Raw genomic sequence first — 144,179 nt, 5'->3', positions numbered from 1 at the left:
TCAAAGGAAAAGTGCTTAATGGTTAGACTTAGACCTAATAAGCTTGGCAATCTAGTAGAATGGCCTAAAGAAGACACCATACATTTCCTTTTTTTAAAAAAATATACTAAATTAAAATTTTTTTAGTTAATATTATGTATGTATCATATATGTATAGAGACAACTAGAAATTGAAAGGGAGGGGAGAGAGAATAGAGAGATACCTGCAGCATCACTTCACTACCTGCAGAGCTCTCCTCCTGAGTCCTTGCTCACTGTAACACCTGCACTCAACAAGGTGCACCAACATGCAGCCCCAACACCATAAATACTCTAATCAAATATTTATTACCTAGGCCTAGACACCCTCCACTCCTAACCCTTACTCCACTTACCTCAATCACTTTATCTACTCAGTTAACTATATAAAAGCAAAGGAAATGGCCTTATCTGATTAAGTGCTCACATTACAGTGCATAAGGACCAAGGTTCACCACCCTGGTCCCCATCTTCAGGGGGAAAGTTTTATAAGTGGTGAAGTAGGGCTGCAGGTGTCTCTCTGTCTCTTTCCCTCTATCTCCCATTCCCTTCTCAATTTCTCTTTGTCTCTATCTAACAATAAATAAGTAAAAATAAAATATTAGAAAAAAAGAAAGGAAGATATAGTCTTCCATCTTTTTAAATTTCTTCTGATAGAGTATCATCATTATTGTTATCCCTCAATAAGCTTTAGAAAAAACACTATACAATTGGCCAAGAGATATACTGCCCAAAACTATAGATCAAGTAAAGGACAATTAATGTCCCTATGACAACCTTTATTAGAATCATCAAAACCAGTTAATGCAGAAAAACTTGACGCCAACTACGACTCCACTGAAATTCTAGGTCTGTTTCCTCCATAACTTCAGGCTAGATCCCATAAACCTAATACTGGTTTGGATACAATAAATGACACTCAATGATTTAACAACTGGGAGAAAATATAATATTGTCATAAAGAAGGAACTACAAAAATCTGAATAAGGGCAAGATACTGGCTCACTTATGATGGCCAGTTTGGTCGCTATCAGGCCACTCCATCATTGGGGTCCCAGATGGGGCATCCTTGGATTCCCTCAAAGATACTATGGGCCTAGACCTCTAATATATACCTCTCTCTATGACCAATGATCACATCCTTTGGGAACATCATTATAAGACCTTTTGTGGGAGCCAGGTGGTGGCGCACCTGGTTAAGCACACACATTACAGTGCGCAAGGATCCGGGTTCAAGTCCCTGGTCCCCACCTGCAGGGGGAAAGCTTCACAAGTGGTGAAGCAGGGGTGCAGGTGTCTCTGTCTTTCTTCTGCACTATTCCCCCTTCCCTCACAATTTCTCTATGTTTCTATTCAAAATCAGTAAAGATTTTTAAAAAAATTTTTTAAAAGCAGGTGAGTATATATATATATATAAAGACCTTTTGTAACTTTTTGCAGGACTATAACCTCACTATGAACTAGTAATAGTTGGGAGTGACACATTCTCCAAAGGAAAGCTGGGTCATCCTACTCTGCCACTTGAAGAAGACTGTTTCTGAAGTGAGTGCAGCCTAGAATATTCCCAACTATGACTATGGATTGTGAGCTCAGTCTGACAGGGACTAGGAAGTTGTACAGGCTCCAGTGCTAAATATGAATATATATGTGTCCTGGATTAGATTGTTGTGGTAAACAGTTAATTGCATTTATATAATTTCAAGTTTGCAAGCAACTCTCTGCCCTAATCCTGCTTCCTAGTTCTACTTTTAACTCTGATATCATCTTCCCAGATAATATTTCTAGTCTACCTCATGTTAGCTACTAAGCTCAAGCAAAGATGTTTAAGACATGGGTTCCTAGGAACATTCCTTCCTAGCTTCTTTCTAAATTCCCTCTTTTCATCTGCTATATTCCTACTTTATGGTTCCTGTTCATTAAATATCTTGTCCTGCTTTCCATATAACTGCATTTCAGCCACCAATTTGTAGATGCTACTATGTTTCCATCCTAACTTCCTTATGTGTATGACCTCACCAATGCTTCCTGGAACCTCGCCTCACCAGAGCCCTACCCCACTAGGGAAAGATAGAAATAGGCTGGTGTCTGGATCAACCTGCCAACACCAATGTCCTGTGGAGAACAATTACAGAAGCCACAACTCCCACCTTCTGTACCCCAAAAAGAATTTTGGTCCATTGTCCCAGAGAAGTAAGTGATAGGGGAAGTAAACCAGAGAGGTCCTATTCCCATTAGACCAGGACTCAAAATGTTTGTCACCAGGTTTTATACTATTAATGAAAGGAAACTGAATCTCAAAAACACCAGAGGAAGCCAGGCATTGTTTAACTTATTTGGGAGAAAAGAGGAAAAAAGGAAAGATACTTGCAAGTAGTAATAGGTGTATAAATTAACTAGAAAGGAAGTGAAAGCAGAACTGTTTAAAAAACAGGGAAATATATGTAGATATAGATAAATGATAGATAGATAGATAGATAGATAGATGACAGATAGATACAGAATCAACACATATCAGTGACCTTGGGAGAACTACAGTTTCCAGTGAAGGAGACGGGGACGCAGAACGCTGGTAGTGTGAACAGTATGGAATTATACCCCTATTATCTTATAATTTTGTAAATAAATATTAAATAACTAATAAAAATAAAATAAAAAGAGAGGGATCTGAAGTCTGTCTTAGCCTGTGATCTCATAAACAACCAAATACTAAAACAATAATAAAATAAAAGTGATGTTGTTATCTTCATTGTTTAAATCTTGGATGGAACTTAAAGGGATCCTGCTAAGTGAGACAAGACAAAAAGAAGCAGGGATACTGGATGTTCTCACTTATACATGGAAATTAAGAAACAAGAAGAGAAAGGGAAAACACAATATTAAACTTGGACTGGATATGGTATGTTGCAGCAGAATAAAAGATTGTAGGGGAGGAAGGCAAGAGAGAGGTATAGATGGCACTGGAGTTCTGGTATGTGATAATGGTAAGGGCCTTAAGTTGGGATAAGTGTTCTATAGACACCAATCATGGGGAGATGAGAAATTGTACCCATATGTCAACAACTGTAATGTCAACTGTTAACATCCCAATAAGGTAATATATATTTTCAGGTTAGCATTGCTGGAGAGAGAGGAGACCAGGAATTTGTGGCTTAGTGGGAACACAATATGCCCTCGTTTATTGATCAGATACATCACCTTTTATGTATCTCTTCACCGGAAGTGGCAAGGGAAAAGGAAATGACTAGGAGAGGGGGCGGAGCATGAACAGAACATAGAAAGCTTCCGTCTAAGCAGTGGGGATTAAACTAATACCCTGCAGGCAGGGCAGGTCTCAGGTAAGACAGTGATTATGTAAATAGATCACAGCATCAGGCAATGCATGGGAACCTGATGTGATGACCAACACGGATAGAAACAGAAGGGGTCTTTAGAAGCAGAATTAACCAAAGGAGAAATGATGACCAAATATATATATATATATATATATATATATATATGTGTGTGTGTGTGTGTGTGTGTGTGTGTGTGTGTGTGTGTGTGTGTGTATGAATGAACTGTTTTTTTAAATAAATATCAAATATATATTCTAAAAACTTAATAAAATACTATGAAGAATAATGAATGGTGATCAGAGAGGAATAGACCCTAAACAAATTGACCAGAGGATAATTTGGCAATTATATCAAGAACTCAAAATGATCTTGGTATTTCCTGCCCAGATAATTGGATTTCTGCCAATAAGAAAATTGCTTTGATATTTTTTTAAGTTTAAGAATTTGTAAGATGTTAATGCCAAAAAAAAATAATTTATTTGACTTTAAAAATATCTGAATTCACTCTTGCCTGGAAACAGTCTGTTGTATTGGCATTCAGTAATGATGACAGCTGGTAATCATCTAGAACAATGTGATTCCCAAGCATTTTGATATAAGGAGTCCATTCTCAAAGGAATAAAAAAAATTAGTGACAAAAACTATGAGCTTGCTTCATTAATTAGACTATCATTACTTCTTAACAAAGAAATGAATATGTGTTAGTGTTCCATAAGCTACAGAAACTATTTACCAAGATTTATAATTTTTTTCTAAGGATTACCAGGAATCTCTGGGTCATGAATTGAAAGTCATTTCTGTAGGATTTTTTTCTCAGCAAACAATAAAAGACTGTAGCTTTGTGTCTGGCAATTAAGCTTATAAATGGTAAGTGATAAATGCCTGTGTTTTTTGTTTTTTTTTTTAGAGAAAGAGAAGTTGAAATGGGAAAGGGAAGATAGAGAGGGAGAAAGAGAGGGAAAAAGAAACTACAGCACTGTTTTCACCATTTATAAAGCTTCCTCCCTACATTGGGACCACGGTCCTTGTGCATGGTGACCTGTACACTATGGGGTATGCCATCCCCCAACCCCCTAGTACTTGGTGTTTACTTGGATTTATACAGGGGATAAATTGTACTTTCCTCAGTGTAATGAGACAACGGAGGGACAATATATGTATTACTAAAATCATAAGAAAATTTCAGAAATATCATCCATTTCACTCCTATTTTTTGCACTATTGATGCTATATGTTTTATTTATTTATTTAGAAATCCTAAAACTGACTACCCAGCATCATTTTATTGCTTTAGATAGACAAATGTCTTTTCAAGAAAAAAATTATAGATCAAAGAAGAGGTGATGGTACAGCTGGTGGCATGAACACAATACAGTGCATGAGGACAGTGTTCAAGATCCTGATCACGACCTGCTGGGAGGAAGCTTCACTGCAAGTGTCTCTCTCTCTCTCATGCTCTATTTCTCTATTCCCTCTCAATTTCTCTTAGTCTCTATCTAAAATAAACAAATAAATACAATATTAAGAAAAGAAGAAAGATAGTCACTAATATTAACACTTCACTAGGCAGATCTTTCACTGGGAAGAACTACTGTGGCCTTTCATCTGATTTTTCCTTACTGAAAACAAATCGTCTCAACATTGATTTACAGATTTTATGTAGTTTTATGACCATCCCTTTTGATAGACGGAAAAGGTCTCTTCTGCTATTTTTTTTTCAGAATTAAAAGAAAAATTTTATTAAATTGTACAGCTTTCTGATACCATCCACATTTCTCTGGGTTGATTTCCCTTGTATCCTTCTCCATTTTGAGATTCATTAGGAAGCTGAATTAGATCTGAGTCTAAGCCACTATCACTAAGTAGCAAATGCTATTATGCTTATAATTCTGTTAGGAATATACCTATGAGTGTTTTTAGTGTCTATTTAACAAAGTCAACACCTCGGGGAATGTATCAGATCAGTAACAACACATTTCTTCATATGAGTTTGTTTTTAGTAATAGACTACCTTGGACTGGGTTATTTAAACTACTCCAGGGAAGCAAATTGCCATTTTGTTTAACTTGTTTTATTTTAAAGATTTATTTATTTCACTAGCTACAGAGAAAGAACTAGAGCAGCACTCTGGAATATGTTGTGTCAAAGATAGAACTCAGGACCTCGTGTTGGCAAGCTTCCAAGCCTAAAGCTTTACCACTGTGTCATCTCGTGGATCACTGGCATGTTTTTAAACTCGAATTTTTTAGATAACTTGGATGGGAGAGTGGCACACCTGGCTGGATACACAGGTAAGCATGAAAAAGGACTAGGTTAAAGCTCCTGGTGTCCACATTTGGGGGGGGGGTGAAGAGAAGCTTCATGATTAGTGAGACAGTGATGGAGGCATCATTTTCTCTCTCTGTCCACTCAAATTTTCTCAATTTCTCTTTGTTCTATCAAAGGAAAGTTGAAAGATAAGCTAGGGGGAGGAGGATGAGGAAGGAGTTGGGGAGGAGGTCAGTACCACCTACAAGGGGGTTGCTTTACAAGGCATGAAACAGTTCTTCCACAGGTGTCTGTCTTTCTCTCTCCCTCTCTATATTCCCCTCCTTTCTCAATTTCCCTCTGTCATATCCTATAATAAAAAAAATGGCCTCTAGGTCATAATAGTGGATTTAATGGAGAGGGATGGGGGTGGGGGAGGGGTGAGTATCATAACCGAGATAATATTGTCTAAAGAAAATTACAAAGATTTTAAAATTTGTTTTTCCTTAGATAATTTATAATTCTGTCTAAGATTATGATCTCTTTTGTTTAGTTTTTACAAATACATAATGTCATGAAACCAAGTTTTTTGTTTTGTTTTGTCTTTTAATGGTTATTGAATAGTTAAATAATTATTTGTTGAAATGACTACTGTTTCCCTACAAAACTACCTACAAATGTGTAGGTTTCTTTTGGGTCACTCCACTCTGTTCCATTGATTAATTTGAATTGTTACAGTTTTAAAGATATTTTAATTAAATAACTATTTTTCCCCAGCTCTATTCATCCCTTCAAAAACCATTTGACCTTCTTACTTGTTCATATAAAATTTAGAATTACTGCTTCTGGTTGAAACAAAGACCTGTCAGTCATTTTTTGGGATTGAATCTCAGTTGATGTCTTAACAAAATTTAGCTTTCCAATCCATGAACACTGTCTAATTTTCCTCTTATTTAGATCTCAAATTATTACTTCAGTGCTTTACAATTTTCACTGTATAGGTCTCTTATTTCTTTTGTCAATTTAGTCCTTAAATGTTTCATTTAATTTTTGTTTGTTGTTAATTTATATAGAAATTACTGATTTATAAATTATATAATGCTAAACTAAGTAGATTTTGTGCAATTTTCATTTGATTTTCTACAGAGTCAACTGCATTTATTCCCTGTGACTACATTAAAAAGTTTTCAGAGTAGAATTTAGGACATCTGGAGTTCTGCAGGCCAGAAATCTGCAACTTAAATGTCAACATGTCCAAATTCACTCCAAAATGGTGGAGGCGACATCACGGCTGCTATCAGACAAAGTCTGAACATGCCAGTACCAAACTGAAACTATTCATCCTTTTTGTGTAATGGTGAAGGTGACATCACGTCTGTTGCCAGACAAAGTCCAAACAGGTTGGAACCTCCTGCAGAGCAGGAAGTTCTAGACTAAACCAAAGTTATTTGTTTTTAATTACATTGATATTTTGAGGACTTATTAGCTATACTGAAAATACACAAATATACCCGGGGGACAATAGAAAGAGATCCCAGGGAAAGTACATAGTGACAGCAATTATGGCAGTGAGTGTGATAAGACCAAAATGGCCTAGCAGAAGCCGCTGTACCCATTGAAAGGCTTTCAGAAAAAGAGCTACTTGTCACCACTACAGCTTCTCAATTAGCTAGACTCAGACCTATAGCCAAAATTACGGATGGTTTATAGTATGAGTGACAGACTGTGTTCTTCACCTAATTATATAGAGGCCCTATTGCTTACCCTCACCCACAAGCCCCTGCCTAACTTACAGGCATCTATGATGAATATAGAAGTCGTGTAGTTAAATGGCTAATGTAAGGGTTAATGAGTAAAAGTTAGTAAACCTTCATATAGGCAAAAGTTAGTGAACACTTACATATTCAAAGGTTAGCTAGAAGAGAGCCCTCATGGTATGTGCTTACTTTATAGCAGAAAATTTCTTTAGGTAGACAGTTTGCTAGATATTAGAAAAGTGTTACTTAATCCAAGAATGGATTAAGAAGAAAAGCTGTTAGACTGAGCTTCAAAAAAGATATGCTAACCAACACACACAGTTGAAACAAAGAGAATAGTATTTCTCATCGCCAACTCCCCTTCCCTTCAGAGAATCTTGAATAATTGTGGCCTGGGCCGGCCCCTGGCACCAAAAGCCTTGGGCAATCTTACCTTCATCTATTTCTTGAGGGTCAGGGGAGGTCAACTATATAATCTGAGCTTCTACTCTCAACTGTAGGTGACTAAGTGCTAATAACCATCTTCTTCTCACTGGTAAATAGTGTCAGACAAAACCAGCTAAAATAAGTTTGAGTAAGATCCAGGATTTATAACATTCTGTGAAATGTCCAGATTTCAATCAAAATGCAACATATCAAGGATCAAAGAAATCCGGAGTTGTGTGATGAAAGACAATTGACAGATGCTAGCACTAAGATAACAGACAGGGGTAGAAATGTCTGGCAAATATTTCAAAACAATCGTCATAAAAATATCAGTGAACAATTGTGAACATGTTAAAAATAAGTAAGAAATGGGTTCCAATAAAGTTATAGAATACCATTTGTAAGAAGAGTGCAGTGGCAATTCATACCTAACGATGACGATAACCAGGACTGGAAAGAGAGTTCTGGAAAGTAATCAGGCATATTGCTTTGCTGTGCACATGGCCCAGGTTCTAGCTCTGCAGTCACATGGGAGACAATTGAACTGAGGTAGACTCTGGTGCTATGGTGCCTCTCCCTCTCTCTGTCTGTCTATTCTCTGTATCACTATATTTAAATTAATAAGTCAACTCAGAATGATAAAACCTCACATTCAGAATGGCAAAAATAATAAATAAATAAATTAAATAACCAAAATAAAACATTGAATGAATATGAATGGCAGTAGAAGCAAAAAAGAAAAAAATGATTTAGTGGAAGTAAAGTTGAAATAAGGAGACAAGGCAGTGGTGCAACTGGTTAAGTATACACAGTACTAAGTATACACAGTACTAAGTATACACAGTACTAAGTATACACAGTACTAAGTCAAAGATCCGTGTTCAACCCACCAACTCCCCATCTGCTGGGAAGATGCTTCACAAGCAGCGATGCAGGTTTGCAAGTGTCTTTTTCTCTCCCTCTCTATCTCCCCACCCCTCTCCTCTCAATTTCTCTCTGTCTTATGCAATAAAATGGGGGAAAAAATGGCTGCCAGGAGCCATGGAGTTGTAGTGTCAACATGGAATTCCAGTAATAACCCTGTAGGCAAAAAATAAAATAAGATAAAAACTCGAAACAACAAAATTAAGCATCTAAAAAAAGAAAGAAAGAAAAATAATGGGATCTCAGCTGCCTGTGGGTCTATAAGATATTAAACACTATTGTTGCTAGGGTTCTGGATGGATAGAAGAATGCAAATGAGTCTGAAGGAATACTCTAGGAAATAATAGTTATACCTATTTCTCCAAAATGGTCTAGCACACCAGGTATTTTTAAATTTTATTTATTTATTTTCCCTTTTGTTGTCCTTGTTTTTATTGTTGTTGTAGCTATTATTGTTGCTGTTATTGATGTCATCGTTGTTAGATAGGACAGAGAGAAATGGAGAGAGGAGGGGAAGACAGAGAGGAGTAGAGAGAGATAGACACCTGCAAACCTGCTTCACCATCTTTGAAGCGACTCCCCTGCAGGTGTGGAGCCCGGGCTCCAACTGGGATTCTTATGCCGGTTCTTGTGCTTCGCGCCACGTACGCTTAACCCACTGTGCTACAGCCAGAACCCCCATGCTACCGCCTGACTCCCACAATGTCAATTTTTATATTCTCACTTCATATTTATCAATCGACAAAAATAACAAGGAAACTAAAAACAATGGTATGAGCACTGGATGCTAAAAGAGAATAGTAATAACTACGAACCTATTTTTTTATAGTCTCTTGAATATGGGAAATACATCTACCTGGCCTTCCCAACTATATGATAACATTAAAAATACACTGCAGAGGGCGGGGAAGGTTAAGCTCACATGGTGTGAGGCTCAAGGACCAGCATAAGGATCCTGTTAGAGGCCCTGGTTCCCCATCGGGGTCGCTTCCTAAGCAGTGAAGTGGGTTTGCAGTTGTCTATCTTTCTCCTCTCTGTCTTCCCCTCCTCTCTCCATTTCTCTCTGTTCTATCCAGCAATAACAAGAATAATAATGACAACAACAACGATAAACAACAAGGGCAACAAAAAGGAAAAAATGGCTTCCAGGAGCAGTGGATTCGTAGTTGGATTCCTAGTGTAGGCACGGAGCCCCAGCAATAACCCTGGAGGCAAAATAAATAAAATAAAATAAAATAAAATAAAATAAAATAAAATAAAATAAAATATAAAATAAACTGCAGTTAGTCAAAGTTCTTGTAAACTACAACTTTTATTTCCTGTCCGTCCATGAAGTCACTCGACAGCTTAGTACCTCACACAAAAGGAAGAGCATATGTCATTGATGCAGGACCTCTGAGGTTATCTTTTATTGAAGTGTGTTTCTGTAGATTATCTCTTCAGTGCAGTTCGCTGTTCAGGTACTTTCCAACAAGTTCCAACATTCACAGGAATTTAATTCTGAGATGAAGAAACTATCTTAACACCAATCTTTATCATTTAACAACAACAACAAAAAAAAAAACTGGAGATTTTGGGATTTTGAAATAGAATTTGTTTAAGAACTTTGAGTGTGGGGGTCGGGCAGCAGCGCAGCGGGTTAAGCGCATATGGCACAAATCGCAGGGACCGACTTAAGGAACCGGATTCGAGCCCCTGGCTCCCTGCCTGCATGGGGGTGGCTTCACAAGCGGTGAAGCAGGTCTACAGGTGTCTACCTTTCTCTACCCCCTCTCTGTTTTCCCCTTGTCTCTTCATTTCTCTCTGTCCTATCCAGCAACAAAGACAGCAATAATAATAACAACGATAAACAACAAAGGCAACAAAAGGGGAAAAAATGGCCTCCAGGAGCAGTGGGTTTGTAGTGCAGGCACTGAGCCCCAGCAATAACCCCGAAAACAAAAGAAAGAAAACAAACAAAAAAACCCTGTGAATGTAGTCATCATATTTTATCAAGTGAAAGTTTCTTTCTAGATGTGTTGACACCTTTGTGATGACTAACATGTGATAGTTGCTCTTCTGTTGGTAAATGAAGCAGATAATAATGAAAATATCAGGAGGCTGATGAGTTTCCTGTGAGAGCTGAGAACTGAGCACATTGTTTTCTGTGAGGGTAGTTTACTCAACAGAAGGCTCTCCAAGTGGGTGGTGGCATGAATTAATATGCATCATTGCTTTAAGGTCTCTAAAATGAATCTTTGTCCTGTTTCATTTTACTCTGAAAACAATTTGTGAATCTCGCTGTGATTCAGACAATGACTTTTTTGGTAGCTCACTGTACAAACATGCAAAAGGATGAACAATGTTTAAAGTCGAATAGAGCCAAGGTTCTTATAGCAAACAAAACAAAAAATCCGAAATAAAAGTCATCCTAAAGGCTATAAATTAAGAAATAAAACATGGGAAGTACATGATTATGATCTCCCAATCATTAGAAATAAAATTTCATGGATGACTCAACAAATTTTATCATAAGTTTAAATACATATATATTTTTTTCTAGATATCTAGACTGGATGAAAGCAGCATATGTAATGTTCTTCAAGGGGGTACAACCTTACTCATGTGTACACATGAAACATACATAATAGAAACATGTAAACATGTAAACATGTACACGGGGGAGAGTCACAGAACTTTATTGGTGGGTGTGGTGTGGGATTACAACCCTGGAGTTATAATCTTGTAAATCATTATTAATATCAGTAGAATTTTTAAATTGCTGTACAAAGGCATATACTTCATGTGTTGTGTTGTGCAAATGTATATACAAAGAATAGAACAAGAACAGGAAGTGAGAAATGAAACACAGATACAATTTAAACAGTAGTAGAAAAGGGAGACAATCTGTTGCATCAAGAAGCTGCATGAAGAGACAAGGACGTCACACTCTGGACAGTTTTAGGAGCTTCTGATCTAAAGTGAAGTGCTCATTTTAAAGGAACTAAAATAAAATGATTAAATTTAACAGGTAGTGAAAAACTCTGTTAAGAGCTAATACCAAAGTAAGAGCATTTTTAAAAATTATCTAGTAAGGTTATTATTATCATTATCTAGTTACTGTCCATGTTTGAGTGGGCAAGGGTAGATAGCATAATGGTTATACAAAAAGACTCACATACCTGAAGCTCCAAAATCCCAGGTTCAAACCTCTGCACCACCATAAAACAGAGCTGAGCAGTGTTCTAGTAAATCATCATCATCATCATCATCATCTCTAAATACCATGTTTGAAACCACCACATGAATTAACCTATTTGATCTTCAGGTATATTATATGTACAATTAGTCTCTGCCATTATTTAATTGTTATTACTTCTCCTTTCACATCTACGGGCAGCTGAGTTACAGAGGGGAAAACCCAAGGTAGATGTGAAAGGAGAAGTAATAACATTAAAGGAGGGTGATTTAAGACTAGAAAACAGGAAAAGGCCTGAAGCATTAGCTCTGGATTTTGGCACTGGGCTCAGTTAATTTCTGCCACTGCCATGAGGGAAGTCATCTGTAAATGTTAACTCAGCCAGGAACATTTATTTTTGCTCTACGGTGTGATCTTGTTGAATCTCCCATTGATTTAAAGAGCTTTACATGTTTATGGTTTGTCCAAAGTTAAATGGTTCTGACCTAAGACTCTGACTTATTTAAATACATCTGTCATGAACAAAATCCATACAGTTAGTAGGGAAATATTTTCTGTTGCTTATAATAGTCAAAGAAAATGAGCAGTTAGGGGCTGGATGGTGACACACCCAGTAGAGTGGACATGCTACAATGTACAAGGACATATTCAAGCTCTTTGTCCCCATCTGTAGTGGTGAAAGCTTTACAAGTGGTGAACCAGTGCTGCAGAAGTTGCTCTCTTCTTCATCTCCACCTTCCATTTCAATTTCTCTGTCTTGATCCCACATTAATAAAATAAAGCACTAAAAAAAAAAAAAGAAGAAGAAAAGAAAACGTGAATTTGCCTTCACATAAGAGAGAAATGGGTTGTAAAGTTTCTTCTTTCTCTTTGTCACATTATCTCTTGACCCACTTTTCAAAGTAATGGGACTTTTTTTTTCTTGTACTTTAATGCCCAGAACATAGTTTCTGTAGTTCTAGATAATAATAAAAGGAAGTAATATTGTACCGTCTTTTCAAAAGATTAAGTATATCTTCAAAGTATCAGGTCATCATTATCATGTAAAAAAAATATATATATAACAAATGCAAAAGTTATACAAAAAAAAATTCCAGAAGTTACTCAACAAAAGTGTCCTCTGAACATAACTTTTTTTAACTTAACTTTTTACATGATCCCTGAGTGAGCAAGTTCTCTTTTGAAGTGCTATCCTCTGAATGATAAGTAGAACAGTAAGACTTGTAAATATTCGAATACGCGTTTCAGCAATGTTGATGGATGAGAAGGAGTTTTTCTTTTATGACCTTGCTGAACAGGCTGGAAAACTGTTGCCAAAATGTTGGAAGAGATGTATGAACACTTTGCTCTCGGTTCAATGTCAAATACCACTTAGGGCAAGTTGGCACTCTGGTCTCTGAATGTGTGTGTCTCTCTCTGTGATACACACATACATACAATACATACACAAAATATCTTTCTTGAAATAAATTTGTAAGTATGTATGTATATGGCAATAAGTTACACTGGGCAAAACAAGTTGAGGACTATCATGATCCCATCAGCCCACTTAAGTTCAGCATTTTACTCTAGGTAACGTCTTAAGTGTAAGGAAACACTGTGTAATTAGAGTGGTATAAACACCTATCCTTTATGTTTTGCTTTAAATAGATTATTTGATTTCCTAATTCTAAAGATCTCTCTAATAAACTTTTCCTGACTATACTACATATCATGACAGTGGTCAACAACAATAATGGAAGATTTTGTTCCAATCAACTTTTGAAAGTTGACTGCTCATTTTAATGGTTTGAGAATGGTGAGAAGGTCTCAACTGTTCACCAGAAGCAGATAATCTATTCCATTTCCTCCTTCTCTCAATTTTACACATAAAAACAACACTATTGAATTAATATTCCAGGTTAGACCCATAAACACAAACCAAAACTTTTAAGCAATGCACATTTAGGGGTAAGTGTATCATTCAGAATGAATGGTATTTAGAAAAATGTTGCAAAATATCTGGGAAAACAGTGAAAATATCATCATGGTGACAGCAGTAAAATTTTGTGAGTCATGCCATATTACCAGGATATCTGGGTCAATTTATTAGCAGTTCTGGTCTGGTGTCTCAGAAACATCTTTTTTTTTTTTTTTTAACTAACTGAGAGAGTAGCCCATAAAATTTCAGTGTCTTCTGCTAACAAACAAACAAAACTTTCCATATGTTTTGAAGATTTAAACTTTGGAGAATGCTTTACTCTTATAGGCAATTTTGTAGTTTCCCAAATAATGGAGCTATTGGCTGACTGTGTGAAATGAAAATGTGATGCTGGGCCAGGGAAGTGGCTCAGTAGTAGGTCTCGTGCTTTACATGCCTAAGGCTGTGGATTTGATTGCCAGCACTGTGAACAAGACAGACAGAAATAGCTTATCATAAATAGTGGCACAGTGCTCATGACTCTCACACACACTAAAAATGAATAATTTTTGAAAGTAAAAATCGGATCTAGGGGAGCCTATCAAGTGGTAGATATCTCAGAGTTCCGTACCTGGGCTGGAGTTGTGTGAGTATCACAAGAACTGAAAATGGCAAGAGGTCTTGTAGTGTACCTGGTACAACATACATGTTGCAAAGGACAAAAGTTCAAATCTTTGGTCTCCACCTATAGGGGGACACTTCAGGAGAAGTAAAGCAGTGTTTCAAGTCAGTCTCTCTCTCTCTCTCTCTCTCTCTCCCTCCCTATTTCCCCTTTCTTTCTTTCTCTCTGTATCTATCAATTTACCTAAAACAGACTTCCTAGCTTTTTCCAGCACAAAGATCCCAAATCTCATCTGCTATATTCTTACCTTTATTTTCCTGATTATTAAATGATTCGTTCTGCTTTATAGCTTAATGCTTTTTAGCCATCAAGTTGCAAGTGCTACCATGATGCCACCCTGACTTCCCTAGACAGAAAAACTAACCAGTATGTCCTGGAACCCCACTTCCCCAGAGCCCTGTCCCACTAGGAAAAGACAGAAACAAGCTGGGGGTATAGGTCGACCTGTTAATGCCCATGTCCAGGGAAGAAGCAATTACAGAAGCCAGAACTCCTGCTTTCTGCTTCCCATAAAGATCTTTGGTCCATACTCTCACAGGGATAAAGAACAGGGAAACTTCCAGTGGAGGGGAGGGAATATGGGACTTTGGTGGTAGGAATTGTATGGAATTGTACCCCTCTTATCCCACAATCTTGTCGATGATTATTACTAAATCACAAATAAAATAAAATAAATGGAAGACTATGACAATAACATTTGTGTCCGATGTTGTTTTTGAGGGAATCTTTATTTCATAAAGTCAAAAAAGTCATTGGAAATTAAGTTTATTACACATAAAATATAAGAAATGGGAGAAACAGCATAATGGTCATGCAAAAAGACTTTAGTATCAGATTCAATCTTCCCCATTCCCCTACACCCCACCACCATTACAAGCTAGAGTTGAATTTGGCAAGAGACAGAGAGAGAGAGAGAGAGAGAGAGAGAGAGAGAGAGAGAAAGAAGAAGAAGAAGAAGAAGAAGAAGAAGAAGAAGAAGAAGAAGAAGAAGAAGAAGAAGAAAAAGAAGAAGAAGAAGAAGAAGAAGAAGAAGAAGAAGAAGAAGAAGAAGAAGAAGAAGAAGAAGAAGAAGAAGAAGAAGAAGAAGAAGAAGGAGAAGAAGAAGAAGAAGGAGAAGAAGAGGAAGAGGAGGAGGAGGAGGAGAAGGGAGAGGGAGAAGAGAAAGGAAAAAGAAATTCTCAGTAAATGAGCTAGATTTCAAAAATGAACTCAGGTCACTAGTTAACATTTCTAAATGAATATAGCTAATTTTGCTACTTAGATCTAGAATTTTTTTTAAAAAATGCATACTGCTTTTAGTCATTATATTGAAGATACTAATCACTCCATTAAGCAAAAGAAAACAAAAGAATGAAGGAAGGAAAGAAAGACAGTTACAAGAATAGGTAGCACCATGTGCCAGGGGTGAACAGTATTCTGATTTCAAAAAAGTAATAGTAATAATAGATTTAAAAATAAGCAAAAGATACAAGGATTGATGGATAGGACTTGAAATAATCCAAATAATATTTGTTAGTATATGAAATGGTTTTATAAGCACTTAATCTAAACCGATCTAAGATTAACAATTGCAATCAACAAAGGTTTGTGAAACTTACTAGAAACAAATTTAGTAGAAAAGATATAATTGTATTTGCATATAAAAACAATAAAAGGCTAAAAATAATGGTATTTACAAAAAAAGGTCTACCTTTCATAGAACAAAATCAAATGTCCAAAAACTTAGTTAAGAAGTCACAGAGAAAACTTCCATATGATGTAAACAAGTAGTAAAAACTATTGAACAACACTGATAGAAGAGACCAAATAACTGAAAATGTTCTTTAACTGAAATTCTAACTATTATACATTAATTTCTTCCAACGAACACTATCAATAAAGAGTACCATTTTTATGGGACATTTAAGAAGTTGATTTTAAAATTTATAAATGAAAACTGTTAATATGAAAAATAGCCAAGATATGACTAAATAGAGTTGTCAACATTTATTTTTAATTTATAGTAATTATGTTACACAGGCAGAGTCAAGAAAACCAATCAAATTAAACTTCACAAATAGGTCCCGCCCATGTAATAATATTATATACTGATGAAGGAAGAGTTGGGGGGGATGCTTGGTGATGGCTCATCTGGTTGAGCACACATGTTAAAATGCACAAGGACCTGGGTTGGACCCTGCTTGAAGGGGTAAAGCTTTGCAAGTGGTGAAGCAGGGTTGCAGGTATCTTTCTGTCTCTCTCTCCCTCTCTGTCACCCCCTCCCCTCTTGGTTTCTGGCTGTCTCTATCCAATAAATAAATAAAGATAATTTTTTTTAAGTTTTAAAAAATTAAAAGGAAAAGTAGCATAATATCATTAATCAATGGTCCTGGCACAGTGATATATCCATAGTGAGAGAAATATACTATCTCCTATCACAAAATATACACAAAAATCAGTCTCAGATGGATTTAAGGCACAAAAGAAAAAAAGCTACAAACGAGAGCTTTTAGACCAGAGTTTCAGGACTCCAGGTAGGTTACATGGATTTCTTAAATAAAGCACTAACAGTGCTGGCACTGTATTTCTATGTACTTGCTTATATTTGTGACAATTTAATACTTGTGACTCTGCACTGAGTGGAAGAGAGAAAGGAAGCTTATAAAATGCCTGACAAATCAAGCATAACAGATTAGGAACAGTATAGATGAATCAATCATAGAAAATAAAATGCAGGGCTAGGTGGTGGTGCACTTGGTTGAGGGCACATGTTACAGTGCAGGATGACCAGGTTCGAGCCCCTGGTCCCCACCTGCAGGGGGATGGATGGCTTTGTAAGTGGTGAAGCAGTGCTGCAGGGGTCTCTCTTTCTCTCTCTCTCTACCACCCCCTACCCTCTCAATTTCTGGCTCTCTCCATTCAATAAAAAAGGATAATAAAATTTTCTTTAAAATCATATTAAAAAAAGAAAAGTATGCTTAAGAATAACTTGTATTTCTTTTTAATTTTATTAGTGATTTAATATTGATTTAGAAAATTACAAGATAACAGGGCTATAACTGCACCATTCCTACCACCAGAGTTCTGTATCCCCAGTCCCTCCATTGTAAACTATAGCAGTTCTCTTAAGGTTGCAGATATGGGTTAACTATTATTTTTACAACTATCTATTGATATTTATTTATTTATTTATTTATTTTATTACAGAAAGGATTAATTAACAAAACCATAGGGTAGGAGGGGTACAACTCCACACAATTCCCACCGCCCAATCTCCATATCCCACCCCCTCCCCCGATAGCTTTCCCATTCTCTATCCCTCTGGGAGCATGGACCCAGGGTCATTGAGGGTTGCAGAAGGTAGAAGGTCTGGCTTCTGTAATTGCTTCCCCGCTGAACATGGGCGTTGACTGGTCGGTCCATACTCCCAGTCTGCCTCTCTCTTTCCCTAGTAGGGTGGGTCTCTGGGGAAGCTGAGCTCCAGGACACATTGGTGGGGTCTTCAATCCAGGGAAGTCTGGCCGGCATCCTGATGACACCTGGAACCTGGTGACTGAAAAGAGAGTTAACATACAAAGCCAAACAAATTGTTGAGCAATCCTGGACCCAAAGCTTGGAAAAGTGGAGAGGAAGTATTAGGGGGGTACTCACTGCAAACTCTAGTATACTTCTGCTTTCTTACTTTGGTGCCATACTCCAAACTCAGGCAATTTCTGCTTTGCGTTTCTACTTCTTTTTTTATTTTTAACATGCATAACATTCCCCAGATTCCCATTTAGCAATACAACCCCCACTATTTCATTCATCATTTTTCATTGATATTTCATTTTCTATTGATATTTATATGTATTTACTGCCCCTTTTTATCATCCTATCTCCTTTCCTTTCCAAGTCACACATAAACCTATTACCATACCCTCACTTTTTCCTCTTCTCTCTCCTGTTCCAGATGGAATTAGAGTTCAGAGCCCTTTGGTCATCTTACCCTATCATTTCTTCCCCATGGGAGTATGAACCAAAATTCTTTTTTAAGATGCAGAAGGTGTGAGTTTTTGTTTTTGTAATTGCTTCTCTGTTGGACATGGATATTGGTACGTTGGTTCATACCCTCAGCCTGTCAAGAATAACTTTGAAAAGCAAATAAATATTAATTTGATTTAATCTTGACCCATTAGGCACACATTTCCTTAATAATCATCTACTATGGAATTGGAAGCTTCTACAGAATTTGTCTGCTATACAGTAAGGTAGCTATGTATTTTATAGAAATCTCTTGTGCGGTCATTTGATTTATGAGTTGAAATAGTCACATTTTTCAGGAGAAAGCATTTGTACTGATGGGACAACTGAAAGACAAGCTATCACTATCAGACTTTATATTTGGCAGTTATTTTCTGAAATGTAATCAAAGTGTGTCAACTCAGGGAAAATAACTGACATTATTTGTTTCCAATGGCAAGATTTTAGCTTTCAAATGGAAATTTGGGTTTTGACAGCTTCACAATGCTTAGTGACTTTTAATATATATATATATGTATATATATATATATATGTATATATATATATATATGATAAGATGTTAATGGACATAATTTTTCTATTATAGAGTTTACTGTACCAGTATTTGGGAAATCTTTATTAATCAATAAAACAGTGTCTTTAAATGACTAATGTGTAATATTCAATATCATACATGGATACATTTTTCATTCAAAGACAAGACAGATCAACAGAATATAATGTATATGAGTATAAAAATTATTTGATATAGTTTGTTTCCACATTGTAACTGACATATCAGAAAGGATTACTTGTCAATTTTTTTTAGAGTCTCAAAAGAAGGAATTCAAATAGTTACCTTATAAAATTTCCTCATACTCCCTTTTCCAACCCAATATCTCATTAAGTTTGGATTTTCTTCATATGCTTAAAAAAAAACATGTTGCAAATGACTGAATATTGAAGCATATGTGAAAATACAACTATATTTTTAAAGTCCAACATTAAAGACACTTGCAAAAATAAAAAAATCAATATTACCACCCTCTCTTGACTTAGTCTTGTTCTAAACCCTCCCCCCAAACCCCAGAGTCTTTTACTTTGGTGTAATACACCAACTCCAGTCCAAGTTCTCCTTAGTGAAGTTTTCCCTTCTGATCTTGTTTTTCAACTTCTGTCTATGAGTTTAATTTCTAATATGGCAAGATAAGTAGCATTTTGAAATCCAACATTTTTTAAAGGATGAAGAGATATGGAGAACAAATGATTGAGACCCCTTTTCACTAGTTGGTGTCATATTTAGAACAACTAAATAGATAAAACCTTCCCAGTGGGGGCCAGTTGGTGGCACACCTGGTTAAGCACACATGATACTATGTGCAAGGATCTAGGTTCAAGCCCCCCAGTCCCTACCTGCAGGGGGAAGCTTCACAAGTGATGAAACAGAGCTGCAGGTGTCTCTCTGTCTCTCTCCCTCTCTATCTCTCTCTTCTGCTCAATTACTCTCTCTATTCAATAAATAAGGATATTAAAATATTTTTAAAACCTTCCCAATGGAACAATATGTTAGAGTTAGCCACATTCAAAATAACATATCTTATCACATGTTTCATACTTAAGAATAAATGTCAAATAGATTTGGCTGGATAACTATTGATATTAAAATAATGGGAAATGGGATTAAGAATAAAGAAATTAAGAGTTGGGAAAGCACTCTTTAGTTTCAGGGCCTCACATACATGATGTAAACACCAGAAAAGAAAAAGAAAAAAAAAAGTCAAGAGTTCTTTTCCTATGTAAGAGTGGCCAAGCATTGATACATTGTTGTTAAAATTTCGGAAGGCTCTGGCCGGGTGGGTCTAGCTTCACGGGCGGGTAACAGAGACGCAGAGACGCGGAGACAACGGCTGGGCAGGGAAGCTGTATTTCTTTATTCAGGAACAACGATTCACAAACTAAGACAAACTAATCACCAAACAGAACTCGGCTGTCTCTTTGCGGCAGCACAAGCACTCTCTTACTCTCGAACTCAGGAACTCTCCAACTCTGGAACTCTGGAACTCTCGTACTGGGGAACCCTCTGAAACTCTGACACACTGGAACTCTCTCTTACTCTGTAACCCTGAAAACTCTCGAACTCTGGCACTCAGGAACTCTGTCACTCTGGAACTCTCGGACTCAGGAACCCTCTCTCGGGGTTCCTTGGGGCGGGGCCAAACAGGCCCACGAAATTAATTGGACTGATCCAATTCTCTTGGCGGGGGGAGGGCTAGAACAAACCAATGTAAAGCATACGACAATACATTTTACATTTATCTGCAATTTGTGTAAGAGACTTTGGATTCAATTGACCTTGTAGGCATTATATAATCTTTCCAAATCTCCAAGGCAAGCAGTCTGACAGCTCACACACATGCCCCTGGGCTGCTTCTCCCTCTCTTGCACAGAGCCATAACTGGTCCCTTTGGTCAGCAACCTAGATGCTTTATCTTCTTCCCTCAGTTTATTAATAGTATACTATGTTCACTGGGGCCATTAAAACACAGCACAGTGATTAAATGAGTAAAGCTCAGAAAGTTCTTAATAACCATGAACTTAATATGAAAAATAAATTCAGCACTTAATATTTTTAAATAGCTGTAAATAAATATATAAAACACTACTAAGATGACCTAAAAAAGGAAAAAGAAAAAAGGAAAAAGCTTATGAAATTGTTAAACAGATTTAAAATATATTAGGAACATGGAGACAGATCAACATTAAAGCAGAGACATTGCAGTTCTGAGACCCTTGCTGCTCCCGGTCTCATTCCTACTACCACTGTATGCTAGAACTGAGTGCTTTTGTGGTCTCTTAATCTTTATCATAATTGATTTCCTATCTTTTTTCAAGGCACTATTAATATATTGACATTTTGACATGAAGCATGGATTTTTGAGGACACAGCAAAGCCAGAAGATGAAATGCTAAGTTATCTTACTATTACCGGTTAATTGGGGAGGAGGACAGTTCAGCTAATATCAGTACGTCAGTCAATTCACTTTCCTTTTTATTGTTTTTTTCTCTTTTTTTAAGCTTTTTTAAAATTTTTATTTATTTTCCCTTTTCTTGCCCTTGTTTTTATTGTTGTTGTAATTATTATTTATTGTCGTCATTGTTAGGACAAAGAGAAATGGAGAGAGGAGGGGAAGACAGAGAGGGGGAAAGACACCTGCAGACTTGTTTCAACGTCTGTGAAGCGACTCCCCTGCAGGTGGGGAGCTGGGGGCTGGAATCTGGATCCTTACTCGGTCCTCCCACTTTGCCTCATGCGCTTAACCCGCGGCGCTACTACCCAACTCCCTTTATTTATTTATTTATTTATTTATTTATTTATTTATTTATTTATTTGATAGAGACAGATAAAATTGAGAAGGAAAGGGGATAAAGGGAGGGGAAGAGATAGACACCTGTAGCCCTACTTCACCACTTGTGAAGTTTTCCCCCTGCGGGTGAGGACCAGGGGTTGAATCTGGGTCCTCGCGAACTGTAATGTTTGAGCTTAACCAGGTGCAACACTGCCTGGCCCCACAATTCACTTTCTTACGAAGACCCCAGAATAAGCCCCCAGAGGGAAAAAATCCAGCCAGCAGGAGAGACACACTTAAATTTCTCACTATTACTCGTTATTTTTAATGAATTGACTTTGCCTGAGAAAATTGACCCAATGACTAACAAGGGTATCTATCTACCTGCATCTCAATCACAACCCAAACGTGATGAGGAAGACAAGGGACCAGAGACACCCATGTTTAAGATCACTCCACAGATTAGAGTAACGTAGAAACTCTGTCCTCCAAGGAACCATGAGACTTCATAGTTATAGTAGACTCATTTAATTATTATTCAAAAAACTGTTCTAAATACATTATCTGTTTTCCACATTAAGTCTTATTCTAACTTTGCTTTTTTAAAACTTTTGTTTTCAAATTCCTTTTTGTTTATTATCTTTATTTATCGGATAGAGACAGCCAGAAATAGAGAGGGAAGGGGGTGATAGAGAGGGAGAGAGACAGAGAGACAGAGACACCTGCAGCCCTGCTTCACCACTCGCAAAGCTTTCCCCCTGTAGGTGGGGACCAGGGGCTTGAACCTCTGTACTTGTGCACCTGTTACAATGCTGGAGTTAAATATACTGAGTTAAATAAACTGAGGTTGCCATGGTAATGGCCATGTGGTCAAGAAATAAATCCCTCTCTCCATTGTTACCGGTCATCTCTATCAGGAACAACAAAATAGACCCCTTTGTGGGCCCCCCATAGGACCTTGCCCTCAACTTGGATCAACAAGGATAGAGAATGTTCCATCCTCCGAAGGGAGGATGCTGAGGAAGATGGGTCAATATTGGGGTAGCTTGAAATATGCTGAGGAAGATGGGTAGGTATTGGGGCAGCTTGGAATATTCCTAATCATGATCATAGAATGTGAGCTCAGATCTACAGGGATGCTGAGGTCACACAGGCTCCTAAGATGAATATGGGTCCCAGACCAAATCAATTCGATGGTGTTCACATTCAACAATTTTTATACCCCTTTCCCATATTAGGGAGCTACTCTCTTCCCTGATCCAGCTTTGTTTCTTTTCCAGCCATGACATCATCTCCCCAGACAATAACTTGGATCCACCTGTATATCAGATTTCAGGCTCCGAGGAAAAAAAACAACAACAAACTAGTATAGCCATAGGCCCTTTGGAATATCACAAAAATATTCCTACTTGCTATCTACAAAACAGAGACCTCCACCCCAACTCTTCATCTGCACTATTCCAGCATTTAGGTCCATGATTGCTCAACAATTTGTTTGGCTTTGTATGTTAACTCTCTTTCAGCCACCAGGTTCCAGATGCTACCATAATGCCAACCAGACTTCCCTGGATAGACAACCCCACCAATGTGTCCTGGAGCTCCACTTCCCCAGAGCCCCACCCATTAGGGCAAGAGAGAGGCAGGCTGGGAGTATGGATCGACCTGTCAATGCCCATGTTCAGCAGGGAAGCAATTACAGAAGCCAGACCTTCCACCTTCTGCATCCCACAATGACCTTGGGTCCATACTCCCAGAGGGTTAAAGAATAGGAAAGCTATCAGAGGAAGGGGTGGGATATGGAGTTCTGGTGGTGGGAGTTGTGTGTTGTACCCTTTTTTTTTTAGATATTTATCTATTTTCCCTTTTGTTGCCCTTGTTTTTTAGTATTGTTGTAGTTATCATTGTTGTAATTGGTGTCGTTGTTGTTAGGACAGAGATAAATGAAGAGAGGAGGGGAAGACAGAGAGGGGAAGAGAAAGACAGACACCTGCAGACCTGCTTCACCGCCCATAAAGAGTTGTATACTTCTTATCCTATGGTTTTGTCAGTGTTTCCTTTTTATAAAAATAAATAAATAAATACAGCACTAAAAAAATTTGGCAAGCAAAGACTATTTTCAATATATATATCAACATAGAAAGAAATTCTTTAAGATTCTACTGAAAATAGTAAAAATGATTCTATCACTAATGTTATACATATGAGAACTCTTGGGATACTCAGATACACTGAAAGAAAATAACTTCAATGATATTCTTTTTTGTTGGTTTGGTTTGTCGAATTCTTAAAGTCATTGGAAAATATGTAAGTTGAGGCTGGGGAGTGCCACACCTGATGAACGCACATGTTACAATGCACAAGGGCCTGGGTTCAAGCCCCCAGAACTCACCTGCAGGGGGAAAGCTTTGCAAGTTGGTGAAACAGAGCTGCAGGTGTTTTCCTGTCTCTCTCCCTCTCTATCTCCCCATTCCTCTCAAATTCTGACTGTTTCTATGCAATAAATAAATAAAGATAATAATTTAAAATGAAATGTTAATAAAGTAAATAAGAAAAAAAAACACATGTGCCCTCAACCAAGTGCGCCACTACCTGGCCCCTCATTAATACATTTGCTTTCCATTTCACAAATCCTGTAGAAGCATAAATATGGCACAATATATAAAGAGCTCAAGTGGTGTAAATTTTATTGAGGAAAGCACGGCTACAATCATGCTTTAACGACCATGGCACAGTAATCACACTGTTTCCACAATATACAACTCAATTTTCATAATTTAATTGCAGATTGAATTTTAACAGAAAAGATTAACCACTTTTTTTTTGCATAGAGAAATTGTTTTTAATAAGACAGCTCCTCCCTGTCTGATCTCGCCTCCTAACTGGCCATTTAGATTATAATACAGGAACTTGTGCGGGCAATCCTCACGAGATGTACATTCTTCCCCTTTGCAGATGATGAAGCCCAGCAGAGAAATCACAGTGAGTCATAGCATTTCTTGCCACATGGCCATCACCATGGCAACCTCAGTTGCCAAGTGGAGAATTCTATCATACATCATAATTGCAATGTCCACTTTCAGCAGATTAGAAAGGAAAAATGCCCAAAATTTGGTTTGAAGAAAATACACTAAAGTAACATAGTGTATTGACATCATAACCAATAATAAACTATAATTATGTGATAACCATTGCTATAAAACTAGAGCATATTTAGACACAAGAATACTGGCTACTATAAAAAAATACCTTATTTAATATCTTCATGTATTACTTTAGTTAGTAGTGAGTGCTGCACACTTGTAAAAATTATTTAAAGATTCTTATATCCTTCAAATGTAAAACCACATTTTTTTCTTTTTCTTTTCTTTTCTTTTTTTTTTTTCCTCCAGGGTTATTGCTGGGGCTCTGTACCTGCACTATGAATCCACTGCTCCTGGAAGCTATTTTTCCCATTTTGTTGCCCTTGTTGTTGTGCTTATTGTAGTTGTTATTGTTGTTGTAGCTGTTGTTGTTGTTGTTGGATAAGACAGAGAGAGGAGAGGAAGACAGAAAGGGGGAGAGAAAGACAGACACCTGCAGACCTGCTTCACTACTTGCAAAGTGACCTCCTGCAGGTGGGGAGCCAGGGACTGAAACCAGGATCCTTAAACCAGCCCTTGCGATTTGCACCATGTGGGCTTAACCCACTGTGCTACCGCTCAAATCCCTGAAAGCACATTTCTAATTTTTGGAGCTTCAGGATGCTTACACACAGTTCCCCTACAGCAATAGCACGGGAATGTGATTATTGAAACCCCTGGAGAAGATATTGATTAAGGACTATTTTCACTTGGGTCTAACATTTGTGAAGACCAGCTAACAAGATCAGAAGTAATTATCAAGAAGTAAAGGCCAGAGCTATCTGAAATTTTTTTTCATAGTATATTCAGACCCTTTATATCTGCATCCATTTGTCAAAGTGTATGTGATATATGTGTTTTTATTTTATTTTAATTCAGTTTTCTTTAGTAGTTTTTGACAAAAAAAAAATCAGGATGTAATGTCACATCTAGACACGTTGTGTTCAAGTCACCACACCACCCACTGAAGTCCTATATTCCTTCCTCATAACCACCATAACAGTCACAAAGACAGGGAGATAGTTCAATTACTGAATTTTTCGCAAATGTATTGGCCTGGCCATTTATATTCCATCTAATGTTGTTATTCACTTTTTTACTTATTTCACTTAGCATAATCACCTCCAGTTCTATCTATTGTGCCCCAGATAATAAGATCTCACCTTTTTACAAATGCAGAGTAGTATTTGATAGGATATTTACCCCATAACTTCTCTTTTTTTTTTTTAATCCAGTCATCTGTCAGTGGGTATTTGGGTTGTTTTAACATGTTGACTATTGTAAATAGTTGCAGCTATACACATAAAAGTATGCATTCCCTTTTAAATCAGTGTCTTCATATCCTTTGACTATATGCCTCATCATAGTACTGCTTAGTCATATAGTATTTCTATTTTTTTTTTTGTTTAAGGACCCGCTGTTCTGCTTTCTATAGGGGTTACACCAGTTGGTATTGCCATCAACACTGAAAATTTCCAATTTTAAATTCATCACATTTACAATTCAGACCATTTTAGCAAAGCTGAGTAAATAATGTTGGGAATGAAATCCATATTTTCATTGCTCCTCTCTGGACTGACAGAAACCTACATTCTAAAATGAAAAGCAGTCAGTGCTTCTTCCATGTCTCCATTATATTAAGACTTCCTGAGAGGACTCTTAACTTTTCTTTATTCATATTACAAGTTATTTTATTTTTTGAAATGAGATCTATCTCAAAAATAATCACTCTAAAAGTATACAAAGTTCAAGGACAGAAAGACAAATTGAGAAAATCTGAACATTAGAAACTATTTTCTGTATTTACTTTTGGAGAGAGAGGAACATGTGTAGTTCTGATGTATGGCTGTAGTGGGGATTGAGCCTGGGCATAAGATGGTTTTATTTAATTTTATTTGATAGTACAAAGGGAAATTGAGTGAACAAGGGGAGGTAGAGAGACACCTGCAGTATTGCTTCACTGCTAGTGAAGGTTCCCCACAACAGCTGGAAACTGAGGGCTTGAGGCCATGTCCTTGTGCATTGCAACATGTGGGCTTAGTCAGGTGCACCACCACTCCACCCCAAAGAAAGACTTTTTAATTTTTTAATTATTTTTATTTATTGGATAGAGACAACCAGAAATTGAAAAGGTAGAGAGTGATAGAGAGGGAGAGAGAAAGAGAGACACCTGAAGCCCTGCTTCACCACTTGTAAAGCTTTTCCCTGCAGGTGGGGACCAGGGGCTTGAACCCCGCTCTTTGTGCACCGTAATCTGTGTGCTCAACCAGGTACACCACTACCTGGCCCCTCAAAGAATGTCTTTTGAATAATTATTATACTGTTACCCAAGCCCCAAATCCCAACAATGCTAATCTTGGGAAATATGTGATTAAAAGAAAACTTATTTATTTTATAGCCTCCTTTTGTATAAATACATTAATAGTTATTTCTGTATCTATTTATTTTGGATAAAGACAGAGGAAATGAGAGGGAAAGGGGGAACTAGAGAGAGAGAGGGACTTGCAGCACTGCTTCATCACTTGTGAAGCTTCCCCCCTCAAAGAAACCTTTAGAAGGTAAAATAAGTCATCTAATTGTGGAGCTATTTTAAAGTAGGAGGGAAGAAATGAATGAGAAATCTCATCCAGTGAAGAAAAATATATGCCAAATACTTGAATATATATTTATTTTTCTATATAATTTTTATTTTAAAAAAGGAAACACTGACAAAACCATAGGGTAAGAGGGAGACAACTCCACACAATTCCCACCACCAGAACTCTGCATCCCATCCCCTCCCCTGATAGCTTTCCTATTCTTTATCCCTCTGGGAGCATGGACCCAAGGTTATTGTGGGAAGCAGAGGGTAGAAGATCTGGCCTCTATAATTGCTTCCCGGCTGAACAGGGGCATTGGCAGGTCAATCCATACTCCCATCCCATCTCTCTCTTTCCCTGATGAGGTGGGGGGCTCTGGGGAAGTGGGGCACCAGGACACACTGGTGGGTTTGTCTGTTTTTTAGAGGATGAACTCTAGAGTGGTTCTGAGAAAAATGCAGCAAACACCCTGCACTCTGTCTTTCCACAGGACTCAATAATAAATTCTGAACAGAACTCATGTATCATCTGTTCGACGTACACTTCTTCTTCTAGCGTTTGCCCTTCTTCCGTAGCCAGTCAACAGCGTCAGGTTGAGCCTGATGTAAAGTTTCGAGACCTCCTTTGAATCTGGAGAGGTGGCAGTCGTTGACTATGTGGGTCATAGTCTGTCTGGAGCCGCAGGGGCAGTTCGGGTCGTCTCTGGCTCCCCAGCGATGGAACATAGCGGCGCACCGGCCATGGCCTGTTCCATAGCGATTGAGGAGGACCCAATCATAACGTGCTAGGTCAAAGCCGGGTTGACGCTTGCAGGGGTCTGTGATGAGGTGTTTGTTCTTGACCTCAGCTGACTGCCAAGTCTGTTTCCAAGAGACTGGAACAGAGAAGTTCAGTGTAGGCGTAGGGGACCAGATTGGGTGACGAGACGTCAAGCGTTGGACAGGGTGGGCGAAGATATCCGCGTATATTGGCAGGTCCGGTCGAGCGTAGACGTAGGAAATGAACTTAGATGATGCTGCATCCCGACAAATATCTGGTGGGGCGATGTTGCTAAGAACCGGCAGCCATGGAACCGGGGTGGAACGGATGGTTCCAGAAATTATCCTCATGGAGGAATATAATTTGGAATCGACCAAGTGGACATGGGGGCTACAGAACCATACTGGGGCACAGTATTCTGCAGTGGAATAGCATAATGCCAGAGATGATGATCGTAGTGTGGAAGCACTCACGCCCCATGAGGAGCTGGCCACTGAAAAGTGGTTACAGTGAAAAGTGGTTACAGGTTAAAAGAGGCAGGACTACCAAGTTTATGGCTTCTCCTGACAAAGTTTTTCTTTATTTCATTTTATTTTTCTTCCCATGTCACTTGGCTGGATTCAAAGACAGGTCAGAATCAACATATGCTTGAACAGAGTCCTTCCACTTTCAAAGAATGTCTGTCTAGCCTATGGAACAGGGGGGTCACCCTGAGGGGGGTCTAGGGTGGGAAAGTCAGTTTCTCTTTGTGCCCAGAAGCATCAGTGATGACTTTAGAGCATGTTCCTAAAACTCCGAGTTTTTTTTTTCCTATTTTTAGAAGTGAGAGTCCAAAAGTAGGTGATAAATCCTTGTTGTTCATTTCTTCCTTCTGATAGCCTTTGTAAATAACGTGTGCAAGAATGGATAACTAGACACAGCTGGAGTCAGAGGACAGAAAACCCTGAAAATAGGACAAAGTCCATGAAATAACAAAAGCAGCACAATTAAGAGAGTCATCCACTAGCATGGTGTGCGAAATCCTGGTCTAACTGCTGAGTTTGAAAGTGAACTACAGAGTAGAACACGCTAATAAGAGTGTCATATGGGGAGGGGGAGGCAGTGGCACCACAGCTAGAGAACACCCATTATTGTGCTTAAAGGCCCAAGTTCAAAACCTCGGTCCCCACCTTTAGTGGGGAAGCTACATGACTGGTGAAGCAATACTACAGGTGCAGCTCTGTCTCTCATCTTCTATCAACAAATTAAATAAATAAGCTAAAAGGGAAAAAAAATGCTGCTGGAAGTGGTGGGATGGGCAGATGTGAATCTTATCAATAACCGTGGTGGCAAAAACACTGGTATAGCTACAGGCCCTTTGACATATAACTAAAATATGCCTACTAGCTATGTACAAAATGGAACCTGGTAGTTAAAAGAAGAGTTAACATATAGAGCCAAACAAATTGCTAACTAATCATGAACCTAAAGGCTGGAACAGTGCAGATGAATATTTGGAGGTCTCCATTTTGGAGATAGCTAGAAGGCCTATTTTAGTTATATTCAAAGAGCTCATGACTATACTAGTTCTCTCTCTCTTTTTTTTTTTCTGAGCCTGACATCTGATATGAAGATGGATCCAAGTTATTGTCTGTGGAGATGATGTCATGGCTGGAAAAAGGGCTAGAAAGCTGGATCAGGGAAGAGAGTAGCTCCCAAATATGGGAGGGGTGTATACATATTATTGACTGTAAACCCCATCTATTTAATCTGATCTGGAGCCCATATTCAGCTTAGGAGCCTATGTGACCTCTGTATCCCTGTAGATCTGAGCTCACAATCTGTGATCATAAGTAGGAATATCCCAAGCTGCCCCAATATCAACCCATATTCCTCAGGTGGAAGATAGAGGATGTTGTTCAGCCTCCCTTTTGGAGGATGGAACATTCTCTACCATTGCTGATCCATGAGCTTCCCCATTCTTTATCCCTCTGGGAGTATGCATCAGGGATCATTGTGGGGTGCAGAAGGTGGAAGGCCTGGTTCTATAATTGCTTCCCCACTGAATATCCCCATGTATTTTCTAATGAAAACAATACCAGTAAAAGTGAACAACCATTTAGGGTCACCCATTCTGGCATCAGACTTCAGAGCTGTCTGCCTCTCAAAATCCTCACAATCTCCTTGTCCAAAATGGAACTTAGTGACTCACATCCCAACCTCTAAAATCTTGCTTCATCCCATTAGTTTCTGTTTCCCATTAGTCACCCATTAAACCCTGTGAGTATCTCCACAAATGGCTTCTTAAAGTTGTCTCCTTTTCAAATCTTCTGTGCCTATCCAAATTCTCAGATGGATATCTGGATCCAGCTGTACCCAGCATAAACAATTCTTAATCAGCAAAATAGTTCACTTAATGGTGTGCTGCTCTGCTATGTGAATGACCCAGGTTTGAGCCTGGTCATCACTGCATTGAAAGAAGGTTGATACCATGGTGTTTCTGTCTCTGTCTGTCTCTTTCTCTCTCTTCACCATCCCATACACATATACACCAAAAAACAAAACAAACAAACAAACAAAAATAAACAGCAAAAAATACACAACCTCTCTTCTTTTCTTGAGGAGTAATTCTGATATTCAACACTTACCCTCATTTAAGACCCATAAGAGACTGGTGAAACACCTTAAAGAGTAGGCAAAATGCTTTGCCATTACATGACCCAGGTTCAAGTCTCAGCACTCCATGACAGCCCTATGATGGAAAAGGAACTGTTGATGCTGTGGTGACTTTCCTTCTCTCTCTGGCTTTGTATATGAACTTAAAAAAAAAAAAAAGCCTGGGAGTTGTAAAATTACACATCCACATAATCCTGGTTGTGGAGAAAAAAAGGAAGAAAAAAGAAAAAGAAAAAAGATCAATAGTTAATATCCATCTGTTGTTGAAATATGATTTCTCTAGTCGTAGCTCTTGGATTTATTTTTGCCCCATATTCTCACCTCCTCATACTGATGCATGCAGTAAAATAAGCAGTTCTATTTCTGTCGATGATCACAATGATTATAGTATTTTCCACCTCTGAGAGTTTATTATACAACTTGTTTCTAGAAGACCCCATTTTGCATTAATCCTGCTTTTGTTTGGTTGTCTGTTCTTTGTCAGGGCTTCATCTCTCTGAGTGAAATTTCCAGATAAGAAGGGAGTGAGGGACAAAGATTCCACAGCATCAGAATTTCCTTCACTTTGGTGGGGCTGGACTCGGGCCTGGGTCAGGAGCATGACAAAGCAAGAGAACTATCCAAATGAGCTGTTTGGTTAACCTACATCGGCCAAGGTCCACCAGAAATCAGGTATCAGTGTTCAGAACAACTTTGTGCCCTTGTAATCTCTCAGGCTCTTTCAACTTAAGAAGTTGATAATTACCCAATAAATCCATCAAACTGGTTGAGGGATCACATCTGCAATGGCCTCTTCACTGAATCTACAATGGACAGAAACAACATTAAGCACAGGAATGGTACCATGGATGTAACACAGGGACTAGTATGTGTTGGATAATCATTAAGAAACCATTTCTGTACTATGTGCACTTAACCTGATGTGTTACTGCCCGGCCCCCAAGAAACCATTTCTGATTATAACATTAAGAAAAAAAAGGAGTATATTTTTATCATAAAATATTTAACATTATTAACATCAAACTCACAGAGAAACTTCCTTCCAGTCATGTTGATTAAAGCAATATGTGAAAGGAACAGAATCAGGAAAGAAAATGATTTTTTAGAAGTAAATCATAGTGTCAAATTGCTTTAATTTCCTGTGGTTCTCTGTGTTCCTTTTCTTTAAGTTCTCATATTATGTTACCATGGATTTATGCAGAGTGGCATGAGTTATGCTAAGTATAATAGGTGAGGCACCAAGGTTTCAGGGACACATCATCAATGGTACAAGAAAGAAACATATTGTTAAACCTAAATAGATCAAAACATAGGTAAAGCTAACAAATCTATTTTTTAACAAAAACAGCTAGTAAATGAAAATGATGCTTCTGGCAAGTCAGCCCTGACACCAAGAGGTTCATGTTTGATTAAGATGATATGTGGGAATGCAGACTGCTTTCCATCCTTGATGAAGACTTGAGCTCTTGGTCTTTCTGAATGGAAAATTTGATGGATTTATGAAAAGAGTAAGGAGCAGGGCTATACTGAAAATATGTTGTGTACTGGGGAAGAGGTTCATTTCAGAGTATGACTTTCCAAGGTCATGAGACTATTATTTAGCAAAGATAAAATCATTTGCTGGATTATGGTTGGGGAAATGGCCTAACTGGTAGAAAACTGGACTTTCATGTCTAAGGTTACTGGTTCAGCCCCCAGTCTGCATGTATGGGAATCATGCTCTGGCTTGTCTTTCTTTTCAACCTTGTGTAAAATCTCTCTCTCTCTCTCTCTCTCTCTCTCTCTCTCTCTCTCTCTCTCTTCCCCCCCTCCCCTATATAATACATAAAATAAAACTTTAGATAGAAGAAGATTGTTTACTTCAGTGACTGTGTAACAGACACAGTTTGAGATACAATTCATTCATTTAGAATCTCTCTGCAGATTCCCCATTGTGTTTTACATTAAAGGGCAACCATGTCACCCTGAGTATTAATACCAAGAAATATGAATATACAAAGTGATTGTTTTGTCATAGTTGGAATTATGGCCAACTTAACCTTCTTACAACTCTAGTTGTGTCACATTATTTGCTTAACTACATCTGATATCATCCCATTTCCACAAGGAAGAGCCTAACTTCTGTAAAACCTGAGTCAAATCATTCAGCATCAACTTCACAACACAACTTCCTAGCTCCATAATTCTAGTGTAGTTTTATAACAGAAGGTTTTTGTGGATATTTGAGTTTGATTTATTAACTCTTCAGCAGCAAATAATAATAACCTGAAAAAAAAAAAACTGCTAAATGTTACTAGATGCTAAAGGTGTTTTTCTGGAAATCACACAATCATATATGTATCAATGTCCATACATATAAATAAGTTATCCATATATTCACACATACATTTATATATATATATCTGGCAGTAAAGCTTAATGGATCAAAAATAAACTCTAAAAATTGTTATATCAATTCACTCTCTTAGTTAGAAGAATGCACTTCTTAGATTCTGAACAACTATTTGGCTCTAGCAAGGGGTTGTTATACATGGTACAAAATATTATATTTATTACTTATTTATTTATTTCCCTCTGGGTTTATCACTGGAGCTCATTGACATGACTACAAATCTATCACTCCCAGTGGCCATTTTTCTGCTTTTTTTTTTCTTTTTTTTTTTTCTCTTCTTTTTTTTTCTTTTTTTTTTATATTTATTTTATTTATTCCTTTTTGTTGCCCTTGTTGTTTTATTGTTGTAGTTATTACTGTTGTTGTTGTTGTTGGATAGGACAGAGAGAAATGGAGAGAGGGAGGGGAAGACAGAGAGGAGGAGAGAAAGATAGACACCTGCAGACCTGCTTCACAGCCTGTGAAGCGACTCCCCTGCAGGTGGGGAGCCGGGGTTCAAACCGGGATCCTTAAGCCGGTCTTTGTGCTTTGCGCCACCTGCGCTTAACCCACTGCGCTACAGCCCGACTCCCTGCTTTTTTTTTTTTCTTTCATGTTTTATTTGACAAGACAGAGAGAAGTTGAGAAGGGTGGGGAAGACAGAGAGGAAGAGACAAGTATATACCTGCAGACCTTCTTCACTGCTCATTAAGCAGCCTTCCCTCGGTCTTTATGCATGATAGTATGTGCGCTTAACTGGGTGCACCACCTCCAGGCACCCCCCGCCCCATAATATTCTGATGTTTAAGTAAATTAGAGTTGACTTATTAGATAACATGAATAATATTACCTTGAGTATAATTTTTGTTGGACTTTTAATATGAGATCTCAGTTTTATTTTTATTTTGCCCTGGCAATAGTAAAAGCATTTTGACATAGGAGTGATAAGGAACTAGCTAGATTAGAAGGTGACTTAATTACTTCCTTCCTGGTACATTCAAGTTCATCACTATAATGTCTTTATCCCTCCATCTAGGCTGAATGAAAGTCTAGTAGGCTATAATATCCTTGGTAGAAACCGTTTTACATTGAGGGCCTGATAGATATCTTGCCATTCTCTTCTGGTTTTAGTGGAGAAGTCTACTGACAGTCTTATGGGTTTTCCCCTGTATGTGACTTTTTGTTTTTCTCTTGAAGCCTTTAGGATCCTTTCTTTATCCTTGCTTGTTTTCATTGTAAATATGATGTGTCTTGGTGTCTTCAGGTCTGGGTTGATTTTGTTTGGGACTCTCTGAACCTCTTGAATCTTAATGTCCTTTCTGTTGTTTAGGGCTTGGAAGTTTTTTTTTTTTTTTTTTTTTTGATTATTTCCTCTAGGATGTTGATTTCCCCTCCTCTCTTTCTTCCTCTGGCAGGCCAATTATGCTAATGTTACTTCCTTTGAGATCATCCCATATGTCCCTATTGTTTTTTTCAGTGTCTCTCAATCTCTTTTTTAGCTCTTTTACCTCTTCCTTAGTTTTCTCTGGCTCATCCTCTGACTGGCTAATTCTGTTTTCTGCTTCTGTTAATCTGCTTTCCTTTCACTCAGCTTCCTTCTTCAGTTCAGTTATAGTATTAGCTTGTTCAGCTAGTTGGCCTTTTAGCTCAGCTATTTAAAGTTTCAGTTTTCTAATTACCTCAAGGTAGCTAGAATTTTCCTTGAGGGTCTCATCTGTTGTTTCACTATTCCTGATAGCCTTTTCTTCAATAGTTGTCCTCATTTATGTTATTATTGGGTCTATTATTATTTGTATACTTTTCTTATCTATAGTTACTTTTGACTTATTTGAAGTTTCTTCTGGTCTCCTGTCCTGATTCATTGTGGTAGCAGTTTTATTTGCTTTTGACTTAACTTTTTTTTATTATTGATGTGGGTTGTATTCTTCTTTTCTGTCATTCTTCAGCAGTTGTGTTTTGAATACAAGCTACACTAAACTAAAGTCTTTTCAGAAATGCAGTCACAAACCTCAGAAAGTACAATAGCAACTGCAGCAAAGATTGATGCAGTTCAACCAAAACCAGTTAACCAAACAACACCTCCCACCCAAGAACGAAAAAAAAAACAAAACAAAAAGAAAGGAAAAAAAGACAAAGCAAGAAAAGACAATTATGCAAATCAACTGTCCACTATAAATTCTAGAGATAGTGAGAGGAAAAAGAAAAAGAGAAAAGAGAGAGAGAGACATACATGCACACACCTACAGATCGAGAGATAGAGAGAAACCACTGAGAATCAGAATTCTCCCACAAGATAATTCACAAATGAGTGCCAGTGATTTCACAAAGAAAAAGAAAAAAGAAAGAAAGAGAAAAAGAAGTGAAAGAAAAGAGACTTTTTGGATTACCTAGGAGGAGAAAAAAAGGAAGGTGGAGAAAAGAGAGGGAGAAAAGCAAGTTCCTCCCACAATGGATAGTACACCCAGTCATCTATCAATGAAAAAAGCAATAACAGTTAATTTTGGTCAATCTGAAGATGAGGGAAAAGAGACACATGCATATAATAATAATAATAATAATAATAATAATAATAATATAAAAAACCCTAACAGTCTGCAGCTTAGACCACTCCAGATTAGTTGTACACAGCCTGGTCCCCTTCCTAAACCAAGCAAAGACAAACAATCACAAGAAGTAACTATCAAACAAACTCCAGAAGTAAATATCTAGTCTTTCCCAGGCAGGGCTGAGGTCCTGATTGGTCAGTTATTCTGTCACTCAGAGAGAGCTCCAGTCCCCTTCAAAAAGAAAAAAAATGTGTGTGTGTATGTGGGGGGGCTTTACTTGAAGGAGATATCTCACCCCTGCTGAGCCAGGAATCTTGGTATAGAAATTAGCTCATCTAGAAGCCTGCAAGGAGAAGCTGGGAATCCAGTGGGGGCTGATTTTGGGGTGAGGGGTGAGGGTGAATGCAGAAATAGCCAAGTCAAAAATCCCCATTTTCTTTGTCCTTCATGACCTCTGTTTGCCAGCCCAAGAGTGGACTACAGAACTCGTCTTTGGTGTCACCCCTGCTCTCCCTCCACCACTGGCTCAGAAATCCTACCTTCTTTTGAGATTCCTATGTTGAAAGCAGCTTCCTTGCATTGCTCACACCAAGTGTCTCCAAGCTGCCATCTTGGCTCCACCCCCACTATAATGTTTTAACTAAACTTATTTAGTTCAGCTAAAATTCATATTTCTTCCTGCTTAACTACAGATTCAAGAATAGCCTGGACCAGGATAGTGTGGATGGGAGCACAGGCTTTTAATCACTTTGATGAAGTTGATAGTTGTAAACTTATATTTCATGTTGGTTCCCCTAAAATTCATATGTTGAATGAAGTCCCAGTTCTCTTGTACTGGTATCTGGGGTTATGCCTTTGGAAAATAGATTAAGAAGATGGAGCTCCTTCTAGGATTAGTGCAGTTAGAATAAAGACTCCTCAGAGGTTTTGGTCCCTTACACCACCTGGAGATACAAAGAGAAGATAGTTTTCTGCAAGCCAGAGAGAGGAATTAGGGTGGTTGCCTGGGACAGCTCAGAGAATCAGAGCCTGACTAAGCTTGAAATGTCAGATTACTGGATGGGAAAGATCAACAGTGGAATTTATCCATCCATGACTTTACATGAATGGTCCTTTCTACCATCTCATGTCAGCTCAGGGCATTGACCATGTAGAGTTCTCCAACAACCTTATCCTGGAAGTATCTCTTTCTTCTCTAATTTAATGCTATACCTAATTCAGATTCACAAGTGTAGATCAGGAATGAGATTTAGAAAAGGTCAGAGTTTCACCTTTCAGAGAAAGGATGGTCAAAAGTTCCTGCTGGGGCACATGGGCAGGGATTCTTTTCTTATTTTATTCTTATATTTATTTATTTATTTATTTAACGGGTTAATGATTTACAGTGTATTCATTGACACATGGGGATGCATTGGATCGACCTTCTCATGGTGCATCCCGTGAGTACCCATTCACTGGGGAAACTGACGATCCTTCCTAGCCGACTGAATCCACATGGATCCCAGTCACTTTCAAAGCCAGCAACAAGCAGCTCCTGACAGCTTTCAACCTGACCTGTTGACTGGCTACGGAAGAAGGGAAAACGCTAGAAGAAGAAGATTGACACATGAGTGAAGTTTCATTATTTACCAGGAACCCCAAGTTCTCTTATACCTTTTCCTTCCACAGAGTCTTCTGTGTTGATGCAGTATACCTTGTCCAGTCCATGTTTCACTTTGTGTTCTTTCTCTCTGTCTCCGTATATTGAGCCCTACTTCTCAGTGAAATCATTTGGTATTTGGTCTTTCCCCTTTTATTTCTCTCACTTAACATGATTTCTTCAAGTTCCATCCATGATAATGCAAAGGAGATGATTTCATTATTTTTAACAGCTGAGTAAGATTCCATCATGAATAATAAATACCAACTTTTAAATCTAGCTTAACTACCACTTCCTTCATATTTGCTTTCCTTGGAAGAGCCAATTTTTAATGTGGAGGTTATTATTTTTAATTTTATAATATTTTTAAAAAGTATTTTATATATTTTATTTTTGAGAGCAATGTAGAGAGAGAAATACCAGAGCACTGTTTAGCTCTGGCTTATGGTGGTGTGGGGGATTGTACCTGGGACTTTGGAGCCTAAGGCATGAAAGTCTCTTTGCATAACCATTATGCTATCTACTCCCACCCTATTTTTAATTTAAACTTTTCTTGGGATTTACAAATTTAAAATTACATTCAAGCTGATTCTTGGAGGAAATGAAAAACATGACAAAATAATATAAGTTAATCGCAAGTGTAGGGGTGGGCAGGGAAACTCATTGAAAGGGATGGGAAGAAGTTTCCAATCTAAGTAACATCAGAAATAAATGATATCTATCTACAAGACAAAGGCAGAGGTCCAAGAGGAGTGCAATGGACAGATTGTTGCAGCTACAAGCATGAGGTCCTGAGTTCAGTTCCCAGCAGTTCATGTGCCAGAGTGGTTCTCTGGTGCCCTTCCTCTCTCTCTCTCTCTGTCATAAATAATTTTTTTAAAAAAGACAAAAGGAAAATAAACTGCACATAACAGTGTACTTAGCTTGATAAAAAATATTTATACCCTATTGGAGTATAAATGTTAACAGTTTTGAAGTTACTATACATATGCACTGGACACGAAATATCAAGTACATAGAGAATTGGAGTTTACAAATAATAAAGAGTAGGTTTAAATGATGTTCCATTAATAATAAGTCAGAGATGAGACACAGTGTGGAATTATATTTAGCTTGATATAGACAGATGCAGGTAGAAATAGAAAGATATGTATTTATATACATTGGTTAGTACACATTTTTCTTTATTTGTTTATATAAAAACTAGGGACAACAAAATCCAAGCATCAAAAATCAAAACTAAATAAATAGCAAAGACCTTTACTCCTAGGGCCCATACCTACTATACTTTACTGTTGACTATAAATCATTAATCCCCACCCCCATAAAGAGAAAAGAAAACTACTCAGCTGTAAGAAATCATGATATTATGGTCCAGGGGTTAGTGGACAAAACTTTGAACTCTCAAGAGTTCAATCCCATGCATCTTATATGCCAGTATGGTGCTCTGATTCTCTCTCACCCTCACTAGTAAATAAATAAATATATATATATATAAATATATAAATATTAAATAATGAGATGATTAAATCCTCTCTTTTGCTACAACTTACATGGAACTTTAGTGCATCATATTAAATAAAATAAGTCAGAAGGGGAAAAGGACAAATTCTGTATGATCTCACTCAAAGTAGGACTTAAAAAACAAAGAAAGGAAAAATACAGGGTTAAAACCTAATTAACTGTGGTATATTACAGCAGATTCAAGGACTAAAGGGTGGAAGGTGGGAGGGCATTGGAAGGGGGCAGAAGACCCAGAGACCTGTGGTGGAGAGAGATGGAAAGTTGATGGAGCCTATAGTATGTTGCTACCTCTTCTGATGAAGAAACTGTTGGCAAGTGAGCCCACTGTCTGGGAAGTCCAGGCCATCGTTTCCATGAGAATCTTGAGTGGGTAGACCCCAAGCTCTCCCCCCTCTGGGTTGAGACAATGGCAAGTTCTCCCAGCCTCGTGAACTAATGATGATGGATGGACCCCTGGATGGGGGTGTCTTTCTATACATGCCCCTCCTCCCCCCTTTAAACAAAGGCCATGAATTACTGTGTATTGTGTATGGCTGACTTTAAAACCGCCGCAAATATTCTGGTTTTGCTCAACTGCTCCCTTCTCCCTGCCCTAAAATGTCTATAATTTACCCCCAGAGAAATATGCATGGTGAACTCATGATCAAGCCTTGTATGGTAACTTTCAACTTGTGACCAAATAGTTGGTAGGTCAAGATGCAATTATGTATTGTCTTTGGGTTAATGATTACCTCAACCTTCCCCGTGCACAGTGGGTATATCTGCCTGCTTTCTCTCTCAATAAATGAGTCTCCTCCTTTTCTGAAGCCACTCCCTGAACTGGATGAGTCAGACATGGTTCTCTCCTCTCTGCACGCAACAGCCCACGACACACAGAGCCACCCCAGGACTCCTGGGGGCTGCTCTGACCTTCGCCGCCAATGGCCAGGGAGGCAGGGGACCCAGAGCAATCCCACAAGAAACAGTGTTGCAAATCATTATTTTTGCAAGAAAAGCAACTTAATAAAAATGATAAAAAAACAAAACAAAAAAATTAAGAACCTGTTGGATAGTATGCCAGATCCCCCTGGCTTCTGCTTAACCTTATGCCTATATAGGGATAGATTTAATCCCATTCAAAGCTTTGGTCTATTTACATAAATCACTTTTACATTTACATAAAGCACTCCCTCCAGGGCATTGGTGGTTCAGTGATAGGATTCTCGCCTGCTCCGCCCCCTCCTTGTCACACCCTGATCCTCTCCTTGTCACACTCTGATTTTCACCAGTCACTTTTCTCTCCACCCTCTCTATGTCACATCCTGTTTCCACCCTACTTGGCAAGTATATATAAAGACAGCATTGTGAGTTTTACGGTACCTTTAGTTAAGCTTAGCTCATCTTAGATTGTGCTGCGTCCTGCATGAATAAAGAGATACTGCCTACAGCTCAACCATGAGTCCCTGGTCGTCTGTTACCCGTCCGTGAAGCCAGCCCGGCGAAAACAACATAACCCGTCAAAAACAACAAGAACCTATAATGACAAAAAGAACATTTACTTTTCTGAATTTGAAATTCTCCAGAGATATTGGAGCTATCTGTTCCTATTTATAACATAAGAAAAAACTGCTCAAGTGATTTTCAAAATGTTACTAAAAAAAAAAAAAAGATTAATGACTATAGGGAAACAGTCAAAGCTAGAATAAATAAGTGATATGAAAGAAGCTGAGAGCCGGCCAGAGAAACAGTTCATTGAGGAGGACAAGTGTCTTGCTGTGAATGTAGCCTTGGTTTGAAGCCCAGCACCACATAGGGACATAGGGAGTACTATGGCTTTAAAGGCAGCTTTGGAGTTCTTTCTGCCCATCTGAATGAAAATGTGAACAAAGTGGTGAAATCTAACTTTAGTGCCACAGATACACACACACACACACACACACACACACACACACACACACACCTGATATAGAGAACTGGAAGATATTGAGAAGCTCTCCGATTATTTAACTGTTACTCAAAGTTGATAGTTCTATACCAAGTAGTCCACAAAGCTTATGTTAAAGTTAAAATATTTTATGATGGGGCCTGGTGGTGGTGGTGTACCTGGTTGAGTACACATGTTACAGTGTGCGAGGACACACATTAAAGCCCTCAGTCCCTACTTGCAGAGGGAAAGTTTTGCAAGTAGTGAAGCAGGGCTACAGGTCTCTGTCTCTGTCTCTCTGTCTCTCTCTCCTCTTGGTTTCTGGCTGTCTCTATCCAATAAGTAAAGACAATATCTTTTTTAACTTATGTATCTTCAATACAGTGATTAAAAAAATGTTTAAAGTTTCTCCTCTACTACCCAGAAAGTTCCTTTTTATCTATTTGTCTGTTTTATGCATGGCATCTTAGTTAGTAGCTCAGAGGGAGACTTAGAAGCATGGTGGAAGGAAGAGAAGGGGACACATCTGGATGACATTTCTTCTCTGCTCTGGAATTCACTGTCTCTTCTCAGGCTAAGCCATTGTTTGTGCTCTCATGGAAGTTATACAATGAAACCCTAGAGAGGGGAGTTATAAGCCTCACTGACATATTATAAAATATGAAAATCTGCTCTTTTTCCAAATCCAGTCTAGAGAAGATAGTCCAGAGATCTGTATTCTGTTGTGTACTAAATCTCTTGGACACAAGGGAGGATCAGGAATAAAGCAATTCTGTACCTGGCATCAGCAATGCAAAATATTTCTAGACCTGACAAATATAGTGAGAAATTAGAGAAATAGCATACATTTTTATTTGAGGCTTCGCTCTCACCAAGGGATTTGATGGATTTGAGGACACAGTAGCAGTCTTCTGCGTCTTCATGTTTCCTAGGCAGACACATATTAAAAAAAAAAAAGACAACTAATGTTAATAAATATCCTTTTTTTTTCTGAACCAGATCTCTAATGTTCTGCAAGCTGTGTAATTTACTGTGTTGAGTTATATTTCTATTTATATATATTTTCTATTTATATTTATATTTATAGGACTAAGGAGTCAGGCCAAATTGTCACCAACTCCAAATAAATAATTGAGTGGCGAGTGCTGAAGTTATTAACCAACAGGGAATGAAAGGCAATGGTGGGGAAGAGTAGGCCTATTCCACCTTTGCTCAAAAGCAGAGAGATAACTAGCAACTATTTTCTACCTGGCCCACCTGGAGCTGCTCAGTATTCCCTAGAACAGATCTTCCAAAGTATCCTAATGGGCCTATTCCTTCAGGGAACATCCCTGCTGAGAACACTGGGTTGGATCCTCCAGTTCCCAGTTATCTAAACTTCACATTGCAAATCCTTTCTGTCCATAAGGAGGGATTTTCAGTTGTATTTAAGCACCTAATGTTCAAGTTGAGTGCTTGAACTGTCTCCTGACCCTTGCGGTGCCTGTCTGGGGCTTTGTATATTAACTCTCTTTTCAGTCACCAGGTTCCAGATGTCATCAGGATGCTTCCCTGGACTGAAGACCCCACCAATGTGTCCTGGAGCTCCGCTTCCCCAGAGACCCACCCTACTAGGGAAAGAGAGAGGCAGACTGGGAGTATGGACCGACCAGTCAACGCCCATGATCAGCGGGGAAGCAATTACAGAAGCCAGACCTTCTACCTTCTGCAACCCACAATGACCCTGGGTCCATGCTCCCAGAGGGATAGAGAATGGGAAAGCTATCAGGGGAGGGGGTGGGATATGGAGAATGGGTGGTGGGAATTGTGTGGAGTTGTACCCCTCCTACTCTATGGTTTTGTTAATTAATCCTTTCTTAAATAAAAAAAAAAAAAGAAAAAAAAAGAATTTACCAAAAAGACAGAGGCTAAAGCCCATGTCCTAAAAGAGGCCAAGGACACCTGAAAAAGCTTCTGCTTCTGATCTCCTTTTATGTTGAACAGGCAAATTATATCATATTCTTAATTCTAAAAATATCACTAAATTCTAAAACTCTGTATTCTAAAAAAAAAAAAAGACTAAAGTAAAATCTTAATCTACTTGCTTACTAGAAACTGAATGCCAAAAGACAATAACAAAACTGGAGTAAACCATAAAATTCTACACTCAATGGTTTGAAAAATAATAAATACTATAACTGAGTATGGAAAGGGAGAATGAAGCAAGAAATACAGAGAATATAAAAGGTAGGGGTAGATAGCATAATGGTTATTCAAAGAGACTTTCATGCCTGAGGCTCCAAAGCCCCAGACTGAATCCCCCACACTTCCATAAGTCAGAGCTGATCAGTGCACTGGTTTAAAAACAATGTATAATTTAAAGAGTATAAAATGAGAACTGCTCACAATAGTTAAAGTCAGATACAAGGGGATACATACATAGGAAAACTATCAGCATTACTAAATTTTTTTGGCAAAAACAAACAAACTGTTGTTTAGAAAAAGACACATAACTAAAGATAGCGCTACTCCATTTAACTCTGGATGTTAATGACTGAATTGCAATGACTTCCAGATTCCAACTAACAGAAGTGAAATGTGGTAAGCCTATTGTGCATCTCAGTGCAAAAGGCTTATGTTTTACCTCCGTATAAAATTGACCCTATTGTAATCGCTCTACATCTTTTCAGGTTTGGTTTTCTTTAGCCTGAAATGAAATCGCTTGGCAGAAGGTTCTGCTTTGATAGAAAACCTTGCATGATGTGAGACTACGAGGTGTGGATATTCAGAGAGGTGTCTTTATATCCCTACAGATGCAAAGAGATACTTAAGGAAAATGATTCCTGCCCTTCTGTCCTTGATGTATAATTATATTTTCATTAGAACATCATTTTTTTTATATATTCCCTGAAGAAGCATGCACTCTATAGGAACCCATTTGAATGGTAAATAATAAAGTTGTAACTGTACTGATAGTCCGTGGCTTCCCGCACTGGATACAATGTTTAGGATTTTTTCCCCCCAATATTTGCTCTAGAGCCCTAGTAGGATCCAAAGGATATTATACAGACTACAAGACAGTTATTATCATGAACAACGAGTCACCTAATCTTTCTAGGACATTTTCAAGTGGCGTTGTCTTTTGTTTTAACTGGATTTTGCAGTAGGTAGAAGTTAGGTGGTTCCAAGGGAAAGGTTCATGTGGTGATACTAAATTGATTAAAGAAGTCAAGTGAAGATTGCTAGTCTTGGGATCCCAAGACAAAATTAAAGGCTATCCCATTATTATAGCCAGTGGGTAGAGGACCTTTCCTATTGCCCTCGACACTATCTCATGGAGATTCTAATCATGTCTTTCGTAGTAGAATAATTGCATATTCGGCAAGGAGGACAATGAAGTACAGATTCTCAGATTTGTACATTTTCCACAAATTAAAAATGTTAAGATATATCAAATAAGATTTGAAGATCAAAAAAATGAACTAAAGATGGGCCTATACTTTGTAGAATTCATAATTAAATTACAGCTAACTAATATTCTCTATAGCACAACTATATTTACTATCTCCCTAGTTTCCTTTTTGTTTAATTTTCTTTATTTATTGGATAGAGACAGTCAGAAATCAAGGGGGAGGGGTGATAGAGAGGGAGAAAGACAGACACCTGCAGTCCTACTTCACCACTTGCAAAGCTGTCCCCCTTGCAGGTGGGGACCGGGGTTTCAAACCTAGGTCCTTGAGTACTGTAACATATGTGCTCAACCAGGTGTGCCCAGCACCCAGCCCCTATCTTCCTAGTTTCTATGGATCAGGAACACAACCACCATCCCTTAGGATTCCTTGCAAAGGAGTTAACCTATACTGTTATACTATGTAATGTAAAGGTAAGTTTGTATTACTATTTAAACTTAATATGATTTTGTTAAAATAAACTTGTAAGGCCCAAAGACACAGCATAGTGGTAGCATTAAAAATTTGTGGGCAAGTAGTCCCAGATTCTTCCTCCCAGCAATAGCCAGAATTGAGAAATGGTCTGGTGAAAAAAAAATATATATATATATATACAATCTTTAGGAGGAAATTCTATAGATTATTTACTTGACAGATAATTCTAATGTAAATTACTCTGGTTTGGTAAAGATTACATTTCCAAAAACTGCATCTCAGAGGTACCAGTGAAATGACTTCAATTGCCAAAATAGCCGATTCCATAAAAGTCAAAATTATGTGCACTTCCTCATCTGTCATCATGAAAATCTTTTCTCAGCCCCTCATCTATCCTGCTTTATTTTGCTTTTTGACTGACAAAATTGTTTTTGTGTATTTCCTAATAGTGTAGTCCAGCATGTAGCTAAAATGGATTTCTGCAAGGTGCTAGCACTGATTAAATGTTAAAAATCTTTAATGTCAAATGCATTTGAGTATAAATGACATTACTGAAATTCACTATTGGCTCCATGAGAGGAACTTTCAAAAGATCAAAAGGCTTCTTCATTCCCAGGCCCCCAATCACCAATCCTTCCTCTCAGTGATTCTATCAAGGAACAACAAAAGAGAAAATGCAGCTGTAGAGAATACTTTCAGTAGCACTGCAAAACTTTCCCTTAAGTCAGATTTTTCACATTATTGAATATTTTTATTCTCCTAATCTAAGCAGTGAGTTCCCACTGTGGTGTTCTGCCTCCCTCCAGGTACTGAAAGGATATGGAAATGGCCTTGAAAAACAGCAAAGGCACAGATAAAAGGGTAGGGAGAAATCCTTTGAAGCATAACCCTGCTTACCCCAATGACCACACATTCCTGACAAGTGCAGATGGATCTAGTTCAAAGGACAGGAAGAACATCAGCAGTGTCCTGCTACTCTCAGATCTTAGATGTCTACAGAGACCAAGACTGGCCCACACTGATCAGTAAGCCCAGGTGCTGCTTGCTAAAACTAAAGTCAATGATGCTTTTCCTATCCTATAGTAAATGATATTGAAATGAGGGAGAAATAGCATAGCTCCTTATTCCAGGAAATAACTATTTAGAATAAAAGGCTGTAAATCAACATTTAAGTAGCTTATTATCAAAAACTGGCATCAAATTATCAATACTTTTCCAAACTTCCCTCTCTTGCACAACAACCCAAGTTATAAACGTTGCCTCGCCCCAACTATTTCTCAAAGGCTACCTCCATCTACAGTCCTTAAACCCCATGAATTACTTGTTTTAATCTTTTCTTATGAGACACTTTGACTGCAAAGGTGGTGGTACTGAGATAAATTTAATAAAATTAGGTTTGCTTCATCAATAGAAATTTTTAAGTATATGAACGACTAAAACTCGTCAGAGACCAAGAATCTACCATAAATTCATTTCCTTAACACCACGTGCATACATAATCAGTTTGACTTAATGAATTGACATAAAATGGTCATGAAATTAGCCATGACTGTATCATAGTGACCGTATTTTTCTATATTTTCTAAGTGTCTCAAGACCCTTTCAAGACATGGAGGCTTAATCCTCTATTAGGGCTTTTTTTTTCCCCCAAATAACTTTCTTGGAGGAAATGAGGATTATAAAATACTTGTTATCACATACATACAACTTGGGGGCCCTAGGAAAGATATTAAAAGGGTTTAGTCCTTCAAGATTTTCAGGGCTCTAGCTGTATATTTTTTCATTAAACTCTTTGTTTATTATCTTTATTTATTTGTTGGATAAAGACAGTCAGAAATCAAGAAGGAAAGACGAAATAAAGAGGGAAAGAGACAGAGAGACAACTGTAGCCCTGCTTCACCATTCACAAAGCTTTCCCTCTGAAGGTGGGGACCAGGGTCTCAAACCCAGATCCTTGTGAATTGTAACATGTGCATTCAACCAGGTGTGCCACCACCCAGCCCTGTATTTTTTAGTAATATTTATTTATTTACTCCCTTTTTGTTGCCTTTGTTTTATTGTTGTAGTTATTATTGTTATTGTTATTGATGTCATTGTTGTCGGCTAGGACAAAGAAATAGAGAGAGGAGAAGAAGACAGAGAGGGGGAGAGAAAGACAGACACCTGCAGACCTGCTTCACTGCTTGTGAAGTGACTCCCCTGCAGGTGGGAGCCAGAGGCTTGAACCGGATTCCTTATCCTGGTCCTTGTGCTTTGCACCACATGCGTTTAACCCACTGTGCTACCACCTGACTCCCCTGTATTTTTTTTTAATTGGCAATTTAAAAGACCAGATGGTGGAGCACCAGGTAGAGTACACATGTCACCATAGTTCAAGGGACCCGAGTTCAAGCCTGGGCCTCACAAGTAGGGAGGTAGGGTGAGGGGCTTCATGATTGCTAAAGCAGAGCTACAGATATCTCTCTTTCTTTATTCCTATCTATTCACTCTTTCATCTCAATTTCTCAGTCTCTGTAAAAAAAAAAAAAAAAGTCACCAGAAGAGGTGCCTTTGTCATACAGGCACTAAGCCCCAGAAACAACCCAGGTTATATATATATATATATATGAATATGAACCTCTGCCTACCTTACCCCAGGCCACTTTGCAATGAGCTCCTTATATAAGCTATAGGACAAGTGTTGATAGACAAGGAGATCCATAAAGCTCCACTCAGTCTTCTAGGCTCTAGCAGAACACTCTGCTCTGTTTATTAGTGGGTCAGACTAGGGTATTCATTTTTTAAGGCTACACCTTAAATACAGGGAAAAAAATATTTCTAGTAACCTTTGCAAAGTTCTGTTTGCATACATGTAAGCATGCCAGTATCCACATATATAAACGCATGTATACAAGAGGGAGTATTCAATAATTTCAGCTCATGAAAGTTTCTTAAATTTACCAAAGAAAAAGGTCAAGGTTTAACAACTACTGAAGTGATGCGGTAACAGTGTTTATAGCAACCATCTCTTCCTTGACCACTAGGCTGTTTGCTTCATTGAATCTATAAATCCATTTATCTTTATCATGCAATGCAATAAAAATATATGCACTTGGAAAACCTAGTAATGAGAGAGAGAGATTTAAAAACAGTCATAATCCACTGATATTTTTTTCTACTATGTGTCAGGAGATTGGCAAGTTTCTTTTCCAAAGCACTTTACTAGGGAAATAATGGATTATAGTACAGTTGTTGACACACGCATATGATTTCTTATCTCACTGTGATAAGTTCCTGAAAAACACCCACACCCCAAATTTAGGTTCTTTTCCACTATCATGCACTGCAAGAGGCACTATTTCCCTTCCCTCTCCCACCTTCCCCAGAGCCCTTTGCTGTGGTGCAAAATAACACACCTAGTTCAAGTTTCACTGATGTTTTCCCTTGCTTTCCTTCCTTGTTAAGTTCCACCTATAAGTGAGATTATATAGTATTCACCTTTAACCATTTAGCTTGTCTCACTTAATATAATTCCTTCAAAACCCATACAAGATGGTGCAAAGTCAGTGACTTCATCATTTTTAACATAAAATGTGCACGAGGCATTGAGAACAGTTTTTCAAGGGAAGTTATAGCACTAAAGGCTTATATAAAACAACAGAAATATTTATAATCATCTGAAATATTTATAATAATTTGTAATAATTTGAACCATGTATATCATTTAATATGCACTTGATCTTAGCAGGAACTATTACCATAACTTTTAAAAAAATTTTATTTATAAAAAGGAAACACTAACATAACCATAGGATAAGAGGGGTACAACTCCACACAATTACCATCACCAGAACTCCATATCCCATCCCCTCCCCTGATAGCTTTCCTATTCTTTATCCCTCTGGGAGTATGGACCCAAGGTCATTGTGGGATGCAAAAGGTGGAAGTTCTGGCTTCTGTAATTGCTTCCCCCCTGAACATGGGCATTGATAGGTTGATCCATACTCCCAGCCTGTCTCTCTTTTTCCCTAGTGAGGCAGGGCTCTGGGGAAGTGGAGCTCCAGGACACATTGGTGGGGTCATCTGCCCAGGAAATTCTGGTTGGCATCATGGTAGCATCTGGAACCTGGTGGTTGAAAAACTAGTTAACATATAGAGCCAAACAAATTGCTGACTAATCATGAACCTAGAAGCTGGAATAGTTCATATGGAGAGTTGGGGGGGGGGGAGGTCTCCATTTTGTAGATAGTTAGTAGTCCTATTTTAGTTATATTCCAAAGGGCCCATGACTGTATTAGTCTTTTTTTTTTTTTTTTTTTTTTTTTTTTTACCTGAGCCTGACATCTGATATGCTAGTGGATCCAAGTTATTGTCTGGGGAGATGTACCTCAGCATGCTTCACTTCAGACTGTGTCCAGAGACATCAGGCATGGAATGTTAACCTTTCATTCTCATTACCCGGATGAGACCTTTCCTTTCATAGGATTTTCTAATTCCATTTCAGGTGGGTCACTTCCTAACAAAGTCCCAAAACCTAGATATAGACCAGGTCCCGTGAGACAGAGCATATATTCACATATATCCATAAATTAGGACAAAATATATACTATAACATTTTGAACCTAGGTATAGTGAGAAGAGTACATGATAATAGTTCTGTTGATAGTGACTGACTGGCTTTAGATATCTGCTAAGATTTCTTTAGATATCTGCTAAGATTTCTCAATTATTTTTGCAATGTTCTATGCATCCAAAACGTGCATTATGTTATAATATCTGGTTTAGAGGGACAGCAACTGAAGGCTTCTCAAATAACCTGAGAGATAAGTGTTAAAAAGTGGCAACGTATAAATGGTAGGGATAGAGCTGTTTGGTTATATATTGCTTCAGTTTACCTTTTTAAAATTTGAAATAATTATGAAATCACAAAAAAAAAAGTTACACAAAGAAATGCTCAGGGACAGGGCAGGTATTGGCGCTCTCAACAGAACACGTTACCATGCACAAGCACAAAAGGTCAAAGCCCTGACCTCCATCTGCAGTGGATAAATATAGTAATTAAAACATTTAAAACTTTGTACAGCTTTGGCTGGAATTTAATCAAAAGGGAAGTTTCTTACATTGCAGGCTATTTAGGTACATAAAAAACCATGGCAGCAAAATAGGAAAATGGGCAAAGATTGGCAGGTCATGATGGGGAGCCATGAGTCTTTCAGCTAGTTTGTAATGCTTGGCTATACAAGTTCAGGTCCGGGGAAGCGGCATGGCAGGTCTGGGGGAGGAGAGCAGGTGAAGACCAGCAGGAACAGAGAGAGATTTCCACCAGACACTTGTTTAAATAATTTCCTGTATATCCACAATCCCTTGTGGATTTGCATGACTCTGTTGTACGCTCATCAGGCTGACATTAACCATATGCTGATTACATTCATGTCCCAACAGGAAAAGCTTCATGAGTTGTGGAGCAGTACTGAAGGTGTCTCTCCTTCTCTCTGTCTCTCATCTTCTATTAAAAAAAATAAAAATGAGGGGGTTGGGCGGTAGCGCAGTGGGTTAAGCGCACGTGGAGCAAAGCTCAGGGACTGGCGTAAGGATCCCGGTTCGAGCCCCCGGCTCCCCACCTGCAGGGGAGTCGCTTCACGGGCGGTGAAACAGGTCTGCAGGTGTCTTTCTCTCCCCTCTCTCTTTGTCTTCCCCTCCTCTCTCCATTTCTCTCTGTCCTATCCAACAACAAAGCAACGTCAACAATGGCAATAATAAGCGCAACGAGGCTGCAACAACTAGGGCAACAAAAAGGGGGAAAAATGGCCTCCAGGAGCGGTGGATTCATGGTGCAGGCACCGAGCCCAGCAATAACCCTGGAGGGAAAAAAATAAATAAATAAAAATAAAAAATAAAAATGATCGATCACTGCAGAATAGTGCAGGCAGCGAGCCCCAACCCCCATGATAACCTTGGTGGAAAGGAAAAGAAGAATGAAAGGAGAGAGAGAGAGATGCTTTGAATAGTCTGCACACTTTTAATCTAGCCTTCCCCTATATTTGATCATTGTAATACAATTTCAAAATCAAGTTACTTGCCAATGATCATTTCCAGCAGAGAAGCAATTACAGAAGTCAGAAATCCCACCTACTGCACCACCACCCCACCCCACCCCCAAAGAACTTTGGTCCATGCTCCCAGAGGGATAAACAGTAGAGAAGTTTCTAATGGAGGGGATGGGACACAGAACATAGGAAATGTATGAAATCACAACCCTATTACAATTATAACTTTTACAATCTTGTAAATCAATATTAAATCACTAATAAAAAATAAAACATGGGAGTCCAGCAGTAGCCCAACAGGTTATATGCACATGGTGCCAGCACAAGGACCCGAGTAAGGATCCCAGTTCCAGGCCCCGGGGCTCCCCATCTGCAGGTGGTGTCGCTTCACAAGCGGTGAAGCAGGTCTACAGGTGTCTTTCTCTCCCCCCTCTCTGTCTCCGCTCCTCTCTCGATTTCTCTGTCCTATCCAACAACAACAATGACAACAACAATAATAACGACAATAAGGGTAACAAAAAGGACAACAAATGGGAAAAAAAATGGCCTCCGGGAGCAGTGGATTTGTAGTGCAGGCACCAAACCCCAGCAATAACCCTGGAGGCAAAAATAATAATAATAATAAAATAAATAAATAGAACGTAATAAAATCAGGTTACTAACAATGTTTGTATGTGTGTAATTATGTGTCTGTGCAGCATTATCTCATCTGTAGACTTATGTGGCATCAACACAATCAAGATGCTCATCTGAACCATCAACACAGAGCTCCCATACCTACTGTTCCACAGTCATACTTTCATCTCAGACATCCATCTACCATGTATCTGTTCTTCATGTTATGATTGTCGTTTTATGAACGCTATAGAAAAAACTACTTTATCTCTTGAGATTTGGTTTCTTTACTCAGTATTATTTCTCTGCAATACATCTGAACTGTTGTATTTATAAATCATCTTGATTGTTGAATAGTATGTCCTAGTATTGATTTCCACAGTTTGTATAAGCATTCTCCTGTGGGTAATTTTCCCATTCTGAGTCACTGCAAATAAAAGAGCTATAAACATTCATGTATGAGTGCCTGCACAAATAAATTTATTTATCTAGGAGAAATGTCCAAGAGTGTAATTGTAGGATTGCTAGATCAGTCCATTTCATTTTTTTATATTAAAAAATTCTCCTCATAGGTGTTTGCATCAACTCTTCACAATGCCATTTCTCTAGTCTTGAGAGTCCAAAAGGATGTGAACAAAGAAGCATTTTTGTGTAGCAAGCAAGTTATTCAAGAAGTATAAACACATTATCCGTGTGCAAAGTATCTTCTGAGAAGGCACTCTCCTACCTGCTGAGCAAAAAGGGTTCTAGTATCAGAGAGAGATAGAAAAGTAGGAAGAGAGAGAGAAATTATTTCCTTCTTCTGAAATGAAAGTAGTTGAGAATGCCTTTTCATAAACAATTCTAGAAAACTAATACACATGAACTTGCAAAAAAAAAATCAAGCACACTGTTTCTAAGACTTGTGAAAACTGTGGTGGTTATCTTGGGGAGGTGGGTGGGAGCAGAGAACATGGTGGTGGGTGTGGTGAGGAAGTGTACTCTGTACTCTGACAATCTTGTAATTATTTTTTTAAATAAAAAAAAAAGAGAGAAAAAGAAAAGAAACAAGTCTGAGTGCATCAGACTTACCAGTTGGGCATGAGCAAAATCTCTTTGGACACTGTGAGTCTGGCTTGTCCTCCCTTCAGTATGTGGTCATAGGTCTGAGGCCACCTCAAGACTTATCTGATCTTGCTCCAAGAATGACCTCAGTCTTGGGAGGAAGACTAGAAGATAAAGAAACTCTGGAAAAATAAAGAAAATTCACTACTTAATTTATATTTTTAAAAAGAAAAAAAACACCTACTTAGCCCTTAAAACTGGGACATGATGGCAGAGGACCTAGTGGGGGGTTGTATTGTTATGTGGAAAACTGGGAAATGTTATGCATGTTTAAACTATTGTATTTACTGTTGACTATAAAACATTAATCACCGCATAAAGAAATTAAAAAAAAAAAAGAAGGACAGAGAATGAAAGTACAAAGTGAAACTTAGGACTGCATGCAGGATATTATACCAAAGCAAAGGATTGTGGGGAAAGAAGGGGAGGGAAGTGATGAAGATAACCATGGGTTCCTGTTGCATGATGATGAAAAAAAGGCCCAAGTAGTGGGTGAGAATATTCTGCAGAAAAAAAAACAAAAACAACTGGGCCCCCGCAATGTTCTCTGCTTGCAGATGCTATTGTCCAGAGCCTGCGGGCTCAGCTCAGTCTCCATTCCCAAGGTTATTGCATTCCCTGTGTCTTTTTATTTATTTATTCTATCTAAAAACAGTAGTCCACCTCAGATCTCTTCCCTTCTAATATGTCATCTTTTCTAAGTCAAAAAGCTTCTCATCCAAAATTCAGAATGAATCAGAAGTCACTGGTCATCTGGTATATTGTTCTCGTTGTTGTTTTAAGTGTAGTTATTAATACATGGGTACATTTTCACATCTCCCCATGACAGGTGTCTGCAAAACACTCTCACTCACAACTTAGGTCCTTCCCACCATCATGCTACCTCTTTTTTTAAACAAGATTCACAGACTTTGGTAAGAATCCAAAGTTAACAAACAACCCCTGTACATATTCCCAGGGTTCCTAGTTGGCAACATGTAGCTTATTTATTTATTTATTTATTTATTTTGGTCACTATTTTTTTTAAACTAGAGACCATTGATATTCTTTTTGAAAATGTACAGCAAAAGGCCACTTCCTAAAAAGATATAAGACATTTTTCACTCATTATTGAAACTTCTTTTTTTTTTTTTTTTTGCTTCCAGGCTCTGTGCCATCACTACAAAATCACTGATTCTGACAGCCTTTTTTTTTCTTTTTCCATTTTACTGGATAAGACAGAGAGAAATTGAGAGAGTAGGGGATATAGGGAGATGTTAAGCATCTCCCCTGCAGGTGAGGAGCCAGGGGCTCGAACCTGGGTCCTTGTGTGGGTCCTTATGTTTAGTATTGTGTGTTTAACCACTGCCCAGCCTCCACCACTGAAACCTTCTATTAGAACTTTTGTTAGCTTGGAAATTTGTTACCATAGGCTATAGTTTATAATAAAACTTAATGAGTAGGCATTTTTATTACATGTATTGCATTCCTCAAAGAATTAATTAACTCCTGGTAAATACAATATTGAATGCATTCCACAAGAAACTACAGTGAATCATTTTCAGTCAGAAGTTCATCGTGTTACAGTTAATCCTACTATGTTCCTAATGAAGCATATTATTTTGACATTTTAATGCATCTGACCATTTGTCCTTTCAGTGTAACCATGTACACTTATTCACATATATACTACTATGAAGAGTGTATGAAGAGTCTGGGTGCTAATTCGTGGGTTTTTGCTTGTTTGTTTGTTTATTTGCCTCCAGGGTCATCACTGGGGTTCGGTGCCTGCACTACAAATTCACTGCTGCTGGCAGCCAGTTTTTCCATTGTTGCTGCTATTGCTGTTATTATTGTTGTTGCTATTGTTATTGTTGTTAGGACAGAGAGAAATGGAGAGAGGAGGGGGGAAGATAGAGAGGGGGGAGAGAAAGATACCTGCAGACCTGCTTCACTGCTTGTGAAGCCACCCCCATGCAGGTGGGGATCCTTATGCAGTTCCTTGCATTTTGTACTGTATGCGCTTAATCCAGAGCGCTACCCCCCTTTTTTAAACATTTATTTTTATTATTTATTCCCTTTTGTTGCCCCTGTTGTTTTATTGTTGTAGTTGTTGTTGGATAGGACAGAGAGAAATGGAGAGAGGAGGGAAAGACAGAAAGGGGGAGAGAAAGACACCTGCAGACCTGCTTCACCACTTGTAAAGCAATCCCCCTGCAGGTAGGGAGTTGGGGGCTCGAACCAGGATCCTTACATTGGTCCTTGTGCTTTGCGCCACGTGCACTTAACCCACTGCGCTACTGCCCGACACCCCCCCTTTTTTTTTTTAATGAGTTTGCCTTACAAAGAGAAAGGCACAGAGAGGGAAAGACTAAAGCACCACTCAACTCTGACTTGCAGTGGTACTGTGGATGGAGCCAGGGATCTCAGAACCTCAGGCATGAAGTGTTTTTGATAACTCATTATGCTGTCTCCCCAGCCATAGAATTCACACTCCAAGGCAATGAATGTCACTCTAGAGTTGGCTATTCCTTTGAACCCCTGAAAGCTAGCTAGCTTATCTTTCCCACCCAAGTTAGAGATTTTATTAACAGAGAATTAAAATTCCTTTCTCCTATTTATCTCATGGGAATACTATGACATAAACCTCTCTTGGAGATCCTGGACAAGCAATAAGGTGGTTCCTGGTACCTAGTCAGCCTGGCAGAGGGAAGAGAAGGCCTGTAGACTCTCAGGAAAAGAGAGCAGTAACTTCCCACTAATGTTCTTCTCGAAGAACTCAAAAGAAGAGGGATCTTTGAAGGCAAAGATAAAAATGGCTCTTTCGGATTATCTATATTTAGCACTTCCTGAAAGCAGCTATTTTGAGTTGAGTGTGAATGAAAGCAACAGCAGATTTCAAGAGAGGAGAGAGGTTTGAAGGAAGCAAAGAAAATTTAACCAAGAGGGAGAAGAGCCATACCAAGATAATTCAGATCACTACGCATTTGGGTTCAATCCAAGTTGATTAGCAGAAAGCATGGGCTTGCAATTAGAAGAAGAAGGAGTGTCAGACATTGTACTCAGGATTGGAATCAAATAAAGAGGGAGATACCATCTCAGGCTTGTTGTCTGGGGACAGTTCTCGCACTGATAGGTGCAATCATTGCTGTGATGCTTTGAGTGTTTACTATGTGATAACACTGAGCTAAGTCTTTTACCAATACGGTCTCATTGTATACTGAAAGATATTACTCCCTGCTACCTGTGAGGAGATCAAGGTGTGCACATGTCCCCAGTCACAGCACAGTGGAGTAGATAGTCAGCCCTCCAAGGTCAGCATGCTTGGACGCTATTGTTTTCAAGGTATACCAGCTAGGGCTGAAACAACCCCACTCTAAAGACACGACTCAGCTTCCTGGTTTCAATGTGATTATAAAAATCTCAATTAAGAGAAAGAGTCTTCTTCAATTAATCGGCTGTTCTGGGTAATTTAATTTCCTAACTTAATTAGGCACTATCCAGAAAAAAAGAAAAAGACTTTTCCATTAAAACATGTTTTTTCCAAATGTATAAGACATGCTTCCTTGACTTAGTGAAACTGATTTAAATTTTCTCTGAGAATGAAGTCACTGACGACACTTCTGACCGACTATTTAAAAAAATCAATTATCACTACACAGTAGCACAGGCACCATTCAGTGTTAGAACCGACTTTTGGGTTTCTTCCTTCCTTCATTTCTTTCTTTCTTTCTTTCTTTCTTTCTTTCTTTCTTTCTTTCTTTCTTTCTTTCCTTCTTTCTTTCTTTCTTTCTTTCTATCTTCTGTTAAGGGTGAAAAGAATATCTATCATTAGGCATAAGATTATTTCTCTCCTATTTCTATTCTAGTTTCTATTTTATTTAGCTTAAGATAGACCTTAAATAAAATGTTATAATCAGTAGGGTTATAAAACATTCACATTTTTTTTTCTTTTGATTGGAAAGACAGCTCACCTGAGAGGTTGTCTGTTTTATCCAGCATGTAATCCAGGTTTGAGTCCAGTCCCTATCACACTGGGGAAAACTGCAATGCTGTGGTGTCTTCTCTCTCTCTCTGCCCCTGTTTCTCTTTCTCTTTTTCCCCTCTGTCTCTCTGTCTCTTTCTGTCTGAAAAAGTTGGTCCAAAGTAGTGAATCCCTAGTTATACAAAAGAAAATATGTAGAAAGATAGATAGATAGATAGAATATATAATACATAACACATTATATATACATACATATATATTCAGAGTTTTAAATTCTATATCTCAGAAATAAGCACTGGTAACCAACAAGCTGAAAGAATAGAGAAAAATGTTCAGAGGGAAGTGGAGGATGCAGGAATGAAGGAGCATTATGAGGGAGAAGAAGAAAGTACCCACAGACAGGGTCTCTGAGGGGGAAAATCAATATTCCGTACATTGCAAGAAATAGTATACTGGTAAAAGCAAGAACTTTCTAAAAAATTAGAAAGAAAATCCCTTGACATTCAATGTTTGCCAAAGAGTATGTGTTCCTGTTGTGAACTATTTTAGCTCATTAAATTGGGCGTTGGAATAAATTGGCACACACTCGATGTCAAGAGTTTAGAGGGGCTATAGTTAGGATGACTGTCCTTGAGTATGGTTACAACGACACCATTCTGTACATTTTGTGTTGAACACTTGCCAGCCAACATTTCTGGATACATACAAAGATCCCCTAAAGAAATAGAATATTAGTACTCTGCATGAACTGTGTAGTCAAGAAAAACACACACACCTGATTTGCCATGGCAAACTGAAAGAAGCCCTCTATGGATTTTTTTAATGTATATCAGAGAAAGTGTTCCCTGTTCTGTTCACAAGGCCTTGTCAAACTGACCAGAGAGATGGAGGTCACTGATTGTGCACCAGATATCATTGCATTGTCAGTACTTCTTACTAGTCATCTAGTTCCACCAAATCCTAACACAGAAGCTCAAGTCATTATCTGTGACAGTAAGTGGCCAATTATTCTGGCAGACGATTCTGTGTACTAAGTGCTAAGGTTGCAAATGGACCCAGAATGAGGAAATATTTCTCAGTGGACCCTGTGTCCAGAGATTTATCTGATTCGGGCTAAGGAATACATAATGCTTGAAAAACCAGAGGTTAAAAGTCCCAACACAGATAATAGCAAATGTGTTCTTAATGTAAACACTTCCTTCATTTACTTTCAGGAAGTGTTTCTTTATATGATTTTTGTTTCTTTTTTCAGCATCTGACTATGGTTTTGCATTATTCATCCTAGGATAATGCTTAATTTCTCTAACAAACCTAGAAGCATTTAAAATATTGGGGGTAATGTTAATAACTAAGTCACTTAATTGCTCATGGGATTTTAATATCCTGTTCACAGCTGCCAATGTATTAAGCATCATCGTGGTTTTTATTTTCTATATTTTCATGCTTTAATATCGAGGACACCTCACAGAGCTAATCAATTCCTGGGAATAAGACAACACTCCTGTGAGCATACCTTTCACATGTAAACTAACCAGTTGGCAGTGTGTGTGTGTGTGTGTGTGTATGTGTGTGTGTGTGTGTGTGTGTGTGTGTGTGGTTAGGGGGATGATCTCCATAGTCAACCTTCCTCCTCTCTCACACACTAAACACCCCGTCATTATGCCTCTCCCCTAATCTCTACATTGGGATCTGACAACCAAGGACAATCAGTATATCCCAGAACTAGATGGAATTATTCAAACTAGTCAATATGAAACCCATTTATTTATTTATTTGTTTGTTTTGCTTTTGATTTTATTTTTCCACCAGAATTATAGCTGAGGCTCCATGGGGTCATCTTATTTCTTTCCCTGTTCTTTCCTTCTCTCTCTCTCTCTCTCTCTCTCTTTTTTTTAATTTTATAGGACAGGGGGTTGGAGATAGTGGAAAAGACACCTGAAACACTATTCCACCACTCTTGAATCTCTCTGCCCTTGGAGGTGGGGACAGGAGGTTTGAACCTGGGTCCTCATGCATAAAACTTGTGTGATTCACTTGCTGTGTCACAGTCAGGCCTCATCCTGTCTTGCTCAGACTTCCCCAGAGAAATACAATTGAGGGTCCGGGAGGTGGCGCACCTGGTTGAGCGCACAAGTTGCAATGCACAAGGATTTGGGTTGGAGCCCCTGGTCCTCACCTGCAGGGGGAAATCTTTGCGAGTGGTAAAGCAGGGTCTTTCTGTCTCTTTCTCTCTCCGTCTCCCTTTTCCTCTCGATTTCTGTCTCTATCCAATAAATAAATAAATATAATAAAAAAAGAACTTAAAAAAAAATAAATACAATTGAGACATTTACCCACACTTTCCTTCCTTTCTTCCTAGCTCTTGATGGCTCCCCATGAGTCCCCTTACCTCCCAACCTCCTTTTTCCACCATGATATGACATGAGTTGGGTTCTCTATTCTCAGGATTTGAGTTGAACAAATTAACTTTCCAATGGTCACTGACCTGTGTCTCACCATCTTGAAATAATAATAAAACCTATTTTTAAAACAGCCATTAAAACTCATTTTACCCTCTTAAACTTTTCCTCCAATTAAAGAAACCAGTCTTTCCTAAGAGTCCTTGGCCACTAGCCAGTCACTGTGTAAAATGGTTCTGTTTAGTGAGAGGTTCACAGAAAATCTGTGAAGTATGTCAGTTTCCATTTTCTTTCTGATGAACTGGAGAGGATTTGATGGCAGGATCATCAGCAGTCATCATGGACCATTAAAATATTTCCCATACCGTTATCAGAGAAAACTGATTCATCTAATAAATGTAGATCCTTCATAATTTCATGAAGCACTGGACCCCTTAAGCTTTGCTGTTCTCTCCAGCTAAAAATTAAGCTTATCTAATGCTAAATTACACACACACACACACACACACACACCATCCCAATATACCAAACATACATGATTATATTATTGACATTACCAGTATCAGAAAAGATTCTGACTTTTTTTTTTTTGTCATCACTAGGGTTCCACTGCTCAAGAATGATGTTTTTTTTTTCTTAGAAAGACAAAGAAAGAGGAAGATGTCACATGGCTGAAGCTTCCTTCAGTCCGGTAAGGGTAAGACTCAAATCTTAGTCACGAATATGACAAAGCAAGTACACTATCCAAGTGAACTATTTTGCCAGTCCTACTTACCATCCTCATCTTCAATGACAAAACTTGGTTGAATACTTGTCCTTTCTCTCCCACTAATAGTCACCATACTCTTTTGGTAAACATCAACGTGTTAAATGTCTTACTCCTCCCACTGGTTCTAAACTTAGAAGACTAACAAGATGCTAGTGGCCAAGGTTTGAATATATCATATTCACAAATTTCATTGCTTTCTTGAGCCATGAACCAAGAGTAAGAGGCACATCATTAACCACCAAATGCTCTGGAGAACAGAGCAGTGTGTTCATTGACATTTACACAAAGGCTCCCCTTAACCATGCTGATTATGGTTCAGGCCCCCCCACCCCCACCCATTTTGTCCACAGAGTATTTTCTGCGGTGCATATCGCCTCTGACAAATAATCACAAGTTAAACACATCTTCTGGCATGGTGTGGATTCTCTCTGACTCCTCATAAGCTGCTTTATTTCAGGAACTGATTCAAGGATGGAACAGTCAGCTAGCACACTAATGCACTGACACATTGGTTGTTCCCTTCCACATGATGGATAACTAATGTGACGTGTTATACAGTAATAAACAGAGGAAACTGAACCAAAAAAAAAAGCAATTGATTGTACTTAAGAATTTCCCTTGTAATCTTTGAAACTGGTATTAATGGTCTCTCTTTGATGGTATGACTTTTACATTTTCTCCTACTAAAACATTCAGTGTTTGGTTTATTCTTTTTCTTTAACCACCATTCATCGGTGCTGAAGACCTACTATTTTGCACCTGTTTTATGAAAAGCTGGATTTGACTGGCTTATTAATGATAGTAAAAATCAGATGAATTGATAAATTTTCTGAAAGACTATTTCATTATGTAGTGAGTCCAGACCATACTAGCCAATTGCCAGATAATATTGTTTTATTTCCTGATCCTTTGTTTTTTGAGAGGGAGAAAATTCGGAGAGAGATGCTTATCTTAAATATGATCATATTTCTATATCAACAGACTCATCCATTAGGAGGAGATTCACAGAACATGGTGAATTTAATATTTTGTTACTACTCTCTCTCCACATTTATGCTTCACTTGAATCTGAGTTAGACAAAGGACAAAAATGCAACTGAACAGACTCTATAAAAACCATAAAAATATGCTAGCCAAGTGAAATTCACAGAGATAATGGAGAACTGGCTATGTGACCCTAGGACCACTGCTGAGAGCACAACTATTAGAGACTCAATGGGATTTTTATAAAAGTTGGTTAGTTTTATATTTCACTTTTACAAAATGTATAGGAAAATAAAGCTTACTGAGTTTTCCTTGAAATCTATGAAGCTGCCTGTTGTGTACTCAATTGGCCACATGTTGAACCAGGCCATTAATGGGGCAAAAGCAAGATATTCTGAAATGCCAGATAAAAGATACCATCTTTGAAAGCACTGTATTTCTTTCCTGTGCATGTATTTTTTTCCTTTCTCTATTAAAAACAAAAGAATAAAGTAAAAATGTTAATCTCTGATGTGAAAACCAGGGATATATACTATCAAGATAAGATAGATTATGTTACTATAGTAAGTAAACCCAAAATTCTCAGCTGCAGAACAACAATGACTTATCCAACTTATAGATCAGCAGAGGTTTTGCTCCCTACCTCACCCATATCCTCACTCTGAGATGATACAAGTGGATAAAATAGATAAAGTCACCTGTCTGGACATTGCCACTTCCTTGAGACAGAAGGAAGACATTCCAGAGGATCTCCATGGGCAAGAAAACTCTGGCCTAGAAAATGGCAGGTATCTCTTGCACATACACAAGCCCTGGGCCAGAAATGGTGAGATCCCATCAGGTAGCAAGGAGTCAAGGAGAAGTGCAATCCCTCAGTACCCAGAAAAGACCGGATGGAAATGTCTGGAGACACTTCCAGAATCCCCACTGAGCTTGTAGCTATGTTTTGTTTGTTTATTTGTTTTTAATTCATTTTTAACGAGTTTATGGGGCACTTAGAGGTCCAACATACATTTCCAAAAGGGTTCAACAAGGAGTTCAGGTTAAATAGTATGGAATAAATCAGGATGTGTTTGCAAAAATCAATCACCGTAACAAGACAATTTCTGGATTCCTGGTGGTGGCACACATATTTAAGCACACATAGCACTAAGTTTTCATTATAATAATCATATAGTATAATTTGAGGTCAAGAAGCATGATTACTTCATTCTTGTTTCTTTTTCTCAGGAAAACTTTGACAATTCTGGGTATTTCCCCTTAAAGAATTTTGTTGGGAGTCTGGGTGGGTGGTGCACCTGGTTGAGCACACATGTTACAATGCACAAGGACCCAGGTTTTATCATTTATTTTGGCTCTATAGAGAGAAATTGAGAGGGGAGAAATAAAGAGACACCTGCAGCACTACTTCACCACATGCGAAGTCCCCTTCATCCCCTGTAGGTGGAGACCAGGGGCTTTTTTATGCTGTACTGTGCACTCTGCCTGATGCACCGCTGCCTGCTCCCCCTTCTTTTTAAAATTTCTTTATTGAGGAATTAATGTTTTACATTCGACAGTAAATACAATAATTTATACATGCATTACATTTCTCAGGTTTCCAGTTAATAATACAACCCCCATGAGGTCCTTTGTCATTCTTTTTGGACCTGTATTCTCCCCCCCACCCACCCCACAGTCTTGTACTTTGGTGCAGTACGCCAACTTCAGTTCAGGTTCTACTTGTGTTTTCTCTCCTGATCTTGTTTTTCAACTTTGGCCTGAAAGTGAGATCATCCCATAGTCATCCTTCTGTTTCTGACTTATTTCACTTAACATGATTTGTTCAACCTCCATCCAAGATCAGCTGGAAAATGTGAAGTCATCATTGTTAATAGCTGAGTAGTATTCCATTGTGTATATAGACCACAACTTGCTCAGCCACTCATCTCTTGTTGGACACCTGGGTTGATTCCAGGTTTTGGCTATTACAAATTGTGCTGCTAAGAACATCTGTGTACACAGATCTTTTTGGATGGGTGTTTTGGTTTCCTTAGGATATATCCCCAGGAGAGGAAGTGCAGGATCATAGGGTAGGTCCATTTCTAGCCTTCTGAGAGTTCTCCAGACTGTTCTCCACAGAAGCTGGACCAGTTTACATTCCCACCAGCAGTGCAGGAGGGTTCCTTTGACCCTACAACCTCTACAGCATTTGCTGCTGCTACCTTTTCTGATATATGACATTCTCACAGGAGTGAGGTGGTATCTCATTGATGTCTTTATTTGCATTTCTCTGACAAAGACTTAGAGCATTTTTTCATGTGTTTTTCAGCCTTTTGGATCTCTTCTGTGGTGAATATTCTGTCCATGTCCTCTCCCCATTTTTGGATGCTGTCCCCCCTTCTTAATACTTTAGTTTTATTTATTTATTTTGAATAAAGATAGAAATTGAGAGCAGAGAGATAGAAAATATTTCTCCCTTTCTATGTGAAAAAGTCAGCCTAAAGTGGTGAAGTCCTGGGTGAGGATGAGAGAAAGAAGCAAAGAAAGAATGGAAGGGAAGGAAGAAAGCAAAGAAGAAAGAAAAGAAAGGAAGGAAGAAAGAAAGAAATATAGAAAGAAAGACAGAAAGGAGGGGAAAGAAAGAAAGGCAGATTTCTAGGGAGATCTGTGGCATAAGACTGCTGAATCATAGGGTCCTTGGGTTTTATTTGGACAGTAGAGCTTGCTAAGTACCAGATAGGGATGCCTTTTAAGGAGCCCTAGCGGGGACCACTGGTTGTAATTATCTTCATAAAGGGAGAAATCCCTGAATAATGTATAAGAAAGATCTGGTGGTAAGGAGAGGCTTACAGGGGTGAAGGCCAAGGAGGCTGTTAAGATTTGAAGAAACTGAAGGTTTGTGATTGACTGCCAGGTTTGCATAGACTAATTATCACATTGACACAGACCTGCCTGCATGGTTGAGAGGTTTTGCATGATACCACTGAAAGCTCAGTCCACGACAAGACAGCTCTAAGAGCTTCGTGCTTATCATTTAATCTAATCTATTCTAATCTTCCGGACCACTCTGACTATTGCAGATGTTAAAATGTCCCGTTTTCCAGAAGCATGGTGAGGCTGAGTGTCCAAAAATACCCAGGCAGTGACACAAAGAGAATTTATTTTGCTTGTTTTTCCTGTGTTAACAAAAGTTAGCTTTGGTTAGCATGTTGAGGGATGAGGACCAGGGATACCAAGCAAAGACCCAAAGTACTGACATTGGAACAGTTCTGAGGGTTTTCTGTAACAGCCCCACTTTATGGTGGGATGCAGTGGGTAAGGTGTTAGATTCTCAAGCATGAAGTTTTGAGTCTGATCTCCAGTATCACACATGCCAGAGTGATTCTGGTTCTCTTACTGTCCCCTCTCATTAATATTTAAGTATATTTTTTAGAAAATTTAAAAAATAAAAGGAGATTAACTTCATGTACTGCAACACTGAACCTAGAAGGAGCCCTGCCTACTCTATTCTTCTTCCTTGGCCTGGCCTGCCAGTGACATCTCATGTGCTCTGACAGGGGCCAGCTGGGAAAGGTCCCCAGGATCACCACTGGACAAACTCCTGTCTCCAACCCCAGGCCCACACAGAGCCTGACAGTTTCCCTCCTGGTACAGACACATATGACGCTGCTGCAGAAGTAGGTCAACACAGAGGCTGCACCCTGAGGAATAAAACACCGCCTTCCAGCCACTGCATCAGAACTGAAGCTTTATTTTAATGTTTTCATATTTTCAGAACATCACTGGCAACTAGAAACTTGTATGCAAGGGTGATTTTTAGAACTGCAGAGTAAATAAAATAGATAATGGCATTGTAACAATAGGTACACCTTAAGTATAAATATACACGTTGATATCCCACACGTATAAAAGTCATGCTCTGTAATTATCCACAGACTGTGGGCTACTGATCTTTGAAGGTTAACATATGTCCCATTTGTTATGGTTATTTCCAGAGAGCTTATGTAGGAGCAATACATTACAAATTTTGAAGAAAAGAATTAAGTATCACAGAGCAATTTTTAAATAATTTAATACATTTTTCTTGTCTTACAAAGAATGAGCATTTCTTCAGTATTACAAACAGTGAAACAAATATACTAGCTTACAGATATGTACAATTTACTACTTTATAATTCAAAAATGCAGGAAATTATATATATACTATATATAATTTTAGATCTAATGAACATTTCAATATTGCTCTTATGTTGGTCTTGCTGTATTGCATGCATGCTCAGGGCACGCCCATGGCTTGTCACCAGATGGAGGAGGGACTAGCAGGGGACAGAAGGGAACTCACAGAGCCCCATGATTTTTTTTTTCCCAGAGTGCCATTTTCAAAGCAATATTTTTGAGTTGTGTGACTTACTGTGACTAGGCAAAAAAATTCTCTGCCCCTGTGCAACACAGGATGTGCCTTCAAGAACCATGCAGTTGGGGTGGGACCATGTAAATGCTAAAAACACTGGATTCAGTGGAATTAACTCCTCAAGCCCTGAGTCAACGGTGGAGCTCCTAAAGATTATTTGGAGACAATGACCCACACCCTCTGTTCCGTTCATGGGATGTGATCTCAGAACAATGTTTGAGGCTTCAACCAAAAGCTAGAAATTCATGAGGACAACATAGATATCCCAAATGAGATTCAACTTTTGGTAATCTCAAGCTTCTCGTATTATGAGGTTCTAAATGCTTAAGAAGAGACATTCACTTTAAAGGGCTAAAATAAATTCTAATTTATGTGAGTCTAGAAGGAATAGTGATAACAGGAGTTTTCCCTATGGGAGCCCTAAGATTTGACAGCTCAAGACAGAGATCATGTCTTACTGTAAGTTAAGAGCCCACCAAGATCTCTAAACACTCCTTGGCATTAAGTCTTGTATCTTCTCTCATCTACCTCAAGTCCAAATTACAAACTGCTACCTCTCTCTTAAGAGTAGAAAGAGAAATAAAGAATATATATATATATATATATAGTGAAAAGTTGAAATAAAAATGTTCTAGAATGTTCGCCAACCAGATCTCACTATGAGGGCTGTGGAGCAAGCAACCAGGTGAAACAGATGAACCTTTGAGTGGGAAAGGGTGTGGGCATCCAGGAGAACTGGAATAGCAGGGCTCTGGCAAGGCGTTCCAGTGCCTAGGCACCTCTACATCCTCCGGGCTCAGGTTTTATTCTCAGAGGCCAAGACCATGGGGCAGGATGGTTCTCAGGACACTTCCCACACAATCCCACACAAGGGTGAGTTATCATCAGGGCAAACAGAAGTGACCAAAGAAAGACAGTGAGCCTGAAAGGACTAAAGGATAAGCAGGGAGGATGATTCCATTATTGCAGAAGCAGCCCTGCTGGGAGAGCAGGAAAGACACAGCAAATGCAGGAGGGATGAGATGCCAAGAGGGTGCCTGCAAATGTCCAGAACTTGCCATGCTCCCAATGGGACAAGATGATTCTGATTCTGCAGTGGAGGGGGGGGGGGCAGTGTGCATTATGCCGACTGGAACAAACAGAACTCACAGGCTTTGCCAGGGGAATTTTCAGAAAGCAGAGCCAAACCAGACTGGATGATGGCAGAGCAATTACACTGAGGAGGCTCAGCTCTGCCTGCAACAGAGCAGCCTGAGTGCCTGTCTCTGGCCACTGTCCCCAGCTTCTGCACTCAGCATGCAGGAGCCAGCAGTGACCACAATTTGAAGGATTAGGGACACACACAGGATCACTGAGAGGAAAAGGTTATTGTTTCCAGAGTGAATACTGCATTGAACAGCTCTTTGAAGACATGTACAATGAAACATGCAAGATAATCTGTTACTTGAATGCATTTTTCCAGGAATATATTTTTTGTTATAGATAAGATTGTCAAAAAACACAGTGAAGGACTTCTATTTCAAAGTATTTCCTTAAGGTGCAAAGTATGGCATATACATGTTTGTGTTATTTAGAAAACGGATGTGCTTCTGTTCTTCGATGGCCTTTGTTGGCTGTTCCCAGGTGGATACAGACCAAGTTATTTAAAAGAGGAAAACCACCTTGGAGGAAGAAGAAGAAACAAAGAAGAAATGTCTAAAAATAGCTACTTTAATTGCTTTTATTTAAAATCCGAGGACTGGAAGAAGCTATACCCCATTATGGGTTAAGGAAAGAAACTTCACATTTCTAAAACCCAGGAAGTGTAACACCCGGGGTGGAGTGGGGAGTGTTGTGGTGTTTTGCGAATGTCACAGCATCCTCACTCAAACACTGAAGGGTTTCTGAGAGAGCAGCAGACTCTTTGTGAACTCAGCACTGGATCTGAAAAATAAATACTCTAAAGGTTAAAATAGACAGCTGTTAAGTTAGATCTAGAGAGGTGAGTCTATGCTTCAGGGTAGCAAGTATATCCCTCAAGGTCAGTCAGGATTTGACAGTGGACATCTGCTTTGGGAGGCTGTATGATTTTAATTTTTTTTCAATGAAAGAATAAGGAAAAGGAATTAACTGTGGATTGGATTCTTCCTCTCCTCCTCTCTCCTGTCCCCTTCTCCAATGATGTCCTTGGCTTCTAAGCAGAGGGAAACTCTAATCTGAAGGCAATGCCTGCAACCTCACATTCACATGCTCTCACATGCACAAAGATGTAGGATATTTCTCTGAGCACATGAGCTTGTGTGGATTCTAGCTCTGCTGCCTCCTGATGCAAAGGTGCCTTCAGGAAAAGAGCTGGCACCTCTAGTCCCCTAAGAGGCTGAGCACACTTTGCAATTTCACTGTCTGCCAGATTCCCTGATTCTAGAGAGGCGTGCTTAATTGGTGGTATGTGGGATGCCCACTTAAATACAACAGGGCACATCTTGGTCAAAATGCAACATCTATCATATGGGCATCTTACATGCTACCCTGACAACTGTGGGTTTTACATGGGGGGGGGACAGGGGAGATGGGGTGACGGGACACAGAGCTGCTCTTCCATGGGAAGGGCATTCACATGATAACACATTTGCCCTTGAGCTTCTCTTTCCTCTTCTGCTGCTTGCTCTTCTTCCCATCAATCTGTAGGCTCACGGTCCTGCGCTTCTCCAAGTTGAGCAGCTCCTGGAAGAGCTCTTTCACGTTGTGGTTGAGCTTGGCCGAGGTCTCCATGAAGGCGCACTTCCACTTGCGGGCCAGGGCCTCAGCTTCGTTGCTCTCCACTTCTCGGTTGGGGCTCTCATCACATTTGTTCCCCACCAGCATGATGGGAATGCTCTCCACATCCCCTTTGATCTCACAGATCTGTTCATAGATGGGTTTGAGCTCCTCCAAGGACTGTCGGCTGGTGATGGAGTACACCAGGATGAAGGCATGTCCTTTGGAGATGGACAGCCGCTGCATGGCAGGGAACTGGTGGCTGCCTGTGGTGTCTGTGATCTGCAGCGTGCAGATGCTCTTGTCACAGCTGATCACCTGCCGATAGGTGTCTTCCACAGTGGGGATATAACTCTCCCGGAACGTGCCCTTCACAAACCTCAGGACCAGGGAGCTCTTACCAACACCACCTGCCCCGAACACAGCCACACGGTAATCGTTGCTCTGCTCCGGCATGTTGCTGGGGGGGCTCTGACTATCAACCGGGAAAGACCTAGCAAGGAAACCAAAGGTTAAAGAGAATTAAACAAAATTCTTGAAATGAATCATTTTTCCTCATTTTGATAACTAAAAAAAAAATGAAGTAGTTAAGTTTGCTTTTGCTCAGTCTACCAGTCTACCAGCATGAGGACAACTCATTTTATTTAAAAATTCCCTATTCCCAAGGTCAACAAATCTACTAAGTTTCCAGCTTTCTAAAGGTCAGTCAGTTCACTCACTAACTGGAGTCTGTCTGCTTCTCTATATTAGACTATGACCTGAGCATGCTGATTTGCATATCACTCTGTGCCCAGGGGAACAACATCAATCCAGCCTAGGGGCTGCAGGGTGAAGTTAAGTCAGTGGGGAGATGAAAATCAACAACAACAATAGCAGCAACAACAATAATAGCAACAACAACAATGGGAAAAGATGGCCACCAGGAGCATGGATTCATAGTGCATGCACCGGGAGGTAAAAAAAAAAAAAGAAAGGAAGAAAAAGAAAATCAATCACTCCCAGCACACATACCAACACACAAGCATAACATACCTATATTGTTTTACCTGAAGTATCATACACTCACTATGTTGGACATAATAATACAGGATTTTCTATAGTTTCATTGAGGCAGGCAGAGGCAGAGGCAAAGAATGGTACTAATATGTACTCAGAGATTGTATTAACCCATGATTGGTCACCACTTTTTGGAACTGGTGTCAGTATTTCCACAGTACAGTGAAGAAGCTGGAAAGACAGAATGAAGCGGCAATCTAATATGAGCAGGAGGTTGGGATGCAGACTTGGTGGCTCACACACACCCTGCAAACAGCAGGGCAGAGCTGGTGGCAGAGCCATGGGCATGACTCAGCTGGGGTGCAGGCTTTCTCAAAAAGCACCAAGAGCTGACATTTAGTTAAGAAGCTTGGAGAGTCCTTTCATTCATCTAAATGAAAATGATTATAAGTACTTTACTTTTAAGAACTGTGTTACCAAGACAGCAGTATAGACTACTATTATCAGTGGTCATTAAGATGGAAGTTTCCTTCATAACAACCTCACCCATAGTCCACCGGATAAATGTATTCTTCTTACATATGTATTACCAACTATTTTCACTCCATATCTTCTTTGGAAAGGAAAGGAATGTAACACACACACACACACACACACACACACACACACGGGAATACTGGAGCCAGGCAGTGGCTCACTGGGTTAAGTGCACATAGTAAGAAGCATAAGGACCCATGCAAGGATCCTGGTTTGAACTCCCAGTTCCCCATCTGCAGGAGGTTACTTCACAAGTGGTGAAGCAGGTCTGCAGATGTCTATCTTTCTCTATCCTTCTCTATCTCCTCCTCTCCTCTCAATTTCTCTCTGTCCTATCCAATAAAAATAGAAAAGAAAAACATAAAAAGGTCTCCAGGAGTAGTGGATTCATAGTGCAGGCACCGAGCACAAGCAATAATCCTAAAGGCAAAAAAAAAAAAAGAATATCTATATTTTTAACTAAAGTAGGTAAATAATAATGTACTGTAAAGAAGCTTGGAATCTTTTTCCAGGGAACTAGTTTATGGCCTTCCCTTTTCTAATCTCACAGTAACTGAGGAACAATAATAAAAAAAGTCACTGTTCCATAAGTTTACTTACAGAGGCAGGAAAAAAAATAGTACACATAATTAATGGGAGTAAAATGACCATATCTACCATCGGTTAGAAATATCAGACCAAAGCCCAGACTCTAGCCTCCCATTTTCTGATTTCACCATCAAAATGTGCCTCCAGTCCAGGTGGGTTTCTTCTTTAGTACGTGTGTGTGTGTGTGTGTGTGTGTGTGTGTGTGTGTTAACCTCCTTTAAAAAACCACAGAAGTGTCAATTACAAAATAGTTTATAGAAAAAAATGTCAGGAAAGTCATTTAACAGAGAAAGACTCAATGAAAGTCTGCTTAAAAGTCTGATGAGTCGATTAAATCTCATGAGATCCTTAAGATCGATTCAAAAGTGCAGCACGATGATAAATTGTCCTACATTTTATATAATACAATGGCATATGGGTCTGGTTTGTTGATCCATACTCATCACTGCATCCTTCTCTTTGTGGTTGAAAGTATAGTACAGCATCCTCACTCAGTGTTGCTTTGACTAATTGTTAATTAGTTCCAGACCGGAGTGTAAGTATCTAGTCAAATGGGAACAAGTCTAAAAAATAAAAAAATGTTCTGTAGCACAAAGTCTCTAAAAGAATCTTTGATCTTTAGCTCATGTATATCTCATATTTGTTGAGGTTGCTCACAGTTGTGATAAGCTTCCATTATTAAACTGACAACCAAATATGAAAAGCTTAACACTAAGCACAAAAAGAGAAAACTGTAACTACTGTTAGTCATTGTCTAGGCATCTGTTGTGCCTTCTCCAAAGGCCAGGTTCAGAGCCATCGAAGAATATATATAGAAGACAAACCTATACATGGTTTGCATGGAGCGTGGGACCAGGTGCAACAAGCGAACACTGAAAGGGTAATTTATAGTGTCATTTAGTAAAATGCATTGCAGCAGTCATATAAAAAAGAAATAAGGACCCAAGAAGTGGTTCACATGGTTAAGTATACACATTACAGAATACAAGGACCCAGGCTCCAGCCCCAGTCTCTACCACTGAAAGCTTTGCCAGTGGTAAAGCAGTAATACAAGTGTCTTTTTGTCTCTTTCTTCCTCCCTATGTTCCCTTCTTCCCCTCTTAATTTCTCCAATAAGTAATAATAATAATGAGTTAAAAAAAATTAAAGGAATAAGGAACCCAATCAAGCTGGACATTTCAAGAACAATGTTCCTAAGGAGGTGGCATGACAGTAGAAATAATCAAAATAACACTGACTAAGTAAAAAATGGTGGAAACATCATTCCCAAATTCAAATTCAGTACAAAACTACAATAATCAAACTGTGTGGTACTGGCACATATTGACAGAGACATACAGCACTAAAAAAATTTTTTTTTAAATTCTGAGTACAAAAATAGAGCATCGCATTAATGGTCAAAAGATTTTTCACAAGGATGTTATGAAATTTTCAGTGGAGAAAGAACTGTCTAATTTTATTTTCTTTTTTTTTAATTTTATTTAGAAAAAGGAAGCACTGGCCATAATTGTCTTCTCAATGAAAGGTGTTAGTACAACCAGATATTTATATCCAAAATAATATGAGGATATGAGATAAAACAAAGACTTGAAAACTACTAAAAAATAAATAAATAAAAATAAAAGGTCTTACAAGAAAACTTAGGCATGGATCTTTATGGTCTTTGCTTTGATAATGCCTTCTTATGCAAAAATATGAGCCAGAATGTTAAAAAAATTAAAATTGGATCTAATCAAAATTAAAATGACTGTCCCTCAAAGGGAACAGCCTACAAGAAGTAATGATATTTTTCCAAGCCTTCTATCTAGTAAAAAATTATTTCTAATATTGTAACCAATATAATTCAACAATAATGAAGCAATTTTAAACTGAAAAAAATACTTGGTTAGATACTTTTTTATTGTTCTTTTTTTTTTTAGCACCACCAGGATTATTTATTTATTTTAAAAAGGAGACATTAACAAAACCATAGGGTAGGAGAGGTACAACTCCACACAATTCTCACCACCAGATCTCTATATCCCATCCCCTCCCCTCCCCTGATAGCTTTCCCATTCTCTGTCCCTCTGGGAGTATGGACCCAAGGTCATTGTGGGATGCAGAAGGTGGAAGGTCTGGCTTCTGTAATTGCTTCCCCGTTGAACATGGGCGTTGACTGGTCGGTCCATACTCCCAGTCTGCCTCTCTCTTTCCCTAGTGGGGTGGGGCTCTGGGGAAGTGGAGCTCCAGGGCACAGTGGTGGGGTCATCTGTCCAGGGAAGTCTGACTGTCATCATGCTGGCATCTGGAACCTGGTGGCTCACCAGGATTATTATCACTGGGGCTCAGTGCCTGCTTGATGAATCTACCTCTCCTGACAATCTTTTCTCTTTTTATATGGTCAGAGAGAAATTGAGATGGAAGAGGAAGATAAAGAGGGCTAGAGAAAGAGAGACACTTGTTGCACTGCTTTACCACTCGTGAAGCTTCTTCCCTGCAGGTGAGGAGCCTTGACTTGAATCCAAGTCCTTACTATGGAAATGTGTGCTTTACCAGGTGTATTCTACTTGACTAGGTTGGTTGGTTGGTTGGTTGGTTGGTTGGTTGGTTGGTTGGTTGGTTGGTTGGTTGAATAACTGAAGAGCAGGGTCATCATGTATACTTTTATCACTCTCAGCAACTTTTTTGTTCAGATAGAAAAATCAGAGAGACCGTGAGAGGGAGAAACACTACGGCACTAGACCTTTCTGTGGTACTATAGCATCTACCTTGTGCCATACGCAGTGAGAAATCTTTCCAGCCCTTCATATTCCTTCTAAAAGGCAACATACTTTCTCAAAAGGTTAAACATAATCAACACACGATCTAGCATTTCCCCTGCTAATTATGCATGCACGAGAACTGAAAGGATAGTCACAAAAATTTGTACATGAATGTTCACAGTATTAGTCATAACAGTCAAAAAAGGAGAAACCACCCAGTTGTCTGCCTAGAAAGGCCCCCACACACTGAGTGATTCCATTTATATACACTGTTCAGAGTTGCAGATCTATTATTAAAAAGTATTTGAACTGTCTAGGGATGGTATGGGTGAGTGGGTGCAGGAATGGGAGATGACTGAACCAGTAATGGGTACAGCATTTTCTGTGGAGTGATTCAAATGTTCTAAAACCTTGTGGTAATGACTTCACAAACTTTTGTTCTATCATTCAGTTTCTTATCCCAGGATAAAATTGTTACTTTAAAAAGACACAGAGAGGAGCAGTAGTCTGCTGTGTGTAATGACAGTCTCTATTGATTCTGAAACTGATTCACAGATAAGAACAAGCCAAAAGACCCCAATGGGAGAAAGAATATGTCTAAGCATATAGGTTCAGCTTTATTCCTAATAGCCTGTTAAATAACCCCATGTTCAAAGTAGAAATAAGCAAAGTACAAACCATTCACAGCATTAAAAGCAGTACGTCAGATTAATATATCCATCCAATAAGTAAAATTAATACACAGATTGATAACTTGTAAAAGCAAAGTTAACGCTAACCTTTTTGATACACCTGACATCCTTCTGGGTGTATCCCAATGTGAGTAGCGGTTACAAAGGCATCAATACTACAGTATGGCCTGGAGGTGACTAAGCTTATTCTGACTTTTTTCTTTTAAAATTATCATGGGCAAGCTCAGGAGGCTGCTCACCCCCAGAAGAGTGCACACACTTTATTATGAGCAAGGGCCTGGGTTTGAGCCTGGAGCATCACATGGGAGCACACCAAGCATAACACCAGAGGAAATTATGAACAGTGGAATGGTGTTGTAGTGTCTCTCTTTTGGACTCTCCCTCTCTGTCTTTATGTAAAAATTAAATAATTACCAGGAGCAGTGGAATCAATATACATGAGTTCCTAGTACAAATATATAAAATATATACATATTTTGTATATGTGTATATGTATACATTTTATACACAAATATACATGGTCATATATATATATGGTTGTTGGAAAAGTCATAATGTATTTTTCTTTTTTTAAAAAAATGTATTTATTTATTTTTAATAAAATTTTCTTTTCTTCTTTGACTATACTCTTTTACTGTATTTATCAACTATCTTAGAGATTAGATCATACAATTATTTTTTTTCCTTTATTGGGGGATTAATGTTTTACATTCGATAGTAAATACAATAGTTTGTAAATAGAATAGTGTATTTATTTATTATCAGATAGAGACAGAGAGAAATTGACAGGGGAGGAGGTAGAGAGGGAAACAGACAGAGAGACACCTGCAGCCCTGCTCACCACTAGTGAAGCTTTCCCCCTGCAGGTGAGGGCCAAGGGTTTGAACCTGGGTCCTTATGGCCACAGTCCAGTCCCTCATGACACATTTTTCTATTTTTTCTTATACAAATATGTTATGGTTTTTCCAACAACCCAATGTGTGTGTGTGTGTGTGTGTGTGTGTGTGTATGTCTTTGTGTGCAAGGGGGGGATAAAAATCTCAAATTTGAAAAAAATAACTTCTAAATAATAGCTTCTGATATATTTTTCACTTTACTGTGGCAGGGGGGAGAGGTTTTAATACAGCTTTTAACACATCTTCTCATCTAACTTCTCATCTCCCCATGATAGGCTTCTGCAAGACACTTTCTCCCCCCAACCTAAGTTCCTGTCCGTCATCCTGCATGAGGACCCAAATGCCCCTCCATTTCTGAACTCATTTACTTTGGTGCAATACATGAGACCATTTTGCTTAGTCATAAAATAATAGGGAAAACTAAGCATTTGTTCTCAGACTGCAGGAATAAGCTTACTTGTTAAAGTTTGAGAAATAGAAAGCAGGACTTTGATGTGAGAAGAGAATAAAGACTGGTGAAATGTTCAGTTCAATGGTGTGATGGTGTCTATGAAGAGAGTCAAAGACATTTTTGCAAAAGGGCTTTAGAATGATGGTAACAGACTACAAAGACAAGAAATGTATGTGGGTTTCTCTTGAAGGAGAGAGGAAGGAGCAACTGGTGTTGGAGGAATAAGCAAGGAAATATGTAAAGAAGCAGGATGGTGAGCTCATGAAACAAATCTAGAAGACAGCAGGAGTGCAGGCATCTATGATGCCCACATGAGACTGGCCATCAAAAAAGAGAAGGCAGGGTACAAGGTGGCACAGGAAATCCTAACAAAGCTTGCCCAGGCCAACCTCAATCTCTCCTGTTGTGTCCGCGTTCAAGCACACACACACAAAAATAATACAATCCTTTCACTTAGTTAATAAAATAGGTTTTTTTTGTTAGCTTTATTGATTTATTGGCTAGAGACAGTCAGAAATCGAGAGGGAAAAGTGAGATTGAGAGGAAGAGACATAGACACACCTGCAGCACTGCTTCATCATTTGCAGAGCTTTCCCCCTGCAGGTGGGGGACCAGAGGCTCAAACTTGGATCCCTGTGCATTGTAACATGTGTGCTTAACCAGTTGCGCCATAATCCGACCCCATAAAATAATTTTTATTCCCACCTATGCCCCTTCCTTCAGAAATAATAATCCTTAAATTTAAAATGAAAACTCAAAATTGTCATTTGGGGGCATTCAAAAAATCATTACAATTTTAAATAAATAGTGTCCATAGCTTGAATAATAGGTCTTAATGTCTTGACTTATTGAATTTGGACCATATCTGAAACTAGCACAAAGCTTTTCTGTGATTACTAATTTCTACTAGTTATATTTTTGAAGCATGTTAAAGTGTTTCTGTTTTCCTGGTATGATACTTTCATTCCTGGTATTCATTCCTGGTATTCCTTTCAACTTATTCCAAAATTAAATGTGCATTTTGCATGTCATTTCTAAACCCTAGCAATGAACAACACTCCAAAGATTTAATAAAACATCTTTACTGCAGAAGTAGTGTTGACTGAAACATGGTTTTAAATCAGTAACATTTTGGTTTCTACTTTTGCTCTAGCTTTTTGTTTGTTTGTTTTATTTTGTTTTCCTGACTACATAGCCTTCAGTTGTAAATTTTTGATTTAATAATAATTATTTTATTTTATTTTATTTATTTATTTTTACCAAAGCAGGCCTCAACTCTGACTTGTGGTGGTTCAAGGAATTGAACCTGGGACTTTGAAACCTCAGGCATGAGAGTGTTGTTGGAGCACTGTTCACTTACAGTAAGCAAAAGTAATTGTAGGGACATGGACATAATTAACAATCGGCTGAGGTTAGCCTGACTTCAAGAGCATACAATAGACCTACTTAAACTCACAAGGGATTATGGGTACAAAATCATTTAAGTGAGCTTCTGGAAGTAGTTCACTCCCTTTTGGTGTCTCTTTACCTATTTGTCCTTCAACTAGATGTCTTTGCCTTCTACCCAAACCAATGTTAACTTTTCCCCCGGGGGCCTGTACGTGTTGAAGCTGAACACAGGAAAACATGCTTAAGGACAGTGGCCCATGCTTTGGTCAGCGGATCTTTCCCTCTTTGCTTATGTTGCTGCCACAGTTCTTATGTACTCAAATAAATCTGAGTTGTAATAATACTGCCTTATTAAAAGAAGCTTTTATTTTTTGTATTATAGAGTCTCTTTGCATAATCATTATGTTATCTCCTACAACCAAACATTTATTTTATTTTATTTTATTTTATTTTATTTTATTTTATTTTATTTTATTTTAATGAGAGATAGAAAGACACACCAGAGCACTGCTCAGCTCTGGTATATGGTGATGCTGGGGATTGAATCTGGGACCCTGGAGCCTCAGGCATGAGAGTCTTTTGCATAACCATTATGCTATCACCCCAGCATTGACACTTTGTATTTTAATTTGTCACCCTCCTTGGATCCATTTTGTGTTTGATGTAACCATTACTGACAGACTCTTTTTGAAAGCATTAAAATTTCAGAGTTCACGTGCTCTCCATTGATTGATAGAATTCTATAGTCAAGCTAAGTTCAAATTCCTTTTTCTTCAGCTTTTAAGGATTATGTAATTTTTAATTTTATGACCCAGAGTGGTGGCATGAAATCCAAAGCCAGTATGATTCTCTTTCCTTTGTAGGAAAGTTGGAATTATTTTTTCCTTTTGTTTGGAGTGGCTATGATATTCTCTTCATTCTGGGAGTTCTGACATTTTCACCAACCTATGCCTAAAATTGCCTTTCAACTGTAGAACTTTTAAAAGAAAGGAGGAGGAATGGGGTCTTTCTTGGAATAAAAGAGTAGTATGTTTTGATAGGTTTGGTTTTATGACTATAAGGCAAAATCTGCAGCAGCATAGACAGAAATAAGATTCAATAAAGAGGGGACTAGATGTTGGAGTAGCCAGTAGATCATCAATGATACAAGGCATAAGGTCCCTGGTTCAAGCACCAAATACACACCTGCAGGGTCAGAGACCTTTATGAGTGCTGAGACAGCGCTTCAGGTGTCTCTCTCTGTCCCTCTCTACCTTCCTCTTTCCTTTCAATTTCTATCATTATCCAAAACCCGTTAAAAAAAAATAAAGGCTTAATGATGTCTGTCTGAAAGCATTTCATTTGGGGAAAGCATGATAGCCAGGAACCTCAACGAGTTAAATAAAATGAACTCAACATCACTTTACAGACTACCAAGCATATTTAGTCAATTTCTGCTTTATGTCTTTGCTTTTGATGTGGGTAAGGAAAATGAAATGGAAAATCACTTGATTAAGAAACAATACCATATACTCTTGGTCAAAGAACCAAGACAAAGTGTAGCCTAGAGCACGCTAGCTCTTCAAGGAAATAAACACTTAAGGGCCAAGACCATTAGTGTTTCAAAAAAATATGAACACACAAAAAGAAAGAATTAAAAACCAGCTATGGTGGATTAATGTTATCACCAGCCCAGGATCTCCCTTTTACTATCTTCTTATGAGTATGGTACTATGCATGTGTACCTGATTAGATGAAAATTCTATTTCTAGTCAAATAAAAATTTAAAAAATTGAGAAGTGTGTAAAAAAAAGATGGTCAGTCATGAACTGCTTTATCACTCTCGTATTTTTGTTTCTATTCCTAAGAATCCATTACCAAATCCAAGGGTGTGAAGATTTATTCGTGTGTTTTCTTCTAAGACAAAAATGAGTTCTTATAATTTGCAATTGATTTTATTTAATTTTTTGTATATGATGTCAGGAGATGAAAGTTCAGTTGTCTGTGTCAGCACCATTTACAAAAGAGAATGACTGGTCTTGAACTCCAGACAAAAATAAATCAACTATAAACATGGAGCTTTGCTTATTCTAGAGTCAGTTCTATTGCCTTGTCTATCCTTATGCCTATAAGCTATTATTTATCTACTGTAACTTTAGCAAGTTTTTGAAATCAGTAGCAAGATTACTCTCTTTTTTTTCCCCCAAGATTTATTTGGCTATCTGAGGTCCCTTAAATTTTAAATTAAGGGTTGGGTGGTGGTGCACCTGGTTGAACACACACACACACACACACACACACACACACACACACACACATTACAGCAAAACACTTGTTCAGTAGCTGCTTAAAACTAATAGTCAACACCAGGTGATAAAATATATAAAAAGTCTAAGTTACGGGAGAGTCAGGGCAGTAGTACAGCCGGTTAAGCACATGTGGTGCAAAGTGCAAGGACCAGCGTAAGGATCCCAGTACTAGCCCCCGGTTCCCCATCTGCAGGAGAGTCGCTTCACAGGCAGGGAAATAGGTCTGCAGGTGTCTGTCTTTCGCTCCCCTTCTCTGTCTTCTCCTCTCTCCATGTCTCTCTGTCCTATCCAACAACAACAACATCAATAACAACAACAATTAAAAAAACAGCAAAGGCAACAAAAGGGAATAAATAAATAAATATTAAAAACCTTTTTAAAAAAGTCTTAAGTTACAAGCAAATTTCAAAGTAGGGGGATGGATGGTTGACGCCTCTGAATTTCATGGTGTTCTGAGGTGAACTGTATTTTTTGGTTTACTCTTTAAATTGATTATTTCTGTAACTCTCTTTAAAATGTGTTTACAATGTGGCTCATTGATATCTATGAATCTTTATCACTTTAGAGAAGAAATTCAACAGCATGTTTACTTAACAGTGTAGATTATAAAATCTGATTAGACTTGATCTTTAATGCATAGAATCCTTATAAGTAATGCACAGAAAAATGCTTTTCCTGTGATGGTCAAATGCACAACATGAAATGAGTCTAAACCTGCTGATGTGTCAGGATACACCAACAGGTTCTATCGGTCAGTCTTTGATGCCACCTTCACACATCAGACTTCTGGTCAAGGACAGAGCCACTAGAATCATTACATAGATGAGTAGCTCAAGACCAGATGGGCAAAATGATCCAGCAGGGCATATTCTTGCATATTCAAGGTAGTATGGATTCAATTACTGAGTTAGGAGGCTTGTCAGGAGGTAGTGTTGGCAAAGAGAGTTTCTTCCATAACTAACCAGATACAAAACAAGGAGTCCTGCAGGCTCAGTTTAGAAAGTGGCAATGAAAAGAAAATCTATATTTGATGATTAATGTGAAACTGTACATACTAGGTCAATTAGAAAAGGCTGGTGCAAGATTCCCTCTAGAAGGGAAATGTCAACTCTGGGATAACGGGCTTCATTGTAGAGAAGAATAAATCTGAGACATTAAGAAAATGGAGCCATTAAGATTCTGACCAAATAGCCAACCACAAAGACAGCCAAGGCATCCTTACCCTCGAACAATGCGGAGAAATCCTAGACATGGTCGATCTTCAAAACACCTTTGCTTTAGGCATTGATAACCCCTGTTTTATAGGAAAGAAAACTTGAGACACTCACTGGTTGAAGTAACACTGCATTACTACAGAGCTAATAGGCTGCAGAATGTGCAATTCAATTGAGGTTTTTTAAAACAATCCAACAGGTAATCAAGTCAACCCAAATTTTCAAGGAAGTCAAGTTGCTAAATACTGAGAAATAAGAGTTGTTATACAATAAGCCACCTGTAATATGGCCAAGAAACTTTCAGACTCATCATAGTAACTTCAAAAATACAGTCATGATGTTTGACAGGTACTAATGTAGGGCTGTTCATGCTTCATGACAGAATTGTTTAAGTAAAATAGTTTATTGCCAATACCATACATCAGATGGCAAAGAAGGGCTAGTGTTGCAGTACTTATCAGGTGAGTTATGAGTTTAATGATTAATGATAAAGACTCAGCACTATAATCACAAGTTAACAAAATGACTCTAGTCTAAGAGGAAGAAATTATCAGCTGTTAGCTAAATAGTAAAACATAGGAAGATAAGTAGGAGTTTAGTATCACAGTACTTCATATAAGATTTATGTATTTAAGTTCATCAAGAGCCACATTGAACTTTGTTTTAAGGGTTTGTTTTATTTCTAAGTAGGGGAAGAGAGAAAAATATCATCATTACTCTGGCATATGTTATGCCAAGCATGGAGTTGGAGACCACATGCTTGAGAATCCAAGCATTTACTCACAGTGCAACCTCCCAGGCCACACTGTTTTTTAAAGACAGCACAGAATTTATCAGTCAGTTCCTAATTGGCTGCTTTTTACTCAGAAACCATGTATGTACTGTCACATTTTTGCTTCACCTATGGAATGAAATCTCAGTGCAATTGCTAATCAACTAAAGGGTATATTTAAACTCTGATAGTCTATTTCTCATTATTGCTTTAATCACATTTATATAATTCATGTGACATTAAACATCTTTTCATATGTTGAGTAATTTGTACTTGTATCTTTGAGACCTACATGTTCTTGGCCTGTTTTTCTTTTTTACTAGTTTGAAGACTATTTATGAGAGAGAGAGAGAGAGAGAGAGAGAGAGAGAAGGTGAAAAGGAGAGGGAAAGGGAGAGGGAGAGGGAAAGGGAGAGGGAGAGGGAGAGGGAGAGGGAGAGGGAGAGGGAGAGGGAGAGGGAGAGGGAGAGGGAGAGAGAGAGAGAGAGTGTGTGTGTGTGTGTGTGTGTGTGTGTGTGTGTGTGTGTGTGTGTGTATGTGTGTGTGTCAGACTGCAGCTGCATTCTCGATCTCCCTCACTTTGGGGCCATACTAGGAATGCACTACTCCCACTTGAATCAGATCATCCTGTGGTTGAGTCCAGAAATCTCAGGCTTAACAAGTCCATAAGGTGATCAGGATGTTCACTAGATGATACCATAGACTTAATAAAACTGATGCTCAAATACAAGACCTGCTCTATTATAGAAGCTGGAACTCATTGGAAAAAATATTTCTTTCCAGCTGTCATCAATCCTTTAATGATATTAGTTTATTCTGGATAAATTTAACAAATTTCTTAAAGTCACCTTATGAAGAAATGTTGATTCATATAATTGTTAGCACAAAGGTACAGCTTTGTATCTCCCCAAGATGGGCTATACCACACCTCACCCTCCACTCAATAATCATTCTCCTCAACCATAATGCACTGTATTCTCCACCCTCCTTATACCATCCCACCACCCTCACCCCCACCCCACACACACACACCTTAGAATCCTCTCATCTAGGTCTTTGAACCTGCTGAAGAGGACCACTATCCATTAAGGCTTTATCTTGCATTATCCTTTATTTTATTTTATTTCATTTTTTTGCCTCCAGGGTTATTGCTGGGGCTCAGTGCCTGCACCATGAATCCACTACTCCTGAAGACCTTATTTTTTCTTCTTTTGTTGTCCTTGTTGTAGCCTTGTTGTGGTTATTGTCATTGTTGATGTCATTCGTTGTTGGATAGGACAGAGATAAATGAAGAGAGAAGGGGAAGGCAGAGAGGGGGAGAGAAAGATAAACACCTGCAGACCTGCTTCACCACCTGTGAAGCAACTCCCCTGCAGGTAGAGAACTGGGTTCTCAAACCAGGATCCTTACGCCCGTCCTTGTGCTTTGCGCTTAACCCGCTGCGCTACTGCCCGACCCCTCCCCCCTTTTACTTTATTTCTTAGGTCTCACTTACGAATGTGGTTAATCATTTTTTACTACTAATGACTTGTTTTATTCACGATTCTCTCAAGTTACATTCAGAGTGTAGCAAAAGAGACTGTATCATTCCTTATGTCTGATTAGTATTCCACTGTGTATATACACTGCAATAGCCTTAGCCACTCATCTGTTGCTGAGTGCTCAGGTTCTTTTCAGATTTTGGTTATTCTAAATAGTACTGCTGTGAATACAGGCGTGCTTTGGACACATGGCTAAAAGAGGAATTGGTGTTTCCTATGGCAGATCCACCTCCAATAGTCTAAGGAAATCTCCAGGTGTTTATAGTGATTGAACCAATTTACATTTCCCCCAACAGTGTTGATGTGTTCCCTTTTCTCCACATCCTCACCAGTACTTATTTCTGTCCTTTTTCAAGTGTGGTATTCTCAAAGTTGTGAGGTGGTGGTATCTCACTGTTGTCTTAATTTGTCTTTCTCTGATAATCAGTCCCTTTGAGCATTTTTTCACACATTGTCAACCATTAGCATTATCTTCTTTGGTGATGAGGATGTTCAGAACTTTTCACCAATTTTAATGCCTTGTCTGGGTTTTTGTTGTTGTACCTGAGTTTTGTGATTTTTTTGTATGTTTTAGTCTGATGTACAGTCTGTAAATACCTTCTTCCATTAATGAGGGTGTCTTTTAAAATTTCTTTCTAATTATCTTTATTTATTTGATAGAGATCACCAGAAATCGAGAGGAAGGGGGATACAAAGAGGGAGAGATACAGACAGACACCTGCAGGACTGCTTCACCACTCATAAAGCTTTCCTCCTGCAGGTGGGGTCTGGGGGCTTGAAGCTGGGTCTTTGTTCATTGTAACATGTGCACTCAACCAGGTGCACCACCACTTGGCCCCCCAGGTATTTTGTTTTGATGGTGGTTCCTGTTACTGTCCAGAACCTTTTCTGATTGCTGTAATCCCACTCGCTAACTTCTGCCTTTTCCTTACAGTTGGACTTGAATCTATGAAGAAATATAAAGGTAGACATTGTGTAGTGTTAGGTCAATGTTTTCTTCTATATATTTTATAATTTCCAGTCTAATATCTAAGTTTGATCTATTCTGAGTTTACTTGTGTGCACAGTACCATGTGGTGGTCCTGTTTCATTCTGCTTCATATTGCTATACAGTGTTTCCAGCCCTATTTACTAAAAAGACTTTCCTTTATTGATTTAAAACATTGGCATTAAATCTCTGTATGTCTGGAGATTTAGTTCTGGGTTTTCAACTCTGTTCCATTGATCTGTGTGCCTATTTTTGTTCTAGTGCCACATGGTTTTGATTACGATAGTCCTGTAATATAGTTAGAGGTCAGGAAGCATGAAGTCTCCATTTTTGTTCTTTTATCCTTAGAGCTTCCTTGGCAATTCTGGATCAGGTCAGCTTCTATTGCATTTTTCTATCCCTTTAAAAAATCTTGTTGAGATTTCTGATAGGGATGGAAGACACTTTACATATATATTGGGTTGTCAGAAAAGTTATGACATTATTTTTCTGTTTTTCTGTACAAAACTGCATCATAATTTTTCTGACAATGAAATATCTTTGGGTAACTCGTCATCTTATTGATGTTAATTCTTTCAATCCATATTTATAGGATAACTTTCAATTACCTTGTATTTTTAAAATTACCATCCATAAAGATTCAATTTTCAATGTGGAAATTTTTCACTTCCTTTGATTTAATAAATTTTTTAGTAACCTAGTTTGGGATTATTCTTTGAGAGACTTTCTCTACACTGAGATACCTAAAATATTTGCATTATTTACATTTTCATTCTTTGTGCTTAAATATTTGCTTCAACAACCTCAGTTACTTCAGTATACTTAAAATGTTGGTATAGCTAAAGCAATTTAACATTTAGAAGAGCAGAAAGGAATAGGGACAGAATGTCATCTTATAAATCTATTCTGCATAGGATTGGCAAATTAGATCACCTCAACAGAGTGCTTGCTTTGCATTATATGCAACTCAGGAACACAAATTCAAACCTAAACTATTACATTAGAGGAAACTTCAGTACTGTGGTGCCAGCCTACTCCTTCTCCCTGTAACCCATTTGTTCTTTTCTATCTGAAAAAAAATCATTCTAAAGAAGTAAAGGCCCAATGAGAGAAAATATCTATTTTGAGTAATAATAATATATATCTATATCTATCTACATATCTATCTACATATACATATATTTCACAGTTGTTATATCCTGGAAAATTAAGGTCCTTGTCAGTGTCTAGGTCATTCGACCTGTTTCTATTAAATGGGAAAGATATTTACTTTTTATTGAGAAAACACTAGTTTTAATAATTTTTACTGAGGTTTAATAGTTTCCAGTACAGTTACTGACACATGGGTACAATTTATCATCTGCCAGTGAGTTCTCTGCAGAACATTCAGCCATGACTTAGGTTCTTGCCATCATCATGCAGCAGGACCCCAGGATTCTCTTCACACACTCCTACCCTACCTTCCCCAGTCCAAGTTCCACTTCATGTTTTCTGTCTCTGTCCTTATTTCTTAAGTTCCACCTATAAGTAATGTCATGCAATATTTGTCTTTATTTATTTATTGCTTATGTCACTTAAAAGGATGCCTTTGAGTTCCATCCAAGATGAAGCAGAGAATACAACTTCATTATTTTAAATAGCTGAGAAAACGCTATTTTATAATAGTGTTTGTTCCCAGGGCCAAGACATGGCTCATGAATCAACTTTTAGAATGTGCATGAGAACCTAGATTCAAACCCTTGACACACATGGAACATAATTCACAAAGCATGAAAACAGTAAACTAGACCTGTGATATTGCTTCCCTTTCTGTATGTATGTGTTAATTTAATAGAAAAGTCAATAGATTTAATAGAATTTTTCATTAAAGAACAATCCAGACGCAAAGCCCTGGCATCAAAGAAAACAAAAAGCTGACTGTTGTTGTCTCTGGGGTACAATTTCACATCTTCCCCAAATATGTGTTAGCACACCTAATCTACCACCAACGTGCTACATTGGAACCCCGACCTCTTACAGCCCCACCCCTCCTCCTACCTTGGTGGCCTCATATCTGTAGGCATCGGTTAAATATTACTATCTGTTTGATCCTGTCTCCTTTGTTTCTTAAACACCACATGAGTTAGATCATGTATCTTTTATCTTTCTGGTTTGTGTCACTTAGCATGGTCCCATCCAGTCCCATTCTAATTCATTTTTTCTTAAAATTAAGATATAGAATGTGTGTGTGTGTGTGTGTGTGTGTGTGTGTGTGTGTGTGTGTGTGTGTGTGTTCACAGCTTGCTTAACCTCTCATCCTGTCCTTGGGCACTTGTCTGGTTGTCTTGTCACCCAATTATTTCTATGATTCAACAGTTCTAACTTCCTATTTGCTTGAAAACATTTAGATCAACTTTGCTAAAATAACAGTGACAGTTTGACTGTGACTTTCTATTCATTCTCTGGAGGACAGCCCTGTGACATTCAAAGGAGCCTGAAATGAGAAGCACAATTCTGTTTCAACTTATATCTTTCTTTACATCTCAATAAATTATCTCACAGGCAAGGAAACAATGAGGTAATATACTGATTTGATGTGTGTATGTATAATGGATGAGGTGGTAGCTGGGTGGACTTGTTGGAGAGACAAGCACAAGTTTATAGAAATGGGGGGGGGGGAAGTGCCATGGAGTTGAGTTTGGCAGAGAATGAACTCAGGGCCTTTAACATATTATGAGTGGCCTTCTGACCTCAATTTGTTTCCCTTACCCTTTTTCCTCTAGAGAGAGGGAGAGAAATAAGGGAAAATGTGGAACAGTGAAACAGAGGAGAGACAACATAGCATTGCTCCACTATCTATAGTAAACCCCCAAAGCCAATCATGGTGCTCCCTTGTGATGCGTTATGAAGCAAGTACCTCACTTGATGAGTTATCTCCCAGCTCCAGAGTTGGCTTTTAATGCGAGAAAGCTAATTAAACTGCTCCTGACTTTGTTCTGAATACAGAGACATGGAGGCTGATAGACACTGCTCTGCCAAATATCATCTAAAGAGAAATTCCAAATTCAGAATCATAGAGGAGTTCAAATAAAACAACTGTTAGTAAGGTCCGGCGTGAGGATCCCAGTTCCAGCCCCCGGCTCACCACCAGCAGGGGAGTCGCTTCATGGGCGGTGAAGCAGGTCTGCAGGTGTCTATCTTTCTCTCCTCCTCTCTGTCTTCCCCTCCTCTCTCTGTTTTTCTCTGTCCTGTCCAACAACGACAACATCAACAACAATAATAACTACAACAACAATAAAGAAAAAAAAACTAAGGCAACAAAAAATAAATAAATAATAAAAAATTTAAAAAAACAACTGTTAGTGATGAAGTAGAAAGAAAATGTGTCCCCCTTCAACAACTCCTCGGGCATACTTCTGGAGTCTAGTTTCTAGGACACCAAGGAACTGATGAGAAGGAGAACAAGATGTTATTGTGAGAATGGCTAATGGAAAGTTCCTGTTTCTGTTATTTCCTCAGGAAAAAAAAAAAAAGTAATCACTTCCAGACATTAATTAGCTTTAGAAAAAATACCACACCAACTCTTTTCCTGGCAAATGACCCTCTCTTTACATCTTCTGTTGTGATTTCTGAGATAGCCATGTGATGAAGATGGTATCCACCCCTCCAGCCTATTTCAATCAATATTCATAGGTCATCCAATTATCAAGTTTCTCAGTTTATCAAATGCCATCTAATGGTGTCAACAACAACAAACAAGACACAAACATAAAAATACTCATACCAGTAGAGGATAGTACTAAAATATCTGTAGACAACAATTTATCACACTATTAATTCTAGTCCACTAGTTGTTTATTAATTTTGTAATGTGTTTCTGTCACTTGACCAGCAAAAGGATCCAAAATATTAAAACTAAATGACCATTAATGAGATGGGAGACTTATCAGGGTTTGAACTATAGCAAACTTAGTGCTGGTGTAAAATACCAACACCAGTACTGTCACTCAGTACTGTTCCTTTTGCCCCTGCTACAGAAGACCGCCAGGTTGTACAGAGGTATATCCACATTATCTACCCAACAGTCTTCTTCATGGAACTAGGGAAAGTACTTGATATAATTGTCGTGTTCTATTGATAAAGACATAACTAATAGGTTCAAAATTGCACAGCTAGTTAACAGTAGGAGTTCACAGAACACAGGTCTTAGAATAATGTGTGATCGTTTGTCTATTTCTTATACTGTTTAACTGATTCCATTTAATGGCTTCTAATATTTCAGATTTTAAAATAACTTGCTATAGGGCTGGGTGGTGGTGCACTCAGTTGAGAACACAAGATACCCTATGCAAGGGCCTGGGTTCGAGTTACTGGTCCCCACCGAGAGAGGAACGTTTCAAGAGTAGTGAAACAGTGCTACACACGGTTCTTTCCTCCCTCTCTGCCTCCTCTTTCCCTCTCAGTGTCTCTATACAACAAATGAATAAATAGATAAAACGTTGTTTTGTTTTGTTTTTAAAGATAAAATCTAGTTTTAATAGCCTTGTTTAAAAAGTAATTAAGGGAAGTGCAAGGACCGGTGTAAGGATCCCAGTTCGAGCCCCGCCTCCCCACCTGCAGGGGAGTCACTTCACAGGCGATGAAGGTCTGCAGGTTTCTGTCTTCCTCTCCCCTCCTGTCTCCATTTCTCAGTCCTATCCAACAATGACGACATCATTATCAACAATAACTACAACAATGAAAAAACCAGGGCAACCAAAAGGGAAAAAAAATAGCCTCCAGGAGCAGTAGATTCATGGTGCAGTCACTGAGTCCCAGCAATAACCCTGGAGGCAAAAACCAAAAAAAAGTAATTAAGAGGCTGGGGAAGTCCACACCTGGTAGAGCATGCATAATCCAGTGTGCAAGGACCAAGGTTCAAGTCTCCAGTCCGCCCCCCCACCCCCCGCAGAGGGAAGTTTCACAAGTTGTAAAACAGTGCTATAGGTCTCTCTCTCTCTCTCTCTCTCTCTCTCTCTCTATCTATCTCTCTCTCCCTCCCTCACTATTTGCCCATTTTTTCTCAATTTCTGTTTCTGTCCTAAATAAATAAATTTAAAACTAAACAAATAAATAAAACTGCTTGCCAAAAGGTTTAACATTCCATAAGTGGACTGATCAATAAAATATCTACTAGCCACATGGGCCTCTGACCTCTTAAAATGTAGCTTTCAAATAAAATGTTATTTCGGTTGAAGATTGAGCATAAGAGGAACTGTCAAATATCAGCGTTTTCTATTGATTACATCTTTAAATGGTCACTTTCACATAGTAGGTTAAATAAAATATATTCTTAAAAATTAATTTCCTCTGTTCTATTGTAACTACTAGGTCATATAACATTATGTGTGTAACCCACACATTTTATAGCTACCGGGCAGTACTGATTTATAGGAAAAGACTTAACTGCACTAGGAAGAGAGCTACATGGAATCTTCCTTTCCTAAGTTTGCTACAGCTGAGCGCAAAGGAAGAGAAAATGAGAGACAGGCTTTACCAGTACTTTAAAGGGCACTTCACTTAACCTGGTCAAGAAAGACTTGTAAGCTACATTATAAAGTAAAAACAAAAGCATCTTTTAAGGCAACGAAATAATTTAAGTTCTTCCTTTGATGTGCTTACACGTATAAATTTGACTTGTGAGAGACATTAGCAACTGTGATAACATTACAGTCATTCTCTCCCTTTTTGGATAAGGGCAGCTATTTTCCCCGGAAAAAAATCAAAAACTAAAACGATCTCCTGGAAACCAGTATATTTGTATATTGTTTATCCTTATATATACAGGTAGACAGAGATGACAGATGGAAGGATGGCTAGAAGATAGGCAGATAGGTGAAAAGACAGAGTCGATATACCTAAGTGAAAATAGGGCAGTTATCTGAATTGAAAGTTACAGGTCGGCACTGAATCTTATTCTCTACTTAAAACAGATGGCATGTAATCTTCTCATCAGACAGCCAAGTGTTCCTTTTTGTAACAACAACAAATCTATAGTACAAATATTTACTACCTTTATCTACAGGAAATGATAATCTTGTGAAAGAAATAGCGTAAATTCCAATATACTAATACAGCAACCGTGGCCACACAATTAGAAGATTGTGCGTTTTTGTCATCATAGACATACTTCCGATAGCTCATTATTTCCCATAGGTTTTCATTTTTGTAAGATATACAGATAACAGAATAGCCATGTTCATAGGATCCCAAGTACATGAAGCCAGTGAGTTTTCCTCTGCTGTTTTTCTTATGAAATGATCTTGTTGGCTGCTAAGAATGTCAATTTGCTGGCTACAAGCTGAAAAGCGACTTCCCGAACTTGGAATTTAATTTGGGTGTTTTCTAAGTATTTTCTTAGGAACAACACTGTAACAAGAAGAAATTCTGGAAGTTTCTACAACAACCATACATGGAGAATTGCTATCTGCATCTGTAAATGAAGGGAGAGCAGCAGTCCTGTACCACAGAACATGCAATCACTTCTCTCGCCATCATTCCCTGTGCTGTCCCAACTGCCAAGTTAAATGGCTTATGTTAAATGGGATAAAATTGCCTACTTGCCAGGATTCTATTTCTATAAGATGAACTATAGTCTGTCTTCCTGGTCCTCAGCCTGCAGGAACCCTTGCATTCCCAGAGACAGAACTGTTGATAAGTTGAAACTTCAGACATCAACCCCCCCCAAAATAGTATTATTCCCCTCATAAAGTCGTTCAATTTATTCTTTTACCTTCCTCTCTTTTCTCCCTCCCACTCCACCTCTTTGAATCAAATGTCACTGGAAAAGCAGTGCATTTGGACTGACCTCAAATGCAAAATGCTCCAGTCTTTTACTGCTGCCTAGAAAATCCTCAAATTTTGTAGTGATTATTATTATTATTACAACTACTGTTATTGAAAGCAGAGTCTCATAGATTAAGGCTAGCTTCCCACATGAAATGGGGTCAGATGGTTAAAAATATATCCTGGGCAAATATGCATAAAAAATTCCTGAGGAAGGCTAGCTGTGTCACTCACTGCACAGTGCAAAGGAGCCAAATTCCACCACAACATTGCATTTCACCATTTAATGGATGTACTAGATGATTCAAGGAGCATCTAGTTTAGAAGCCCCCCAGGTCCCCCCTGAGGATGTAAACAGGAGTATTACAGTGGAAAAACCAACATTTTTCCAGAGTGGGATTCAGACAGGTCCCCATACTAGGAAATGCCAGCTAAGCTTTGCAGGCAAGCCTGGAAGCTGTTGGCAGTCATTGTCATTTTATGGGAATCACATTCTTACAACTAAAGCGGGGGTGCGGTTCCTTTCCTATATTCTGCTCATACCCACTAGGAAGCAAAAAGGAAATATGTAGAAATCAGAGAAGAAAAAAACCTTTTTGAAAGAAAAGAATGAAAATATTTAGCCAAGTCTCAGCCAAGCCCAGAAGTGCTGTGGTTTTAGTAGGAAAACATGCTGAACAATATAGAGCGGCCACTAACGTGCTTTGCATTTTTTTTTTCACTTTGGACCACATCTTTTTATGACTTTCGGAAATCCATTAACCCAACTTCCACATAAATAGAAAACACCTGCACCGCAGAATTTAAAAAAAAAAATCCTATTTTATAAGGGATCCCCCCCCCCATAATAAGTAATACAGATTTTCTTTTGTTTGCTTTCTTTCTTACTATTTTTTTTTTTTTAAGAACACATTCTCTACACGGATATCAAGATGCTCGCTCTCCCTGACAAGGATACAGAAATGCAGCCCCCCTCCCCGCCCCCCGCCCCGCAAGTCCAGTATTTATATTGCTGACTGGCCCTCCCAGATAGCAGCGCGCCCTTTCCAGGGAGGGGGGCTCACCAGCAGCGTTGCCCGAGCCTTCCGCACCCAGATGGCCAACACAGCGATGCCACAGCCAAGGAGAAGGGAAACGGTTACCTGGAAAAGAACACAACTCCACTCAGAGCTGCTTCTGAGCTCTCCTCACACAGGACAGGGCGGCACAGGCTGGAGGTTGCGGCTCCTCCCGAAGGCAGGCGGGGCGCGCTGGTCCGCGCGGTGACGATGCTGTCAGCTGCCCGCCCGCCCGCCGGTGCGCCCTGCTCGCCCGCGCCCCGCGCACCTGCGCCGCCAGTGCGCAGCCCGCACGTTCGGTCCCGGGGCCTTCCTCCTTCTCCTTCTCCTCCACCTTCTCCTCCACCTCCTCCTCCTCCTCCTCCTCCACTACCACCTCCTCCTCCTCCTCTCCCCTCTTCAATCTCTGACTTCTGAGCTGTGCCAGTTCGTTGCTGCAGCGGCTGCTCCAGCTTAAATGGCGCCTGCAAGGCTCTAGTGAGCTTTTAGGTGCCACCTACTGCATGCTTCTGGAATAGAAGGAGTGGACTATCATGTTCAGAGAATGCAATGAATTAAAATGATTTCATTGAAAGTGCAACAGATTCTTCTTTTTTTTTTTTTTTTTTTTTTTTGACCATTCGCACTAATCAGCTGTAAGGGTTACTGACCATCTCAGTCCTTTTTTCAGGGCCTGGATACTAAATTGGAAAAACCGGCTCATTTAGAAGGCAGATGAAAACAGGCCATCTCTGATAGCCCACCATGCAGTGTAGATAAATACATTCTAAATTAGTAGGCTTTTCTGACAAACCACCACTGGCAATCTAGACGTAAAAATGCATTTTCTCTGAATGGTTTGCCATTAGTGTTTCAAAGAAATGACCAGGATCTTTTTTTTCTGACATTGATAAAATGCGTCAAAGAAGCACTGATCTAGAGCAGGTGAATTAGCAAGAAACTAGATTTATAGCTAACACTTCTGTGCCAACATTTAAAGAAATATATGCTTGCCTTCAGCAGCAATCGATACTGAATATAAACTACAAATTAAAAAAATATTTCCTCTCCGTGAAAACTCATTCTTTTTCACGCCAAATTTCTAAGAGTATAGAGGATAGCATTAATATTTTCTTGTTATTTGAGTTAGATTCAATTATGGAATTACATTTACCTTCTCCCCAAAAGTGTCTTTTTAAAATTTGCTTATATTTCAAACAGTATTTTTCTCTTGATGTTCATTTTCAGAGCAAATGCCTGCCCTGTCATTCACAGGAAATATGTGTGTTTGAAACATCTTACTTAAGAATGATAATTATAATAAAGAAAAATGTTACTTCACTCAACAGTTCATCACAACTCTGACCTTAAAGCAATGGCCAATGGGATATTTTCTAAATGCAATATTTTGTGAGTTTTTCCATTTTCAAGGCTATTATCAGCAAATCTACCTTTATTTTGATGATGCCTGAAAGCAGAGTTGCCAACTCATCATATCTCCTCTTTGTTTGAAAGAAATGAATTGGGTGGGGGGAGATAGCATAATGGTTACGCAAAACACCTTTCGTGCCTGAGACTCCAAAGTCCCCAGTTCAGTCACCCACACCACCATAAGCCAAAGCTGAACAGTGCTCTGGCCTCTTTCACTCTGTGTACCTGTCTCTCTATATGTATCTTTCATTAAAATAATACATAAAAAAATTAAAAAGAAGAAGAAGAAACAAAGAAATGGATGGCCATTAGAACAACCTGCTCACAGGACTCGGATACATTGCTGGTTCTGGGCACTCCCTCCTTCCATTTCTAGAATATAAAAGGTTGTTTTCCATGACAACCATAAGTGTAGATTATCAAGTTAAATTATAAAATGGAAGTTGATGATTGAACAGAGAAAAATTAAAGCATTTAGATAAGTAACATACATAGAACACAAACCCAACTCTAGCCTGTAACAACAAGGAACAAGAACTGAAAAGTACTTTGATTCTGCAAGCTCCACAGTACAGAAAAAAAAAATGATGTATGTATCACAGGTCATTACTGGTTCTGTGGATTCCAACCTGCATAAGATGTGGTTCCTTGGAGGGAGGGTAGATAGCATAATGGCTATGCAAACAAACTCTCATGCCTGAGGCCCCAAAGTCTCAGGTTCAATCCCCCCCAAACACCATAAGCCAGAGCTGAGAAGTGCGCTGGTTAAATAAAATAAAATAAAATAAAATAAAATAAAATAAAATAAAATAAAATAAAAAACAAGATGTGGTTCCTGGCCTATCACTCCCCACAGGCTTTGCTTATTATCTGCCAGCATTGCAGAATGCTCCCAGGATCTCAGCTTCAGAACCAGGCTTTAGTAGGCTCCCTGGGGGAGGTGGTGGGTCTAGGCTGATTAGAATTGAGGAACTCTGAGCAAATGTCTCCAACTCTAGCTATGAATCAGAATTATCTGTGTTGTCAAACACAGTCCTCCAAGCCATACCCCAGATTTTTTTTTTTTTGGTTCAGTAGGTTTGGGGCAGAGTCCAGAAACATGCAATTTTAACAAATTCCCTAGTCATGCTATAATGCTTAGAGCAAGGACCCACTGAGCTAATGGGTTGCTGTCAAGTGGAAATGTGCTCAGGTGCATGAAATCTAGCATTGCTCTGTTTTTTGAAACGGGCTTGGATCTGATGTCTCTGATTCTAAGGAATTCCTGTCTTTCTCACTGGCTGGCACATGCATCCCAGGGTATTTAAAAGTGGCTGTAAATAGGGTCTCTTCAACTGTGTCTGCACTTTGGTCTTGAGACCTAGGACTTTATTTGGTCTCTATGCATATTAGGAAAGAGATGCCTCTCTGGGTAGACACAAGTCCTCTTCTCCCTCCTCCCATAATGGTTCTTGGTTTGAGAGGCCTAGAACCAATTGTGCAGGGAATTTCCCTGCATATGGCCCACCCCATTTCAGGTAGCCAGGTGGGAAATGTTCTGCTGAACCCCAAACCTACTTTCATCTTCTGATGGTCACCTTAGTACATGGTATAAACTGCAAAACCAAACTCACTAACATTGGGCTCCCCATGATCATGTTCTAGCAATATATGAGAATTGGCAGTTACAATTGTACTGTCCACCAGTACACAAGAGTGTCAAGTCGGGAGAGGGGAGAAGGAAACTGAACCAAATTCTAACATTGGATACAAACTGAGGATAATGCAGGAGACAACCCATTGCCTGCTGACCAAGCAAATATTGACAGTTGACCTTATGGCATCTCAGGTGTTGGAATGTTGACCCCATAGAAACAAAGTGAAAGCCATAATATAATATAATATAATATAATATAATATAATATAATATAATATAATATAATATAATATAAGTGTATGTATATATTGAACTAGAGCACAGCTCAGCTTTGGCTTATGGCAATGTCAAGGTTGAACCTAAGACTTCAGAGTCTCAGGCATGACAGACTTTTGCATTATTATTGTGCTCTCTTCCAAGCCCCAGAATATGATTCTGACTCTCCCCCTCAAAAAAAACAATTACCACTTAGGGGTTGGGAGGTAGCTCACTCATCCAGTAGAATGCACAGGTTATCATGCATCAGGACCTGGGTTTGAGCCCCTGACCACCACATGGGACTTCCTGCCAAGGGAAGCGTCATAAATGGTAGAGCAGTACTGTAGTACACTCTCCCTTCTTTTGGTCTACCCCTATCTTTTTCTGTCTTTCTCCTCTATCTTAAAGTGCCTCTATCTAAAAATAACAATAGTTATTATTACTAATAAAATAGTCACCACAAGTGGTGGAGGCGTGCAGGCATGAAGCCCCAGAGATAACCCTAGTGGCAAAAATTAAATAAAATAAATTACTAGAAGCCTCACTAGTAACCATTGCACGTGATAATCACCAATTTTGTTTGTTATGTATTATATTCTCTGCTATCATAATAAATTCAGCTAGCGAACTGAAATGTTATTGGGGAAATCTTAGGGGAAAGTAGATTTGCAGAAGTGTACTGTACTATGAGTTTACGCCAACTGTTTGCAAGAAAACCCAAGTATATGTGGCTCAAACACATATTGTTCAAGGTTCAACTGCATAATGAGAAGACATAGCTTTAGACAAGTTTCCCTTTGTGATTCTCTATCTCATCTCACCCCTGTTTTCTCTAAGACCCTGATTCTAGGCATCAAAAGTGCCAGTATCACATGGAAGTTGTTAGAGATGAAAATGTGAGCCCCCAAAAGAGCCATTTAATCAGAAATATTAGTGCTGCCCAGCCATCCATGGTCCAGCAAGTAATCCAGGTAATTCTGATGATCTATAATAGGACTCAAGTACAATGCATTCAAGTTTGCTTATTTGTTTTTGTGTTTGTTTAATTATATCTGTAGCAAATGCCATATTAACTTATCTTCCTACCAAATGTTGAAAGGTACCATCTAGATATTATGTGCTTGGGGGAAGCATGTCCCCACCCCCAGATGTTCCAGGTTCTCATATTCTCTGAGTGTTACAACCTTGTTCCTGTAGCCTTCTCCATCTAAGACCCTACCACAAATAGGTGGATGCAGGATATCGCTGCAGAGAACTCAGCCAATTTCCCATTCTTCTTCTTCTAGTGTTTGCCCTTCTTCCGTAGCCAGTCAACAGCGTCAGGTTGAGCCTGATGTCTGCTTGTTGCTGGCTTTGAAAGTGACTGGGATCCATGTGGATTCAGTCGGCTAGGAAGGATCGTCAGTTTCCCCAATAAATGGGTACTCACGGGATGCACCACGAGAAGGTCGATCCAATGCATCCCAATTTCCCATAAATCCTGCCAGCACTCAAGATCCTTACCATAGGGCTGGCCTAGGATCCACTTCAATTTTTTTCCCTGTGAAATCACTCTAGCTAATCCCAACATGATCTTTACCCACCAAAATCAGCCATGAGATTAAAATAGAAGCTCCCTTCTTTCTTCTCTTCCCTCTCAATTTCTCTCTGTCCTATCAAATAAAATTAAAAAAAAATAAATAATAGAAGAAGAAAACTAAATCACATTGACTTGGGGTAAAGGAAACTCAATTCCACAAACTTTTCAAGACTTCCCACAAAAAGGAAGAGGAAAACTGAAATAGTCATTCATCCACCATTTTATTGCCCTGAAAATTATAGAGTATTACATTTGGGATGAATGTTCAGAGATGCCCACATTGAGAGCCTCCCCTAGATGGACATGTAGTATGTGCACTATCTCCCCCACACCCCCACAAAGTTCTCTTTGAGGACAGTTTCCGGAATTGGAGTCAGCTGGGAGTTTTTGGCAGCAACATTCCAGCCACTGGGCAATTAGGCTCCAGTTCTGAGCTGTGGATGTGACTGTGCCTGCAGCAGCTTCATCAGTAGCTAAGAATGATTGGTGAGAATGGCATCAATTTGTCATGAATGAAAAAATCTCAGAAATATACTCCTTGTTTTGTCGAGAAGGAAGAGTTAGTTTTAAGGTTGGTGTTGTATTTTTAATCACTCTTCAGGCTCTATTCAACCATTCTAGGTGATTCTTTATGTATTAAAGCTTTGCCTGCCTCTCTCTCTCTCTCTCTCTCTCTCTCCCTCTCCCTCTCCCTCTCTCCCCCTCCCTCTTTCTCTCCCTCCCTTCCTCCTGCCCTCCCTCCTCCCATCCCTTGATGCCACTGCAATCCAGTAAGGATGAAGCCCTATGCCCACTATCTGTTCTTGATCTTTTTGGCTAACTCGACCTACATAGATGCGAAAGCAACATCTGTTCTCTATAATCTCAGAGACTTTCTCATCTCTGCCTTAGCTAAAGTTGACCTAGTTCTCTTGGTCTATTGAAATATTAGCAAATGCATACAGAGAATTATATCTATAAAATGCAGTTCCGTGTGCTAACACGGCTCTGTGTGCTGCTGAATCCAGAGGATCAAGTCTCTTGCCTTCCGTCCTCTTCAGGCTTCCCACTGTGCTCTGTGGAACACCTGTGCCTTACTCATCAAATTCAGCTAAAATCCTAATCTTCCCTATGAAAGTCTGCCGCCCATCTGCTCTAATTAAAAGCTGGCTGCTTGAGGTCCCTGCTTCTTCTGAAGCATCTCAAGCAGAGGCTGTCCTTCCCATCAGGCCTTATTATCTCTGGTATCTGACCACACTGTCTTTTCTGTGCCATGCGATTCCCTCTGCAGCTCGGCTCCCTGTCTCCTCTTGGACTGTGCAACCCTCTCCTCTTCATCTTGCCATCATCTTCCATCCTTTGGTTATGGTGGTCTTCCTTCCTACCCACTCAGAAGCACCTGAAAGAGACACACCCTCTCTGCTTCCTATACCCACAGTCTCCTGTCCCCAGTGTTGTTGTTTTTTTTTTTTCACACTGCAACTTTCCCAACCGATGGCTCGCATCCTGCACTCTGGCATTGTGACAAATTGCAGGCCATCAGGAGCTCAAATTTAATCCTGCCCTTTCCAGTTGATCACATGGTCTGGGTTAATCCTTTCTATCTCTCTCCTTCCCTCCCTTCCTCCTTTTTCTCTCTCTCTCTCCCTTTCTTTCTTCTCTCTCTCTCTCTCTCTCTCTCTTTCTTTCTTTCTTTCTTTCTTTCTTTTTTTCTTTCTTTCTTTCTTTCTTTCTTCTTCCCACAACACTGCTCAGCTCTGGCTAATGGTGATGTGGGGGACTGAAATCAAGTCTTTGGAGCCTCAGGCAGGAAAGTCTTTTTGTACAACCATTATGCTATCTTCCCCTGCCCATGGCCTCCTCTGCAGGATCCAGTTTCCCCCTGCACTTGGGGTCACCTTCCTACTCATCCTCCATCTCTACCACATCATCCCTCCTCTCTGACAAAGTTTTTCTAGTGATAACTAGATCATTCTTGTGCTCTCTGCAGAATCGAAAACATCGGTACCAGCAGATAAGTCTGAGCTTCTAAACTATCTCTCTTTATCTATGCTTGTGATTTTCAGTGTGACCCCTGATCAACTGGAAGGAACAGAGCAGGGGTACCTGGACTTGCCAGAATAGAGCCCGATGCTGAGGTTAGCTCACATGATTCTCCCAACTCCACAGCTTGCTATGTCTCTAATTTCACCCCATGTCCTCTCCCCCTGCTCACAGAAGTCAAATTGCTTTCCATTCCCCAAATATACCAAAGTCTTCCTCCCATAGATTTTTCAGCAGCTCTGTAAACTCACCTGGTCATGGCCTTCTCAGTATGTTCTTTGTCAAAAATCGGTACTTAAGCACTTGGTCCTCAGACAAACGTTCCTTAAATACTCTATTTAAAATGGTATCACCTCTGGTTATGGACTGAATTATGCCTCCAAAATAGAAATGTGAAGAACTAACCCCTGGCCACAAAAATAAAAAAATATATAAAACTTACCTGGAAACAGGGCTGTTGGAGAAATAGTTAATTTAGATAAAATCATAACTACTGGAATAAAGTGACCCATGCTTAGTCTTTTTAAATTAATTAACTTTGTGGAAGGGAGGAAGGGAGACCCACCACTTTATGTAGTACTGCAATCAAATCCAGAGCCTCACACATGAAGGTACATGCTCTGAGTGAGTCACCTCCTGGGCATAGGTGGACCTAAGCACACACAGTACCAAGCACAAGGACCTGCACAAGGATCCCAGTTTGAGTCCCGGCTCCCCACGTGCAGGGAAGTCTCTTCACAAGTGATGAAACGGGTCTGCAGGTGTCTTTCTCTCTCCCTCTCTATTTCCCCCTCCTCTCTCAATTTATCTCTGTCCTATCAAATAAATAAATAAAAATGGCCACAGGAGCAGTGGATTCATAGTGCAGGCGCCCAGCCCCAGCAATAACCCCAGAGACAAAAAATAAAAGGAGAAGGAGAGGAGAAGTGGAACGGGGGATACACAGGAAGACAACTATGTGATTTTTCTTCTAGCGTTTGCCCTACTTCCATAGCCAGTCAACAGCGTCAGGTTGAACTCTGTGATAATGAACACAGAGACTGGAGTGACATTTCTGCAAGTCAAGGAATGCCAAGGATCACCAGTAAATACTAAATGCCAAAATAGAGAAGGAAGGATTTCCCCCACCCCCAAGGTTTCAGAGGGAACATGAGCTCAATGATACCATAAAGACCCCACAACTGTAACTCTGGCCTTATGACTTTTAAAAAATTTATTACTTACTTGAATTGTCACCAAAAAATCATGACACATTTTTATTTTATTTTTCAAAATGTATTAGTGACTTTATATTAATTTACAAAATTCTAAGATAACAGGGGTATAATTCTGCACCATTCCCACCATCAGAGTTCTATATTCCCATTCCCTCCACTGGAAGCTACAAGAGTTCTCCCAAGGTTGCAGATAATGGCTGACTAGTATTTCTATAGAAATATAACAAATATTTATATATAAAATATATATGCCTTCTTTATTTTTCCTATGGTCCTGCCATTTTTTTTTCCTTCTCAAGTCACACCTATACCTATTAATACTTTAAACACTTTTCCTTTTTTCCTCTTCTCTCTCCCAGTCCTGATGGAACTGGAGTTCAGAGCCCTCTGGTCTTTGTCCCCTCTGGGAGTATAAACCAAAATTCTTTTTGGGGTGCAGAAGGTAAAAATTCAGGCTTCTGTAATTGCTTCTCTGCTGGTCATGGGCATTGGCAGATCAGTCCATACCCCCATCCTGTTTCTGTTTTAGTCAGGTAGGGCTCTGTGGAGGTGGGGTTCTGGGACACATTGATGATATCATCACGATGTATTATTACATAGAAAAACATAATTTATGTGTGGGGGGAGATGACATAATGTTTACACAAATTACTCTAATGCCTGAGGCACCAAGGTCCCAGGTTCAGTCCCCACACTACCAGAAGCCAGAGATCAGCATTGCTCTGGTAAAAATAAATAAATAAATAAATAAATACTAAAAACACATCATGACTTTTCTGACAGCCCAATATTCATTCATTTACTAACAGGGGTGGAGCACACACTGAGAGAACCATAGTATATACAATCTCACCTCATGACTTTGAACTTCCAGAACTCTGAGACAGATGTCTGGGGTTTTTTTTTTATAAGTGTCCCAGTTTGTGGGGTTTTTTTTGTTTTGTTTTGTTTTTTGTTATGGCAGTTTGAGTCAACTCCTACTCCTCCCATGACCCAGCCCCTAGATTATGCTTCCTTAGAGTGTAGATCACAGTTGGTATCCATTCTCTGTTTGTTTACTAGCCATTTGTAGACATATTTATTTTGTTTTCTCCTTTAGCTTGAGAGCTAAGTGAAGGTCAACACCATGATAGCCTCATTCATCATTGTCCCAGGATGTTGAATTGAAAACATTTAACGGAAGAAAATGCATAAAAGCCACCCCCTCAACTCTCAAGTTCTAAGTTAATTAAGACTATGTAGGAGTCAAAAAGCTCCAGCAAAATGGCACACTGGGAAGTCTTAGACTCTCATTCCCCCAAGGAAACATTAACTAAACAACAGACTGCATGAAATAGCTCTGTAGGAGTAAAAGTCATCAGTCAAGGATCTGCAGGGAACAAGAGAATTCCCATGGGGGGTGGGGGAACTATACTCAGAACAGTAGCAAATTCCGCGATGCTTTTCTTCACTGTGTCTCCGTCCACCATAAAAAATTTTTAAAAGTCCAGAGTCAGGTACTAGTGCAGCGCGTTAAGCGCACGTGGTGCAGAGCGCAAGGACTGGTGTAAGGACTCCAGTTTGAGCCCCTCCCCGCCCCCCCCAGCTTCCCAACTGCGGGGGAGTCAGTCGCTTCACAAGCGGTGAAGCAGGTCTGCAGGTGTCTAAAAAATTAATAAATAAATTTTAAAAAAATTTTAAGTCATTCCTAGAACTTCCCTTGAGGCTGAAGGAAGACTGAAACTGGTTTGTAAGAGTCTCACTTATTTGGGGACTGCTTGAAAGCAAGATGGCAGTCTTGCCTGGCTCAAATAACACATAGAATCTTTGGTGAAAGGTTCAAAGGATTCAAAGCTTGCCCCTCTACTGTATTCCCCTTTGACATGGAGATTATTTTAAGTTGATGGCAGTCAAGAATCAGTGGACTAACTAAAATAAAGAAATCTAAATGCGGGAGTCTGGCAGTAGCACAGCGGGTTAAACGCAGGACTGGCTTAAGCATCCTGGTTCGAGCCCCCGGCTCCCCACCTGTAGGGGAGTGGCTTCACAAGTGGTCCCTGCTGTCTGCAGGTGTCTCTCTTTCTCTCCCCCTCTCTGTCTTCCCCGCCTCTCTCCATTTCTCTCTGTCCGATCCAACAACGATGACATTAACAACAACAACAACAATAAATACAACAATTAATAAGAAAACAAGGGCAACAAAAGGGAAAATAAATAATAAAAAAAATTTTTTAAAGAAATCTAAATGCCAGAGACAGGCTGGGAATATGGATCGACCTGCCAATACCAATGTCCATCAGAGAAGCAATTACAAAAGCCACACCTCCCACCCTCTACACCCCATAATGACCTGCCCAGAGAGATAAAGAATAGGAAAGCTTTCAAGGGAGGAGATGGCATACTGAACTGTGGTGGTGGGAATTGTGTGGAATTGTACCCCTCTTATGCTACATATTTATTTTTTAATAAATAAAAAATGTTTTAAAAAATCTAAATGCCCCCTCTTTGTAAAGAAAACCCATATTTGTAAAGAAAATTCCTATTAAAAAAGTTACCAACAATAGTCCCCAGACAGGATTAATTTCCTGAGGAAATCTTTTCTGAATTTCAAGGCAACATTGATTTGCCAGATGTTTACTCTCATCGCCATCCCATCCTTTTCCTCCTCTCTCCAAATCAAACACTAGAAAGCCTCAAATCCTATCATTACCTGTTTCAGGATGAGAGATAACTTAAGGTTTTCTGGATACTTGTTTCAGTTTCATAGCTTGGCAAAATCCTTGTTCATAGGTAATTTTCTCCTACTCGTATTTCTTATGTCAAATTCATTCTTACACCATCTATAGAATCTGGCATAGAAGGAGAAGTTTGTCCTCCCCTACAGCAGCAAGGCTGGACAGTAGCTTAAGGGACACTGAAACCAAGGCAGGTGACACAGCTCTTGAAAACCACTGAAAGATCTGAGATGCAGCATTACATAAGTCTTATACTGTCCATTTTGTCAACCATGTTTTAGATTAAGAAACAATTAAGGGAACTAAAAGCAGGATTTGACTAAATCTAGAGTAGGACACCAAAGTAGAAACCCTGTGGTGAGGGGGAGGGTGGACATTCAGCTTGGGGCAGGGGGGCGATGGGACATAGTCTTTTGGTGGTGGGAATGGTGTTTATGTACACTCCTATTAAAGTGGAGTCATATAAATCCCTATTTAATTAATATGAGAGGGAAAAATTGATTTTTATGTCTCAAACTTTTTAAAGCACAGACTGAGTCTTTTTAATACATAGGCTGAGTCTTTGATATGTTGACTCTCTCAAAAGCCTAGACCAAGGAGAACAGAAGCAACCCATGGCACAGCTATATACAAAATATTGGATATTATACAGCAAATCCTAACAAAGGGACTTTTCAAAGTTAACCCAATTACCAAATAATGTGATAACAATAACTATCCATTGTCTTCTTGAACCTCACAGCAGGAACCTCACATTTCCACTATAGAGCCTTTATTTCCCCCAGTCTTGGAAATAAAGGTGGGGCACACTTAGGGTGGGGCGCACTTTCCTGCATGCTTCTCTCAATTCATATCAAATAATACTGCATCCACTGATCACAACCTAATCAAAGCAATGAGTGCCACCTCAGCATACTTCACTTCAGACTGTGTCCAGGGACTTCAGGTATGGAATGACAACCCTTCAGCTTCATTACTCCAGTGAGACCTTTCCTTTCATAGTATTCTCTAATTCCATTCCAGGCGGTTCACTTCCTAACGAAGTCCCAAAACCTTGATATAGACCAGGTCCCCTGAGATAGAGCATATGTTCACACATATCCAGAAACTAGAGTAAAATATATAACTGAAAGCAAAAGTACACAATAGTCTGCAGTGAGTACCCCCCAACACTTCATCTGCACTATTCCAGCCTTTAGGTCCATAATTGTTCAACAATTTGTTTGGCTTTATATGTTAACTCTCTTTTCAACCGCCAGGTTCCAGATGCCAACATGATGCCAACCATACTTGCTTGAACAGATGACCCCACCAACGTGCCCTGGAGCTCTGCTTCCCCAGAAACCCACCCTACTAGAGAAAGAGAGAGGCAGATTGGTAGTATGGACCAACCAGTCAACGCCCATGTTCAGTGGGGAAGCAATTACAGAAGCCAGACCTTCCACCTTCTGCAACACACAACGACCCTGGGTCCATACTCCCAGAGGGTTAAAGAATAGGAAAGCTATCAGGGGAGGGGATGGGATATGGAGTCCTGGTGGTGGGAATTTTATGGAGTTGTATCCCTCCTATCCTATGGTTTTGTTAATGTCTCCTTTTTAAAATAAATAAATAAGTAAATAAATAAAACAAGGGGTTGTTAATCTAAAACATAGGTTGACAAAATGGACAGTATAATAAGACTTAAGTAATGGTGTTTATAAGAGAAATACACATGGTAGATATAAAGGCACTCATGGGTTAAATGTGAAGAAAGGGACTATGAGACAAAATTAGACTTTAAATCTAACAGCATGAAGGATAAAGACTACTTTATAATAATCAAAAGATGAATTCAGTATAACGATAAGTCAATTATAAATAGACACAAACAAAAACATCATTATAATGTAATATATAAACTGTATATATTAATATCAATATTTATTAATATTGTACATAACATACTTAATCAAATAACAGGAAGAAAAAATTAAGTAGTTCTACAATGACTGAATTAGTGGGCTGAATACAAAATGAGATAGATCAATAAAGAAAGAGAGGATGCTAAAACAATGTATAGAATTTTATCCAACAAGGGCAGACATAGGTTCATCTAAAGTATGCTTGAGGAGGCTAGGTGGTAATGCACACATTTTAGCTAACATGTTACCATGTGAAAGTAACCTGGCTCAAATCCCAGGTCCACACTGAAGAGGGACGCTTCATGAGAGGTGAAACAATGTTCAGGTGTCTGTCTTTTCTTTGACCTCCTCCTTTTTCTCAGTTTCTCTTTGGAAAAAAAAGTAAATAAAACATTTAAAAATTAAAAGTAAATTAAATATAAAATGTTTAAAAATGATTAGATAAATACAGCATGCTTGCAATAGTCTCTAGCATGAACTGAAAGGTCATAAAACCAATGTCAAATACTAGTTGAGGGAGTCAGGCGGTAGCATAGCGGGTTAAGCGTAAGTGGCGCAAAGCACAAGGACCAGCATAAGGATCTTGGTTCGAGCCCCTGGCTCCCCACCTGCAGGGGAGTCACTTCACAGGTGGTGAAGCAGGTCTGCAGATGTCTATCTTTCTCTCCTCCTCTCTATCTTCCCCTCTTCTCTCCATTTCTCTCTGTCCTATCCAACAACACAACAACAATAAAACAACAAGGGCAACAAAAGGGAATAAATAAATAAATATAATTTTTTTTAAATACTAGTTGAAAACAAACAGTAGCTTTTCTGATTACAATGAAATGAAACTGGAAGTAAATAGTAGAGGTGTACAAAGTAGTCACAAATATGTGGAAGTTAAGCATAAATCAATCAAAGAACTTCAAAAGGGAAATTAGGAAGGATTTTGAACCTAATAAAAATGGAAACACAGGACAATAGAATCTATGAGATCTAGTAAAATTAAGGACAATACATAGAATAAATATTTGTACAAGAAAAGAAGGGAGGAATATCTCTCATCAACAATCTAACATGCCTTAAAGAAGTAGAAAGAGAAGGAAGAAAATAAACTCAAAAATAACAGTAAGAACAAAAACAGGGTGTAGATATACAAATACTATCCAAGATAAAATAGAGAATAGAAAAAGAAGTAGAGGGAGTCATGTGGTAGGGCAGTGGTGGGGCGGTAGAGCAGTGAGTTAAGCCCACATTGCGCAAAGCACAAGAACCAGCATAAGGATCCCGGTTCCAGCCCCTGGCTCCCACCTGCAAGGGAGTCGTTTCACAGGTTGTGAAGCAGGTCTACAGGTGTCTATCTTTCTCTTCCTCTCTCTTGTCTTCCCCTGCTCTCTCCATTTCTCTGTCCTATCCAAGGACAGCAACAACAATAATAATAACCATAACAATGATAAAACAACAAGGGCAACAAAAGGGGGAAAAATGGCCTCCAGGAGCAGTGGATTTGTGGTGCAGGCACCGAGCCCCAGCAATAACCCTGGAGGCAAAAAAGAAAGAAAGAAAGAAAGAAAGAAAGAAAGAAAGAAAGAAAGAGAGAAAGAAAGAAAGAGAAAAGAAAAAGAAGTAGGGAAAATCACCAGAAAAGAAAGCTAGTTCTCTGAAAATAACAACAAATTTGATATACCTTTAGCCAGACTTACTAAAGGAAAAAAAATACTCAAGCCACTAAATTCACAGGTTTAAGGAAACAGTACTAAATATTTTTGTGGTAATACAAATGATTGTAAGAAAGTACATTAAACAATTGTATGACTATAAGTTTGTAAAAGGGATAAATGGACACTTTTCTCACTGACTCGTGAAAAAATAGAAAATCCAAACAAAGACCTATAGCTAATAAGTAACCTACAAATAATCTTAAATTTCCCAACAAAGATAATTTCAGCATCCAATGGATTTGCTGGCACAATCTACCAAATATTTAAAGTAGAATTAGCCTCAATTATCTTCAGACTTTTCGGTCTATGAGCGATTGGTCTAGCCACTTGTCTCATACCCAAATCAGGCAAAAGCATGAGCAAAGAATCTGCAGAACGCAATCCTTCATGTATATTGAGGCAAAAAATCCACAATGAAATTCTTGTGATTATAATTCAGTAACACATAAAAAAAAAATTAAGCTTGATCGGGAGTCAGGCGGTAGCGCAGCGGGTTAAGCACAGGTGGCTCAAAGTGCAAGGATTGGCGTAAAGACTGCCATTTTCTTTGCCTCAGTTTCATTACTTGCTTGACCTGTTCTCAGAGTTCAGGGAAACACTTAAGGTGACTAATTATTATATTTGAATAGCAGATAATAAAATATACCCAAAACATTGAGAGAGAAAGAGAGAGAGAGACAGAGAGAGAGAGAGAAAGAGAGAATGCGAGGGGGGAGAGAGACACATAGTCTGGGAGACTCCTGAGCCCAGTGGCTCATTTATTAATAAAAAAAAAATTTTTTTTAAATCAACCCAAGAGAAGAAATACATAGGGCAAGGGATGTGAAAAGGTCAGTTTCCAAGTACTAAATCCAGGCACAGCACTCTCCCAAGATCTCCACATGTTCATCATCCTAAAAGCTTTTGTTAGCTACTGCTTTATAGTTTTTATGGTGGCTTCATTACCTAGTCAGGACTAATTAAACCCATTGACCTTTGGCAATTAAACACTAGCTCTGGCCCCTCTCTCCTCCCTGGAAGTCAACTAGAAATGTCACCTTCTAGACAGATTGGTTTCCCTGACAATCAGTACATATAGGCAGATGGTCCCATTGCCTTCATTAACATAACAAAAGGCAACATTAGCACTCTCAACACTGTTGTGGAGAGCCCTGAGCTAGAAACCACAGGTAAAAACTGAGTATGCATGAGGAATAGCTTCTGATTCCGATTAGTTGAATTACTGAATATGTATTAAGTCACCTGTAGTCAAGAAATTACACCAGTGTTGTGAAAACCCTCTTAAAGCACTTGAGCATGCAAAGAAAAAGAAATAAGTAGCCAGATTATCTCTAAAACTGTGAGAACTATAGTGGTTACCACTGGGTAGCAGGAGGAGGGTCACAGAATTGGGATGGTGGGCTCAGTGTGGAATAATTCCCCTATAATCACATATATATTTCTCTCTATATATATATTTTTTCTTTTACCAGAGCACCACTCAGCTCTGGTTTATGTTGGTATGGAGAATTGAACCTGGGACTTCAGAGCTCAGGCATGCCAGTCTTCTTGTATAACCATTCTGCTATCTTCCCTGCCCCTAATCTTATAGTTTTGTAAACCATTATTAAATTCTAATAAAAAATGACAAGAGAAAAAAATATTTTTGAATGTTGGAGTTTCAGATGCTTATAGGTTGGGTATATTTGAAGATAATGCTGAGGTCTGAGTGAATGAAACTATGCCTTTTCCCTACAAATCTCTAGCATCTGCTCCTTAGAATAAAACAGTGGTCTCTCAAGTGATTTATTGAATTAAGGCAAATTAAATGAATTAAATATATGTCATTTGTTTATTTTTTTTCTAAAGCATTTATTTGTTTTCTAAAGCGTTGTTCAGCTCTGTCTTATGGTGGTGCCTAAGACCTCAGATATTTAGGCAAGAAAATCTTTTGCAAAACCACTAAGCTATCTGGCAAGGCCCATAAAAATATTTTTATAAGCTCAAGTTGCACTAGTAAATTAATTAAAGAGTAAGGTAAAATTTCAAAATAAACATTCCCACCTGCAAGGGAGTCACTTCACAGGTAGTGAAGCAGGTCTGCAGGTATCTATCTTTCTCTCCTCCTCTCTAGCTTACCTTCCTCTCTCCATTTCTCTCTGTCCTACCAGAAAAAAAAAAGAAAAAAAAATCAAAATAAGGGGCCGGGCACTGGCGCACCTGGCTGAGCACACATGTTACAGTGTGCTCAGGACCTAGGTTCAAGCCCCCAGTTCCCACCTGCAGAGGGAAAGCTTTGCCAGTGGTGAAGCAGGGTTGCAGGTGTCTCTCTGTCTCTCTCCTTCTCCCTATCACCCCCTTCCTTCTTGATTTCTGGCTGTCTCTATCCAATAAATGAATAAAGACAATTTTAAAAATTTTCAAAATAAAGAATGTTTTAAAAAAAAAAAAGTCCTTTGGGCTGAGGAGATAGCATAAAGGTTATACACAAGACTCTCATGCCTGAGGCACCTAGATCCTAGATTCAATCCCTACAACCATCATAAGCCAAAACTAAGCAGTGCTCTGGTCTCTCTCTTTATGTTTCTCTCTGCATCTCTGTTGTTACAAATAAATAAATTAAACATTTTTCTTAAAAACCGTCCATTTACTGCAAATAGTGACAATTTCTATAGAAAATGCATGAAGTATCTCTACATCAATTACTAAAGCTGATATAAGAGTTTAGGAAGACTATACATGGTAAAGATCAATTTGTAGAAATATATTGAATGTCAACATTTTAGCAAAATATACAGAAGTAGAACATTTGCGAAAGACACCGTCTAAGTATTAAACAAGCAATAAAACAATAAAAAGCAGAAGTCTATTAGGTTGTTAGAAAAGTCATGATCCATTTTCACACAGAAAAGCCGAAAAATATCGTGACTTTTCCTAGAACCTAATACTTAATAAAATGATAGAGATATCTATGGAAAAACTAGTAACAATTTTGAAAATAGCTCACCTCATAAGTGACGTATAATTATTGTTAGATTTACCAAGTAGAAAGTATTTATATTTCATACAAGTAATATTTTATTTTTCTAAAAAATTATCATATCATGAAATATTTATGCTATTTAATAAAAAACTCTAATGTCATGCATATAATCACTTTGTATACTTTCAATTAAATTACAATACTCAACTGCATTCAAGCATCCACACCCACCCGCAGTGGAAGCTCTGTAAGTGGTGGCACAGTGCTACTGAAGTCTTTTCTTCTCCCTCTCTCTCCTTCTCTCCTCTTTTCTGTCTCTGTTTCTGATATCATAAGGAAAAGAAAGAAAGGAAGGTAGGAAGGAAGGGAGAGAGGGAGAGAGGAAGGAAGGGAAGGGAGAAGAAGGGAGGAAAGAAGGGAGGGGGAGAGGGAGGGAGAGAGAAAGGGAGAGAGGGAGAGAGGGAGATAGGGAGGGAGGGGAAAAAGAAGGTACAGAGGGAGGGAGGGAGAAAGAGAGAAAAGAAGGGAGAGAGGGAGGGAGGAAAGAAGGAAGGAGGGAAAGGAGAGAGGGAGCAAGAAAGGAAGGGGAGAGGGAGGGAGGAAGGAAGGGGGAGAGGGAGATAGGGACAGAGGGAGGGAGGGAGGAAGGGAGAGAAGGAGGGAGGAAGGAAGGAAGGAAGGGAGGGAGGGAAGAAGAAAAAGGAAAGGAACTGAGAGGAAGAAACAAATTGGTGGCCTGGAACAGTAGGCTGATGCAGGTGCCAATCCCCAGTGGTAATACCCTGGTGACAAATGTAAATAAATAAGTAAATATGCAAACAAAATGTAATGTAAATAAGTAAATATGCAAACAAATGTAATGTTTTTAAATTTTTTTATTAATTATTGGTATAGACAGAGAGAAATTTGTTGTTAAAATTTCGGAGGCTCTAGCCGGCGGCGGGGCTAGCTTCACGGGCGGGTAACAGAGACGCGGAGACAACGGCTGGGCAGGGAAGCTGAATTTCTTTATTCAGGAACAACGATTCACAACTAAGACAAACTAATCACCAAACAGAACTCTGCTGTCTCTTTGCAGCGGCGGCACACGCACTCTCTCTTACTCTGTAACTCGGGAACTCTCCAAATCTGGAACTCTCTGGCCCTCTCTCTCTTCCTCTAGAACTCAGGAACTCCCGAACTCTGTCTAACTCAGGAACTCACAAACTCTGGCGGGGTTCCTCGGGGCGGGGCCAAGCGGGCCCGCGAAATTTAACTGGACTGATCTAATTCTCTTGGTGGGGGAGAACTAGAACCCAATGTAAAGCATACAACAGAAATTGAGAGGGGAGGAGGAGATAGGGAGGGAGAGAGACAGACACCTGAAGTCCTGCTTCAATGCTCATGAAGCTTTCCACCTGCATGTGGAGACCAGGGGCCTGAACTTGGGTCCTTATGCACTATGATTTGAGCATTTAATCAGATGCACCACTGCCTGGCCCCCAAAATTTAAAGTTATAATGAAAGATGCTGCAGAAAACGATAATGAATGTCGCCTCTATGGACATTAATGGAAATAAGGACTTTGTTGTTATTTCCCCCCGTAATTGTTCTTTAGAATTACATTTGTTTCAGGGGTTCGGGCGGTAGTGCAGTGGGTTAAGTGCACATATGCAAAGCATAAGTATCGGGGAAGGATCCAGGTTGGAGCCCTGGCTCCCCACCTGCAGGGCCGTGGCTTCATAAGCAGTGAAGCAGGTCTGCAGGTGTCTGTCTTTCTCTTCCCCTCTCTGTCTTCCCCTCCTCTCTCCATTTCTCTTTATCCTAATAACAACATCAATAACAACAACAATAATAATAACTACAACAACAATAGGGCAACAAAAGGGAAAATACATTTAAAAAATGAAAAATAAAGTAAAATAAAATAATTTTTTCAAAGATTAAACAAATGCTATACATTAAGTCAAAAATCACAAGGAGCCAAAGAATGAAATCATTACATTTCAAACTAGGAAGTGAAATGAGGGAAGGGGAAAGCAACTACTGGATAGTTTCCTTATGGTGAGATGTCCCCACTAACTATTACAAACGTACAAAAATGATAATAATAACCTAACTGATTGTAAAAAGCATGGTGTTTACTTGAGGGAATGGACTGGGGTGGGGGTGGGGCACTGCTGAAACATGGAAATGTTTCTTTGCTGCAATGACTGTGGATTGGTAAATCTTAAGTGTGTGTGTGTGTGTGTGTGTGTGTGTGTGTAGTGTATATCTATACTCCTAAAATTATATAGCATTGCAAAGACAATGTTAAATCAATTTGAACACAATAATCTAGGTCAGATAAATAGCTTCCTTGAATAATGTGCTGCTTTGCCATGTACATGACCCAGGTTGGAGCTTGTCCCCCACTGCACTGAAAGAAGTTTCAGTGCTGTGGTCATTCTCACCTTCCCATGCCTTTTTGCATCTCTATCTATCAATTAATTAATTAATATTTTGTAAAAAAAAAAAAAAAGATATTTCAATCAATTATAATACCCAACAAGGCTGACAAGAATGTGGGGAAGTGGAAATTCTTGTTCACAGTTATTGGAATGTATACAACCCGTTTGTAAGACAATGTCACACCTAATATATTTTAAAATGAACATTTTCTAAATTCTTAATATACATATATCCTACAAAATTATATCCTGTGCATATGCTAGTGAGATTCTTGCAAAATGTTCACTAGTAGACATGTGGAAGAATATTTATAGTGCTACTGTGCATGTTAGCCTCAGAATACAAAAAAAATCAAATGACTGTCAGGAACAGAATAAATTAAAAACCAGTTGCCCATAAACCACTTCTATCTAACAGAACTGTATCTGTATGCAACATATAATAATGAGAATCAATGAACTAAAGCTATGGCATTAACATGGATAAATAACAAAAGTATAACTTGGAGCCAAATCCATATATTGAAACACTGATGTATAACTGTTTTCAAAAAGGATCTTTAGAAAGTCAAAAAGATTAAGTGAGATCATGGGCTGAGACTGATTTATTAGCAATGTCATTACAGAAAGAGAGACAACTAGAGAAGATTTTTCTCTCTCTCTTTGCCTGCACGGAGAAGAGGTCATGTGAGTTCATAGGGAGACGTCAGTCAACTACAAGTCAAGAGAACAGACCTCAGAATGAAAACTACTTTGATCACACCATGATTTTGAACTTCTACCCTCTAGAACTGTGAGGAATAAGTTTCTGGACTTAAATTACCCAGTCTACACCATTTTGGTTAGAGCAGTCCCAGAAGACTGAAGACAAAGGCAGATTGATTAATGGCTCTTTGTTGTCACATTTTAAATATTACATTTTAATATTTTTTGTGTGATATATGTAATTAAAATGGTAAGTGAAATAAGAAAACTACAATATATGTGGGTTTAAGAATATTATTGAGTTTGACCAGAGATTTTAAACATTAAGTCACAAACCAGTAGACTATTGAGTTTTGTAAGGTGCCATGTGTAGACTACATAAGGTTAAAGGAAATGTCCAATAGTCAGTTATCTCAGTGGCTAGAGAGACAGGGCTTGCTTGTGTGAGGCACAAGGCTCTGTCTCATGAACTGCATATGCTGAAGCAAAGTGCATCCTCTCTATCACTAGACAAACAAATAAGCACAAAGTTAAAATCATGAACAAGCACAATGTCGGAGGTAGCAGAGAGAATTCACTGAGAAGCTGCACATTTTACAGTTTTCATAGAGACTCCAGCAAACTCTCGGGACCGCATTCTCTTGAGAGGGCTTCAAGAAACAGTCTAATGGAAGCTCAGATTGCTAACACAACAGCTCTGTTGCCTGGGGAATATTCTGAAATTATTTTTAGTTTTCTATCTGAACAGACACAAACTGAAGTAGGCTTTGTTGTTGTTGTGAACTGGAAAGAAATAACCAGTCTTCAAAAAGATGTTCCCCAGCTGCCCCTCAGCAAGCAGACTAGCAAGTTTTATTCACTCTCAAGGTGTGTTACAACACCCTCAGCACTTAGCAATGGATTGAAAGATGAGTGGGTGGTCCAGGAGGTGGCGCAGTGGCTAAGGCACTAGACTCTCAAGCATGAGGTCTTGAGTTCAATCCCTGGCAGCACATGTACCAGAGTGATGTCTGGTTCTTTCTCTTCCCTATCTTTCTCATAAATAAATAAATAACATCTTAAAAAAAAAAGAAAGAAAGATGAGTGGATCATGAAAATTCCAGTGGTCTCACTGGAATTCTTTGTCCTCCCCATGCTCTTTCTGTCCCAAAATCTCTGGTCTTAATAATTGAAGCTGTTAAACTTTCTCTTCTTTCCTGGAGACATAAACTTTCTCTGTAATAGTTCCAGAACAGGTGACAGAATCTAGAAGTATTCTGTGTAAATTGGGATCTATCTATCTAGGATATATTCTTTCTATTTTAATATATACTAATGTATATTTTAGATATTTGGCAACAGGCTTATGGATCTCAGTTCCTGTAAATTCAAATATTTGTTTACTTGTTTTTTATTTTTTAATTAATTTATTTACAAAAGGGAAACACTGACAAAACCATAGGATAAGAGGGATACAATTCCCACCACCAGAACTCTATATCCCATCCCCTCTCCCAATAGCTTTCCAATTCTTTATCCCTCTGGGAGTATGGACCCAGGGTCATTATGGGGTGCAGAAAGTGGAAGATCTGGCTTCTGTAATTGCTTCCTCACTGAATGTGGTCGTTGACAGACCAATCCATACCCCCAGCCTGTCTCTCTCTTTTGCTAGTGGGGCAGGCTCTGGGGAAGTGGGGCTCCAGGACACATTGGTGGGGTCGTCTGCCCAGGGAAGTCTGGTTGGCATCATGGTACCATCTGGAACCTGGTGGCTGAAAAAAGTTAACATATAAAGCCATATAAATTGTTGAGTAATCATGAACCTAAAGGCTGGAATATCTCAGATGAAGATTTGGGGGTCTCTGTTTTGGAAATAGCTAGAAGATCTAGTTTAGTTATATTCCAAAAGGCCCATGACTATACTAGTTTTTCCTGAGCCTGACATCTGATATGCAGGTGGACCCAAGTAATTGTCTGGGGAGATGATGCCATGGCTGGAAAAAGGGCTAGAAAACTGGATCATGGAAGAGAGTAGCTCCCAAATATGGGAAAGGTATATAAGTATTGTTGACTGTAAACCCCATCGATTTGATCTGGGGCCTGTATTCAGCTCAGGAGCCTATGTAACCTCTCCATCCCTGTAGGTTCTATCTTGTATTCTGTGGTCATCAGTAGGCACATTCTGAGTTGCACCAATTTCAGGACCCATCTTCTTCAGGTGGTAGTTAGAGTATGTTATCCAACCCCCCTTTGGAGGATGGAACATTCTCTACCATTGTTGATCCACATTGAGGGCAACAAAGGGGTGCATTATGTTGTTCCTGATGGAGATGATCAGTGATAATGAAAAGAGGGATCTATTCAAGGTCTAGGTTCCTTGTGTCTGTGTGGGAATCCCAGGACTCCCCGATTAGGGCTCCAGCTGAGGGGGTGGCCTGATAGTGACTAAAGAGTCATCGTGAAAGTCTGCCAGTCTCTTTCCGTTATTCAGCTTTTGTAGTTCTTGCTTTGATAAGGTTAGCTTTGGAGTGACTGAGGAAATGTAACAGGAAGTAGCTGAGGAGGGTATCCATTTAATCCTAAGGAGCCAAGACAATAGGCTGGACAGAAGTGATGAATGCATGCAGTGGAACCTTGCACAATCTATAGCTTCCATTCTCCTCATCACCATTCTGAAAAATACAATCCTGATGAGGTTGCACTACCACTTCCTGTACATGAGATGCAAGATCACAGTTTCCTTTGGTTGTCCATACTCACTCTTTGCCTCATAACACACATGCCTTTTTCAGGAACATTTCTAAGTATGTCTAAACTGTTATATCATCTTAACTCTACTTGGCATAAATCATACCCTCACTTATTTCTGAAGCTCATTCTATAGTCGGTCTTATGTAAACATGCTTCCCAGATTGTAAACTGCCTCCTTGCCCTTCTTTTATATTCAGCTGTTCTTAACATTTTTAATGATTTCTACTTGCAGGAGTTAGTTTGATGATAACACCCATTTATACCTTGCACACATTTTTTGTACAAGGCTTAGGAAAATGGAATACAAAAAGACAAAATTAGTACAGGTCTCAAGAGGTTAGTTAGTCCAGCCCCTTTTATCAGGCATGAGATTCTTTTATAAGATATTTTATACATAGCTGTCCTTTCTGGCTCTTCTGTGGCCAAAGGACAGCTATTGGAAACCACTTTTTCAGACTTGGAGTGTTCATGAGATTATAGGAGCCCTTTCCCCCACTGGGGCAGCAATAAGTTGGTGGAGGGGAGTTCTAATGGGATGGGGGATGCTAGTGGGGAGGTAGCCTCCCTAAGTCACCAAATTATGGAAGTCAAAGCACCCCCAAAATTTTTAATGTATATGTGAATCTGAAAAATTCTTTTGAAGATTTGTTTATTTACTTTTACCAGAGCACTGCTCAATTCTCCCTTCTGGTTGTGTGGAAGACTGAATCTGAGATTTTGGAGCCTCAAACATGAGAGTCTTTGCATAACCATTATGCCATCTCCCCCACTCATAGTAAGTAGCCTCCAGTTATTTATTTATTTATTTATTTATTTATTTATTTATTTATTTTCCAGAGCACTGCTCAGCTCTGGTTTATTATGTTACTGGAGATTAAACATGGGACCTTTGGGACCTTAGGCATGGAAATCGTTTTGCATAACCATTATGCTTTCTCTCAGCCCCAAAGATTTGTTTTTTCAAAGTTGGACATAATATCAATTACCTAATGGTTTGCAAGTTTGATTTATAGCTCTAAAATACTTCAGCATAAAAACATGCCTCGTGGGTCTTCATTTGTCCTGATGCTCACTCAGCATCTGCAAATGTTATAACAGCCTGTCCACGTGGTGGCAAATTCTAACTATTACCAGGCTAGTTCATTCTATTTTTGACACAATTAAATGCTACACAAAAATTAACTAAAGTCAAAAGTCATTGTGAAATTATCTATAAAGTTATATGTATCCATACAATACATATGTGTTGTATTTCTTTTTTTATTTTTTAAATATTTATTTATTTTCCCTTTTGTTGCTCTTGTTGTTTTATTGTTGTAGTTATTGTTGTTATTGATGTCGTTGTAGTTGGATAGGACAGAGAGAAATGGAGAGAGAAGGGGAAGACATAGAGCGGGAAAGAAAGATAGACACCTGCAGACCTGCTTCACCGCTTGTGAAGCGACTCCCCTACAGGTGGGGAGGGGGCTCGAACCAGTATCCTTACGCAGGTCCTTGCACTTTGCATCATGTGTGCTTAACCCGCTGCGCTACTGCCCGACTCCCGTGTGTGTTGTATTTCTATAGTAGTTCAAGTTCCTCATAATTTAGAAATCATACCTGAATTCTGTCATGTTAGTATTGATTTGTGGAAGAGGTGGTATTTCTATTTCAATAAGAAAATATATGGGACAGGCGGTGGTGCACCAGGTTAAGTGTACACACTACAGTGTATAAGGACACAGGGTCAAGCCCCTGATCTTCACCTGCAGAGGAAAAGTTTCACAAGTAATGAAACAGGTCTGCAGGTATCTCTCTGTCTCTCTCCCTCTCTGTCTCCCCCTCCCATCTCAGTTTCTTTCTGTCTCTATCCAAGAACAAATAAATAAAATTTTTAAAAGAAAAAAGTATAAAAATAAAAAGCTGGCAAAATAGCTCACGTGGATTGTGTGTCTGTTTTTGCCATGAGTACAATCCAGGTTGGAGCCCAACCCCCACCACACTGGAAGAAACCTCCATGCTAGGATATCTATTGCTGCTCATCTCCCTTTTGCCCTGGGCTCTCTCTGGCTCGGCAGAGTTGTGATGCTTTAGTGCAGACAGTGCATTGGAAAACTCATATTGGAAGTAACCCAGCTTACATCAAGAGCAGTTCTCTGTACATATGACTGAATATCCCAGGATGTGAGTTCTGTGCTGTGTTTCAGTAAGCTTAGGATTTAAGCAGTCATTTTTTGCTACTACCAGATGCAAAAGGAAAACCAAAGCCTACCAAACCTACTGAAGAAGACTGCTGTCTAATTTTGGGCAGGGGGAGACTTCTAAAATAATTTAAAGCAGTGCTCAGTGTCTCAGCATTTTTTGAGCTTCGGGTGTGTGTAATTGTCTGACCCTAGAAAGCAGGGCAGTGATTCACCTTCTCCCAGAGAACCAGGGCAATTCCTGATTAATGATCAGTGCTCTGTAATTAAGTCTTCTTATTCTTTCTGACCCCAAGAGCATTGTGTGTGAGTCTGTGCATGCTGTGCTCAGAATAAGGCCAAGACTCTACCTGAAAACTTGTGGCCATTGGCACTAAGTTCAAAGTTATTTCAGAGGAGACATGAATGAATGGTAGTAGCTTCCTATATAGGTAGCCAGATAAGCGCTTCTAATCACTTCCCATGTGCAGTGCTCTCTGGGAATCTGTATCAGAAAGACAACTCCAGAATCCATTCTCTTTCTTTCTCTCTCTCCCTCTTTCTTTTCCTCTCTCTCTCTCTCCATTTCATTCTGTCCTATCAAATAACATAGAAAGAAGAAAGAAAAAAAATGGGAGGGGGTAGAAATGGCCTCCCGGAGCTGCAGTCATAATGCCTGCACCAAGTTCCAATGATAACCCTGGCAGCACATATATAAATAAAGCTACCATACTATAGTATCGGCACAGACACATTCATACATAATGGTAGGCAATGTGATACATGCCCTTGAACATGCATACATATAAAATAACACACATAATACATACACACACACACACATTTATGGGGGCTGGACAGTGGAACACTGGGTTAAACGCACATAGTCTGAAGTGCAAGGATCCATGCAACAATCTTGGTTCTGGCCCCCCCGCCGGCTACCCCCCCTGCAGGGGAGTCACTTCACAAGTGATGAAGCAGGTCTGCAAGTGTCTAGCTTTCTCCCCCCTCTCTATCTTCTCCACCCCCTCATAAGTTCTCTCTATTAAAAAAAAAAACAGGAGCAGTGGATTCATATTGCAGGCATCCGGCCCCAGCAATAACCCTGGAGGAGAGAGAGAGAGAGAGAGAGAGAGAGAGAGAGAAAATAAAAAATACACATTCATGACACTCTTTTAAAATATTTATTTATTATCCCTTTTGTTGCCCTTTTTATTGTTGTAGCTATTATTGTTGTTATTGATGTCATTGTTGTTGGATAGGACAGAGATAAATGGAGAGAGGAGGGGAAGACAGAGAGAGGGAGAGAAAGATAGACACCAGCAGACCTGCTTCACCGCCTGTGAAGCGACTCCCCTGCAGGTGGGGAGCCAGGGGCTCGAACCGGGATCTTTACGCCAGTCCTTGCGCTTTGCACCACATGTGCTTATCCTACTGCGCTACCCCCCGACTCCCGACACTCTTGTATATATGCACACACATGATACACAGTTACACACTATAATACTCAGAAAGCATATATATAATGTCTATTGTACATGCTTAATGATATGCTGTGCAGATATGCATCCATACTGGTATGCACATGTCGATTAATAACAATACATGAACATTGTGAGAGATGGCTAGGTCTTCTCTTCAAAAGAACAAGAATACAACAACTGTTCAGTACAAAATTTCTTTTTATAAATTGTTATCTATAACCACCTGTGGCTAGTAGTTTTGATTCTTTAGGTCAGCTCCTTGCAGTGCTTGCTAACCCTCCAGCAGAGACCCTCAGACTCTTCCTCCTCTCCTTATTTAAGCAACAGGGAGACTGTGAGCTCTGAAGCCCAGCCCAGGGGTGGAGGAGATAGTTCTGTGTCAGGTGTAAAAGGTGGGAGAAGGCTGAGGGGGGCGCGCTGCTGCCTGACAGCCACTGTTGGAGGCGAGCCCTTTTGCAAAAGAATAAACGCCTTGCTTCAACTCCTTTTTTTTTTTTTGCCTTGACAAGTCATTTTAACTGGACGTCATTTACAACACATATCACAGTGTGTCAATATTAATGGTAATATGCAGACTTGCGTATGTTTGTGATGTATACACATATGACGATATGCATAAAGACATGCAGAGTATATAGACACATACATACAACAACATCTTTGGTCTCTGGTACTTTTCCATTTTGCTCATTCGCCATCTTTACAGAGATGCCCACACATTCATGAGAACATATCCTTATGAGGACACTACTTCATTTCCAAAGTCAAAATAAACCACATTTTAGCTGATCACTTCTATTGACTCCTTCCAAGATGCCAATGCTTCCTAAATTTTATCGTATAAAAAAAGTAAGTGGGGCCGGGCAGTGGTGCACCTGGTTGAGAGCAAATAGTATGAAGCACAAGGACCCGCTCAAAGATCCGGGTACTAGCCCTTGGCTTCCCACCTGCGGCAGGGATGCTCTCTCTCTTTCCCTTTCTCTCTCCCTTTCTGTCTCTCTCCCTCCCTCCCTTTCTGTCTCTCTCCCTCCCTTCCTCCCACCCTTTTTATCTCTCTCCCTCCCTCCCTCCCTTTCTCTCTCTCTCTCAATCTAACTATCTCTGCTCCCCCTCTCAATTTCTCTCTGTCCTATCCAAAAAAAGGAAAGATAATCGCTGCCAGGAGCAATGACTTTGCAGTGCTGGCACCAAACCCCACTGATAATAACCCTGTAGGTGAAATAAATAAATATATAAAGATCGACAATTTACCATGATTTCAAGGTGAATTTCATAGGGACTACATAGGTAGCGCCAGATTTGTTTTCTCCTTGGAGTTTAATTATGACAAGCTTATGCTGTTCAGTTGCTGAATTGCTGAGACAAATCCTGACACAAAACTTTGGTGTCATGGTAAGGACTCTCAGCTGACTAGAGAGGACCCTCTCTCACCCAGTGGGTCAGAGGAATACTGTATCTTTGCTAATGTGCTTCCTCGGTGTTCATCAACATGAACGATTTATATTTATTAAAACCAAAGATACACATTGTTTGACAGAATATTTCACCGTAGTTTTTGTGATGTATGTGCAGTGTGCTGTGGGAAGACTTGGTGTGATGGAGAAAGCATCTTTGAAGTATTTTTCAAATAACAATGTCTAGAAAGGCTTTGGGTCTATTTGTCCCAGTCTTTGATTAACTTCAAATCTTGAGGCTAATTTCCTTGCTTTCCTAGACAGGCAATCATGTCAAAATACAAGCTTTGATGACCAAAAAAAAAAAAAAAAAAAGGGGGGGGGGTGGATTTCTAAGTGTAAAAGCTGCCTTTTCATTTCAAATACTAAGCTGATAGGCCTGGCTTCAGTCTTTTAAAATAAGGAAGATCATGAGATGTAGTTGATGTAAGAAATGGAGAGGCGGAGCTCTTAGTTGGGGAGCTAAGAAGGAAAGAGGGAGAGGGAGAGGGAGAGAGAGACAGAGACACAGAGACAGAACTGAAGTAGGAGCCCCTGGTTTGATAACGTTGTCAGGGTCTGCAGCTTGTACCATAGGGAAACATTCAGTGTTGATAGAACTGGGACTAGGATGTCCCTACTCTTCACCTTTAAGTCCGGGTCTTTAACAAGTCCCTGAGTCTCCTTCAGCTGCTCTGAGACAGGAGCAGGCAATAGGGGAGAGCTCAGTCCTGAAGAAGGAGGTGACTGGGCTCCTGCAAACCTGCCGATGTCAGGTGAGCATCCATTTGAGCCTGGATCTGTGTGTAGACATGCACACAGGCCATCCAGAAATAGGTAGGCTCAGAGGCTTGTGAAACTGCAAGGGAAGGTCAGCTGAATGTGGGCAGGCAAAGCTATGGTTTCTGGGAGTCTGCAGTGGGTCTCGGGTGGGGCAGGTTAGAAGACAGATTTCTGGAGAAAACAAATGAGAAAAAGAAGGGGGTCCCTTGAAATACAGCAAAAATAGATCTACTAGATTTTTCCAAAATTGAGACCCCAAATCTCATCTGCTCTAGTCTTACCTTTAGGTTCATGATTATTAAATAATTTATTCTGTTTTCTATTTTAATGTTTTTTTCAGGCACCAAGTGGCAGATGCTATCATGACACCAACCTGACATCCCTGGGCAGATGACTTCACCAGTGTGTCCTGGAACCCCACCTCTCCATACCCCTGCCCCACTAGGGGAAGATAGAAACAGACTGGGGGTATGGATAGACCTGCCAACGTTCATGTCCACCAGAGAAGCAATGATGGAAGCCAGGCCTTCCACCTTCTACACCCCGTAATGATCCAGACTCCAGACTCCCAGAGGGATAAAGAATAGGGAAGCTTCAGATATGAAGGTGATCTGGCTGAGACATCTGTCACCCATTGATCTCCAGGGTTGATTTGACTTATCTGGCTGGCTAGGCGGGTGTCCCCTTTTTCCCTCACTGCTCCATGTGCGTCCCTCCCGAAGCTGTGCAGTCAGCTGGTGGAAGAAGATGGCCTTCCCCTAATAGAGACGGACCAGTCTTCGGTCAGGGGTATATGAGTAGCTGCCTTCTTCTGCTAGAACCTCCAAAGGAGCTCTCAAGAATTGGGAAGCTTCCAATGGAGGGGATGAAATGCAGAACTCTTGTTGGTGGGAATTGTGTAGACTTGCACCCCACTTACCCTACGGTCTTATTAAATCAATTTTAAAAAGTGAAGAAGATGTCTGAGAATCCCAAGATAATGGTTCTCCAAAATCTGAGTTTGGAGAAGGCTATTCTTCAGCAGTGAAGATGTCAATTAAAAGATCAATGAATTGTGGGAAATCACTGTGGAATTTTTGACAAGACTGCTATCTGAGCATGTCTCCATTCTCTCCAACCCCTCTTTATTGTTTATTTTACTTCTTATCATTTTATTGGGGCAGGGTGTTTAATGGTTCAGTCCTTTTTTCTTTTCAGAAAGTAATTCAACACCAAGGATGATGTTTGTGCCCTAACCCTCTATTCTCCCTCTATTCTCCCCTTTTTCAAGGGAGAACTGAAGAATGTTTTATTTTCTTTGATGTCGGCAGAGTTAGAGGCGGACTAAGAGCTGGAGGACAGACTATTTCTGTCCTCAGACCAGCAGCAGAGGATGCTTTCCCTTGAGAGATTTACCAATCTCCCTGTAAAACATAACGATTCCTGGAGTCCTTTTTCCATCTCTACAAACTCTGCCCCCCCCCAAAAAAAACCTGGTAGATCTCTTTAATATGATAAACTCCCTTGCTTCTTGCCTTCCTTCCTTCCTTCCTTCCTTCCTTCCTTCCTTCCTTCCTTCCTTCCTTCCTCCCTTCCTTTCTGTTTTTTTTTTCTTCCTTTCTCATCACAGTTATTACTGGTCCTCCATGTCTGCATATATCCTTCACTCCTGGTGACCATTTTTTTCCCTTTCTTTCTCTCTCTCTTTTTCATAAACAGGAAAAAGGGGGGAGTAGGGATGGAAGAGAGGGAGAGGAAGGAGAAAGACAGGTAACTGCAGCACTGTTCCACTGTTGATCAATCTCCCCGCCACTCCCCCATGCCCCACAGCGGGAGACCAGAGACCTGGACGCAGTGTGCCACCACATGGCTTACCTTGTCTGCTGTTTACTGTCTGATCTCTTTACTGCCTTTAGTTGGTCCCTCAGATTCCTCAGCTAAGGCTCTTATGATCCTGCCAAGGCCAGTGGGAGTTCTCCAGATATATGTTGTTTCAGCATCTGCTGAGAGTTGACTACTCTCTCCTCTCCCTCTGTTCTGGGGCACTTGTATTTCTCATGTACCGATAGTCTACTGCTCTTAAACTTCATACTTGTCTTGCATCTTGTCCCTGTTTGTCATATTTATAGTACCCAGTCTACATCTGATAGACATAGGCCCTCCTTTGGGATAAACTCACTGAGGAACATACATTGGAGATAATACCTTATGTTCTCTGGTGACATACATAATACTAGTCTCAATTATATTTTAGGACCACAGGCTTATTCACTGTCTACTTGTCATTTCCAATTCCATGTTTATAGGGCAGCTCACATTTACCATGTTTATGATGACAAGGCAGGAGTATCCGCCACCCTTACCGGATGCTTTGCTCTCCAAGATTTACTATTATTTTCTTTATAATTTTGTAGGGTGTGGGGGTTAACGGTTTAGAGTACAGTTTTTGACACATAGGAATATTTCTCATCTCGCCATGATAGTTGCAAAAAAAAAATTCTCACCTTCAACTTGAGTCCTTTTTACCACAAGGCACCAGGATACCAAAGTCCCCCCGACCCCCATCTCCAGCCTGGTCTCCTTACCCAGAATTATCTGCTTTGATGAACTACACAAAACCCAGTCCAAGTTTTACCTTCGTTTTCTCTTCCTGTTCTTGTTTCTTAAGTTCCACCTATGAGTGAGATCTGCTAGTGTTCGTCCTTCTTTTTTTTAGCTTATCTCTCTTAGAATGAATGATTCCTTCAAACTCCATCTAAGATGAGACAAAGGAGGTGACTTCATTTTTAGCAGCTGAATACTTCTCCATTGTGTTTATATACCACAACTCTCACAGCCACATCTGTGGCTGGGTACCTGGGTTGCTAAGCAGCATAATTTTTAATAGCCTTCCCTTTCTTAATAAACAGTCTTCAAGCTCAGCCAAAGAGTTTTGGCATTTTGGATTTTGTTAGTAACAAAACATTTTCCCTAACCTTTGGAGGTATTTCCCTGACTAGTCAAGCTAACAAATTAACACTGAACAGAGTATTAGGAGAACAAGAACAAATCAAATTATAAATCAATGCAGAATTGGCATGGCCATGATTTTAGTGTAAATGAGGCAAATTGAGGGCAGAGAGCCATTCCAGGAGGCAGGTGGGGAGATGTCTTGATGGGAGGTGAGAAGGAGAACATCCAAAAAAAATTAATTAATATAATGAAAAGCTGTATAGAGCTGCACACTCATTTTGGTCAAATGAAACTCTTCATTAAATGTAAAACTCTATTCTTCATCTCTATTTTTTTTCTAAAAAGAGACCTATTTGAAATTTATTCTGCTTTTCTCTTTTATTTCATTATTTTTTAAATTATAATTGACTCCATTGTCTTAATTTTAAGGGGTAGTGTACTGTTAATTCTAACCTATATAGCTGGTAATAATATACTCATGGCATTATATAAGATATAATGCCATAAAATTTAAGACTTACAAAAGCAACTGTACTTAAAATATTGAGCATCAGGGCATCTCAGGAAAGACATGCAGAAGATGTTCCCTCTTCACTAATTGTGCTTTTTCTTTCTCACCTAACCATGAAAAATTCTAATTTGATTTAATAGAGAGGGGAAAAAAGCAGGGAAATAAATTGTCAATTCACCAATCATTTTATTATTTTTTTTTCTGAAATAACTAAGTTCGGGTTGCCTTGAACACAGTAATAGCAGAACAAAGAAATGATAAATGATGGTAGTTGCTGAGCGGGGCTCTGTTAAAAGGATGGTCTCAACAAGGCTTCAATCTTGCATACAGAAGAGGTTTCTGAAGAACAGGGAGGCGATGCAGGATGCCAGAAGACATCTATTTAAATGTCATTTATGCAGCGGGTAATGAGAATTGAAGGAGTTCCATTTGAGATAATAAACCAATTTTTGCAAGAGAAGATGAAGTAATTAATTATTCAAGGGCAATGGCTTTTCCTTCAGTTTGCTTTTCACAGACCACATTTGCATGAGTGTTTAAATAAGAAATGGGTTGTGCATTATATTCATAAGTACCTTCCTAAATAGAATGGAGACTGGGGTTCAATTCAAGAACTCTATAAACTTGAGTCTGTGGCTCTCAGCAGACTCTCTTGGGCAGGGTCCTGTTATCGTGCCATTAGGTTAGTGATAGCTGCAAGGGCCATGGGTTCAGCAAGGACCAGATGGCAAAGAGAGGGTAGACTGCTCCAATTTAGCAGAGGGAAGCTATCTGCCTCTGGTTTCCTGAAGTTCTTGCCTAGTTCTAAGTGATAAAAGAACTAGGTTTTATGTCCAGCAGAGAAGCAATTAAAGAAGCCAGACCTCCCACCTTCTGCTCTCCATAAAGATCTTTGGTCCATACTCCCCGAGGGATAAAGAATAGGAAAGCTTCCAATGGAGAGGATGGGACACAGAACTCTGGTGGTGGGAATTGTGTGGCATTGTACCCCTCTTATCCTATGGTCTTGTCGATCATTATTAAATCAATCAATCAATTAATCAATAAAGAGAGATAAGCAATTTTTAAAAAAAATAGATTTTACCTCTTGTTCTTTTGAGGGAGCTCTGGATGGACTTCCAGATGAATCTAGGGTAGTAACACCATCAAGACCTAGACAACACAAGAAACTTGGAACAGTCTCCAGTGACAGGGCAGGAACTAGAAATGGAATTCATGATTGATTATGCTTTATGAAATTACCAAAAAATCCAGTTCGCCAAGCATCTCCATTGACAGGAGTACTCGTGGAAAGAGGCTCCTGGGCCTAGATCTTCATCCGGCTAGTCACCTGTAGCCTTTATCCTTTAATTAAGTGGCAAATGCAAGTTCTTCCTGAGTTCCAGAAGGCACTCTAGCAAATAAATCAGCTCCAAGAAAGGGGTCATTAGAACCTTTTATCTGTAACTGGTAGATCAGAAGCACAGGCGACAACCTGGATTCGAGACACCTTAAGTGTATATGGTGGGGGCAGGGGAAGACCCTTGAGAAACTGAAACCTTAAAATATGAAATCTGAGGGAAGTCAGGCGGTGGTGCAGCTTTGCTCAGAAGGTCAAGAAAAGGTCAAGGGGGAGTAGGTAGGGCGGTGGTGCAGCGGGTTAAGCCAACGCGCAAGCGCAAGGGCTAGTGTAAAGATCCCAGTTCGACACCCACCTCACCCCCGCTCCGCACCTGCAGGGTAGTTGCTTCACAGGCAGTGAAGCAGGTCTGCAGGTGTCTATCTTTCTTTCCCCCTCTCCATTTCTCTCTGTCTTATCCAACAACAATGACAACAATAACCACAACAATGTTAAGCAACAAGGGCAACAAAAGGGAAAATAAATAAATATATATAAAAAAAGAAAAGGTCAAGAAACAAACTATAGCTAACGACTGTCACTGATAATTTTCTTTGGAGACTTAATTTTTTTTTATCATGCTTGTTCGTCCTCTGGATTTTCTTAAAATAATTTTTCTCATCATTTATGTTTGGAGGGTTAATGATTTACAGTCGTTGGTGACACATCAGTATAATTTCTCATCTCCCCACAAGAGGTGTTGCAAAACATCCTCCAGTTCATCAAGCACAATCCCTCCCAGTGGGCTGTCGACCGGCTCTGCTGGCTGCGGCTTCTTCCTATCCCTTAGTGGTCTCTTACAAATGAGAGAAAGCTGTGCAGGTGCTGGGCTCTCCACTCACCTTAATCCCTCTTTGAGATGAAAATTTCCACGTGTAATTTGGGAAAAGGTTGCAGAGCAGAGATTGAACCTGCTTTCCACCAGCGATCCCCAGATGCTCATTTATTATTTTTTTAATATTTATTTATTCATTTTCCCTTTGTTTTTGCCTTGTTGTTTTATTGCTGTAGTTATTATTGTTGTTGTTGTTGATGTCTTCATTGTTGAATAGGACAGAGAGAAATGGAGAGAGGAGGGGGAGACAGAGAGGGGGAGAGAAAGACAGACACCTGCAGACCTGTTTCACCGCTTGTGAAGCGACTCCCCTGCAGGTGGGGAGCCGGGGACTTGAACCGGGATTCTCTTGCCAGTCCTTGTGCTTTGTGCCACCTGCACTTAACCGCTACGCTACCACCCGACTCCCGCTCATTTATTTTTTAAAAATATTCATTTATTTTCCCTTTTGTTTGTTTTTTTATTGTTTTAGTTATTGTTGTTATTGATGTCGTCGTTGTTGGATAGGACAGAGAGGAATGGAGAGAGGAGGGGAAGACAGAGAAGGGGAGAGAAAGATAGACACCTGCAGACCTGCTTCACCGCCTGTGAAGGGACTCCTCTGCAGCTGGGGAGCCAGGGGCTGGAATCAGGATCCTTAGGCCGATCCCTGTGCTTTAAGCCACGTGCGCTTAAGCGGCTGTGCTACCCACCCAACCCTTCCATTCTCTATTATTTTTAATGACGCAGCATGTATATCTATGAATAGCTATGTTGTACTACATTGGGAATTTGTGAATTTGTCTATTCAGATGCATTCTTTTGTGTGTCCACAAGGTGGCGGGAAAAATAGCACAATCCAGGGCTGTTTTGTTTTTGTTTTTTTAATAGGGGCGATTAATGGTTTACAGTAGATACAGCTCCTTTATTCCCACAACCTCTCCAGCATTTGTTATCACTATCATTTCTGAAGTATGACAGTCTCACATGGGGTGAAGTGGTATCTATCTTATTGTCTTAATTTGCATTTCTCTAACAATCAATGATTTGGTGCATTATTTCGTATGTCTGTTGGGCTTTTGAATATCATCTTTGGTGAATAATATTCTGTTCGTATCCTCTCCCCATTTTTTAATGGAGTTCTTTGATTTTTGTTGCTGAGTTTGGTAAACTCTGTATGTTTTGGTTGTTAGCCTTTTGTCTGATGTAGAGATCTTCTCCCATTCTGTAAGAAGTCTCTTTGTTTGGGTGGTGGTTTCCCTTGTTGTGCAGAACCAGTTTTTTTCTACTTATTCTGTGGTTCATGGAGAGCTCAGTCTTTCAATACAATGGACTTTTAAATTTTTTATTTGTGATTAATAGCAGGTTACAATATTGTAAGATTACAACGTATATAGTTTCACACTACACCCACCACCAGAATGCTATTTCACTGCCTTCCCACCTCCCAGAGATAATTACCATAGTTCTCACAAGTCTAACAGTTTGCTTGCTTGGGAGTTGTTTTCTGTTTTTTTTTTTTCAAGTTCATGTGTATCATTTCTTTAGACTCTGCATATGAATGAAAACATCCAGTAATTGCCTTTCATCTCTTTACTTATTTCATAAGCATAATCACCCTTTTTTTCCGTCCATTTGTCCCCAAAGGACATAATATCATCTTTTTGATGCCAGAGTAGTATTCCATGGCATACATATATCATAGCTTCTTTAGCCAGTCATCTGATGATGGGCATTTAGTCTGCATCCACTTTGGGCTATTGTGAATAATGCAGCTGTGAACATAGGGATGCAGAAGTAAGGCTTTGGTAAAATGAGCTCTGAGTTCTTGAACCGATTACATGTTGAGGTTTTTGTTGTTGCTGTTGCTGTTGTTTTTAACTGTAACTCTGTCATCTTTTCCAGATCTGTGTCTGTCTTGTTATTTGGAGTTTCTATTACCATTGTCTTTGTATTTCTCCATTTTACCATTTGGTGTGGGCTGGTTATGCCAGGAAAAGGTGCTTTGGCTAAGGTGTTGGATTTTCCTGTTTATATATCTTGGTGAAGGAGGGGAGATTTTATCCTGTGTTAGCAGGCCTATTGGTTCAGTGTCTTTAACATCAATATAGGGTCTCCCTGCTGTTGCTGCATCCTCTGGGGGAGGGGGGTAGCAGCCTTGGAGAACTCCTTCCTCCTTAATGTTCACAGAAAAAACAGGATTTGTTTCCCTAGCTGGGTGTCACCGCCTATGTAGCACACACAGGATTGGTTCTCAGTCAGGTTTTTTGCCGTAAATCCTGGTGATCCTTGTGGGCAATTCAATATTTTGGCACTGCTGGGTTCACAGTTTAAGGCCCTATCTTCTTTCCTACGGCCATGTGCTCCCTTCTGTGTTCCTGAGAGCCGCACCCTCACTCCTGAGCAGAGTCCCTGGTAGCCACTTGTGCTTCAGTGAGTTACTTAAGAAGTCACAGTTGTAAGTTGTCTAGTTTTTAGGTGGTTTGTTATTCAACAGTTGTTGCTTTAACTCAAGCCCTGACTCACTCCACCTGCCCACCCCCAGTTGACATGCCTCAGCTCCCTTGTCATGCTGCCAGAAGTTGGCTGGGATTTATTTTCTAGCTGGATGTAGGAGTCTGAGCCTATCACTGGTCTTGATTTCAACCATATTTTTCCCCTTAGACATTAGTGGGTCCTTGTGGGCAGTTCAGTATCCAGTTGCCCCTGAGCTCACAGGTTAAGCACCCAGATCTACTTTCCTGCCAGCCATGTAGTCTACTGGTAACTCCCAATTTGGCTCTAGCTACCACTGAGTATCGTTTTTTTGAGTCCTGAAGATCTCTCTCTCTCTCTCACTCCTTTTCCTTCTACTAAGCCCACCTGTCAGAACTCACCTGTTCTTAGTGAGTTGCTAAAGAGATCCTGGTTGTATTTTGGTGGGTTTTCAAATGACTTTCATTGCTTTTTCTAGTTGAGCTGAGAAAGTGAAGTGAGACCACTGTCACTCCATAGCCAAGCCTCCGGAAGTCAGAATTTTGATATTTCTTACCGTGTGCTTTTTGGTCTCTGATATTGATTCTTTGGTCGTCTCTGCTTGAAGGCAAGCTTTATTTTTAACTACTCTGTTGACTACTCTGATAGAGAGTCACCATGAGCTCTGAGCTCTCTGTGGAATACAACGCAGTACAGTCACCAACATATTTTACCTGTCAGGCAGGTTGTTATATAGAACTCAGTTTCTAAATATCTAATAGGAACCCATTCAGCTTTTTAAAAATTATTTTTATTTTATTTTTTTATATTTATTTATTCCCTTTTGTTGCCCTTGTTGTTGGATAGAACAGAGAGAAATGGAGAGAGGAGGGGAAGACAGGGAGGGGGGAGAAAAAAACAGACACCTGCAGACCTGCTTTACCACCTGTGAAGCGACTCCCTTGTAGATGGGGAGCCGGGGGCTCAAACTGGGATCCTTACACCAGTCCTTCCGCTTTGCGCCACAAGCGCTTAACCTGCTGCGCTACTGCCTGACTCCTGACCCCCTTCAGTTTGCTCCCTTAGCCACTCACGCCTTTTTCTTGCCAATGAAATGTAGATCATCTTTTCAGTTCTCAAGTCAAACTTTGACATTAAAACTCATCTTTCTACATGAACAAGAGTCTCCACTGCTTCTAGTACAGATCTGTCTCAAATTGTGATGGGAGTTATATCTATGTGTAATCCGTAATAAATTGAAAATATTTTCAATTGAAGCTGCCTTTAACATGCCCAAACTATCAAACACCTTTATTGAGCCTAGCCCACCTAAACATGCACAGAACAAGCATGTTAGTCTATGGATGAAATTTAAGTGTGTATTTTATAATAAAGGGTTGAATTTCCCATGTAATTTATTGAATACTATTGGTGTGTTGAAAGTGAAAAAACAAAAACCAGAATGCTCTAATTAAAAATTTGAAATATGGCTTTTTGCTTCCACACAATCATGAAGTTTACATACCATAAAAAATAGCATAAATCTGGAACTATCTGTACATGCTCAAATCTGTTATTTCTTTCATCTCCATCCGTCCATCCTCCTCACTCTAGTGGCCTGCCCCCATTAGTTCCCGTTACTTTCAGGCTGGTATTCAGAACTCATAAGCCAGTGGGCAACTGGGGAAGAAAAGGGCCAAGTCACATTGCCATTTGACTGCTAGGAGGGGTCTGGTTACTCAAAAAGTGATCCACCAAAGTTTGGTAATCACATCCCTTTTAGAACTCGAGATAGCATCATTAAACAATGGAGCTCGGGGACCAGAAATCTTGAGACAACATCCTTAAACAATACTTGCCTGAAGGACAAATTCTTAGTTTATTATTCCATCGTGCTAGAAGGTAGACACTTTAGAACTTAATCTTCCTTTCACCATCATCATCGAACCCTTCTCTCTTTCTTTCACACTCTAGTCTTTATTCTGTTTTTTTCTGCTTGTCTTCTGTGAAGATACAAGGATTTTTTTCTTTCACTACTCGGCCACGACTAGTGCTTTGTGAGCTCACAAGCATTGTATTACTTCAATTCTCTCCACTCTCTTTTAGCACAGCTGGTTCACTCCATCACTTGTGTCTCATTTCAAGTAGCCCCACTTCAGAGTCTTTCTGACCACTCGAACACATCACCAGGAGGGGCTTCCCAGATTGGCATCTTCTTTTCACCTCCATGAGAGACTCTATAAACACTTCATCTGGTTTTGGACTGTGATCGTCACACCTGGCATATCCACTCCTACAAATCCCACAATGCTGTCTGACATAGACAAGACACTCCTTTTTGTGTCTTGGGAAACTATTCCCAACCACTTCAGTGCTAGGAAAATCAAAAGCTCAATAGATAATGTACATTTTAGAAACTGTCAGAAATACTTTCACTTCATTTAATCTTTTAGGAGACACCTGCAGCAATTATAACAGCTCTCTACTCAGAAAGGGCACCAAACTATTAGATTATGAGAAATAATGAGTCTTATTTAAGGTTTGAGGGGGGGAAGAACACTTAGGCAATCAGTATGTTGATTTCAAGTGTTTGTGAGGGCATTTGCAATAATTCTGTTGGGATCTATAGCTACCTCCCACTCTAGTACATAGTTATCTCCAGTCTCCTCCATAATTATTAAAATCTGATAAGCAGGGGGCTGGGCAGTGGTGCAGCGAGTTAAGTGCACATGGTGTGAAGCACAAGGACCAGCCTATGGATCCCGGTTCAAGCCCCAGGATCCCCACCTGCAGGGGAGTCACTTCACAGATGGTGAAGCAGGTCTGCAGGTGTCTATCTTTCTCTCCCCCTCTCTGTCTTCCCCTCCCCTCTCGATTTTTCTCTGTCCTGTCCAACAACAATAATAACAACAACAACAATGGCAAACAACAAGGGCAACAAAAGGGGAGAAATAAATAAAATAAAAACTCTTTTAAAAATGTTATAAGCCCTGAATTAAAGTGGATCATATCAGTGGGATTAAAGCAATCTTTAGCTGTTACATACATGAAGTGGAATATTATTCATATTTAGAAAGGGGGGGAAAAATAAAATAAAATAAAAAAAAAAGGGGGGGAAGAAGCAGGAAATCCTGGCACACACCATAGTCTAGATGAACCTTAGAGACATTATGTTAATGCCAGATGCGAAAGGACCGTTATTGAGTGAGTCCAATTATTTGAGGTATATATTCTAGGAAAATTCAGAGATAGAAATTAGAAAGGAGGGTGCTACGGGCTAAAGGAAGAGAGAATGGGTAAGAAGTGCTTGATGGAGATAGAATTTCACTTCTGCAAGTTGAAAAGCGCTCAGTTGAAAAGAGACTTTCTGCATAGCAATGCAAATGTACTTGCTGCCACTGGGCTGTGTAATGAAAACTACTGAAGGTGGGAAGAAGTGGTGTGATTTTTCTCATGACTTTTTGAAAGACTTACCTATTTATTTAATGTAAGTGAGACAAGAGAGGGAGAACTAGAGCATCACTGTGGCATATGCAGTGCTGGAGGTCCACCTCAAAACCTATGCTTTTAAGTCCAATGTTTTCTTTAATGGGCGGGGGTAGATAGCATAATGGTTATGCAAAAAGGCTCTTGTGCCAGAGACTCTAAAATCCCAGGTTCAATCCCCTGCACCACCATAACCCAGAGCTGAGTCATGCTGTGGTGGATAAAATAAAATAAAGGTTGTCGGGCGGTAGTGCAGCGAGTTAAGTGCACATGGTGTGAAGCACAAGGACCAGCTTAAGGATCCCGGTTTGAGCCCCTGGCTCCCCACCTGCAGGGGAGTCGCTTCACAGGCGGTGAAGCAGGTCTGCAGGTGTCTATCTTTCTCTCCCCCTCTCTGTCTTCCCCTCCTCATGGCATCAATAACAACAACAATAACTATGACAACAATAAAAAAACAAGGGCAACAAAAGGCAAAATAAATAAATAAATATTAATAAATAAAAAATAAAATAAATCTTTTTTTTATTTAGCCACTACACCACCTTTGGAATGTTTTTTATAACATTTAAAAATTATATATATTTTATTTATTTATTTATTTATTTTAATGAAAGAAAGATACCGAGAGACCAGAACACTGCTCACTTCTGGTTTATTGTGATACTGGGGACTGAACCTGGAACTTCTGAGCCTCGGGCATGCAAATACTTTGGCTTAGTCATTATGCTATCTCCCTAGACTTTTTCTAACCATTTAAAAGCAAACTCTGGCAATCTTTGTTCCTTTGATTGCTGATGTTCTCTATTTTGATCTCCCTCATTTTCTTAATTTTATCTGATTACGTTATATACATACATCTATGTAACTCAGTTTAAGTCTATTGTTTAGTTAAATATGGAGTACTTTTGGGGGGCTTACATTGGCTCTTTTTAATTTTTTAATTTTAATTTTTTATTGATTTAATAATGATTGATAAAACTATAGGGTAAGAGGGCTACAAGTCATTACATAATAGTATGCTTCTGATAAGAGGGGCAAAATTCCACACAATTCCCACTGCCAGAGTTCTGCATCCCATCCCCTCCATTGGAAGTTTCCTTATTCTTTATCCCTCTGGGAGTATGGACCCAGGATCATTACGGAGTGTAGAAGGAGGGAGGTCTGGCTTCAGTAATAGCTTTTTCACTGGACATGGGTGTTGGCAGGTCAGTTAGTACTCCCATCCTGTCTCTGTCTTTCCCTAGTGGGTTACGGCTCTGGAAAGGTGGGGTTCCAGTACACATTGGTGAAGTTGTCTGCCTAGGGATGTCAGATTGGCATCACAGTAGCATCTGCAGCTTGGTGCCCAAAAAACATTAAGATATAAAGCAGAACAAATTGTTTAATAATGAGATTTGGGGTCTCCATTTTAGAAAAAGCTAATAAGTCTATATTAGGCATGTTCCAAGTGGTCAATGACTTTACAGGTTTTTGCCTGAGCTTGAGAGCTAGGATGCAGGTGAGATAAAGGTATTGTCTGGGGAGATGGTTTCAGAGTTGGAAATTGAACTAGAAAGCTGGATCAGGGAAGAGAGTAGCTCCCCAATATGGGGAAAGTATATAAATACTGTTAACTTTAAACTCCATTGATCTAATCTAGGGTCCATATGCAGCACAGGAGTCTGTGTAACCTCTGCATCCCTGTAGGTCTGAGCTCACATTCTGTGGTCATAGCTAGGGATGTTCTAGGCTGCGCTCATTTCAGGATTCATCTTCCTCTAGTGGCAGAGTATGTTGACCCAACCTCCCTTTGGAGAACGGGGCAGTCCCCACCATTGTGCCACTTTGAGAGCAAAGTTCTGTAGAGGCTCTCAAGAGGGTCCAAGATGCTGTTCCTGATGGAGATGACCAGCATGGTGGAGAGAGGGATTTGTTACAGCTCTAGGCCCATCAGATCTATGTGGGAGTTCCAGAATTCCCTGACTAGGGCCCCAGGTGGTGGGGTGGCCTCGAAGTGACCAGAAGAGTCATCATTAAAGTATGCCAGTCTTTTGCCCTTATCCAGCTTTTGTAGTCCCTACTTTGTCTGACAAATTTAGCCTTAGAGTGATTGAGGGAAGTGAACTAGGAAGTAGAGGAGGAGGGTATCTAGGTCTAAGTAGAGAATATTTGATTAACTACTTTATGGTGTCTTTCTTTCTTTGGTCTTTCTACTTGCTTGCTGCATTTAGTGAGTCACTGCAAACTACTGTGTACTTTTACTTTAAAAAAGTAAAAGTCTATATTTTCCCTTAACTTATGGATAAATGTGCACGTTTGGAGTAATTTTTTTTTAAAAAAAAAAAGAATCTAGCTGATCTGATTTTCTACTTGGTTGAGTGAAAGGTGTAAATGCCACTTAATTGATGAGAATGAGTCACTGACTCCATAGAAGAAAGATTTCACGCTGGGAGTCATATTTCTGTAATGAACGAATGTTTGCCAAACACCTGTGCTCTTTTCACATTACGATTAGTGATGCCTGGTGAACCGGACACTCCTGAGTCCTAGGGTCACAATAAACGCACTTTGCTGGTAGCTAACCTAAATACATGATGAGGACAGTGTCTTAATGATACACTCGTTTTGTGGTGTTGGAGGAAAGAAAAATGGGAGCAAACATTTGTATGGGTGAAGAGGAACATCTCTGAGCAACACATTGCTGAATTCTTCTTAGAAAAGTGATGCAATCAAATTAACACTAGACAAACACTCATGGAAAAAACTAACGTATGTGCACGTGAACAATACCCATGGGTGTAGATTCTAAATTAAATAGGGGCAAAACTATAATAGCTATCCTGAATCAATGAATGACTCAGGGATAGAGACCTGGGACTTGAATGAAACAGAATTGGACTCAAACTGCAAGGAGAGAGTGACTTATATGATAAAAAACAGGTGTTTGTCCTTCCATAGAGTTTTCTTTGGTAGAAATATTCTTTCTGAAGAACAAAACACTCTCTGAGTACTGTGCCTATATTGCCATCTCTCATTCTTTTTTTGTTAGTGATTTAATAGTGATTGACAAGATAGTACAATAAGAGGGTTACAGTACCATACAATTCCCACCACCAAAGTTCCATATCCTATTCCCTTCCTTGGAAGGTTCCCTGTCTTCTTTCTTTCCTTCTTTCTATCTTTCCTTCTTTTTCCTTAATAATGATTGACAAGATTGTAGGATAAAAGGGGAGCACAATTTCATATAATTCTCACACCCAGAGTTCTGTATCCCATCCCCTCCATTGGAAAGTTCCCTATTCTTTACCCTCTGGGAGTATGAACTGAGGATCATTATGAGGAGCAGAAGGAGGGAGGTCTGAATTCTGTAATGGCTTCTTTGCGGGACATGGGAGTTGGTGGGTCGATCCATACTCCCGACCTGTCTCTGTCTTTCCCTAGTGGGGCAGGGCTCTGGAGAGGTGGGGTTTCAGGACACATTGGTGAAGTTGTCTGCTCAGGGATGTCAGATTGGTATCATGGTAGCATCTGCAACTTGGTGGCCAAAAAGCATTTAGATATAAAGCAGAACAAATTGTTTAATAATGAGGAACCTAAAGGTAAGACTATAGCAGATGAAATTTGGGGTCTTCATGTTGGAAGAAGCTAGGAAGTCTATTTTAGGTATATTCCAAGGACTCTATGACTTTACTAATTTTTGCCTGAACCCAACAGCTAGCATGAAGTTGAGCTAAAATTATTGTCTGGGGAGATGGTGTTAGAGTTGGGAATAGGACTAGAAAGCTGGATCAGGGAAGAGAGTAGCTCCCTAATACGGGGAAATTATATAAATACTGTTCACTGTAAACCCCATCATTCTACCTGGGGCCCATGTCCATCTGTATTTAGCACAAGAGCCTGTGTCACCTCTGCATCCCTGTCGGTCTGAGCTCACATTCCATGGTCATAGTTATGAATAGTCTAAGCTGCACTCATCCAGGTCCAATCTTCCTCAGATAGCAGAATATGATGACCCAGTCTCCCTTTGGAGAATGAGGCATTTTCTACCAGTTATTCTACATTGAGGGTAAGGTCCTATAGAGTCTCGCCAGAAGGTTTATAATGTTGTCCTTGTTGGAGATGATCAGTGATGATGGAGAGAGGGATCTGTTAGGCCCATCATATCTATGTGGGAATCCCAGGAATTCCTAACTAAGGCCTGGTGATGATGGGGTGGCCCGGTAGTGACCAAAAAGGCCATCATTAAAATTTGCCAGTCTCTTGCCCTTATCCAGCTTTTTTAGTTCAGAGTTTATCTGACTGGGTTAGGCTATTTTGATACTACATCTGATGATCTCAATCAACTCAATGCAACCAGTGCCACATCTACATGTTTCATTTTACACTATGTCCAGAGACACCAAGCCTGGGGTGTCAACCCTCCAGCTCCAATACTCTAGTGATATCTTCCCTAACTCATGGGACTCCAAAGTTCTATTTTGGGTGGCACACCTTCTAACAAAGTTATAGAACCTAAATATAGACCATAGATAGGGCACATGTGCACATATCTCCATAAGTTAGGAGAAAATATACACCTTAAAGTAAAAGTGTGCAGTAGTCTGCAGTGACTCAGTAAGCGCAGCAAGCACTTAGAAAGACCTAAAAAGGACACCATAAAGTACTTCATCAAATACTCTCTGCTGAGACCTATATACCCTCCTCATCTACTTCCTGTTTCACTTCCCTCAATCACTCTAAGCCTAATTCTATTATTATATTTCTAACCTTAAGAGAATATAGAAGATAAAAGTTGATAGGAATCTATTTTAATTATGCCATTAAAAGATTAAGTAACTTTAATAAAGAAACAGGCAGACATAAGAGATGTCTTTTTTTTATAAAATTTTCAGATATGTATAAAACTTATCAGTTTATAACAGAAGCTGGAAAAGTTCACTTTGCTTCTTCATATTCAGTAATTCAACATCCGAGGAGCTGTGTGCCTACTTCTATAGTTTCCAGTTTAGCATTTTTTTTTACTTTGACTTAAAAAGGGTCTCCTTTTCTTCTCTTTTGCCTCCTGATTTGAATTATTTTAATTCTGAATTTCAAAGAATGGCTCTCCAGGGCATTTTTTTTCACTGCTTCAGAATTCCTGCAGGAGATTTGGAATGGGCAGACAGGCTTTTCAATTCACAGGTGTATCCTGCAGCAAAATCCACTATATATAGACTTGTAGTTCTTGTCTATTTGGTCATCTTGTTCTCAAAATGATGTAGTGTCACAAAAGATAAATGGATATTAATAGTGGTCACAGGAAGAAGAAGACAAGGACAGAGAATGAAAGTTATCTTATTTTGCTTTTTCACTTCATTCCGTTTTCTTAAAGCCATGATTTTGTATTTAGCACACAAAATGGTTTTTGGAACAGAAAGGAAGTCTCTTACTGACTACTTAGAGTTCTGGACACATCTTTGGTATTATCTCTCTTAAATTATGACTTTAGATCTTTAAAAAATATTTAGGGCTAGACAAGATACTATCTAATAGTATCTTTTTCACTTATTTAGTCCTTTTTAACACAGGAGATTTACTTTGAGCATTCTATGAAAGTTTTCTTAAATCCAATAAGCAATTTAGAAAATTTTCTGATTTAATAAAAACTAAACTGCTACTAAACATTTGATAGCTTATACAAAAGATCCAAATAAGTTCATTACTGTTAAATTCATGACAAAAGGACAAATTTGATGTCATATAACAACCTTTGGACTTATCACTTATCTAGCTGCCTGCTTATTGCATTCAGAAAAATGCAGCATCCAGGTGGTAGAGACCAAAATATATGACTCATGTACATATTGAACAATTGAGAAAAACGTGAAAGACAATTTTAGTCACATCTCATTTAATAAAAACTGAGTCAAAAGAATTTGTTCTTAAGAATATGTAGGATGGGGGCAGAGCCAAGATGGCAATTTGGAGACAACACCCATTGTGAGCTCCGGAAAAAAGCAGCTTTCAACCTGGGACTCTCAGGAGAGAGAAGGATTTCTGACCTAGGGTGGTAAGGGAGAGCAAGGAGTAGTCAGGGTGAAACCAAAAAAGAGTTCTATAACCCATTCTTGGGCTGGCAAACAGAGGCCAAAAGGACAAAAGAAAGAAGGATCTTTGGCTTGACTATTTCTGAATTCACCCTGTCCCCTCCCCCCAAAAAACAGCTAGCCAGCTGCTCCTAGCAGGCCTCCTGTGAAGCTACTTTCTTTACCAAAATTCCTAGCCCAGCATAGGTGGGGTGTCATTCCAAGCCTTTTTTTTTCTTCCCCTTTTTCTTTTAGAAGGGGGCTGGAGGTCTATTTAAGTGACAGAATACTTGACCAATCATGGCCTCAGCCCTGCCTGGGAAAGTCTAACTGGAGAGTTTTTCTTGTTTGTTTGTTTTTTGATACTTCTTATAATTGGTTGTCTTTGCTTTGTTTTGTTTAGTAAGGGGACCAGGCTGTGTGCAGCCAATCTGGAGCTGTCCAAGCTGCAGACCAACTTTCAGGGTTTTTTACTCTATTTGATTTTATTGTACTTTTATTATATATGTGTGTCCATTTTCCCTCCGCCTCAGGTTGAACAAAATTAACTGTTGTTGCTTATTCCATTGATACATGATTGGGTGTGCTATCCCATATGGGAGGAATTTGTTTCTCTCCCCTTCTTCCTTCCACCCTCATTATTCTCTCCTCTTAGCTAATTTAAAAAAATCTTTCCTTTCAATGCTTTTTTTTTCTGCTTTCTTCTTCCTTCTTTTGCTTTGTAAATTCACTGACACCCATTTGTGAATAATTTTGTGGAAGAAATCTGACTCGGAATATAACTAAAATAGGCCTACTAGCTATCTACAAAATGAAGGGCCCCAACTCTTCAACTCTTCATCTGCACTAATCCAGCCTTTAGGTTCATGATTAGTCGACAATTTGTTTGATTTTATATATTAACTCTTCTTTCAGCCACCAGGTTCCAGATACTACTGCAATGTCAACCAGGCTTCCCTGGGCAGACAACTCCACCAAAGTGTCCTGGAGTCCTGCTTCCCCAGAGCGCCACCCCACTAGGGAAAGAGAAAGACAGGCTGGGAGTATGGATCAACTTGTCAGTGCCCATGTTCAGCGGGGAAGCAATACAGAAGCCAGAAGCTTCAGCCTTCTGTGTCCCACAGTGGCCTCTGGTCCATTCTCCCAGAGGGATAAAGAATAGGAAAGGTGTCAGGGGAGGGAATGAGATATGGAGTTTTGGTGGTAGGAATTGTATGGAGTTGTACCCCTTATCCTATGGTTCTTGGCAGTGTTTCCTTTTTATAAATAAAAATTATAAAAAAGAAGAAGAAGAAGAAGAGTGTGTGGGACTAGTTGTATTGCGCCAAAGTAAAGGACTCTGGGGCAGTGGGATTTGTTCACATCCTGGAACATGATTGTGGTGGAGGACCTAGGTGAGGGCCTTAGAGTGTTACACAGAAATCTGATAAATAATATACATATACCAACTACTATATTTTACTGTCAATTATAAATTATTAATCCCCCCCAATAAAGAAAGGAGGGAAAGGCTAGAACATATAAACAAAAACATATAAACATATAAACATATAAACAAAAGTCAATGTTTAAAAATTGTTTTAAATATGTGTAGAATAAGATCTGCATAGTAACATACCTGGTTGAGGACACATGTTACCATGCCCAAGCCCCAGGTTCCTATCTGCAGGGGGAAGTTTCATAAGACGTGCAGCAGTACTGCAGATGTCTCTTTTTCTTTCACCCTCTTTATGTCCTCCTTCCCTCTCAATTTCTCTCTCCTACCAAATAAAAGAAAAGGGAGAAATGACTGCCAGGAACAGTAGATTCATCTTTCAAGCACCAATCACTAGTGATAACTCTGGTGGCAATAAAAAAAATAAATATAATAGTAACAATAATAATGCATAGGATGAAAGTATAATGCAATGATAGCCCAATGAAAAATAATCAAATAGTGTGTTGTTGTACATGCACATGACCTAGAGCTAAGCACCCACAGTATTAAATAAAGTGTTTTCTCTTTTTTTCCCTCTCTCTCTCCCTCTCTCTCCCCACTAAAATAAAATAGATAAATGTTAGTAAGAATATTCAAAAGGAAAAATTGTAAATAAAAATTTAAGTGAATGGCCAAAGAAAAAGCTAAAAACAATATATTCATCTGAAAGTGAAAGTCAAGACTCTGGAAGAAAATGATCTAGAAAAACTAACATTAAATTTTAAATCTTGTTTTTTCCCCATAGTACTTTTATTTATTATAATTGTTACAGAAGGATGATTAATACATTTACTCTATTGCCAATTCTTTTATGTAGAGTGATACTCTAAATAAGGGTTAGTATGTATTTTTTCCTTTGAAATCTTATTTTTTTTAAAGACAACTCAGAGAGAGAGAGGTCATATCACTGCTCTATGATTTTATTCCGTACCAGGGGTTGAACTCAATTCTAATACATGCAGCCTATGGACCATCTCTATGACTCTCCCTTAAAACAGTGTCTCAAGAAACAAACATGAATGAAAGTAAAATGGTTTTAGGGCTAAGAACTCCATATTTCATGGTCAAAACTCATAATGCCAATTAACTACTTTTCTCACACCTTTCATTTTTTCTCTTACCAATCTTAAATTGAGAGAGAAATAAAATATCTTTTACCACTTAGTTCCCATGTGACTTCTACAGAGAGACTAAGAATCTGATTTGCTAAAAATCTTTCACAAACATTTTTATTAATTGTTGAAATAAACTTGGTTCACAAAACTAAGTTTTAAGGTACAATTTAACATCTCTAAAGAATGTTATCATGCCCACTATGAAAGTATCAACATCCCTCTACCAAAACAAAATGGACTATCAATTCATTACTTTCAATTCATTACTCCAGTAGCCTGTATTTCATATCCAGAATCTAAACTATTGCTTTTGTTTGTCTTCCCTTGTCCTCTTGCTTTGTTTCTTTGTATGCCCAATGTATATCACTAACATCTTTCAAATTTTTCATTTAATGTAAGTTTCTTTAGTATATCTTGCAAGACCAGTTTAATGATAATAAATTTCTTTAGCTGTTGTCTAAAATTTTCACCACCACTCCTAAGTTGTAACCTAGATGAACAGAGTCTTCTTAGATGGTGGACTTTCCCATTCATCACTTAAATAGATTCTGCTACTCCTTTCTGGTCTATAGGTCTGCTGAAAATCATCTGATATATATGTCTGTTTTTTCTTTTGCTGTTTTTAAGACTCTCTCTTTATCTTTCATTTTTGCCACCTTAGTTGTAATGTGCTTTGGTGTGTATCCATTTGGGTGCATTTTATTTAAAATGTTAAGAGCTTCCTGGATTCAAGTATTTATCTCATTATTCAGTCTGTCAAAACTCTTGGTTATTATTTATTTAGATTGAATTTCCATTTCTTTTTCTTCCTTTTCTTCTGGAACTCTGATGCAAATGCTGTCCCCTTGCTGTTGTCTAATAACCATAGTCTTCTTTTATACATTTTAGCTGATTTTATAAATGATTTACTCTACCTTATCTCCCAGTTCTCAGCTTTGACCTTCCATTTTTGTCCTTCTGCCATAGTTCCTTTGTGGTTTTTATTTGCATATGTGTTTTATCTCATCTGCTTTAGTCCTTATTTTTCTGATTTCTATTAGGATTTTTTTTAATATTCTTCCATATTTTATCTAACTGTTGAAGTTTTCTTTCACTAGTTTCCTGTTTCAATTAATAACCTTAGGACCATAGATTTTAAGTTTCCTTTAGTAGTTTTACATAGCTCCCTAAACTGGGAATTTCTTTAGCTTGTTGTTTTGATCGTTAATGCTGGATAATTTTAACTGTCTTCCCATGTTTGGTTCTCTGTTTGGACTTGGGCCAAGGGTCTGTGCTTAAATGGGCCTGAACAACAATGAGGTACATAGTTATAAGTGTCTAGCAAAAACTGCAGTATTAATGTCAAGCCAGCCTGAATAATGGCCAGGAGTTGGAGGCTGCAATTACTTAGCAAACACTAAATTACTGTGGGTGAATGTTCAGGTCAGAATTCAGGCTGGGGCCTCAGTTTCAGATTATCATAGCAAATATACTCTGGAAATGGTAGGGAATAGCCTAGTATATTGTGGGCTAGCAAAGGCTAATCAGATAGTCTTTTGGAAGCATGTAGCATATTTGATGACTCAGTATAGGTTGTTTACCAGCAGTCAACTGTGGGCTGATAGAGTTGATTCTATTTGTCTGGCGGGAGTTAGCATTCTTGACAAATGTCTCTGACTCCCTGAATCTACTACTATCAAGGAATGTGCAGAGCTAGCCTACCCTGTCTCTCTTTGTCTTCACTATCTGAGTGGTGGCCTTTTGCTTCTTGCTTATGGAAGTTTTTTCTGGATTTCAGGTCTGTTTTTATGTAACTTGGCCTATGTATTTCAGTGGCTTTGATGCTACTGCAGGAGAAAATAAATACAGGCTGCTCCTACCCAGAAATCTTGTTTCTCCCTTTCTGTTAAAAATTATTGCTATGTTTGCAAACTTCAGAGATACTGTGTTTTCTCATTTATGCAGCCATTCTGGCATCAAGCAATTTTACAGTCATTTTTAATTTCTTCTGCTTGGTATTTCAAATTGTTGAAGTGAAAGGAGGCCATCCAGTACTCTCACAAATAACTCAATACTAGACTATTGGGAATTAAGTTAGGAAGATAAAAAATGAATAGAAAGTTATCAATAACAGTTTTACCTCCTGTATACATGAGAGAAACCCAGAAAATCTAAATAACTTCCATGTTGTCATAGGCAATGACCTAGAAAGCTGTGTAAAGCAGAAAACATTGAGAAGAAGAAAGTGTGGTCAGATAAGCTGATGCAAAGTCTGGAATGATCATGGGTAAAAGAGTATCTAGCTGCAATAGTGTGGTTTAATACAACCAACAAAAGATGTTCTGTTCCCCTATTAGGTTCCAGCCCTCTGCCTCAATGGGAATCCATGGAAGCTTAGGGAGTTCCTTTTCTTTTGACCAATATATGGGTAGAGCCTTTGTCTCTTATTTTGCTTTTCCTTTCACTTAGATTGGGTTTTCTTCCCCCAAGAAATATGTGTAAGGTAATATGTACCACTGGGGAGACAGTCTTGCATTATTTCACCAAAATATGAACATATTCCCTCACAAACAAATGCCTTGTTACTTTAAACTGTTGATGTGTGGTAAACTTCTTTCATCATAACATAAATTTCTCCTCTAAATGTACCCTTTCCCCTATTAAAGGGGAGGAAAAACAGCCAACAATACCCTGTTGGTTCTCTCCTCCCAGATGAACCTGCAACACCAATTCTGAAATAATAAAGTTTCTTCCTCCCCCCTCCCCCTGCACTGATGGTGTTATATTTAAGCTGATTTTTGGAAGCTGAGTAGGAGCAATCAGACATAAATTATCAAGGGTATAGTAGAGGCATAGAAGCTTAAGTCCCATCCCCTCCATAGACCAGATTCTCCCTAGAAATTTTTACCTTGAAGGCCATCTCTAACATGTCTCTAGTGGATTCCTCATATTTAATCAACACTTTTTGTTCTACAGACTTATTTTGGTGAATGATAGGTTTTTGTTCCTTCATATAGCCATTTGAATTTATTACAGAGAGATTATCTTGGGTCATCCAGGTAGGACAATGTAATCATTATTGTTCTGAAGGTGGAAGAAGGAGGCAGGAAAATTCAAACCCAGAATAACCTAGCTTCTAAGATAAAGGAAAAGGGCCACAGGCCAAGAAATAAAGGCACTCTCTGAAAAGTAGTGAAGCCAGTGAAAGACCCTCCCAACAGAAGGGAATGCAGTGCTATAAACACCTGGCTTTCATCTTCATGAGCTCTAGGGCAGACTTCTTAAATTCAGAACTGTAGGTCAAGAAATCTATGCTTTCACAAACCAGTACATTTAGCTAACTTGTGGTAGCAGTAGAAAACCAATATATGTTACGTTTGCATAGTAGAGACCACAGGGTGCCTCTGTACACAGAGTAGTCTCCAAATGTCCCAAATCCTTATCTGCAACTCTCATATGAAGTAGAGTGAAAAGAGAACCTTTGTCTAAATACTGACGTGAAGATATTTCTATTTTCATACATAGGAATGCTCTGTACATACCTATGATTAGAACTAGATACAGTCTCTCTCTCTCTCTCTCTCTCTTCTCTCTCTATCCTTCCTTTCATTAAACTTAAAAATGAAAAGAAATCTTCAAAGTTGAAATTCAAAGTTCACAAGTTTTATTTTTTGGTAAAATGACAAAATTAAACTTTGTTTTGGGGTTGGGTGGTGGTGCACCTGGTTGAGTGCACATGTTATAGTGCTCAGGGACTCAAGTTCAAGCCCCCAGTCCCCACCTGTAGGGGGAAAGCTTTGTGAATGGTGAAGCAGGGCTGCAGGTGTCTCTCTACCTCTCTCCCTCTCTACCACTCCATTCCTCTCGATTTCTGGCTGCTTCTATACAATAAATAAATAAAAATAATAAAAATTTAAAAAAATTAAACTTTGTTTCAAGGAATTCCTTGGTTCTGCTGGACAAATTTCTTCTGTTACAGCTGTTAAACTGTTTAGAGGGATTGTTGGCATCTCATTCTGAAGACTTTGTTCAGCCAAATTAACCAAGGCAGTCAGCTAACCATTCTGCATCTATATCATTCAATTCATTCTTGTAGGCAGAAAGGAAGTATTTATTCATCTAAAATGGAAGAATTTTACATACTAAAGGTATGGCAGCCTTGTTATTACT

General features: G+C 39.2%; 1 protein-coding gene across 3 annotated transcripts; it reads right to left on the bottom strand.

Annotated features, from left to right (window-relative positions):
* Nucleotides 1-64,321: 64,321 nt before the first annotated feature.
* On the bottom strand, nucleotides 64,322-91,028 carry DIRAS2 (DIRAS family GTPase 2). 3 transcript variants are annotated; one of them, XM_060200521.1, is made up of 3 exons: nucleotides 90,961-91,028; nucleotides 90,699-90,776; nucleotides 64,322-68,230 (listed from the first exon to the last, which is right to left on the bottom strand). In XM_060200521.1, exon 3 carries the CDS (start codon nucleotides 68,191-68,193, stop codon nucleotides 67,594-67,596), a length of 600 nt encoding a protein of 199 aa, XP_060056504.1. In that variant the 5' UTR covers nucleotides 68,194-68,230; nucleotides 90,699-90,776; nucleotides 90,961-91,028; the 3' UTR covers nucleotides 64,322-67,593. The 3 variants fall into 3 exon arrangements, with proteins under 3 accessions (XP_060056504.1, XP_060056505.1, XP_007539948.1); XM_060200522.1 differs by lacking the exons at nucleotides 90,699-90,776; nucleotides 90,961-91,028 and adding an exon at nucleotides 90,777-90,922; XM_007539886.3 differs by lacking the exon at nucleotides 90,961-91,028 and having other exon boundaries at nucleotides 90,699-90,907.
* Nucleotides 91,029-144,179: the final 53,151 nt, after the last annotated feature.

Source organism: Erinaceus europaeus, chromosome 10, assembly GCF_950295315.1.
Source record: "Erinaceus europaeus chromosome 10, mEriEur2.1, whole genome shotgun sequence".
Lineage (NCBI taxonomy): Eukaryota > Metazoa > Chordata > Mammalia > Eulipotyphla > Erinaceidae > Erinaceus > Erinaceus europaeus.
The sequence above is the reverse complement of the archived record's forward strand: the minus strand, read 5'-3'. Positions and strand labels throughout refer to the sequence as shown.

Excerpts from the sequence above, each read along its gene's own strand:
- DIRAS2 (XM_060200521.1), bottom strand. The coding sequence starts at position 68,193 with ATGCCGGAGCAGAGCAACGATTACCGTGTGGCTGTGTTCGGGGCAGGT.